The sequence below is a fragment of the Pezoporus wallicus genome, unplaced genomic scaffold (assembly GCF_028554395.1).
Source record: "Pezoporus wallicus isolate ANWC-B61680 ecotype Strahan unplaced genomic scaffold, APGP_CSIRO_Pwel_v1 contig_13595, whole genome shotgun sequence".
Lineage (NCBI taxonomy): Eukaryota > Metazoa > Chordata > Aves > Psittaciformes > Psittacidae > Pezoporus > Pezoporus wallicus.
This window is the reverse complement of record NW_026637714.1, coordinates 1-107,130: the sequence shown is the minus strand read 5'-3', so window position 1 is coordinate 107,130 and position 107,130 is coordinate 1. Positions and strand designations below refer to the sequence as shown.

The 107,130-nt window shown below is 43.3% G+C and overlaps 2 protein-coding genes and 1 pseudogene across 5 annotated transcripts; 2 read left to right on the top strand and 1 right to left on the bottom strand.

Annotated features, from left to right (window-relative positions):
• Positions 1-6,851: 6,851 nt before the first annotated feature.
• Positions 6,852-7,323, top strand: LOC130598186 (transmembrane protein 174-like; the record flags this gene model as incomplete). The annotated part of the gene is given in 1 exon segment (XM_057407387.1): positions 6,852-7,323. A coding segment is annotated over 1 exon segment (472 nt), but the record flags the coding sequence as incomplete, so codon positions are not given.
• Positions 7,324-33,910: 26,587 nt separating this feature from the next.
• LOC130598185 (methyl-CpG-binding domain protein 2) lies at positions 33,911-95,294 on the bottom strand. 4 transcript variants are annotated; one of them, XR_008971956.1, is made up of 9 exons: positions 95,095-95,294; positions 78,238-78,397; positions 71,176-71,313; positions 59,236-59,326; positions 47,648-47,825; positions 41,144-41,284; positions 35,694-35,738; positions 34,846-34,879; positions 33,911-34,379 (listed from the first exon to the last, which is right to left on the bottom strand). XR_008971956.1 is itself a non-coding variant. In XM_057407386.1 (8 exons), the coding sequence occupies exons 1-6, from the start codon at positions 95,205-95,207 to the stop codon at positions 41,155-41,157; spliced, it is 810 nt and encodes a 269-aa protein (XP_057263369.1). In that variant the 5' UTR covers positions 95,208-95,294; the 3' UTR covers positions 33,911-34,379; positions 34,846-34,879; positions 41,144-41,154. The 4 variants fall into 4 exon arrangements, 2 of the variants coding, with proteins under 2 accessions (XP_057263369.1, XP_057263368.1); XR_008971955.1 differs by having other exon boundaries at positions 34,846-35,738; XM_057407386.1 differs by lacking the exon at positions 35,694-35,738.
• Positions 95,206-103,896, top strand: LOC130598184 (DNA polymerase iota-like; annotated as a pseudogene).
• The last annotated feature ends 3,234 nt before the right edge of the window (positions 103,897-107,130 follow it).

Here is a 107,130-nt window from a genome sequence, read left to right as displayed (position 1 = left end):
CTGCTTTAGGTATAGCATTTTCAAGCCCATATTTAATCCAATTCTGATATCTTTTTAAAGATGCATAATCTTCATCATCGTAATCCCAATTTGGAACTAAGAGGGGAATATGATCTTCAACCCTCCCCTCTATCGCCCCTGCAGTAATCTGAGCATTTACCTGAGTACGAGCAGTTTTTATAACCAATTGTTTTTCTGTCTCTGTTAATGCATACAGGATTACATCTATATCTTTCCAGTCAGGATCCTGACTTTTTACCAGTATCTCAAATTTCTTTGCTACCCCTATAGGGTCATTTCAATATGCTTTTGCAATCTGTTTCCACTTATCCAAATCTCCTAGAAAAAAATTTACTTTTATTTTGGTACGTCCCTCCGGTCCCATTGCTTCCCTCAGAGGGGCTTGCAGGACAGTCTTAGTTTTACTACAAATCCAGGCAGCAACAGGAGAGGAGGAAATTTGTTTTACACTTTGTTCTGGTTTTACACTTTGTTCTGGTTTTACACTTTGTTCTTGCTCCTCATCTGAATTAGAGGATTCCTCCTCAATCAGAGGTCGTCTCTGATCCGGTACTTTGGGGGAAACATAATCCTCTATTCTATCCCCAACCCTGTTATCCTCAGCTCGTTTCTTAAGTTTCAAGCAAATTTCCCCAATGTCACAACCTGAACAACATCTTTCCAATCTATTCCCTGCCTGCTTCCTTTATTTTTCTAAAGCTAAAACTAAAGGATCTGAAGGTGCTATATTAATTCCACATTGTTTTTGCCATTCCGGGTGGTTTCACAACGTGAAAAACATATCTGCATATGTCATGCCATTTTCCTTGCCGCCTCAAAAACAACATCAATTGTAACAATGTATTATAGTTCAGAGTTCCATTTTTAGGCCATTTTTCCTGATCTTCCAAAGTATACAAAGGCCACCATTGGTTACAATATTTTATCAATGTTTTCTTATTTACTGAGCCTCCAGGAGACCCTCCCAGTTCTTTCCAATGTGCCAAAATGCACCCTAAAGGACTCTTTTTCATGATCTCCTCACTTTGCTGATTTCCCATTATTAATCACTCACACACACTAGGGATCCCACAGACACACTCCATGCAGTTACAACACTTGAAACAGATACAGACTAAAATTCTATCAGACCACAGTTAATAATACAGTTCACCGATACCAAAATCACAAGACCAGAATCAGCACTGTAACAAGCCACAAAACAAATCGAATACCAATTAGAATACTTTTTCCAATAGGATTCAAAACCGTTTCCACAAGACACCCCCTGCGTATTACAGGACCCAGACCACAAGAAGCCCCCTGCTTTTTGTGGATTTATGCCAGTAAAATCCAAAACCTTTTCTACAAGACATCCCCTGCGTCTTGCAGGACCCAAACTGCAAGAAGCTCCCTGCTTCCTGTGGGTGTATACCAAACGGACGCTAGCAGCCGGGTATACGCCTTCACCTACAAGATTTCCTATCTCGATTTACGGAAGGCTTCCAAACCATGCGTATGCTTACCAAACCAATTTACCAAACCGAGATGCCCCCTGCACCTTACAAACTATACAAAAGAAAAGAATACCTTTTATGAGATGGTCCTTGTCTGCTCCCGCAGCAATCCGAATGAGTCGAGGGGTCCCTCCGGGAAAAATTCCCGAGGGCCCTAGGGAGCCCTGTCCTCAGCGGCTTCTGCAGCCAAGCAGAGAGGGTCCCATCTGGGGTGCCAAATTGATACGGAGAAAACTCCAGGAACAAACTTGCCAACAAAGTTTTCAAGCTGACAAGCAGGTATTCTTTATTGCGGCGCCGGGAGACAAAGGGGATAGCACCACCTAGCGTGTATCGCCCCAATTGCCACACAAGCCGTCCTTTTATAGCCCCTGGGCATACATACATATTCATGAGGCTACGTATGGATTACATCGTTTTCCAGAGAGTTCCTCGCATGCGTACAGAATTGTGGTGGTGGTCTCTGAGGGTCGTTTACTTCCTCCAACAATCTTCATCACTTCTGGCAGCCTTTGAAGCATGCGCAGTAGATGCTCATACCAGTTTAATTGGTTCATTAGCAACAGAGACATAATAATCCTCCTACTTATCAGTTAGTTTAACTGTAGCCCATCCTGGCCACCTGCAGTTCCCAGATACTCCCCATCCTGTGTCCTGTTCTTCTAATTTTTTTTTTCTTAAAACTATGTCAACTCTAACAATTTATCTTGTGAGAATTCTCAGTATGTTCTCTAGCTGCACTCTATTTTTTCTATGTATCATGCACCTCAGTAATTTTCCATTGCTACTGTTACAAAGCCTTCAAACTTAACATTACTTAAAACTAATTCTGAAGATTTCTATATTCTATTTTGTGATTTTGTGCCCCCACTTTGTCTCACACATCCCAGGCAGTTCTAGTATTTGTCTCCTGCTGCAAAGTGCTTGAAGAATTAAAAGCCCTGTCAGCTTAGAGACTATGGTGCTTGGTGCCCTTTGCTTTTCTGCCCCTTTACAGCATCAGAAGTAAGCTTAAACCCTGAGTCACTTCTGCCAACCATTTTACTAGAATGGAAATGGAATAAAATTCACACAGCCAGAAGTCTCACATAGGGGAGAGCAGTCAATATCGAACTCCTTTATACCATCATCATGAAGCACTAGCTATCAACTTTTCCTCCGTAAGAAGAGATTTGCCACTGATAAGACACCAATATGCTTATGTACTTAAATTAATATGTTATATTCTAGAGTGCTAAATTATAAAATATGAAACTGTTAAATAAGTGATGCATAAATAACTACTTTTCCTCAAAAATATGGCTGAAAACTGTTTCACTTTTATTGTTTTTCCACAGTTAGTCTAATTGCTCCCAGGAAAATACTGACAAAATCCCTTTTATATCTAGTAACTGCAAAAAACCTACCTTTAATTTTCAGGATGTTATATGGCAGACTGCTGATGAAACTGTGGAAGTCATTGGATCAAAGAAGTTCAAGAAGCTCACTCTGCCCTCTCTACTTTTCAAACACCATTTCAACATGCATTTGTTTTGTTTAAATGTTAACCTACTTTGAGGCTGAAGTAATTTTGCAAACTTTTTATTACTTTATAATAGCACTGAACTTAACTTCAGCACTGTAAATGGTCATCTGCAATATTTGGAGAAAGTTGTTAGTAAATTTATATTGATGAATTCAAAGTAATAGTCAATAGTTGTAATGAAAGTATGAAATTGTATGCTATACTGTAAATATTAAACCTAAAAATGTAGGAAAGCAAGAAATATTTGAGCTCTCTATAAGTAAGATTAATTATTCAGATTCATTAATTGCCAGTTTTCAAAGAGAGCCAGTCTCACGTAGTTCTTCCATCTGCTTGTGCCATAAAACCAGCTGAGAGATGTATTAAAAACGTAATTTGATGCCAATGCATCATATATTATTAACATGCAAGTTGTTTTATATAGGGTTATATAGGGTGCAGTGTGTTACGAAATTGCAAAAGACAGAACAGATTTACTTCTGCAGCTACTAAATTTTCTGGGTGTTGTGATTGTTTGAATCAGTGCTGTATATTTAATTTATTTTTATATTAATTGCATAACATTTGTGCCTTAAAAAAACCCAAGAAAACAAACCACAACTATGCCTATCCAATTTGCTATTCACATCTCGCTTCCTTTTTCAAAGTTTGGCTCTTCATCAAGAAAGCACAATGTTGGAATAATAAATACAACTTCATAAAAATTCCTTTCATTGGGAGGCAGATTTGCAAAACTGGAGATGATTATTTTAAAAGAGGCTTAAAATACTGGCTTACTTCTCATGGGGTAATTGCAATAAATGTGGCAGTAGTAAAGGAAGATGCATGATGCAGATTTTGAAACTTTCAGATAGTCACTTTAATGTCACCAAAGCTGAAGATCCTGAAAAATCACAAAAGATCATAAATGCAAACAGCATTTCCTTTCACTTTGATTGCAAGTCTTAGGAATTTAAGTGCTTTGAGGGTTGTGTGATATGAATGTAACCATAGTACTTTGGGAGGAATAGCATTTCAGAAGGGTATATTATAGCAGTAGGATGACAAGTGCTGCCATTCCTATTAGCTTAAATTTTATCTAAAGCCACCAATTTTAATATTTGTATTGTCATCTAATCTGTTTGCTGCAGCCTCAGCACAGGAAAGTGATATATTGGTAACATTTTTTAAAGCACATCACTAACTTAGAAAATATTTTATTCATTTGTGTTATAAAGTGTTTTTTTTCAACGCAGAAATCAAAAGTATTGGGGCAAAATAACTCGATAACCTACAAGTAGGAATTTTATATGACTATTCCAATATAACTTGATTGAAGTAATTTACACAAAACCAGTAAAGAATTGGACTGCTAAAGCTTTACAATAAATTAAGCTTTGTAGAGGCTACATAAATTCTAACGTATACTACTCACTTTTGCAGATGAGTTCCATTATTAGCACTAAGCACATGCTGTACTGTAGAATTGATTGGAAGAGTATATTTGTCTCTTAACTTGCTAATCTTATTGAATAGTAAATTTCTAACTCATATAAAATGGTATGGTCTTTTTACTGGACTCTTAGGATCATAGAATGTAAGAATAGTTAGGGTTGGAAAGGACCTTAAGATCATCTAGTTCCAACCACCTGCCATGGGCAGGGACACCTCACACTAAACGGTATCACCCAAGGCCTCGTCCAACCTGGTCTTGAACACTGCCAGGGATGGAGCATTCACAACCTCCCTAGGCAACCCATTCCAGTGCCTCACCACCCTAACAAGAAAGAATTTCTTCCTTATATCCAATCTAAACTTCACAGGGTTAAGTTTGAACCCGTTACCCCTGGTCCTGTCACTACAGTCCCTAATGAAGAGTCCCTCCCCAGCATCCCTATAGGCCACCTTCAGATACTGGAAGGCTGCTATGAGGCCTCCACACAGCCTTCCCTTCTCCAGGCTGAACAGCCGCAACTTCCTCAGCCTGTCTTCATATGGGAGGTGCTCCAGTCCCCTGATCATCTTCGTGGCCCTTCTCTGGACTTGTTCCAACAGTTCCATGTCCTTTTTATGTTGAGGACACCTGAACTGCAGACAATACTCCAGGTGAGGTCTCATAAGAGCAGAGTAGAGGGGCAGGATCACCTCCTTCGACCTGCTGGTCTCACTCCTTTTGATGCAGCCCAGGATATGGTTGGCTTTCTGGGCTGTGAGCGCACCCTACCAGCTCATGTTCATTTTCTCATCGACCAACACCCCCTAGTCTTTCTCTGCAGGGCTGCTCTGAATCTCTTCTTTGCCCAACCTGTAGATGTGCCTGGGATTGCTCCGACCCAGGTATAGGACTTTGCACTTGTTATGGTTAAACTTCATGAGATTGGCATCAGCCCACCTCACAAGCGTGTCGAGGTCCCTCTGGATTGCATCCTTTCCCTCCAGGGTATCAACCGAACCACACAGCTTTGGTGACATAAGCAAACTTGCTGAGGGAGCACTCAATCCCACTGTCCATGTATTACTTTAATACGTTACCTAAATTAATTAGTTCTGTTTCAGCACTTTTAAACAAGGTGATTACCCATACATTTGCATTTAGTGCAGTTTGTAGTTTTGAAGCCATAGAAGTTTATATAGAGTTTTTGTGAATAAATAAAAAAAACAGTGTAAAAAGTACATGAATCTGTCTCATAAGGAAACTGTAGCTAGCTGGTTCATGCTTGTGTATACAGAAGTATTCTTTGTAGCTTCCTCCTAAGAAAACAGTTTTGTAAATACAACTCTAAAGATTCTGAATTTTTACATATTGTTACTACATTGTAAAATAGAGCATACAAGTTTATCTTATAAAAATTGCAAATACTTTTAATTTTACATAAAATATAAATTTAAAAAATATGCATTAATAATAAACATGTAATATATAATTTGAATATTGCTTATACTTTCACAGTTAGACCCACAGAGCTTCTAAGCAATAGCAGAACACAACTATGCCTGTACTGAGCATTTTTAAAGTGTTAAATTATTTGTAAAGGTGATAAGTGGTAGAGATAATCAGTACAGGAAAGACATGGACCTGCTGGAGTAGGTCTGGAAGAGACCACAAAGATGCTCCAAGGGCTGGAGCACCTCTGCTATGAAGACAGGCTGAGATACCTGGGCTTGTTCAGCCTGGAGAAGAGAAGGCTTCGGGGAGACCTTAGAACAGCTTCCAGTGCCTGAAGGGGCTAACAGGAAATCAGGAGAGGGGCTTTTAACAAGGGCCTCTAGGGACAGGACAAGGGGGAATGGTTTTAAAATGACATTGGGGGATTGAAATGAGATCTTAGGCAGAAGTTCTTCCCTGTGAGGGTGGTGAGCCACTGGCACAGGTTGCCCAGAGAAGCTGTGGCTGCCCCATCCCTGGCAGTGTTCAAGGCCAGGTTGGACAGGGCTTGGAGCAGCCTGGTCTAGTGGAAAGCATCCCTGCCCATAGCAAGGGTTTGGAACTAGATGATCCTTAAGGACCCTTCCCACCTAAACCATTCTAGGATTCTATGAAAATACATGAACTCTTATATATTTAAAAAACACCACAGAGACAGTAGGTAGAAAGACCAAGTCTGCAAGTCTGAAACTTCTGAAAGTTGGATCTTTACTAAACTGGAAGGCCTGAGATGGGTAGAATGACTTGTGCCTTTACTAAACTGGCATGATCCCGTTGCAATATGTCTAACCGTGCAAGAACTGTTGCTCTGTCCACGTAGCTATGAGCTAGGGCTTAGCATTACTGCCCTTGGTGCTGAATGTGGAGCACAGTTCACATAAGCATTCTCCTTCTTGTAAACAAGAAGTGGGAAAAAAGCTAGAGCCACTTTGCTCTTTTTAGATGTGTTCTTGGTACTGGTGGGGATCACTTTCACTGTGATAGGATGGATAAAATACGATAGCATTACTCATCTGAAATGGACTCAGTTTCTAGGGCCTATTCTGTTGTCTGTCAAGGTGACTTTTATTCTGATTGCTGTATGCAAATTTTACATGCATACATGCAAGCACTGTAAAGAAAGAGAGGAAAATACAACAGACCTGGACAAGACTGCAAATGGGTGGTCCTTTGCATTTACTGGTGTTAACCAGCATGTAACTTTTCACAATGCCACAGTGGTGCAGTACATGCCTCCACCATAACCAGTCCAGGAAGCCATTGATGTGAATCCATGCTACCTGCACCCAGTGCTCAGCCCCTGCAGTGCCATTTTGTACAGTGCTTCACTGATTCCAACACCAAGCTATGCCCACTTCTGCCCTGCCTACCCCTAGATAAGCCAGCTTTTACCAGAGATGAAACTATGCTACAAAAAAACTATGCTACAAAGAAACCTGCTACAAGCTCAGGAGTGCTGCATCCCAACTGGAAAGAAGTGCAGCAGGAGGGCCAGGAGACCTCCTTGGATGGATAAGGAGCTGCTGAGGAAACTTTGAAGGAAAAAAGAAGCTTATAAAAGGTGGAAGCAAGGACAGGTGACCTGGGAAGAATAGAGGGATGTTGTCCGGGAAGCTAGGGACCAGGTTAGGAAAGCTAAGGCCCAGTTAGAATTAAACTCAGCTAGGGATATAAAAGCAAACAGGAAGAGATTCTATAGGTACATTTCAAATAAAAGACATACTAAGGACAACGTGGGCCCTCACCGGAAGCTATCAGGAGAACTGGCTACCCTACATGTTGAGAAGGCTGTGTTTCTTAATGACTTCTTTGCCTCAGTCATCACTGGCAAATGCTCTGACCACACCACCCAAGTCTTGGAAGGCAGGCACAGGGACTGTGAGAATGAAGACCTTAGGCCCACTGTAGGAGAGGATCTGGTTCGAGACCATCTGAAAAACCTGAACATGCACAAGTCCATAGGACCTGATGAAATCCATCTACGGGTCATGAAGTAGCTGGCAAATTAAGTTGCTAAGCCACTGTCATAGAATCATCGAATCATAGAATAGTCAGGGTTGGAAGGGACCTTAAGATCATCTAGTTCCAACCCCCCTGCCATGGGCAGGGACACCTCACACTAAACCATATCACCCAAGGCCTCATCCAACCTGGTCTTGAACACTGCCAGGGATGGAGCATTCAGTCAGGTGAAGTTCACGACCACTGGAAAAAGGGAAATATAATAGCCATTTTCAAGAAGGGGAAAATGGATGGCCCATGGAGCTAGAGACCAGTCAGTCTCACCTCTGTGCCTGAAAAAATCTAGGAGGAGATTCTCCGGGAAGGCATGCTAAGGCACATGAAAAACAAGGTGCTTCGTGACAGCCAGCATGGCTTCTCTAAGGGGAAATCCTGCCTGACCAACTTGGTGGCCTTCTATGATGGGGCTACCAAACTGATGGACAGGGGTAGAGCAGTTGATGTCATCTGCCTGGACTTGTGCAAGGTTTTCGACACTGTCCCACATGACATCCTTGTCTCGAAATTGGAGAGACATCGGATTGATAGGTAGACCACTTGGTTGATAAAGAACTAGCTGGATGGCTGCAGGCAAAGAGTTGTGGTCAATGGCTCAATGTCCAGCTGGAGACCAGTAACGAGTGGCATCCCTCAGGGGCCAGTGTTGGGACCGGTCTTATTCAACATCTTTGTCAATGACATGGACAGTGGGATTGAGTGCGCCCTCAGCAAGTTTGACGATGACACCAAACTGTGTGGTTCAGTTGATACACTGGAGGGAAGGAATGCCATCCAGAGGGACCTTGACACGCTTGAGAGGTGGGCTGATGACAACCTCATGAAATTTAACCATGCCAAGTGCAAGGTCCTACACCTGGGTCGGAGCAATCCCAGGCACAGCTACAGGTTGGGCAAAGAAGAGATTTAGAGCAACCCTGGGGAGAAGGACTTGGGGCTGTTGCTTAATAAGAAAATAAACATGAGCTGGGAGTGTGCGCTTGCAGCCCAGAAAGCCAACCATATCCTGGGCTGCATCAAAAGGAGTGAGACCAGCAGGTCGAAGGAGGTGATCCTGCCCCTCTACTCTGCTCTTATGAGACCTCACCTGGAGTATTGTCTGCAGTTCAGGTGTCCTCAACATAAAAAGGACATGGAACTGTTGGAACAAGTCCAGAGAAGGGCCACGAGGATGATCAGGGGACTGGAGCACTTCCCATGTGAAGACAGGCTGAGAAAGTTGCGGCTGTTCAGCCTGGAGAAGAGAAGGCTGCATGGAGACCTCATAGCAGCCTTCCAGTATCTGAAGGGAGCCTACAAGGATGCTGGGGAGGAACTCTTCATTAGGGACTGTAGTGACAGGACCAGGGGTAACGGGTTCAAACTTAACCCTGTGAAGTTTAGATTGGTTATAAGGAAGAAATTCTTTCCTGTTAGGGAGGTGAGGCACTGGAATGGGTTGCCTAGGGAGGTTGTGAATGCTCCATCCCTGGCAGTGTTCAAGGCCAGGTTGGACGAAGCCTTGCGTGTCATGGTTTAGTGTGAGGTGTCCCTGCCCATGGCAGGGGGGTTGGAACTAGATGATCTTAAGGTCCTTTCCAACCCTAACTCTTCTATGATTCTATGAAGTGGCTCAGATGGACTTCGATTGGCTACATAATGGTGAATTATTTTTGGCCCGTTGGTCCCATGACACTTCAGTCCATCCGGGCAGAGATGGAACATGCAGATGGGCTTGTCATCGAGGGGTGGGCTTAACAATGGACGCTACTGCCCACGTTATTTATGAGTGTGAAGCATGTGCTGCAATTAAGCAAGCTAAACGATTAAAGCCTCTTTGGTATGGAGGAGATGTAGGCAAAGCAAGTGCTCTGCGGGCAATGTCAGTGAGAAGCAGAAGGCAGTAAATCTGTAACCCCCTTGGCTTCACTTTTGAGCTGGATATCTGGAACCTGGATGGAAGAAGGTTGTTTTTTAAAAAAAAAAAATCATGGTTTATAGGTGATCAGAGATTTTTTCTTGTTAGCTTTGTTTCCCCACATCCCCTTTAGCTGCTCAGTGTCCTGTCTGGTGTCAAATTGGGTTCTCAGAGGTTCCATGGCATTTTTTTAACAGTCTCTGTAAAAGTCATTGAACGCATCCTCATATTGGTCTCAGCTGGATGGAGAACATAATACAGCCCACATGAGCCAGCACACTTCACTGTATGCTGTACGTGTATTTCCAAGCATGAGGAAGCAACATCAGTAGGAGAAGGAGCAATGCTGGCTTTATTATTGTAAAATAGACCTAGAAATTCCTGAATTGCCACCATTTTTGGGATGTGGCAGTTGGGGAGGAGAGAGTGTACTTTTTATAAGTAATATTTAATTTATTATTTAGAGTGTTTTCTTTTAGATTATTTATGATACAAGGGATACCTAACTGGAAATTGTTAAAGCTGCAGTGTGCCCATGTCTCCGTGTGCTGGGCACTTGCCCAGTGTTCTGCACACCAAGCGTGAGGATTCGGGAAGGTCAGGCAGTGGGATGGTGCCACTGTGTCACCAGTCCCTGTGACTGTTGCACACACCCCACAGCTGCTGTGCAAGGGCTTTGCAAGGTAATTAAAAATTTTGTAGCATACTAGTGATATGTTTATGGGTTATACTACAGCTTTAGCTAGACTTAGTTATTAGCCTTTTAATTTTTGGGGGGCCAAGGAGGTTATAAAGTATCTCGAGAAAAGGTCCAAATCATGCAACAAAAAGTTACCTACCTGGGGTTTGAAATAGTAGAAGGGAAGCAGAGGCTGGAAAAAGATCAAGAGGCCATTTGCCAAGTCTGCCAGCCTCCAACTGCCAGAGACCTGTGTGCATTCTTAGGAATGGCTGGGTGATGCAGGCTATGGATCTCAAATTATGGACTACTGGTCAAACCCTTATATGAACTATTAAAGGAAGCCCTAGAAGGACCTTTGATTTGGACCCCAGAAGAAGAACATGCGTTCCGAAAATTAAAACTGGCCCTGATGTCTGCACCTGCCTTAGGGCTCCCAGATTTAACAAAACCTTTTGAACTCTTTGTGCATGAAAGACAGCACCTGGCATTCGGAGTTTTGACCCAAAAAGTCAGCAGAGAAAAAAGACTTGCATTTTTTTCTTTTCTCTAAGCAATTAGATCAAGTAAGCCAGGGGTGGTCCAGGTGCTTACCTGTTGCAGAATGGCTCCAAGAGCAAGGCCATGGATCCTTAGAGGCCTTGTGCGAGCAAAGCAAAGTGTAGGCCTCACAGGTAAACGGAAACCGGATGTAAAGGAAGCCGTGTAGAACTAACCAATACTGTTGTGATTAGTAGGCGTAGCTAACACCACGAGGATATAAGCGATGCGCGCCACGAATAAAGTAGAAGCTTGCTTATCACCCATATTGGGTTGGCGTGTCTTGCTTCTCCTTGCCGTCGACAAATGGCTCCCGAACAGGGGCGCGGATAACAGGGCCCTGGATAACAGGGACCCAGATAACAGGGCCCCGGATAAGGGGGACCCGGATAACAGGGCCCTGGATAACAGGGACCCGGATAATGGGGACCCGGATAACAGGGCCCTGGATAACAGGGACCCGGAACGGAGAGTGTGAGCGGCGGCAGCGGCGGCGGCAGCGGCTGGGGAGTGCGGGCAGTGCTACTGCGGTGGTGTGTCTGACCCGGGTGCTTAGACTGACCAAAAGGAGTCCGCCACTGGGGTGAGCCAGATACAGCTGCATCGGGAGGACGATCCAGTATTGGACGATCCGGAGACCGAGGTTACAGGACGATCCAGAAGAGGACGATCCGGAAAAAGGAACAGGCCGGCTAAAGAAAATGGACCAAGAGGTAGCCCCTGATTTATTACAGCGCTTTATATAAAAGCGGGGAATTAAGCCTGAGACTCTAAAGCAGCTAGCAGGTCTAGTGGCTGTAGGGAAGGCTAAGGGATTTTTTGTAGATCCTAATACAGTTTTTGAGGAGCGTGAGTGGTGAAAGTTGTGACTAGTAGGCGTAGCTAACACCACGAGGATTTAAGCGATGTGCGACACGAATAAAGTAGAAGCTTGCTTATCGCCCATATTGGGTTGGCATGTCTTGCTTCTCCTCACCGTCGACACTTACCAGCAGTTGCAACAGTTGTTAATTCAAGAAGCCAGAAAACTGACTATGGGACAGAAGATTTCCATATATGTACCCCATGCAGTCAACTCTGGTTTAGAGCAAAAAGGAGGGCATCGGTTGTCTTCTAGTTGAATGTTGAAATATCAGGTGGTCTTGATGGAACAAGATGATGTAGAACTGAAAACAACTTCAGCAGTTAACCCAGCCTTATTACTGACCACCCAAGAATCAAAGGGGGAACTGTTGAACCACGATAGTTTACTGACTATTGAATGGGTATATTCATCTCATCCTGACCTGCTTGATGAACCGGTGGAAAATCCTGATTATGAACTTTTCACAGATGGCAGCAGTTTTGTTCAAGAAGGAAAACGAAAATCAGGGTACACTGTGGTAACTACCAATGAGGTAACTGAAGCTAAACCCTTGCCTGTAAATACATTTACCCAAAAAGCAGAACTGGTTGCTCTCTAACGGGCATTGGAAATGACAGAAGATAAAAGAGTAAATATCTGGACTGATTCAAAATATGCATTCAGTGTAATGCATGAACATGGAGGTATTTGGAAAGAAAGGGGTTTGTTATCAGCCCAAGGATAGTCAATAAAACACAAAATCCATTAAAAAAGCCCAAAGAGGTTGCTATTTTGCATTGCTGGGCACACCAGCAAGGGTTTTCTCCAGTTAGAATCATAGAATAGTTAGGGTTGGAAAGGACCTTAAGGTCATCTAGTTTTAAAACAGCTGAATAAAAATATGTTCTACTTTCTGAGCCACTGACCCTTGATACTTCTGCTGACCTTCATCTCCCTGGAGACTATGTATATGTAAAGGCCTGGAGTTCAGAACTGTCCTGGGTTCAGCAGTAGCAGTCATTTTTCTCCTCCTTGGTAGCTGGTGCAGTGCAGTGTTTTGACTTTCGGCTCGGGAACAGAGCTGATAACAAGGATGTTTTGGTTTGGCCAAGGACTCTGTGAGCCTCATGCTCTGCCAGGGAGGAGGGGAAGCCGAGAAAAAGCAGAGACAGGACACCTGACCCAAGCTAGCCAAAGAGGTATTCCATACCACAGCACATCATGCCCAGAATGTAACTGGGAGTTAGCTGGAAGGGCTGGTAGACTGCAGGGTTGGAGGAGGCATCGGTCAGAGCTTGGTCGGGCTGGGGGGGGCGAGTTATCAGTCGGCTGGTGGTGAGATGTTGTATTCTCTTCCCTTGTTATTCCCTTTATCATTATTATTATTGTTGGTAGCAGTAGTGATTTGTGTTATACCTTAGTTACTAAACTGTTCTTATCTCAACCTGTGAGAGTTGCATTCTTTTCGATTCTCCTCTCTGTCCCTCTGGGAGTAGGGGGAGGGCAAGAAGGGGGGGAAGTGAGTGAACAAGCTGTCTGGCTAGGGTTTAAACCACGACAAGAACCACTTCAGGAAAAGTGGAAACTACAGGACCTCTGTAATTAAAGTTTAAGAAACTTAAAAAGGACATTTAATTATGAAACTGTTTATCCCTATGTATAACTTCAGGAGCTTGCTTTAAGGACAATCTAATTTTACAGCTGGTTCAAGGGTTTGGGAAAATGCAAAATGTATCCTCTGTAATGGCTTGTTTATGACAACTGAAGTAAGAAATCCAATTCCATGGGAAATCTTATCTACTAATTTGACTAAAATTTGGAAAAGTCACTCAGCTAAACAAAATAATACATGGACTCAGATTTTTGCTTACTGGTTGGCTCGCTAGCTTGTTGAAAAAAATAATTTTAATAATTGTAATACTTATATTAATTGGAATTGCTTTAGGTGGTATTAAGAAAATCATCACATGAAATCTGGCAGAAGTATATGTTACTATTGAAAAAACTAAAGTTGAAACCTATCAAATGGCTCCAAGTGAGACGAGGCACAAAAGCACAAAATGTAATCAGTTCTAAGTAATGTTAAGTTTGATGGCTTTGTAATGGAAAATAACTGCTGTGTTTGAAGGTAGTTGACATAGTTTCAGGTCCTTAGGATCTTAGTACAAAAGGTGTAAGAAAAGCAGAATAGAAAAACAGGACCTGGGGATGGGGAGTATCTGGGACTAGCAGATGTCCAGGATGGGCACAGTTAAACAAACTGATAAGTAGAAGGACAGGATGATTGCTATGTCTGTAATGTTAATTAAGCTGATTATGAAGACTGTTGGGAAAAGTAAACGACCCATATAGACCACCATCATATTTTTGTATGCATGCAGGAAATTTTCTGGAAAATGATGTAATATGCCCAGTGACCATATAAGGATGGCCTGCATAGCAATACGGTGACGCACGTTAGGAGAAGCTATCCCCCCTATCTCCCGGCACCCCAATAAAGAATACCTGCTTGTCAACTTGAAACTCTGTTGGCGAGTTTGTTCCTGGAGTTTTCTCCGAATCAATTTGGCACCCCAGATGGGACCCTCTCTGCTCGGCTGCAGGACCCGCTGAGGACAGGGCTCCTGTCAACCACGGGAGAACATTATCACCTGGTTGCTCCGATGCTGGGACAATGGGGCTGATGGTCACGAGCTAGAAGGTACAGAAGCCAAGCAGCTGGGATCACTTGCTAGAGAAGGGGGAATTGACAAAGCAATTGCAAGAGAGAGTTCGAAGACAATCTCACCCCTTCCATCATCTCAGCTGTGGAAAAACTGTCCCAGGACCTCAGACAATTGAGGGACGATCTATCTGATTTATCCAGCTTCTCACCTGTACCAACACACGTCTCAGCTATTAACAAAAGACGTCCTATTGCTCGAGAGAGGAGATACAGGAGGTATACGCCACGGGGTACCCCGGATCCTCCGGGATCACGGAGAAGACATGACAAAGTGGGATGGAAAACCTACTTCAGCTTTGGAGGAACAGGTGAGCGAATTGAAGAGGGGAGCAAGGGCCAAGACTGATCGTCCCATGAGAGCCACGGCTTCAGTCTCTGGTGAGCAGTTTCCCAGATGGAGTGGAAGAGCTGCTTTTACTCCAGCTCCTGTGATAACGAAGAATAATCCCTTTTACCACGACTTAAGTGTCCAATGCTGTGGTGACCATTAGAGGTGCCCTGCCTTGAGCCACATGTATGTAGGGGACAATCAGATTTACTGGACTGTGTGGATCAGATGGCCTGGCACATCAGTCCCACAGAAGTATAAGGCTCTAGTAGATACCGGTGCACAGTGTACCCTGATGCCATCAAGCTGTCAAGGGGTGGAACCCATCTATATTTCTGGAGTAACAGGAGGATCCCAAGAGTTGACTGTGCTGGAGGCTGAAATCAGCCTGACTGGGAGGGAGTGGCAAAAGCACCCTATTGTGACTGGTCCAGAGGCTCCATGCATCCTCGGCATAGACTACCTCAAGAGAGGGTACTTCAAAGACCCAAAAGGGTACCGGTGGGCTTTTGGTATTGCTGCTTTGGAGACTGAGGAAATTGAGCAGCTGTCCACCTTGCCTGGTCTCTCAGAAGATCCCTCTGCTGTGGGGTTGCTGAAAGTTGAAGAACAACAAGTGCCAATTGCGACCACAACAGTTCACCGGCGGCAATATCGCACCAACCGGGACTCGCTGATTCCCATCCATAAGCTAATCCATAGACGGGAGAGTCAAGGAGTGATCACCAGGACCTGCTCGCCCTTTAATAGCCCCGTATAGCCAGTGTGGAAGTCTAAAGGAGAGTGGAGATTAACAGTAGTCTACCTTGGCCTGAATGAAGTCACACCACCATTGAGTGCTGCCGTACCAGGCACACTAGAATTTCAGCATGAACTGGAGTCAGACAGCCAAGTATTGTGCCACGATTGATATTTCTCGATGCATTTTTCTCAATTTCTCTGGCAGCAGAGTGCAGGCCACAGTTTTACTTTTACTTGGAAGGGAGTCCAGTTCACTTGGAACCAACTGCCCCAGGGGTGGAAACACAGCCCTATCATCTGCCATGGACTGATCCAGACTGCACTGGAACAGGGGCAAGCTCCAGAACACCTGCAATACATTGATGACATTATTGTGTGGGGTGATACAGCGGAAGAAGTCTTTGAGAAAGGGAAGAAAATAATCCAAATCCTGCTGAAAGACGGTTTTGCCATAAAACGGAGTAAGGTCAAGGGACCTGCACAGGAGATTCAATTTTTGGGAATAAAATTGCAAGATGGATGTAGACAGATCCCCACAGACATGATCAACAAGATAAAAGCAATGCCTCCACCAACTAGTAAGAAAGAAATGCAAGCTCTCTTGGGTGCTGTGGCGTTCTGGAGAACGCACACCCCAAATTACAGTCTGATTGTAAGCCCTCTCTATCATGTGACCCAGAAGAAGAATGATTTTAAATGGGGCCCTCAGCAACAACAAGTCTTTCAGCAAATTAAACGTGAGATAGTTCACGCAGTAGCCCTTGGACCTGTCCGGACCGGGCCAGATGTAAGAAATGTACTGTACACTGCAGCTGGGGAGAACGGTCCTACCTGGAGCCTCTGGCAGAAAGCTCCAGGGGAGACTCGAGGTCGACCCCTCGGCTTTTGGAGTCGGGGATACAAAGGATCTGAGGCCAGCTATACCCCAACTGAGAAAGAAATACTGGCAGCCTATGAAGGGGTTTGAGCTGCTTCGGAAGTGATTGGCTCTGAAGACCAGCTCCTCCTGGCACCCCGGTTGCCCGTGCTGGGCTGGATGTTCAAAGGCAGGGTCTCCTCTACACCTCATGCAACTGATGCTACATGGAGTATATGGGCTGCACTAATTACACAACGAACTCGAATAGGAAATCTCAGTCGTCCAGGCATTCTAGAAGTCATCATGGACTGGCCAGAGGGCAAAGATTTCGGAATGTTACCAGAGGAGGAGGTGATGCATGCTGAAGAGGCCCGACCATATAATAAACTGTCAGAAAGTGAAAAGCAGTATGCCTTGTTTACTGATGGGTCCTGCCATATTGTGGGAAAGCATCAGAGATGGAAGGAAGCTTCTATGGAGTCCCTGACGACAAGTTGCTGAAACTGCTGAAGGAGAGGGTGAATCGAGTCAGTTTGCCAAGGTGAAAGCCATCCAGCTGGCCCTGGACATTGCTGAACGAGAAAAGTGGCCAATACTTTATCTCTATACTCACTCATGGATGGTGGCTAATGCCTTGTGGGGGTGGTTGAAGCAATGGAAGCAGAGCAACTGGCAACACAGAGGTAAACCCATCTGGGCTGCTGCACTGTGGAAAGATATTGCTGCCTGGGTGCAGAACCTGGTGGTGAAGGTACGTCATGTAGATGCCCATGTACCCAAGAGTCGGGCCGCTGAGGAACACCGGAACAACCAACAAGTGGATAAAGCGGCTAAGATTGAAGTGGCTCAGATGGACTTAGATTGGCAACATGAAGGTTGTTATAAATGTGGCTCAAATAAATTGATGAGAGCCAGACCAATGAATCAAATTGGTTTATTGAGCAAGCGACAGCAAGCAAAGCAGCGCTGGGTGGCTGGGGAGTCTGCTCCGCCAACGGCACAAAACCCAGTTCCCCAAAATCAGTGGTTTTATACTCTTCTTCATCCGATATACGTGTCACTTCCTGGCGTACTCTGCGTCTGTGTGACCTGTTGATAAGGAGTCTCATTCTGCCTTCTGGTGGGTGTGGGGAGGAAGGCTCCTTATCTCCTTCCCCCATACATCGTTTACTTTACTGGACGCCTGCGTTCTATAAGCAAAATTTCGAAGTGTCGTAATTTTCTAGTAACAACTAAGCAAGCAAGATCTGATTAATAAACAGGAATTTACTCATTACAAAGGTGAATTATTTTTGGCCCGATGAGTCCATGACACTTCAGGCCATCAGGGCAGAGATGCAACATACAGATGGGGGGTGGACTTCACAATGGACACTATTGCCCAGGCTTTTCATGAGTGTGAAACATGTGCTGCAATTAAACAAGCCAAACGGTTAAAGCCTCTTTGGTATGGAGGACAATGGTTGAAGTATAAATATGGGGAGGCCTGGCAGATTGACTATATCACACTGCCGCCAACCCGCCAAGGCAAGTGCCATGTGCTTACCATGGTGGAAGCAACCACTGGATGGCTGGAAACATACGCTGTGACCCATGCCACTGCCCGGAACACTATCCTGGGCCTTGAGAAACAGATTTTGTGGCGACACGGCACCCCAGAGAGAATTGAGTCAGACAATGGGACTCATTTCCGGAATAAAATTATAGATATTTGGGCCAAAGAGCATGGCATTGAGTGGGTATATCACATCCCCTACCATGCACCAGCCTCTGGGAAAATCAAACAGTACAATGGGCTGTTAAAAACTACACTGAGAGCAATGGGTGGGGGAACTTTCAAGCATTGGGATACACACTTACCAAAGGCCACCTGGTTGGTCAACACCAGAGGATCTGCCAACAGGGCTGGCCCAGCCCAGTCAGAACTTTTACATATTGTAGAGGGGGACAAAGTTCCCGTGGTGCATATGAAGAAATTGCTGGGGAAGACAGTCTGGGTTATTCCTGCTTCAGGTAAAGGCAAACCCACTCGTGGGATTGCTTTTGCTCAGGGACCTGGATATACTTGGTGGGTAATGCGGGAAGATGGGGAAGTCCGATGTATACCTCAAGGGGATTTGATTTTAGGGGAAGACAGCCAATGAACTTAATTGTATGCTGTTGCCTGCTTTGTAATACTTTTATAGCCCATCAACTAGATGTCTTCAGGTCACCAGCGACTAGCGCTGACTTCCCTCCAACCATCATCCCATCAGAGAATGAACCGTGATAGAACCAGATGAGTTCTGCAGGGAAGGAACGATCAGCAGGCAACGATCCAATACTGCACACAGCCTTTCCTGCCCTGAGAGACTGTTACAAGAGATGGAACCTCACATCATGGACTGAATGGACTCGCAGCATTATAGGGATTGGTACAATGCACTAAGAAAATTATCTCTTTCTCTCGGTGTGTTTGTGTATGCGGATGTATATATGTGGGAGAGCGATGGTATATTGAAAATGTGGGATCTGAGCATGATGTGAATGGTATGGAATAAGGGGTGGATACTGTCCTGGGTTTAGCAGTAGCAGTCAATTTTTCTCCTTGGTAGCTGATGCAGCGTTGTGTTTTGACTTCCAGCCTGGAAACAGCGCTGATAATACCAGTGTTTTCAGTTGTTGCTAAGTGATATTTACCCTGACCAAGGACTTTGTGAGGCTCATGCTCTGCCAGGGAGGAGGGGAAGCCCGGAGGAAGCAGAGACAGGACACCTGACCCAAGCTAGCCAAAGAGGTATTCCATACCACAGCACGTCATACCCGGGGGGTAACTGGGTATTTCCCAGAAGGACACGGGGTATTCTGGGTCGGACACATTTTTCGGCGCATGGTATCGTATTCTCTTCCCTTGTTATTTTCTCTTATTGTTGTTGTTTGTGGTAGCGGTGGTGATTTGTTTTGTACATTGTTTGCTGGATTGTTCTTGTCTCAGCCCATGGGAGTTGCATTCTTTCGATTCTCCTCCCCATTCCTCCGGGAGCGGGAAAGGGGAGAGCCCTGGGGAGGGGGGGGACGAGACTCGGGCGTCCATTGCTTCCAGCTCGGCACCACTCAGTGGGAGTGAGTGAACAAGCTATCTGGCGAGGTTTAAACCACGACATTCCCGGAGGGACAAATTGACTCATTCGGATCACTGCTGGAGCAGACAAGGACCACCTTCATAAAAGGTATGCTTTTCTTTCATAGAACCATAGAATCATAGAGTCATAGAATACTTAGGGCTGGAAAGTACCTTAAGATCATCTAGTTCCAACCCCCCTGCCATGGGCAGGGACACCTTACGCAAAATCATATCACCCAAGGCCTCGTCCAACCCGGCCTTGAACCCTGCCAAGGATGGAGCATTCACAACCTCCCTGGGCAACATATTCCAGTGCCTCACCACCCTAACAGGAAAGAATTTCTTCCTTATATCAAATCTAAACCTCACAGGGTTAAGTTTGAACCCGTTACCCCTGGTCCTGTCACTACAGTCCCTAATGAAGAGTCCCTCCCCAGCATCCCTATAGGCCACCTTCAGATACTGGAAGGCTGCTATGAGGTCTCCATGCAGCCTTCTCTTCTCCAGGCTGAACAGCTCCAACTTCCTCAGCCCGTCTTCATATGGGAGGTGCTCCAGTCCCTTGATCATCCTAGTGGCCCTTCTCTGGACTTGTTCCAACAGTTCCATGCCCTTTTTCTGTTGAGGACACCAGAACTGCACACAGTACTCCAGGTGAGGTCTCATAAGAGCAGAGTAAAGCGGCAGGATCACCTCCTTCAACCTGCTGGTCTCACTCCTTTTGACGCAGCCCAGTCTATGGTTGGCTTTCTGGGCTGTGAGCGCACGCTCCCGGCTCATGTTCATTTTTTCATTGACCAACACCCCCAATTCCTTTTCCGCAGGGCTGCTCTGAATTTCTTCTCTGCCCAACCTGTAAGTGTGCCTGGGATTGTTCTGACCCAGGTGTAGACCTTGCACTTGTCATGGATAAACTTCATGAGATTGGCATCAGCCCACCTCACAAGCGTGTCAAGGTCCCTCTGGATTGCATTCCTTCCCTCCAGCATATCAACAGAACCACACAGCTTGGTGTCATCAGAAAACTTGCTGAGGGCTCACTCAATCCCTCTGTCCATGTTAGCAACAAAGATGTTAAACAAGACCGGTCCCAACACCAATCCCTGAGGGGCGCCACTCGTTACTGGTCTCCAGCCAGACATTGAGGCATTGACCACAACCCTTTGTGTGCGGCCATCCAGCCAGTTCTTTATCCACCGAGTGGTACATCCATCAAATTGATGTCTCTCCAATTTCAAGACAAGGATGTCATGTGGGACAGTGTTGAACGCTTTACACAAGTCCAGGTAGATGACATCAACTGCTCTACCCCTGTCCATCAGTTCTGTAGCCCCATCATAGAAGGCCACCAAATTGGTCAGGCAGGATTTCCCCTTAGTGAAGCCATGCTGGCTGTCACCAAGCACCTTGTTGATTTTCATGTGCCTTAGCATGCCTTCCGGGAGAATCTGCTCCAAGATTTTGCCAGGCACTGAGGTGAGACTGACTGGTCTCTAGCTCCATGGGCCATCCATATTCCCCTTCTTGAAAATGGGGATTATATTTCCCTTTTTCCAGTCATAGGGAACTTCACCCGACTGCCATGATTTCTCAAATATGATGGCCAGCGGCTTCGCAACTTCATTTGCCAGCTCCTTCAGGACCTGCGGATGGATCTCATCAGGACCCACGGACTTGTGCACGTTCAGATTTTTAAGATGGTCTCGAACCAGTTCCTCTCCTACAGTGGGCGCAAGGCCTTCATTCTCACAGTCCCTGCATCTGCCTTCCAGGACTTGTGTGGTTTGGTCAGAACCTTTGCCAATGAAGACCGCGGCAAAGAAGTCATTGAGAACCTCAGCCTTCTCCAAATCCTGTGTAGCCAGCTCTCCCGAGAGCTTCCTGAGGGGGCCTACATTCTCCCTAGTCTGTTTTTTATTTGCTATGTACCTGTAGAATCCCTTCCTGTTATCTTTCATACCTCTTGCTAAGTTTAATTCTAACTGGGCCTTAGCTTTCCTAACCTGGTCCCTAGCTTCCCGGACAACATCCCTGTACTCTTCCCAGGCCATCTGTCCTTGCTTCCACTTATTATAAGCCTCAGATTGGAAAGAACTGTTTTTTTTTCCTGGGGGCTCGGTAAATGAGAAAACATTGATAAAATACTGTAACCAATGGTGGCCTTTGTATGCTTTGGAAAATCAGGAAAAATGGCCTAAAAAAGGAACTTTGAACTATGATACATTGTTACAATTAATGTTGTTTTTGAGGGGGCAAGGAAAATGGGATGAAGTAATGTATGCAGATCTGTTTTTCACTTTGAGAAACCACCCAGAGTGACAGACGGAATGTGAAATTAATATAGCTCCGCCAGATCCCTTAATTTTGTCTTTGGAAAAGGACAGGAAAAAACTGAAAGCTAAGCTGGAGAGACGTTGTTTAGAAGGTGATACTGGGGAAAGATGCTTAAAGTTAAGGAAAAAGAAGGGGGAAAGGAGGGGAGCTTGGGCAGCTCCTGTGTTTGAGCATGGGATGAGTGCTGGGGAGGCAGAGGTGAAGGGATATCGGGTGGAAGGGGAGTGGGTTCTTCTATGGGACCAGATTGGTGCGTGTGCTGTGGGGAGTTTTGCACATTGAAATTGAGACTGCTCTGGGGGGAATGCCATGGGGTGGCTCCAGTGACTGAATTGGAACTAGACTGACGGACACCTGGGGAATCTACCCTAGCAGATCCACTGGTTAAATTAAAACTCAGGACTAGAGGAAATAAAGTGGAATTTTAGTGGATACAGGAGCAACTTATTCGGCGTTAAATCAGAGGGAAAATAATTTGTTACAGATGTGGGAGCTACTGGCCACCAAGGAAAAGAAAAAAACACAACACGCACATACACACACAAAAGGCAGAAAGAGGCATTCTTTCTGAAACCCTTAAAGTACAAATTGGGAAAACAAATAGGAATGCATAAATTTTTATGCATGCCACATTCTCTAAAATCTTTATTAGGGCAAGAAGCAACATTTAAAGAAGGCAAAATGGAATTTAGAGTTAAAACCAATCAATTTAATTGCAGTTTTGAGTTTATCTTTAATTCAAAAGAAAAGCAAAAAGGAGGACCTCTCTGAAATAGAAGAAATCCTTAATCAGGTATATCTGGGAGCATGGACATCTAAAGTTCCAGGTAATGTGAAAAATGCTTTGCCTGTTAAAGTAGAAATAAAAAGGGGGCGGCCTGCCCAATTAGAAAAAAACAGTATCCCCTAAAATTGCAGGGAAAGGGAATTAAAAATCATTGATAAATTTTAAAATCCAAATTATTAATTGAATGTGAATTGGAATATAATACTCCTATCTTGCCAGTAAAGAAATAAAGTTGCAGATTGGTTTAAGATCTCAGGAATGAACAAATTTGTAGAGGATATTCATCCAGTAATAGCTAATATGTATACCTTATTGACTAAATGGAATCAGAAATGTTTGCCATCTTGGATTTAAAGGACTCTTTCTTTTGCTTACCACTGGCCAAATAAAAACAGAATTTATTTGCTTTTGAATGGGAGAATCCTGACATAGGAAGAAAAACTCAATTAACTTGGACAGTATTACCTCAGGGGTTTAAAAACAGGCCAACGATTTTGCGAAATCAGTTAGCACTGGAACTAGAATCATGGAAACCACCCACTCAGGTGGGGACTCTGTTACAATATGTGGATGACCTCTTAATTGCCACAGAAACAAAGGAAGAATGTGTCCAGTGAATGGTGGGATTGTTGAATTTTCTGGGACTGAATGGTTATTGGGTATCCAAACGAAAGGCCCAACTAATTCAAACCTGAGTTTCCTACCTAGGATATGAAATAACAGGAGGACAGAGAGAACTTGGAGATGCTAGAAACGAAGCTATTTGTCAAACTCCACAACCGTCAAGCATCAAGGAGGTCTGGACATCCCTGGGAACGTCTGGATGATGCAGACTTTGGATGCATGATTATGGATGTTCTGGAACAACCAACAGAACTACTAACACATGACTATTTGGCCACTATAAAGACTACATTTAAGCTGACCAGATTTGAAAGAAAAACCTCTGGAACATGCTGAACAAGAGCCCTGGAATTGGCTAAAGACAAATGGATAAATATTTGGAGTGATTCAAAATACGCATTTGGTGTGGTCCATGCACATGGTGCCACCAGGAAAGAACGAGGACTTTTGAACACACAGGGGAAACAGATTAAACATGCTACAGAAATTCTACAACTACTGGAAGCTGTTCAGCTACCTGAGGAAGTAGCTATCATGCATTGCAGAGGGCATCAACCAGGTGACTCTCATCAGGAAACTGGAAATAATTTGGCCGATTTTGAAGCCAAACGAGAAGCTGAACAATCCCAAATCATGTCCTTAATCCCTGACAGCAAGCTAACAATTGAGAAATCTAAACCTAGATATTCAAAGGAGGATAGAAAATTGACTGAAGATCTCAAAGGACAGGAAAACAAAGAGGGTTGGATTCAAATACCTGATGGGCGAATTGTAATTCCCTATAATCAACTCTGGAAACTAGTTCAGGAGGAATGTAATAAAACTCATTGGGGTAGCAACTCTTTGTATAGATACTTAGACAAACAAATTGTAGCAAGGAATCTATATACCATAGTTCAATTAGTGACAATGTCAGCTCTGTCTCAAGAATAATCCTAAAACTGAAAATAGAAATCAAATTGGGACAATTGGGAGAGGAAGTTATCCGTGACACCAGTGACAAAAATATTTTTCTGAATTACCAAGAAAAGGAGGTTATCGACATTTGTTGGTGTTAACGGATACTTTTTCAGGCTGGCCAGAACCATTCCCTTGTAGAATAAATAATGCAAGACAAGTGATTAAAACATTATTTAATGAGATAATACCTCATTTTGGAGTACCAGAGGCAATTTCTTCCAACCGAGGTACACACTTTAGTGCAAAATTGTTACAAGAAATTAGCAAAAAATTAGAAATTGATTGGCAACTGCATATTCCATACAGGCCTCAGGCCAGTGGGCAAGTAGAAAAGATGAACCATCAGATCAAACAACAGGTTAGTAAAACATGTCAGGAAACGAATTTATATTTGCACCAAGCCTTACCACTGGCTCTATTAAGAATTCGAACTAAACCTTGGTCAAAAGAAGAGACTAGACCATGTAAAATTTTATATGGAAGACCATATCAGTGCCAGTTTAAAGGAGAAAGTCTTCAGGAAGTGGGAGAAGGCTATCTCCGGCAGTTTCTGGTCAATCTGGGAAAACAATTAAAAGAAATAAATAAGAGAATATTACGGACAAGAATGAGAGGCTTGTATTATCTGATTCACCCTTTTAGAACCGGAGACTGGTTTTATGTTAAGAATTTTTCAGGAGATCCTCTACAGGAGAAGTGGAGTGGACCATACCAGATATTATTGACTACCTTTACAGCAGTGAAGATAAAGGAACAACCTGCTTGGATACATTATTCAAGAATAAAGAAAGCACCAGAGCCAGAGAAGACATGGCGGATCGACCCTTCAGGACTCTTACGTATGAAATTGCATCGGTCATAATTTGGACTTTGTCGTGGTTTAAACCCAGTCAGGCAACTTGAGGCAACTTGTTCACTCACTCCCAGTGAGTGGTGCCGGGCTGACAACAATCGAGCCCCCCCACCCCCCCCACCCCCCCCACTGGGGCTCTCCCCTTCCCCGCTCCCGGAGGAACGGGGAGGAGGATCGAAAGAGTGCAACTCCCACGGGTTGAGACAAGAACAGTCCAGCAACCAATGTACAACACAAATCACCACTGCTACTACCAACTACAACAATGATAAGGGAAAATAACAAGGGAAGATAATATGATACCACCGGCCAAGAAACGAGTCCCACCCGGAAGCCTGTGTCCTTCCAGGTAACTCCCAGTTACCCCCCACTCCGGGCATGACGTGCTGTGGTATGGAATACCTCCTTGGCTAGCCTCGGTCAGGGGCCCTGTCCCTGCTTCCTCACAGGTTCCCCTCCTCCCTGGCAGAGCATGAGCCTCACAAAGCCCTTGGTCAGGGTAAACATCACTTAGCAACAACCGAAAACATCGGCTTCACCAACACTGTTCCCAGGCTGGAAGTCAAAACACAGCACTGCACCAGCTACCACAAAGGAGAAACATGACTGCTACTGCTGAACCCAGGACAGACTTATATGACATCAAGCTTGGGACCAAAACTTATACCTGAAATTAATGCAGAATGTTACTAATGTTTTTAATCATAGTGACTGTTGGGTGTGCACACAGTTGCCTAAATCAGGAGAAAATCTGGACCTTCCATTAATTGGCGCTCCAATTCCCCGCAGTATCTCACGGACAAATTTGTGGGTGAACACTAGCAAGGGAAAGTTTAAGGTTTGCGATAGTTAATCCTAATCGAAGTAAAGAATATTATGCCTGTGTACAAAGATGCATTACACCAAGAACCAGAGTATGAGATTGTTTGTTTAAATGCCATAGGTGTAAGTCACTATTCAAATTGCAATCATACTATTAATATAGATGGTATCGTGGTTCAGTGGTTGCCCGTTCCTGAAGGGAAAGGTTGGTATTGGTTATGTGCAAAAATGCTTATAAGACCCTACCCCCCAAGTGGAAGGGGGCATGCACCTTAGGTACTGTGATACCCAATATTACTGCTATTGAAAGATATCCTTCTGGAACCTGGGTTAGAAGTTTTGCTAAATGGATAAAGTGAGGGTTTAACCCTATTGCTGAATGGCACACCACATTTCATAGTTTTGTGAGAGGGCTAATTCCATCTTTGGGAGTAAGTGAATTAGAGAAGGCAGTCATAAATATCTCAGCAACCATAGAGGAAACAGAAAGTAAAACCACTGATATAATCTAAGCGTAACAAGAAGAGATAACTAGCCTATCTAAGGTGATATTACAAAACCGAATGGCTCTAGACATGCTACTGGCTTCACAAGGATGGGTTTGTTCCATAATCAATGAAAATTGCTGTTCCTACATAGATCAAAGTGGCAGAATTGAAACAGATCTGGAGGAAATTTGGAAACAAACTAAAATATTTCATGAAATGGCCATGGGTGATACCTCCTGGGGTTTGGAAGAAATATGAAAAAAAGCTAACTTCATGGTTTCCTAATCTCTCCTGGTTGAGGCAACTGGTTGCAGGAATATTAATATTAATTGTTTTGATATTGATTACTTGTTGTATTATACAATGTTCCTTCCGGTAATGTAAATGATCTATGATAAATTCTGAAGATTGGAAAAGAAATGAAACAGGGAAATACTTCAGGAAACTTTAAAAAAATGAAATAACTTAGTTGCAAAAGAATTTGCAATAGGACAAGGGGGGATTGAAGAGTGGGGTTGAATGAAGAACAGGATGGATTGAAGAACGGGGTTGATTGAAGAATAGGGTTGTAAATAAGTAACCTCAAGATGTTAGGCTTTGTTAGCAACTATAGAGAAAGCAAAATTACCAAGATAAGCTTTGCCAGAACCACCTGGTGGTTACTGATATGACTGTCAATAACTCCCTTATTTTCAAGGTTGTGTTCCCACAACCAGTGCAAAACAGTACTATTCCATATTTGTGTGCTTCACCATGGGCCATTATCTATCCTGGTCACTGACACACCAGGACACACGTAGGGAGTAAAGAATATCTGGCTGATGGGGTAAGGAACATCACAGGACTGATAACAACTAAGGAGGCAGTAAGTAAGAAAAAAGATGCTAACCTTCAAAATAACAGAGACTGGAACAGAACAAAAGCAAGGACATAGCACTGCTAACTCAGCACTAGGACCTTGCAGTCATTTGCAAGCACTTAGGTAAATATGTAAATGCAGTGAAGAAGACTATTCGAAAGCACCAGAGACCCCCACTCAGCAAGAAAGCACATGCGTGATTAGAATGCAGATATTATAATTAGTTCCTGGAAATATCATGAATATATAAATTATTTCCTGGGAGAGCTCTAAGTAGGCATGAGTAAGCTAAATATATAGTTGCTGCTTGCAAGTAACTGGTGTGCTCACCCTTGCATAACTATTCACGTGTGCGCCCAGCATTGCAATAAAGAATGCTGCTTTCTAAAATTCCAAATTGAGCCTTGGAGAGTTTCTTCGACTGACTTTTATGGCAACAATTTAGTGCCCAAACAGGGACCTTCTACCGTGTTTCCCATGGATACAGGGAGTCTCTGGGACCTTCATGCCAGCGTTGGGGAATTTCCCTGAAAGCAACCACACATCCCCAGACCAACTCGAGACCTCTGTAAGACCCCAGGTTTTATTTCTTTAAAAATATATTCTTTCTCATCCCTTATCACCATCAGTTGCAGGGGACGCCCTGTGCAGTGGGTAAGATAGTCTGATTCTGGTTGTCCGGATACTGGTATCTGGGTGGAGGTTAGGATCATGGGTACCACTGACTCCAAGGGGGGAGTCCTGAAACAGTCCCCGCAGGGTTGCCTTTTACAACATTAGAAACAAATTGGTGGATCCCTCGGTGGTTCAGTAGCTCAGGAGATGGTAGCGGCGAGGAGAAGCAAGACACGCCAACCCAATATGGGTGATAAGCAAACTTCTACTTTATTCGTGTCGCACATCGCTTATATCCTCGTGGTGTTAGCCACGCCTACTAGTCACAACAGCATTGGTTAGTTCTACATGGCTTCCTTTACATTCTCCTCCCATGTCCGGTTTCCAGTTACCTGTGAGGCCTACACTTTGCTTTGTTCGCACAAGGCCTCTAAGGATCCATGGCCTTGCTCTTGGAGCCATTCTGCAACAATTCCCCCTTTTTTCTTTTGTGCGAGCAAAACATTGTGGGTCATTCCGTTCACTTGTTTCATTAAACAACCATAAGCAAGTCTAACAACTACAATGATTAAAATAACAATGATACATAAGCGCAATCCTTCAAATAGCAGTGTTTTAAGCCAACCTGTAATGCCCCATGGAGACAACCATTTAGTTATCCCTAGGTCATTGCTCACTTGCAATTGCTGGGTAAGCTGAGCCAGGGTTTTCAGCTGTGCGTGTATTGAATTAGAATGATCAGAAAGATTCATACAACACATTCCATCAAACTCTTCACATCTATGTCCCTGCGCCAACAACAAAAAGTCAATAGCGGCTCTGTTCTGCAGTGTTGCATGTCTCACAGAGTCAACATCAAACAACAAATCAGAAATTGCCTTCGATGTAGCATTTGTCTGCTTAGCAAGCCAGCTTGTTTAACTGAGCCAAAGCCCCGGCTGAAGCACTTACAGTGATTTGGCATATTATGATTGGATACATGCCTTGAAGACCCTTAGTGACTAACATATAACTGGTTAAACACAGGTGTGAGAACTCAACCTTGAAAGCTTGCCAACAGTCCACAGTTCTCATTAACTTGGTGAATTCCAGCCTCTTATCTTTCTTGCTTAAGCTTCTTTGGGCCTCTCATGGCCTTGCTGTATCTTTCAGGATTATTCAGAGTTTATGTACCAATTATCCATTCTCCCATGAGAACACTGTCTCCACATCTCCCCCCTTTTGTTTTATATCCAGTAACAAGCCACTACTACAGCAAGGCACACACAAATTTACATTAGCAGAGTAACTATTACAGGGTGCAGCAGCATGTTGAAGATGCTGGTGGCAGCAAGGGACTAGGCAAAGAAATTTCTTACCTGTGGAATTCTCCCACCCTCTTAATTAGTTCCATCACCTGCTTTATAACACTACCATTGTATTAAACGCTTTCTAGCTTTTGCCTTAGCCTTTTCTAGCAGCTACTGCAAATTTCCATACTCTAACATCTCTTTTACAAGTGACAAATCATTACAATACAAGGCGTAGTTTCTTATTAGCAACTAGATAGTAAATACAGGTGGGTTTATACACAAAATCACAACCTCTAATAATAGCTACTTTACAAGCACACGTATTTAGGATGTTACTTTTCAGTTGCCCCCAAGTGATGTTTTGCAATCATTCGTTTTTCTCTTCCTCTATCTCATTCTGCTTGGGGTATTCACGCTCAGCTCCTGTAGCTGAGGCATCAGGTTTTTCCATTTGTCTGTCCAGCTCATGGCAAGGCTTGACAAACATTGCAGGCAGTCACCATGGACCTGTAGGCAGGAGGACAAAAATATATCCCCTCCCCCAGGTTATCAGTTCTTGAGAAGTAGACAGGTTAAACTGCATATTTGCAGCATCATTGCTCTCTCCTCCCCCCCCTTTTTTTTGATCCCTGCATAAGCCAGCCTGCTGGGCAGCAGCTACAGCCACCTGCCTGCTTCATCAGCAACCATAAATACCTGCCAGCAGCCGCACTTTTACATTAACCCTTTCATGCCCGAAATGTTAAACAGCTACCCGTTAAAAACTTTTACATGAACCCAACAATACACAAAACACCGATTGCCCTCAACAAATACACACACACACACGCGTATGGGATCCCACAAGCACACTCCACACAACTACAATATTTGAAGCACAAAATCCAGCCAATCATTACTCCCACTACAGTTCCACATACAGAACGTGGCACAAGGACCCTGTGGAGACTAATGGCAAACCAGCTCTGAGAAGCATCATTGCAGTGCGAGGTCGCAGGCTCAAACTTAGCGGGCGTCCCCGCAGAGGCTCTGCCTCCCCCACATCGTATGAGGCTTAGGCTTTAATACTGACCAAAATGCACACTCATTCCGACACAGGTGGCCAGCCTGTGCTGGAAGAAGTGGTCAGCAGTATCTACAAAGGCCTCCAAAGGGTGATAGAAACCTGGACATACTTATTTTTACCAACTTCTAGTACATGAGTATCCCAAAGAAACTGTATGGGCTCCCCCTGTCAATCGCAAGAAAAAATCATAACATATACTGCTTGAGTATAAGAGGATTTTAACCCATACGTGGTCACTGCTTGTCAGTCCTCCTTAACTATATTGAGATCAAAAGCTTCCCACTCTTTAGCCCCCTGCTGTGTAGTAAACACAGGATATGCAGAGAGGCCCATTGCAGAAAATTCACCAGTAATAATTGCATCCTTGATTAACCCATGCCAACAGTACACAGGATTTGTGCCCCCCCGATACCTCGCCCACCCCCTCCCCCTGTTTGCCTTCTTTAAGGAAGGGGTTTTACAGAGGATAAGGTGGAGGCGCCAATGGAGATGTGTCAATCTGAGTCTCAAGGGCTTCAAGCTTTTTCATCAATTGTTGCAGCTGAGCATCTCCAGGGCCAGTGAGTAGTTGCTGATGAGCTGAGCAGACCGACCCGGGAGACGAAGAGTCAGAGTATGGAAGCAGAGGATATAAATCTGGCTCAGATTCAGGGGACTCGGGGGCTGATCCTGGGTCGAACTCAGGGTCTCCTTTGTTCGCAGCTATGTCTTTCTTGTCAGATGTCTCTCGTTTGGTATGTGGCCATCTGCAGACCTGGCTCCTCTGTAACTGAGGTAAAAATTTCCAGTCTAGGGCATAATGGGTTGAAAAGGCTCGCAGTTCCTCCAAACCTCCCGCTAGCACATAATCTCTATTTTCTACTGCGTGCTTCAAAATGGCGCTCCAATCGATCCGGCGCCAAGGCACCACACTCTTCCTTTCAGCTTCCTCGACATTCATCATGCGTATCCCTTCTAATATACTTTCTCTGTCCTTTTCAAAGTCCCTACTTTCGAAATCCCTCTGCTTTTCGGAACTCAACTGGGGTGGTGGGGGAGCAGGGAGTTGCACCTCCTCCGCTGCACCTTCTGATGAAGAAGGAGAGGGAGAAAAAACCCTGTGCTCCAAGCACAGGGAGCGCCCCGCAAGTTGGGGGAAACGAGTTGTAATCTTCCCCCAGCTTCAGCCGACCAGGGATGTCTGTTCCTAGTTTCTCCGTTGCTACAGCGGCAGTTTTCTTTTCCGCCTTGTATCTTTTTATACAATTTATTACTTCTCTCCATGGCTTACTGAGTTTCTTTGCCGTTTTATTATCATTAAGCATTGAGTCAAATAGTTCATCACCAAACTTTTGCCACTCACTCTCCTCAAAAACTGTATTAGGATCTACAAAAAGTCCCTTAGCCTTCCCTACAGCCACTAGACCTGCTAGCTGCTTTAGAGTCTCAGGCTTAATTCCCCGCTTTTATAAAAAGCGCTGTAATAAATCAGGGGCTACCTCTCAGTCCATTTTCATGGCCGGCCTTTTCCGGATCGTCCTCTTCTGGATCGTCCTGTAACCTCGGTCTCCAGATCGTCCAATACTGGATCGTCCTCCCGATGCAGCTGTATCTGCTTCGCCCCAGTGGTGGACTCCTTTTGGTCAGTCTAAGCACCCGGGTCAGTCACGCCACCACAGTAGCACTGCCCGCGCTCCCCGGCCGCTGCCACCGGTGCCGCTCACTCGCCGTTTCGGGTCCCTGTTACCCAGGGCCCTGTTATCCGGGTCCCCGTTATCCGGGGCCCTGTTATCCGGGTCCCCGTTATCCAGGGCCCTGTATTCCACATCCCTGTTCGGGCGCCATTTGTTAGCGGCGAGGAGAAGCAAGACACGCCAACCCAATATGGGTGATAAGTAAGCTTCTACTTTATTCATGGCACGCATCGCTTATATCCTCGTGGTGTTAGCCACACCTACTAGTCACAACATTATTGGTTAGTTCTACACAGCTTCCTTTACATTCTCCTCCCACATCCGGTTTCCGGTTACCTGTGAGGCCTACAGTTTGCTTTGCTCGCACAAGGCCTCTAAGGATCCATGGCCTTGCTCTTGGAGCCATTCTGCAACAGGGAGACTCTGGTAAAATACTGTAATTAGTGGTGACTGTTGTGCAAATGGATTTTGGGGAAATGTGGCCTGTGAACAGCACAATTAATTATAATACTTTGTTACAATTGATGCTATTCTTGAGAAGGAAAGTGGGATGAAGTAGTTTATGTGGAAATGTTTTTCACTTTGAGAAATCATCTGGAATGGTGAAAGGATTGTGGTTTTAATCTTGCACCACAGGACCTGTTAGTATTGTCCTTGGAGAAAGATAGATAGTAAAATTTGCTTAAACGCTGTTGCTCTTTGTGCAGCATAGGACAGTTATGCGCTAAACATTTGAGGAATCCAAAGAAGGAGGATTAGGATTCAATGGCAGCCCCTTGGAGGAGTATTGTGAATACTGGGGCAGAAGGCATTGACAATGAGAATCAAGCATAAGCACAAGCACAAGCACAGGCACCAGAAAGGGAGATATTAGAGGGGGATGGAGGATTTAGCTCTATAGCATTGTGAACTAGGGAAAATGAGGGGAAACTGTGATTGTACCTTTAAGACAAGCTGTGGGCAATGAAATAAGGCAAGATATAAATGAATTGCCTTCTGGATTTGTGGAAAGATTAAAAGAGGCGATGCATAAATATACTACTATTGATCCTGAATTGGAGGAAGGAAGGAGAGAATTAGGCCATTTAATAAAAGGTTAATCCATGGAAGATATAAGGAAAAAGGTACAAAAGCTTAAGGGAGAGGACCAATGTGATTTGGGAAAAATAATGAATGTGGCCTGGGAGACCTATCGTAATCAGACAACCACTGCCCTGGTGCAAGTTCTATGAAATGGTTCAAATGGCAGTGGGAAGGGGTTTGAGTCCCCAGTTATTAATACTGTTGGTTGATATAATACAATATTGTGTCCTAGCCTACACCTATCCCAGGAAATCCTGCAGTAAGATCACCTGTCTCCCCACTTTTACGTCTTTGTGCAGAAAAGAGAACAGAGACTCCAAAGGCTATAGCAAAGCTCTCCCAGCATGGGCTGCAATGCAGGACAGTACCTTACTAGACCTGGAGAAGCAGATGTTATTCTAACCTTGGAACTACTCTGACCTGCCAGGCAATTTAGTCTTTAAGCCCCCAGGGAAGTTAAGCAAACCTGTTCAGTTTTTTAATTATTTCTGGGTTTTCTGATTAAGTGTGAAAGACCCAGCTCACTTCATGTAAATCTTTGCAGTGTTGTAGGCCACCCTGACATCCTACTTGCTTTGTCTGGATAGACAGAAACAAGACCAAGTTTTGGCACATGATGCATTCTGCACCAAAGACACTTTCCTTATAGTCTCACCTTGACCTCAAAGCAGAACTCTGTGAAGTCATGCCGTATCTGGCCAAAGAAACACTGAAATATAAGCAGGGACAATCTTTGCTTAATCTATCCACAACGCAACAAATTTTCAACTGCTAGATTATAATAATTTATTTATCTTTACAGTGATAACAGAAGAATGTACAGGTGTTTTCAGCAATAGGTATAAAAATCTGTTTATATACAGAGTCACAATAATCTTTAATTAGGAAATTATTTGGTTCTTCTGATTTATTCTTACTAAAAACCACAGGAAAAACAAATATTTAGTACAGGCAATATAATTCCAGTAAGTTTGCAACCTGGCATCAAAAGCTCAGCTTTAGATTAAGGGTAACATTCAATACTTAAAAAAGGACTTTAAGTCATAGGACACAAAATAAAGTTGCTTTTCAAATAAGATATATACATCAAAAATAGAAGTCTAAAAAAGGCATTGGTTTTAATGATATTAGAAAGCTATAAAAATGTGCATGGGTCCATTTATTCTTATAACGAAAGACCGAAGGAGAAAGTGCCTCTGTCTTTTAGGAAGTTCCTCCTGGGATAAGTCAGTTAAAAGTACCTGTAAAAGAGACAGAAATAACTCCTTGTGGAAAAGTAAAGGCTGATGGTGGCATCAATTAGAATGACTTAGTTGGAGCAGTTTTAGCTGTTTCAGTCCCATACTAAGAGCACACCATAAATAGTTCATAAGTGGGTAACAAACAATTAATACAGTGTAAGTAGCTGCTCCGTTGTTAAGAGTCCTGCAGGTACGTACTTACTTTTTCATTAAGCACAACCTGCATATATAACATGCTTTCACTATCCAGCTTCTTTCACCAAACACCTTCCTGGCACATCACCCAGGCTTCTGCAGTACTGTATTACAGCCTTAAATCCCTTTCTGAATTCTTGTGGTTTAAGTACAGCACAATGTGTATGTGAAAAGTTTCTTAATATAGAAGATCAAACTGGAACATTAGTCTGTGAAAAGGAAACAAAAGCTTGCATATTTCAAGATATTTTACATTAATTAATCCACTTACTCAAAAATCTTGTTCAAGTCAATAATTAAAACCACTAGGGAAAAAAAAAAAGCAGTTTTACAGAACACAGCCAACACATGCATGTCTACATGTACACTGGCTACATACATGTAAAAAGGGAATGAGTTTACAAGTTGATGAAACTCAAGTTCTACTGATCCAACTGATTTTTGCAGAGAACCACAGTACCAGTGCAAAAATAACCACTTCTACAAACAGATTTATGACTCCATTAGAAAATAATTATTTTATTCTAAATTAAAAAAAATCAAAATGACAATTTGATTCTAAAATGGCAAATATTTGAAATGTCACATCTTAAACTAATGTTCTTTCTTATCTTCCTTTAAAGTTATCCATAATTAGTTTTATAGGAGAAATACTCAGGGATTAGGAGTTTAATAGTAAATAGCTGTAACAAAGTAATTAAAAGATTCCAGTAGCCCAGAAATCATCAAGATTTCTGGCCTGTTAAGTTGCCAGTAAACAACACTGGGAAATAGCTTTTGTTCACATTTAAAGACCAAGTTTTCCTTTATGTGGCACTGACACTATAAGTAATAAGAGTGACTGAACATTTTAAACACATTTTGTTCCTAGTTATAAGATTTTACTCAAGCAACACACCCTTGTATCGGAAGCGGTAACCTAGTGCACAGTCCTGATACTGAGTGCAAAACCAACATCTGGCTGCTGAGTGCACCAGGCTTATATTTTTCTTATAGCAGGGAACCAAAATGACATGGAATTACCCCTCTATGCTATGGGTTGAATGCTGGTTTGAATGTTCAACAGCCTTGCTAAACAGGTCACAGCCTGGAAACTTCCATTCTATGTCTACAAGTTACCTGAACAAAGTATTCATAGTTGTGTAAAAGTTATCTCCACTGTACCTGTCAAATAAGAAGTACATATATTATTTCCCCTTGTGGCTAGTAAATGCAGAAAAAAAAAAAAAAAACTTAATTCATTTAAAATTACACAACCAACTCCAAACACAATTCTTAGTTGTTAAAATTTCAGCTAACTATGAAAAGTTCAGATCTCAAAGTTGTGCACTTTCATAAATGAGCACTGTGTGCTTAATAGAAACAAGAGAATGAATTATCATTCTTCTGCAGGTGATTTTAAAAGAAAAAAATTAACAAAGTGTTTGGCAAATCCACAGATCAGTACTGTAAAGAGGTATAAGATCCTAGAATCATAGAATAGTTAGGGTTGGAAAGGACCTTAAGATCATCTAGTTCCAACCCCCTTGCCATGGGCAGGGACATCTTGCACTAAACCATGTCACTCAAGGCTCTGTCCAACCCGGCCTTGAACACCACCAGGGACGGAGCATTTACCACTTCTTTGGGCAACCTATTCCAGTGTCTCACCACCCGCACAGTAAAAAACTTCTTCCTTATATGTAACTTAAACTTCCCATGTTTAAGTTTGAACCCATTACCCCTTGTCCTATCACTACAGTCCCTAATGACGAGTCCCTCCCCAGCATCCTTGTAGGCCCCCTTCAGATACTGGAAGGCTGCCATGAGGTCTCCATGCAGCCTTCTCTTCTCCAGGCTGAACAGCTGCAACTTTCTCAGCCTGTCTTCATACGGGAGGCGCTCCAGCCCCCTGATCATACTTGTGGCCCTCCTCTGGACTTGTTCCAACAGTTCCATGTCCTTTTTATGTTGAAGACACCAGAACTGTACACAGTACTCCAAATGAGGTCTCATGAGAGCAGAGTAGAGGGGCAGGATCACTTCTTTTGACCTGCTGGTCATGCTTCTTTTGATGCAGATACAAGAATATACCTTGGAAATTAATTTGTAGAGGTATTGCTCATTTAAAAATAAGCAGAGAAGTTTCATAACTTGTTATGTAATTTTACTAAATTAAATTTGAAGAACAGAAAAAGGCCAGTTACTTTGATTGCTTTACACCAGTTTCAAGTATTAAGTGCCAGAAAAGATACCTGCAGTAGTTTCTAGAGATTGGGTCTTTGCTGTAAAGGATTAAAATCACTGTTTTTTCCTCCCTAGTGATCTGTCTCCGATCCATCTGATCGGAGCTAGCCTAGCTAGAGCCACAGCCGGCAAGCTTCAGCCACGCGAGGGTCAACGGAGATTAGGAAAATCAGAGGGGATAGCGCAGAGACATCGCGATTCCCGATCGCCGAAGCCCCAGCAGCCCTTGCGAGAGAGAGGCTGACGTGGAGGGGGGCGTTCCCACGGTGACGGCGACCACTCCCCTGCTGCTTGCCTTGAAAGAGCCTTTGAGAGGACAGCGACGTCGCTGCCCACCGGGCACAGGGAGGAGCAAGCAGGTCGTGTTGCTGGTGTCCCAGACTGCGCACCAATATGGTTGCTTCTAGAAAGAGAGCTTGCAGTAAGGTGACTGCAGCAACTCAGACAGAGACCCCGTCCCAAACTGTGGCTGTTCAGGTCTCTGGGTGCAGGGAGTGCCAGAGCCTGCTGCTGCCGGGGGAGAGAGGACAGCATTCCACCTGTGTGAGGTGTGAGCAGGTAGAAGATCTGCTTAGCCTGGTGGCAAGACTTAAGGAGGAGGTTGAGACACTGAGGACCATCAGGGAGTGTGAAAGGGAGATCGACTGGTGGAGTAACTCCCTGGCATGCCAGTCGGAACGGTTCCAGGGAGATACCCCCCAAAAGGGGAAGGACCCCCTGCCTTCTCACACAGAGGGGGATGGCCCGAGGCAGCCCCTGCCCTGTAGCTGTTGCGCAGAGGTAGGGGACCAAAAAGACGACGAGGGTTGGAAGCGAGTTCCAGTTCAGTGTCGTGGGAAACCCTCCCCCCTTCCTGCCCTGCTTCCCCAGGTGTCCCTCCGTAATAGGTTTGAGGCCCTGGATCTTGAAGGAGAGGTAGGTGAGAATGTGGGGGAAGGCCAGCCCACAAGGCCACATAGGAAAAGGGAGTCGACTTTGCACCTCAAGACTGCCTCTGTTAAGAAAGAAAGAAGGGTCATTGTAGTAGGGGATTCCCTTCTGAGAGGAACAGAGGGCCCAATATGCAGAGTTGACCCTCATCTTAGGGAAGTGTGTAGTCTGCCTGGAGCACGGATCAGGGATATCACTAGGGTGCTCCCCAACCTGGTGCACCCGACAGACTACTACCCGCTGCTGGTCTTCCAGACAGGTGGGGAGGAAGCTGCTTCCCGCAGTCTGAGGGGGATGAAGAAAGACTACAGGGCCTTGGGGCGGATGGTGAAAGAGTCTGGGGCTCAAGTGATCTTCTCCTCTCTCCTTCCATCTTCCACTGATGTGGGAAGGAATGGGAAGATTCAGTTCATGAACAATTGGCTTCGAGACTGGTGCTACAGGCAGGGCTTTGGATTCTTTAATAACGGCTGGTTTTATAGGGCACCAGTCTGGACAATGACAAGTAGGAAAGGTTTGTCTCACAGAGGCAAAAGGATGCTGGGGCACGAATTAGCAGGGCTCATTTGGAGAGCTTTAAACTAGATTCGAAGGGGGATGGGCTTGTAGCTGGGCTTGCCCCAGTGGGGCAGCGCTCCAGAATTAATGAAGACTGGGAGGCCTCCTACAATCCTAGGGTGAAATCGGTGTGCTCAGCTCGTTCCCTGAAATGCCTGTACACCAATGCGCACAGAATGGGAAATAAGCAGGAGGAGTTGGAAACCTGTGTTAAGTCAGGAGACTATGATCTGGTGGCAATTACAGAGACTTGGTGACACAGCTCATATGACTGGAATATAGTCATGGAGGGCTATGTCCTTTTCAGGAAAGACAGGCCAGCCAGGAGGGGTGGTGGGGTTGCTCTTTATATGCGGGAGGAACTACAATGCACCGAGTTCTGTCCAGGGACAGATGATGAGCGAGTTGAGAGTCTGTGGGTGAGAATTAAGGGGCAGGCTGGCAGGGGGGATACTGTTGTGGGTGTCTGTTACAGACCACCGGATCAGGGTGAGGAAGTTGACGAGGCCTTCTACAGGCAGCTGAGAGCGGCCTCACAGTCACAGGCCGTGGTCATCGTGGGGGATTTTAACTTCCCTGATGTTTGCTGGAAGGACCACTAGGCAACCCAGCCGCAGTCCAGGAGGTTCCTCCAGTGTATGGATGATAACTTCCTCCTGCAAATGGTGGATGAGCCGACCAGGAGAGGAGCGCTGCTGGATCTCATCCTCACTAACAAGGAGGATCTGGTCGAAGCAGTAAGGGTTGAGGGCTGCCTTGGTTGCAGCGACCACGAGATGGTGGAGTTCAGGATCTTGTGTGGCAGGACTAGTAGAATAGCAAGTAGAATTGCAACCCTGGACTTTAGCAGGGCAAACTTTGGCCTTTTCAAGCAATTGGTAGGGGAAATCCCATGGGCAAGGCTGTTTGAAGGTAAAGGGGCCCAAGATAGTTGGTTGACATTCAAGGACTGCTTTTTCCGTGCTCAAGATCGGAGCATCCCGACACGTAGGAAGTCAAGGAAGAGGGCCAAGAGACCTGCATGGCTAAATAGGGAATTGCTGGGTATGCTCAAGTGGAAGAGGAGAGTTTACAGGTCATGGAAGGAGGGGCTGGCCACTTGGGAGGAATATAATGCTGCTGCTAGAGGATGTAGGAAGGCAGCTAGGAGGACTAAGGCATCCTTAGAATTAAACCTGGCAAGAAGGGTCAAGGACAGCAAAAAGAGCTTTTTCAAATACATGGCAGACAAAACTAACACCAGAGGCAATGTAGGCCCACTGATGAACGAGATGGGTGCCCTGGTGACAGAAGATAAAGAGATGGCAGAGTTACTGAATGCCTTCTTTGTCTCTGTCTCTGAGTCTAGTTGGAGGCCTGTAACTAGTGGAATGCCTCAAGGGTCAGTACTGGGACCAGTATTATTTAATATATTCATCAACGATTTAGATGAGGGAATTGAGTGTACTATCAGCAAGTTTGCTGATGACACTAAGCTGGGAGGAGTGGCTGACACGCCAGAAGGCTGTGCTGCCATCCAGCGAGACCTGGATAGGCTGGAGAGTTGGGCAGGGAGTAACTTGATGAAATATAACAAGGGAAAGTGTAGAGTCCTGCATCTGGGCAGGAACAACCCCAGGTTCCAGTATAGGTTGGGGAACGACCTGTTAGAAAGCAGTGTAGGGGAGAGGGACCTGGGGGTCCTAGTGGACAACAGGATGACCATGAGCCAACACTGTGCCCTTGTGGCCAAGAAGGCCAATGGCATCCTGGGGTGTATTAGAAGGGCGGTGGTTAGTAGGTCGAGAGAGGTCCTCCTTCCCCTCTACTCTGCCCTGGTGAGACCGCATCTGGAGTATTGTGTCCAGTTCTGGGCCCCTCAGTTCAAGAAGGACAGGGAGCTGCTGGAGAGAGTCCAGCGCAGGGCAACAAAGATGATTAAGGGAGTGGAACATCTCCCTTATGAGGAAAGACTGAGGGAGCTGGGTCTCTATAGTTTGGAGAAGAGGAGACTGAGGGGTGACCTTATCAGTGTCTATAAATATATAAAGGGGGAGTGTCACAAGGACGGAGCCAGGCTCTACTCAGTGGCAAACAATGATAGGACAAGGGGTAATGGGTACAAACTGGAACACAAGAGGTTCCACTTAAACTTGAGAAGAAACTTCTTCTCAGTGAGGGTGACGGAACACTGGAACAGGCTGCCCAGGGAGGTTGTGGAGTCTCCTTCCCTGGAGACATTCAAAACCCGCCTGGACGCATTCCTGTGTAACATTATCTAGGTGTTCCTGCTCTGGCAGGGGGATTGGACTAGATGATCTTTCGAGGTCCCTTCCAATCTCTAACATACTGTGATACTGTGATACCTTATAAGTGTCTATAAATATATAAAGGGGGAGTGTCACGAGGACGGATCCAGGCTCTACTCAGTGGCAAACAATGATAGGACAAGGGGTAATGGGTACAAACTGGAACACAAGAGGTTCCACTTAAACTTGAGAAGAAACTTCTTCTCAGTGAGGGTGACGGAACACTGGATCAGGCTGCCCAGGGAGGTTGTGGAGTCTCCTTCCCTGGAGACATTCAAAACTGGCCTGGACGCATTCCTGTGTAACATTATCTAGGTGTTCCTGCTCCGGCAGGGGGATTGGACTAGATGATCTTTCGAGGTCCCTTCCAATCTCTAACATACTGTGATACTGTAGCATTTAATGTGAGGTTGTTCACATCTATATCTGCAAAATCACCCTTGTGTTCTGCTGATAGAGGGCATGTCAGCTAATGTGTGTGGTGAGAAAGCAGGACTGCTTGTGTGTGGTACACTGCTGTCCACCAACTGACTGCTGAGACAGCAAAATCTCAGAGATTGGACTTACCTGATTTCTTTTTATACTTCATCTCTATTATCCATTTTTACATCTATATCTTTTGTTGTATCAGCTGCTCGTGACAAAATGTCTGCCATTAGTGCTTCCTCCAGCTTTTTACGCACTTGTTGCACCCGCTCTTCTTGTTTTCTGAAGGGAGATAAGGGAAGAAGGGGTAGAAATGTCAGTCCTTCAAGTGTATTAGTAGGTTGAGAGCATAATACTTCCAACAATGACTCAGGACTGGTTTCTCAACTCTTATTTTAACTGAGAACAGAATATGATAGAATAGTTCTAGTTGGAAGGGACCTACAATGATTATCTAGTCCAACTGCCTGACCCCTCCAGGGCTCACCAAAAGTTAAAGCATATTATTAGGGGCATTGTCCAAATGCTTGGGTCATCGACCACCTCTTTAAACCCTTACTGACTAGTTCTGTTACCTTTGCACATATTCAGGCACTAAAATGAGAGCACTCTGAGCCAAAACCCACTCTGGTTTAGCATGCATGGTTTCCTTTCCCTCACACAGTGACAGAAGTATTGAATGTGATGTATGATCTTCCACTCTCAGATTAGATACTTGAAAAGACCAAACACAAAGTTAATGGAGCAGTTTCCCACTGGGCTATCTTTACTAGACTGGCTTTTTTCTTTTTCCTTTTTATTTTTTTGGCAGATACACTTTAGGGTAGATCACTGAAAATCACAGCAGGAGATTCCTGTCACAAGCATTGTAAAGGAGATCGGAGGCAATCTCCCTCTTTCCTTGTGTAAGGGTGTGTACACCAGGAGCACCTCTACAGGATGGTGGGGCACTGAGTAGGTTTCTAAGAGCTCAAAGAACCAACTTCAAGTCCTACACAATACATGTGCAGTGGAAGAACCTCAAGGAACTTCACCATTTCCATTGTTTATTTAATTACTCCTACCTATCTATTCAGCCGTATAGAATCATAGAAACATAGAATCATAGAATAGTTAGGGTTGGAAAGGACCTTAAGATTATCTTGTTCCAACACCCCTGCCATGGGCAGGGACACCTCACACTAAACCATATCACCCAAGGCCTCATCCAACATGGTCTTGAACACTGCCAGGGATGGAGCATTCACAACCTCCCTGGGCAACTTATTCCAGTGCTTCACCACCCTAACAGGAAAAAATTTCCTCCTTACATCCAATCTAAACTTCCCCTGTTTAAGTTTTAACCTGTTACCCCTTGTCCTGTCACTACAGTCCCTAATGAAGAGTCCCTCCCCAGCATCCCTATAGGCCCCCTTCAGATACTGAAAGGCTGCTATGAGGTCTCCACACAGCCTTCTCTTCTCCAGGATGAACAGCCACAACTTCCTCAGCCTGTCTTCATATGGGAGGTGCTCCAGTCCCCTGATCATCCTCGTGGCCCTCCTCTGGACTTGTTCCAACAGTTCCATGTCCTTTTTATGTTGAGGACACCAGAACTGTACACAATACTCCAGGTGAGGTCTCACAAGAGCAGAGTAAAGGGGCAGGATCACCTCCTTCGACCTGCTGGTCACACTCCTTTTGATGCAGCCCAGGATACGGTTGGCTTTCTGGGCTGCAAGCGCACACTGCCTGCTCATGTTAATTTTCTCATCAACCAATACCCCTAAGTCTTTCTCCACAGGGCTGCTCTGAATTTCTTCTCTGCCCAACCTGTAACTGTGCCTGGGATTGCTCCGACCCAGGTGTAGGACCTTGCAATTGGCATGGTTAAACTTCATGAGGTTGTCATCAGCCCACCTCATAAGCGTGTCAAGGTCCCTCCAGATGGCATTCCTTCCCTCCAGTGTATCAACCGACCCACACAGCTTGGTGTCATCGTCAAACTTTCTGAGGGCGCATTCAATCTATTAGGCTGTCTGCTTACAGAGATATCAAAATGAAGGGAAACAAAAAGCCCAAAAGAACAAGCTAGCAGTTCAGTAGAGAACATGTTTTCTATCTTCCAGCTGTTTTCTATCCTTGATTTTTATCTTCAGTATACAGCTTACTGTCCCAGAGCTGTTAACTTTCAATGCCTAGAGTGATCTTTCAAACCCCACGGCACAGAACCAAACAAAACCAAAGATGCCTTATCTTTTGCAGAACCCGTGACAAAGGAGAAATAAAAGTTAGAGTAGCAAATTCAGTATCTGTTAATGGAATGAAAATAATCCCAAGAGCACATATAAGATGAAATACTTGGGTGTTTTTTTTAAATCAGTAATAAAACATTGTTAACATCTCACTGTTGGAATACATTGTGAACTGGCCAAAGGTTATGAAAAAATAGTTGAAGTATATTTTTTTTTCCTCTTTCTGGCTTTAGAATTTTGACTTTAAGACAGTGGGGTCTTTCCACAACCTACAGCCTACAAACTCCATCACAACATGCTTCAAATTATAGCCTTCTATGAGGAAGTAACTAGGTGGATGGATGATGGTAGAGTGGTAGATGTGGTTTTTCCTGATTTCAGTAAGGCATTTGATACTGTCTCCCACAGCGTCCTCATAGATAAGCTAAGGAAGTGTGGGCTTGATGATGAGGTAGTGAGGTGGATCAAGAACTGGTTGAAAGGAAGAAGGCAGAGAGTTGTGGTTAATGGGGCAGAATCTAGCTGGAGGTCTGTGACTAGTGGAGTCCCTCAGGGGTCAGTGCTGGGACCAGTGCTGTTTAATATTTTCATCAATGACCTGGATGAGGGAACTGAATGTACCCTCAGCAAGTTTGCTGATGATACTAAACTGGGAGGAGTGGCTGACACACCAGAGGGCTGTGTTGCCATTCAGCGAGACCTGGACAGGCTGGAGAGTTGGGCAGGGAGAAACTTGATGAAATTCAACAAGAGCAAGTATAGAGTCTTGCATCTGGGGAAGAACAACCCCATGTACCAGTACAGGTTGGGGGTTGACCTGCTGGACAGTAGTGAAGGGGAAAGGGACCTGGGGGTCCTGGTGGATAGGAGGATGACCATGAGCCAGCAATGTGCCCTTGTGGGCAAGAAGGCCAATGGCATCCTAGGGTGCATTAGAAAGGGTGTGGTTAGTAGGTCAAGAGAGGTTCTCCTCCCCCTCTACTCTGTCTTGGTGAGGCCGCATCTGGATTATTGTGTCCAGTTCTGGGCCCCTCAGTTCAAGAAGGACAGGGAATTGCTTGAAAGTGTCCAGCGCAGAGCCACAAATATGATTAAGGGAGTGGAGCATCTCCCTTATGAGGAGAGGCTGAAGGAGCTGGGTCTCTTTAGCTTGGAGGAGACTGAGGGGTGACCTCATCAATGTTTACAAATATGTAAAGGGTGAGTGTCAGGATGATAGAGCTAGGTTTTTTTCAGTGATGTCCAGTGATAGGACAAGGGGCAATGTGTGTAAACTGGAGCATAGGAGGTTCCATGTGAACATCAGGAAAAATTTCTTTACTGTGAGAGTGACAGATCACTGGAACAGGTTGCCTAGGGGGGTTGTGGAGTCTCCTACATTGGAGATATTCAAGGCCCGCCTGGACAAGTTCCTAGGTTACCCTGCTCTTGCAGGAGGGTTGGACTAGATGATCTTTTGAGGTCCCTTCCAACTCTTGGTATTCTGTGATTCTGTGAAACTACAGTCAGTAGCTATTTACACCAGCAGATCCCTTCCCTAGATTCCTGGTGGTTCCTTACTCAGGGTAATTTAGGCTATGATGACACTTAACTACAGCATTTTTAAAAAAGCACCTGAATGATCAAATCAGAGAGAAGCAGCTGGAATATCTTTATAAAGCTCCCCTTCAGAATGCAAAGAAAATTCCAATGAACTAAACAAAACAGAGAGCAGTGTAGGGGAGAGGGACCTGGGGGTCCTAGTGGACGACAGGATGACCATGAGCCAACACTGTGCCCTTGTGGCTAAGAAGGCCAATGGCATCCTGGGGTGTATTAGAAGGGGGGTGGTTAGTAGGTTGAGAGAGGTCCTCCTTCCCCTCTACTCTGCCCTGGTGAGACCGCATCTAGAATATTGTGTCCAGTTCTGGGCCCCTCAGTTCAAGAAGGACAGGGAGCTGCTGGAGAGAGTCCAGCGCAGGGCAACGAAGATGATTAAGGGAGTGGAGCATCTCCCTTATGAGGAAAGACTGAGGGAGCTGGGTCTCTATAGTTTGGAGAAGAGGAGACTGAGGGGTGACCTTATAAGTGTCTATAAATATATAAAGGGGGAGTGTCACGAGGATGGAGCCAGGCTCTACTCAGTGGCAAACAATGATAGGACAAGGGGTAATGGGTACAAACTGGAACACAAGAGGTTCCACTTAAACTTGAGAAGAAACTTCTTCTCAGTGAGGGTGACAGAACACTGGAACAGGCTGCCCAGGGAGGTTGTGGAGTCTCCTTCCCTGGAGACATTCAAAACCCGCCTGGACACATTCCTGTGTAACATTATCTAGGTGTTCCTGCTCCGGCAGGGGGATTGGACTAGATGATCTTTCGAGGTCCCTTCCAATCTCTAGCATACTGTGATACTGTGTGAAAACACAATAAGGACACTTCCCTACTCTTACAAAGAATGGATCAAGAATGAAATATAAGTGTTCCTTGATCATGGTTCTAGTCACGGGACATTTTAAGTGTATGTCCTGGCAAAGCCCTGAAGCATTACATATCCAGCAAAGATATGGGAAATCATCAATCCTTCTTTTGTCAAAAAAGTCACAGGGCATTTAGACAACCTTGCCCACTCAGTAACCTAAATCAAGCCATGAACAGCTGAGCTGGGAGAGAAAGGAGGCCCATTCCAGGCTGTGAGTACTTCATAACACCAATGTATATCAGAGAATGCACTCGCCAGAAAGCACATGAGAAGTTAATCTGAAACATCCTTTCTTTATTGGTGCTATAAGGTCCTTCTCTGCTTTGCTCTTCAGTGAGTCTGTTGTTCAGACATGGAATATAACATAAAGGCCAGCAAGTATCTTGATATTGAGGAGCTGGGCACAAAACAACCATGAGCTTTACCACCTCATTAGGCCCCTTTATTTGAGATCTTCTTTTAAATGTACTTAACTATGTTGATGAAGTTTTGAAAAACATGCTGAAGCATAACCTCAGCCTGTGATAGATTTCAGAATCATTATCATTAGTATGATTTGTAACAAGCCCCTTCCTACCATCTTGGACATATGACTGCAGTATTTAACTATCACAGTACACAGAAGTGACAGCTAGTTTTCTATATCTCAGACTAGCTTCTGTTATTAAGGGCCCAGGTTCCCTATTTACAGCATACGAGGCTTTCTCCAGAGGATACTCCTGGGTCTTGCTTCCCAAACTCATGTGAAGACAAAGCTTTCCCCAGTTACTTCATTTCCAAATTTTCAGCCAGCTAGTTGATCTTCCAGGGAGCAACAACCAAAAAATACCTCCCAGCACTCCCAGTCCTGAAGAGTTTGGTCTTCTAGCAAAAAGAGCTTTTAAGTATTAAAAACACAGCTCTTTTTATACAAGTAATATGACTTTTAAAGCACATGAACTACCAAGAGCAAATATTTAAGAACCAACAGCAAGAAAACACTAGTAATAAAAGTGCTCATCTCATGAAGTAAAACTCAAGGACTTAGTGTATCTGCATTCAATTTGATTAATTTGACTTCTTATGCTAGTTTATCACAGAAGTATTAGGTAAAGCTACTTTAGCCCATTAAGTCAGCAGGGTTAGCAGTGCTGCCAGGGAAAGCAAGCATGCTGCCCACGAGTGCCCACTCTTCGCTCCCGGCCCTCAGCCCTTCAGCTCCACAGCATCATCCTGGCAATGGAGCTCCCACACAGCAGCATACTATGTTGATCCTTCTCACCTCCCCTGCCACATCACTCACTGCTTAGCAGGTCCTTGGCCACATGCTCTTTTCAGCCTTCCTCTGAGCAAGACACAACCCTCATCCTTTAGAAATCTCTCTTCACTCAGTCCTAACCTTGAAATTCAGTGCTGAAGCCCTTGCTTTTAGTATTGTTATAAAGGATGAGTCATTTTTTTGAAAAGAAAATTAACAGCGCACCTATTAGAAAACCAAAATCTTTGCCCATATGTTAACAGATCTATCTGTGCTCTTCATATCATATCCCAATCTCCCACTTTAAGAGAGCATATTAGTCACAAAGCTATATGCTATAAGGGAACATTCTTATTCTCTTTTGTTGAAGTTACTTACTTTTTAACTGAGATCAACAAATTAATTTGACCAAAACAGAAATGGGAAGGAAGAAAGCCAAAACAGAAAGGAAGGAAGAAAGGACTACAGCTTAATGTTTAGGGCACTCTCTTGGGAAAGAAAATATGTATTATGACTCATACCTTAGTGAATATTTGATATTACTATTTTGACCAGAAAGAAAAAAAACAGGTATCCATTTTTTAAGTTACTGAACTAATCAACAGGTAAAAGAAAAATGTTCATACCTCTCTTCCAGGACTGCACTGAGCCAGGAAGGAATCTACTTTAATTGAACTTGCTTTTCATTTTACTGAAGACTTTACGAAACTTACCTAATGTCATCATCCGTGACTATGAAAGCTTTGCAGAGAGGCTGAGATGTATTAAGCCAGACAGCTGGGTTCTTCTCAACAGCTGCAGAGAGCTGCCCCGTGATTGGTGCAGAACTGGTGTGCAAAGCACTAGCAACAGCTGATAACAGGGTATTGTCATTATTACCCGGGCCAACTCCTAAAACAAAGATAACTGAATAATTTCACATTTCATATGTAACTTCCAGTGGCAGAGCTCTTCTCAGTTTGTAAGGTCAGGTACACTCATGATATAATTGCCACTGAACATGACTGTATAATCTAAACAGTTAAATGCAAGTTCTTAAAAATGGATTTGTAGTGCCACAGTTCTCATTTAAGTATAAATTAGCATTTCAAAAGTCATCTTATTTCTAAAATTGTTTAGGTTTTTTTGCTTACACTAACAATTACAATATCATCATTTTTTTAATCAAGATGATCAGATTATTATAAATTTATCAGTCACATATTGAAATAGCTTCTTTGCAGCTTCATGGTATTAATCCACAACAGCATAGTCTTTGCTTTAACACTACAAGGTATTAAATTAATTCTGGAAAATAAACACTGGAGATATTTTACAACACTCAAATTCCCAAGAAAATCTCCCAAGCAGTGGAACAAAGTTATTAATTTTGAATTGTGACTTGAACATATTTTAAATCAACTTTCATAGAATCATAGAATTGTAGAATAGTTTGGGTTGGAAGGGACCTTAAAGATCATCTAGTTCCATCCCCCCTGCCATGGGCAGGGACACCTTCCACTAGACCAGGTTACTCAAAGCCCCATCCAACCCGGCCTTGAACATTTTCAGGGATGAGGCAGCCACAACTTCCTTGGGCAGCTTGTTCCAGTGTCTCACCACCCTCGCCATAAAGAATGTTTTCCTAATGTCTAATCTAAACCTACTCTCTTTCAGCTTAAAGCCATTCCCCCATATCCTGTTACTACAAGTCTTTGTAAAAAGTCCCTCAGCAGAATTCTTGTAGGCTTCCTTTAGGTACTGGAGGACTGTTATAAGGTGTCTCCAGAGCTTTCTCTTTTCCAGGCTGAACAAGCCCAGTTCTCTCAGCTTGTCTTCAGAGGAGAGGTGATGCAGCCCTCTGATCATCTTTGTGGCCCTCCTCTGGACTCACTCAAGCAGGTCCACATCCCTCTCATGTTCAGCTCTGAGGGACCCAGAGTTGAATGCAGTACTCCAGGTGGGGTCTCACAAGAGTGGAGTAGAGGGGGAGAGTGCAGTTCTGCAGTGCAAGTGATATTAACTACAGAAATGAACTAAAAAGAAACATATTTTTTGAGACTTGAAATTGCCGAGGTGAGTAGCTCCAGAGAGGACACCTCCAACACCAGAGTGGGGGGAAACACAACGTCCAGGAGCCTCAATTCTGACCGGCAAGAGCCACCAAGGGAGCCTCAAGTCCTCGACAGGACTTGCCCAGGAGGTGGCAGCTCAGCTGATGTGAGCAGCTGATTCACGGGGGGTGGCACCAGGAGGCACTAGCCCTGAACAGGTAAAAACCCATCCCAGGGAGTGTGAGCAACCAGGAGTGTGAGGGTAGTCAGGGCGTGGCGCAGCAGTTCGTGCAGGCAGGGTGAGTGGGTAGCGAGCAGGATGGTGAGCATTCGCCTCAGGGCCAGGGCCCAGCCTGAGAGCTCTGCTCTGGCTGCCCCAAAGGTGGCCAGCATCAGCACCCAGACAGAGCTGATGAGAGGGAGGCTGCAGTGCAGACCTCGGAGTGTAGAATGTGCCTCAAATTGTCTCTTGAGACAAGGGTACCAAATGGGCAGAGCTCAACTCGGTGCGCCCTGGTGGAGGTCCTCCGGCAGCAGGAGACTGTCAGTGAGCTAAGAGATACCAGGGAAGCCGAGAGGGAGCTGGACTGCTTGCTCCAGGCCCAAACTGTGCAGGGGCCACAAGTGTCCATCATAGCTCATACAGAAAAGAAGGAGGGCATTAACCCAGGAAGCTGGGAACTAGTAACAAAAAAAGCCAACAAAGAGGAAGAGGACAATTAAAAGCGAGAGGCTTCCTCTTAAATTTGATGTACCCACTCAGAACAGCTTCGCAGTTCTGCAGGGGACTAAGGAGGAAAGGCACACCTCACCAAATGAGTAACCAGCTGATGTACCAGCACAGAGGATCAGTACTAGTGCCTCCAGGAAAAAGCGGTGAGTCATAGTAGTAGGGGACTCTACTTTGAAAGGCAAAATGGCACTTTTCTGGCATGACATCTGGCACGACATCTGTCGGCTTGACCCAGTCTCAAGGGAGGTGTGTTGCCTACCAGGGGCTCAGATCAGGGATGTTATTGAGAGGCTACTTGGCCTAGTAAGTCCTGCTGACTATTACCCACTTCTTGTGGTCCATGTGGGTGCTAGTGACATAGACAGCAGTAGCCTGGAGAACATTAAGAAGGACTACAGAGCCCTGGGAGAGGTGGTTAGGGGCTCTGGAGCTCAGATATTTTTTTCATCAGTTCTCCAGGTCAAAGAGGAGGACCTTAAAAAGGCCATGTGGATTTGGCAGGTTAAATGGTTAGAATGGTGGTGCCATAGTCAGGGGTTTGGTTATTTAGAACATGGGACTTGATTTGGGAGCCCAGGTCTACTGGAGGCTGGTGGAGCTGGTCTGACAAAGGGGAAGAGCTGCTTTGGTAAGAGGCTTGCCAGGCTGGTCAAGGCAGCTATAAAACTAGGTGTGTTGGGGAAGGGGGGGAATCAATCCATCCCAGCACTCCCAGTCAGTTGCCAGCACCTATAATAAATGATTGGAGCGATGCAGAGATATTTCAGCTGCTCCAGCCAATGAGTCAGCTTCATTTGGAGATTGTCTCAGATGCCTCTATACAAACACCTGTAGTATGGGGAATAAACAAGAGGAATTAGAGATGAGTGCACAGCTACAGGGATATGATATCATTGCTATCACAAAACATAGTGTGATGGCTCCTATGATTGGAGCGTTGGAATGGAAGGTTATAGGCTCTTTAGAAAAGACAGTCCAGGCAGATGGGGAGGGGGAGTAGCTATTTATGTCAGTGACAGGCTGGAGAGTATGCAACTCTGGGGACAGGTGATCAGCCAACAATGAGTTTGTGGGTCAGTGTCAAAGGGAGAACAGCAATCGGGAACATTACTGTGGGGATCTGTTACAGACCGCCTGATCAGGAGGACTCTCTGGATGAAGCACCCTATAGACAGATAAGAGCAGCCTCACGCTGGCAGGCCCTTGTCCTAATGGGGGACTTAAACCATCCTGATATATGTTGGAGGGGTGGTACAGCCCTGTGGGGAGTGAAGGTGATAAGATTTGCATGAAGAACAGTTTGGAAATGAGCTCTGAGGGCTTGGTGCTTTGACAATCCCTGGGGCTATGAGTTGGTGCATTGAAGGCCAGAGGATGTGGGGGTTGTGAGAGGGTCAGCAATACTGTGATAGGACTATTTACCTGGAGAGTTTTACAGGGGGCAATGAGATTGAACGTTGTATGTATGCGCAGGCTGGGAAAGTACCGAACAGGGGAATAAAAAGGGCTTGGCTGTAATAAAGTTGGATTTGAGTCTCTGCATCAACTTGATTCCGTGTTGTGATATGCCACAAATGGCGCCCACCATGTGGGGCATGAAAAGTGACTAGTCATCGATCCGGTGGCGTGGCTCAGCCGAACTGCTTGCTGAAAGTAAGCAAAAGTGTACACTGAAAGGAAGCAAATTCAAACCTCGTGGATTGCCTCTCGCAGGACGGGGGTAAGTAGCTGAGAATTATGGGGTCTGCTTTAACAAAAGAGCAAGGAAATGTTCTAGAAGGTTTTGTTATAATTCTTAGGCAGTATGGGAAAAAAGTTGATAAGGAAGAATTGAAATGTATCCTTCTCTGGGCATCAAAAGTTGATCCATCTATTAATTCCACTAATATTTATACCCTGGAGATTTGGGATAAAATTGGTATTAATTTGTGGGACTGTGCTACAAACAATGATAAAGTTGCCGCCACTTTATTGAGCCCTTGGCGAACTATTTCTGAAATTGTAAAAGTTCATGTCAGCTCACAAGCACAGGCAGCAGAAGCAGCACCTTCGGCTCCCTTACCACCACCCTCTTTGACAGACTCTGCCATGAGATCAAAACATCAGTCTGCTGTTGTTGCTCCTGTGGTTCTGTCTCCTGATAATTCTTATGATGACTTGGATGGTCCTTTTGACCTGGGGCCTATGGATCTGAAAAAGGAGCCTGATTTATATCCCCCAAACCCTCGTGATATATAGGTAGCTGTAAAAGGGGAAGCGGGATGGGCAGGGGATGCAGATGTATTGTGTGCTTTCCTGGTGGTGTATGTGCTGGATCAAGGCACACGGTGGGAAGGTCTCTCGTATGCTCTTATGAAAGATATCAGGTGAATGGTGATGGACCATGGACTCGGGCCCCCATATAGAACTCATTTGATACAATCTGTCTATGATACTCATGTATTTATACCAGATGATTTCAAAACGTCGTTTCATTTGATAATGACGGACATGCAATATACTATGTGGGAATCAAAAATGAGGCAGCTCGCAGGTGCCCAGGCTGCTGAAAACTTAGCATTGAGGATGTGTGACCCACTGCGAGCGGTTACTGCCGATGTATTGCTGGGTCAAGCTGATTTTGGCACCAATGCTGCACAAGCTAGGATTTGCCAGGTGGGCTTGCAGCAAGTTAAACAATTAGCACTGTGGGTTTTGAAAACTGTCCCTGACGCTGGTAAACAAAGACAGCCTTTTGTCCAAATCAAACAAGAGGCAAATGAGCCGTTTATGAAGTTTTTAGACCGACTTAATGAGGCTCTGGAGAAACAGACTGATAATGAGAAAGCACGTGAATATATTTTCAAACAACTTGCTATTGAGAATGCTAAACCTGACTGTCAGAAAGTATTGTGGCATCTGAGCATAGATGATATGTTAAATGCCTGTATGAATGTCTGGTTTAGACATGATTGGTCTCTGATTGCAGAAGCATTTGCAGCATTGTTGGTTAAGTCACAGCAGTGCTTTTTGTGCGGTCAGTATGGCCATTTGAAAAAAGACTGTCTGAATATAAAAGCAAATAATAAAAGGGAAGCACCTGGAATTTGCTCACGCTGTCATAAAGGGTGTCACTATGTAAATCAATGCCGACTGAAATTTGACCGGGATGGCCAACCTTTAACTTTACCGGGAAACCCCAAGCAGAGCTCGGTGAGGGGCCGCGCCATGACAACAAATTACCCCTCTGAATGGCCCCCTCAGGGAGCTGCCGCAGTTTGCACACCAGCACAAGCAGCAGCGCGGGAGTGGACCTGGCCACCTCGGGAGAGACAATAATTCTTGACACATTATTTTTCACCCCAGTTACTGGATGCTGTCCACACTGAGCAGGGCTCAGGATGTTTTGACTCTACAGGGATACCTGAAATTTATTGGACTCAACACTTAACTTTGTACCGACCCCAGTTGTCCTGTACTTTAAAATCATGGGGGACAAACATTACTTTGCAAGGAATTGGTGATAGTGGAGCAGATGTTACAGTCATTTCTGCATCACAATGGCCCGATCATTGGCCTTTAATGGACACTCATGCCTCATTAGCAGGAATTGGTGGTCGAACTTCTCCAAAACAGAGCAGAGAGCCTGTTGTTATTTTTGGACCAGAAGGGAGATCTGCTGTGTTATCTGGATCTCCTACCCTATGGGGCAGAGACTGTTTAAGACAATGGGGAGTACATTTAAGTATGGATTTTTCCTAGGGGCCACTATTTTGCAGCAGGTCCAACCTTTAACCTGGAAATCAGATGAGCCATGTGGGTAGATCAGTGGCCCCTCCCAAAAGAAAAACTGCTGCAATTACACAAATTGGTGGATGAACAGCTGAAAGCTGGTCACATGGTCCCCACAACCAGCCCATGGAACACACCTGTCTTTGTGATTCAGAAGAAAAATAACGCTTGGAGGCTTTTATACAACCTAAGATAGATAAATGAGGTCATTGAGGATATGGGAGCTTTGCAAACTGGGCTCCCCTCGTCAACAATGTTACCACAAACGTGGACTCTCACAGTCATTGATTTAAAAGACTGTTTTTTCATGATACCTCTTGCTCCACAAGATGCACTGCGGTTTGCCTTTTCTGTGCCTTTGATCAATGCTGCAGAGCCGCATAAAAGATATCATTGGAAAGTGTTGCCACAATGCATGAAAAACAGTCCTACACAATGACAGCAATTCGTAGCGGCAGTTTTGAGCCCTATACGAGAGTGCTTTGAGAATGTTTTAATCTATCATTATATGTATGACATTTTAATTGCTGCAGAATCGGGACAAACAGAGCAAAAAGTGAAACGGCAAGTGATCCAAGCAGTCTCAACAGCAGGACTCCAAATTGCAGAAGAAAACATTCAAGAAGCTCCACCCTGGAAATATTTAGGATGGAAAATATTCAAACAAAACATTCAACCTCAGAATATCACCCTGCGGACAGGAATAAAGACTCTAAATGATTTACAAAAGCTCTTAGGAACCATAAATTGGATCCATCCTCTCTTGGGAATATCTATGGAAGAATTCCAACACCTCTTCAAATTACTGGAAGGGGATCCATGTTTGATGTCTTCTCACTCACCCCCCCTTCTGCACAAACCACCCTTGATAAAGTGGTTGTAAAATTAACCAGTCAAGTTGCTCATAGGCAAAAAATGGACCACCCTATTAGCCTTTTCATTTTTTATTCATCTTTTCAACCCTATGGGCTCTTAGCACAGTGGGTTCCACTGATTATTTGGGAATGGAAATTTTTGTCACATAATTTTGGAAAAACAGTTACAACGGCCATTGAAATGATAGCTATGGTCATTCAGAAAGGAAGAGAGCAGTTATTGACTTTAGATGATGTTGAACCTAACATTATCTATCTGCCTCTTGATACAAAAAAACTAACCTTTTTAACTCACCAGTCTTTTGCTTTTCAGTGTGCTCTAGCAGATTTTACAGGGCAAATTAGTACTCATTTCCCAGGACACAAAGTTGTGCAATCCCTATAGTCTCTTCCTCATTTGCCTGCTTCACAATTAACTATTACGGCAATAACTGAGGCCCTCACAGTATTCACTGACAGGTCTGGCAAGACAAGCTGAGCAGTAAGTTTGGAAAGATGCTGAAAGACATTGGAAAAATGATATACACATATACACATTGTCAGAGGATCACCTCAGGTAGTAGAACTCTCTGCTGTAGACTGTGTTTTTAAATTATGGATTACTCTGATAAATATTATCACAGATTCCGCCCATGTGGCAGGCCTTGTTTCTAGGCTAGAACACTCTTTTCTGAAGGAAATTTCCAATTTTGCCCTTCTCTGGGAGCTCAAGTGGCTCCTGGATCGATGGGTACACCCATACTTTATATGCTCACATACTTCTCTACCTGGACCTATAAGCAAGGGAAATACACAGGCTGATAGGCTTGCAGGTTTTGCACAAGCTCACTTATCCCATGAATTTTATAATCAAAATGCAAAAGCTCTGCAATGTGCTTTTCAGCTGACTCAGGACCAGGCGAGGCAAATCATACAATCGTGTCTTGATTGTCAACAAGTTTTGCCCACACCAATGATTGGAACTAATCCTTGCAGTCTTTTGTCATTTGAAATTTGGCAGACAGATGTTACCCATGTACCAGAATTTGGCAAATACAAATATGTCTATGATTCTGTTGACACTTTTTCATCTTATATTTATGCATCGGTACATTCAGGTGAAAAGGTCAAAGATGCTTGTCGACATTTTATCACAGCTTTTACTACCTTGGGAGTTCCAAAAACCATAAAAACAGATAATGGCCCAGGTTATATAGCACACAAAACACAAGCATTTCTTCAACAGTGGGGAATTCAACATGTCACAGGTATTTCACATTCTCCCCCAGGCCAAGCTATTATTGAATGCACACATAGCACCCTTAAAACTATGTTGCAGAAACAAAAAAGGGGAAGTTCAGGGTTAACCCCACAAGAACGTATAGTGAAAGTTTGTTATGTTTTGAATATTTTAAATTGCTGGATGGAGGATGGACCTCCTATACAACACCATTTTGGGGGTTCTAAGAATTTTGAACAGGGGAAAGCTCATGTTAAAGAACGTAATCTTGAAACTCATTAATGGGAAGGACCGTTCCCTTTAATAACCTGGGGATGAGGGTATGCTTGTGTTTCCACAGATAAAGGACCTCACTGGATCCCTGCACAATGGGTTTGTCCTGCCTTGTCTTCTGTCTCTTCATCACAAGAGGACTGACCCTACTGAGGTTTCCCACCCAGCCAAAAGAACATTAGCCAATGTGACAGGACAAGACACCCTGTGCCTGTCGGTTGCCAGACCTACGAGTCCTCTCAGACTGCTGATGGAAGCAATGGCAGCCTCGAATCCAGCGGACATGTGGGATGGCTGGCAGGTATAACAACACAGCCACAAGAAATTGATTTGTTAAGATCTATAAAAATGGATATGTATCTGTATTTTCATTATATAATTCAAAGCCAATTGTTAGTGCAGAATGTTAACTGCTCTTCAACTGTTTATGTGCTAGGCTAGGAGCATGAGTGAAAAATTGTATGAAGAATGTTTGTTTTCTTAGTTTTTATTAGCTTATACAGTTTCTTATTAATCGAGCCCTTAAGCAGATAATAACAGTGAATATACAAAACAAAGAAGGGGGAGATGTGGGGAGGGAAGATGATAAGATTTACATGAAGAACAGTTTGGGAAAGAGCTCTGAGGGCTTGGTGCTTTGACCAGCCCTGGGGCGATGAGTTGGGTCATTGAAGGCCAGAGGATGTGGGGGTTGTGAGAGGGTCTGCAGTACTGTGATAGGACTATTTACCTGGACAGCTTTACAGGGGCCAAAGAGATCGAATGTTGTGTGTATGTGCAGGTTGGGAAAGTACCGAAAAGGGGAATAAAAAGGGCTTGGTTGTAATTAAGTTGGATCTGAGTCTCTGCATCAACTTGAGTCCGTGTCGTGAAATGCCACGTGGCCCGGCACAAGTAATCCAAGAGGTTCCTCATTTGTGTGGAAGACAACTTCCTTTTACAAGTAATAGAGGAGCTGACAAGGAGAGGTGCCATGCTTGACCTTGTGCTCAACAACAGGAGGGGCTCATTGGAAATGTGATGCTCCAGGGCAGCCTTGGCTGTAGCCATCATGAGATAGTGGAGTTCGAAATCCTCAGGACAGTGAGAAGAGCGTGCAGCAAGCTCATTGCCCTGGACTTCAAGAGAGCAAACTTTGGCCTCATCAGGAACCTGCTTAGTAAGGTTCCATGGGATATAGCCCTAGAGGGCAGGGGGGCTCAAGACTGCTGATTGATGTTCAAGGATCACCTGCTACAGGATCAGGAGAGTTGCATCATGAATAGAAGGAAATGCAGCAGGAGGGCCAGGAGGCCTCCATGGATGGATAAGAAGCTGCTGAGGAAATTCAGAGGGAAAAAAGAAGCTTATAAAAGGTGGTAGTGAGAACTGGTGGCCTGGGAGGAATACAGGGACATTGCTGGGGAAGCTAGGGACCAGGTCTGGAAAGCTAAGGCTTAATAGAATTAAATATGGCAAGGGATGTGAAAGATACGAGGAAGGGATTCTACAGGTACGTAGCAAATAAAAGACAGACTAGGACACTGTCGGCCCCCTCTGGAAGCTATCAGGAGAACAGGCTACACAGGATTTGGAGAAGGCTGAGGTTCTGAATGACTTCTTTGCCTTGGTCTTCACTGGCAAAGGCTGTGACTACACCACCCAGGTCTTGGAAGGCAGGCACAGGGACTGTGAGAATGAAGACCTTGGGCCCACTGTATGAGAAGATCAGGTTTGAGACCATCTTAAGAACCTGAATGCACACAAGTCCATGGGACCAGAAGAAATCCATCTTCAGGTCCTGAAGCAGCTGGCGAATGAAGTTGCTAAGCTACTGGCCATCATATTTGAAAAATCATGGCTGTCAGGTGAAGTTCCCCATGACTGGAAAAAGGGAAATATAACACCCATTTTCAAGAAGGCAAAAATGTATGACCCAGGGAACTACAGACCAGTCAGTCTCACCTCTGTGCCTGGCAAAACCTTGGAGCAGATTCTCCTGAAAGCATGCTAAGGCACATGAAAAACAACAAGGTGGTTGGTGACAGCCAGCATGGCTTCACTAAGGGGAAATCCTGCCTGACTAATTTGGTGGCCTTCTATGATGGGGCTACAGAGAACTGATGGACACGGGCAAAGCAGCTGACATTATCTACCTGGACTTGTGCAAAATGTTTGACACTGTCTTGCACAATGTCCTTGTCTCTAAACTGGAGAAACATCAATTTGATGGATGAACCACTTGGTGGATAAAGAATTGGCTGGATGGTCGCATGGAAAAAATTGATGTCAATGGCTCAATGTCCATCTGGAGACTAGTAACGAGTGGTGTCCCTCAGCGATTGGTGTTGGGATCGATCCTGTTCAATATCTTTGTCAGCGACATGGACAGTGGGATTGAGCGTGCCCTCAGCAAGTTTTCTGAAGACACCTAGGTGCGTGGTTCAGTTGATATGCTGGAGGGAAGGAATGCCTTCCAGAGAGACCTTGACATGTTTGTGAGGTGGACCAACGCCAACCTCATTAAGTTCAGCCAAGCCAAGTGCAAGGTCCTACACCTGGGTTGGAGCAATCTCAGGCACAGATACAGGTTGGGCATAGAAGAGACTGAGAGCAGCCCTGTGGATAAGGATTAGGGGGTGTTGGTTGATGAGAAACTTAACATGAGCTGGCAGGGTGAGCTCGCAGCCCAGAAAGCCAACCGTATCCTGGGCTGCATCAAAAGAAGTGAGACCAGCAGGTTGAAGGAGGTGATCCTGCCACTCTACTCTGCTCTCGTGAGACCTCACTCGGAGTACTGTGTACAGTTCTGGTATCTTCAACATAAAAAGGACATGGAACTGTTGGAACAAGTCCAGAGGAGGGCCACAAGTATGATCAGGGGGCTGGAGCATCTCCCATGTGAAGATAGGCTGAGAAAGTTGGGGCTGTTCAGCCTGGAGAAGTATCTGAAGGGGGCCTATAAGGATGCTGGGGAGGGACTCTTCATTACGGACTGCAGTCATAGGTCAAGGGGTAATGGGTTCAGACTTAAACTTGGAAGTTTAGGTTAGATATAATGAAGAAGTTCTTAACTGTGAGGGTGGTGAGACACTGGAATGGGTTGCCTAGGGAGGTTGTGAATGCTCCGTCCCTGGTGGTGTTCAAGGCCAGGTTGGACAGAGCCTTGGGTGACATGGTTTAGTGTGAGGTGTCCCTGCCCAACGCAGGGGGTTTGGAACTATATGATCTTAAGGGTCTTTCTAATGCTAACTAGGTATTCTATGATTCTATGACTCAGGCATTTTGCCAGCAAGAACATTTACAATTTCAAATATACTTTTCTGACTGTAAACTGAAAAATTAAGAGCACCAAAAACTCTGTCCTTTTTAAGCACAAACATGGATCTGAAGCAAGTGCAGTAGGTGAACACAATACCTTGAAGACCTTTAGGTAGCTCCATGGATTTTATGATTTGTTCACTGACATCCGAGGCGCTGAGGCCCTGTAGCCTCTTCTCCCAGAAAAGCTATAAAAGAAATAAGATTGTTCATTCAAAATCACAATAATAATAATAATTAATAATAATAATAAACAACAACCCATAAATCAGCTCATGGAAATAAACACGATCAAAACAGCATCAGAACAATAAAAGACAGACAGTGCCTAGCAGCTTACAAAATAATCAAACTAACAGTCACGTAAGCTACCAAAAATGGTGGTGGGAATACCCGTTTGGCTAGTTTGTGTCAGGTGTCCAGTCTCTACTTCCTCCTGGCTTCCTCTCCTCCCTGGCAGAGCATGAGACTCAGAAAGTCATTGGTCAGAGTAAACATTACTTAGCAACTACTAAAAACATCGGTGTTATCAGCGTTGTTCCCAGGCTGAAAGTCAAAAACACAGCACTGCACCAGCTACTAAGGAGAAAAATGACTGCTACTGTTGAACCCAGGACACTGGCTTACTAGTCTGAAGATTCATCCTGAAGTTCTCGTCTGGAGATTAGCCACACCTATTCTTTAAAATGGGACTTTTCAAATTACCATAATGATAATTATGTGTCCTGTGTTCAGATTCCCACAGATGTGATCAACAATGTAACAGCAATGTCTCCACCAAATAATGAGAAAGAAACACAAGCTTTCTTAGGTGTTGTTGGTTTCTGGAGAATGAACATCCCAAATTACAGTCTGATTGTAAGTTCTCTCTATCACTTGACCCAGAAGAAGAATAATTTCAAATGGGACCCTGAGCAACAACAAGCCACTGAAAAAATTAAATGAGAGTTCATGCAGTAGCCCTTGGACCAGTCTGGACAGGGCCAGATGTGAAATATATGCTTTACACCACAGTGGAGGAGAATGGTTCTACCTGGAGCCTCTGGCAGAAAGCTCCAGGGGAGACGCAAGGTCGACCCCTCGGCTTTTGGAGCTGTGCAAAGGCACAGCTGGAACTATATCTGGCCACTGCCATTAAAGATAATAAAAAGCACTTTTTCAAATTTATTAGCAATAAAAGGAGGTCTCAGAATAACCTCCATTGTGTACTGGATACTAAGGGAAACCTAGTGATGAGGAAAAGGCTGAGGTACTTCATACTGCCTTTGCCTCAGTCTTTAATAGTCACACCAGCCATCCTCAGGGTACTCAGTTCCCTGAGTTGGATGGCAGAGATGGGGAGCTGATTGAAGTACCCATAATTCAGAAAGAAATGGTTAGCAACCTCCTGCTCCACTAAGACATATACAGGTCTATGGGGCCGGATGGGTTCCACCCAAGAGTGCAACCTCCCTCCGAGGAGCTTGCTAAGCCACTCTCCATCATCTATTAGCAGTCCTGGTCTAGTGGGCAGGTCCCAGAGGATTGGAGGTTGGCCAATGTGACGCCTCTATACAAAAAGGGCAGGAATGAAGACCCTGGAAACTATAGGCCTGTCAGCCTGACCTTAGTGCCAGGTAAGGTCATGGAGCACATGACCCTAAGTAAGATCATAAAGCACATGTGGGAAACTGGAGAGATCAGGCCCAGTCAGCATGGTTTCATGAAGGACAGTGTGGAGACAAGTGTTCTCACAGGAGAATGGATAATTGGTACATAAACTCTGAAAATCCTGAAAGATACAACAAGGCCATGAGAGGCCCAAGGAAGCTTAAGCAAGCAAGATAAGAAGAAGATGGAATTCACTGAGGTAATGAGAACTGTGGACTGTTGGCAAGCTTTTGAGGTCAAGTTCTCACACCTGTGCTTAACCAGTTATATGCTAGTTGCAAAGGGTCTTCAAGACATGTATCCAATCATAATATGCCAAATCACTGTAAGTGCATGTAAGAAATAGTATTTAAGGGGTTAAGGCTTTGTAATAAACAGCTTTTGTCTGATCATATTGATCTCTGACTGAGTCCATATATTTTCTGCAGCAAATGGCGCCTGAACAGGGACCCCCCATATTTTTCATATTGAAACTGAAGGAATTAAAGCGCGTGGCACCAAAGAAAGTGGAAAACGCGGAGCCGCAGGTACGTCGGCTGGGTTTGATCCGGTAGGACCAGGATCAGGAGGTAGTCGCCTCGGAATGGAGCCTAGTGAGCCCGGAAGACACTGCGCAGTGCAAATAAGGTAACAGCCGACGGGGTCTGGAAGAGGGTTTGGATGGGGAATCAATTAAGTAAAGAAAAAATGGTCATCCTTAAGCTCTTCCAGCATATCCTCTCAGTGAGAGGGATAGAATATGACGATAATCTGTTAAAAAGATTGTTGCTCTGGAGTAAAGAAAAAGAGCTGATCAAGGGGGTTAATGAAGCTTTTGATCTCGAGACTTTGAAAAAAATTGGGGCACGCCTGTGGGATCAAGTTACTTGTGGGTTTAAGGAGGCGAAGTCTCTTGCTGCCCCCTGGTTACTACTAAAAGGGACTCTAGCCGCAATGAAGTCTGAGAAACAGGCAGCAAAATCCATTTTTACAGCTCTCTCTGACTCGCCTTCACAACAGCAGGGCTCAGCACCTACATTAGATTCAGCACCCGGTGCTACAACCATGCTAGTGTCGTCTGCTTCAGGCATAAAACATACTGGTCAAAAACCAGCGCGCAGTACAGTACGAAAGTTTGAGGACCCTGCGCCTTTCCCCTATCCTGTGTCAACAATGCCTTTACCGGCGGTAGCTCCAGCTGATACTCAGGAGTCAGTAGCGGCTACTGAACAACTGAAACAAACTGATGTTAACCCTTTTCGTGCTGCTACTGCCCCTGAACTTAGTCCCCAAGAATTTTTGCCGGGGTGGGAGTCTCCTGAGGAGGAGAGTATAACTCCGAATAAATACCCACCCCTGCCACATACACCACCGCTTGCATCGCTCCCACTGGAGCTGCAAAATGAGTGGAACTGGGGGCAATGGACAAAATCCTTAGATAAGCAATTGCAGGACTTGCGGGGACAGATTGACAGAGGCTATCGAAAAGAATATTGATCTGGCATCTAATGCTAAAGAATCCATGCTTATGTCTCTGGCTATGGAAAATGCTAACCCAGCTTGTAAGCGTATTTTGCAGGTTTTGCCAAAATCTGCTGGTCTTCAAGAAATGATGGATGCATGTTCTAAAGTGGGCACAGCAGAGGAAAAGGCTGGATACATGGCTACTGCCTTCGCCGCTGCTGTTAAACCCCTTCTACAACAAGGTCAGGGTGATCGTGGGGGTACTAAAGGTATGAGATGTTATATTTGTGGACAGATGGGGCATTTTAAAAAGCAGTGTACTGTAAAGAAAATCAGTTCAGCAACCCGCCCCCCTCAATGTGGTGTTACTGATTTTGCAGACAAATGTTACCCTCTTTTGGGAAATTGAAATATGTCCATGTTACTATTGACACTATTCTCCTACAGGACAAGCTATTATTGAACGAACACATCAAACTTTGAAACAACTGTTGGAAAAACAAAAAACGGGGGAAGAAGGACTTACACTGGTAGCAAGGATACAGAAAGCTGTATATGTTATGAATTTGTTGTGATTGACAGGAGACTTTAATGATCCCCCCGCCATAATACATGGTCAGGCATTAGGTTCAGGTTATATGACTAAAACTCTGGGTATTCTGGTCCAGTATAAGGATTTGGAAACTGGCATTTGGAAAGGTCCTGCAGAAGTAAAACTAACTGGTCGAGGTTATATGTGTGTAATTACAGATTCCGGTCTGCGGTGGGTGCCAGCTCGATGGGTGAAACCCTGGAAAGAGCCAGCACCACCCCAGGACAACCCCCTTGTCAGTGATTGAATTAATTGAAATTTCAGCTTAGGACTTCCATTTTATGGATGTTTTCAGTCCTTCTTAAAGTGAAGAGAGCAATCTTTTTTACGTTAAAGTAAAAAAAAAAAAAAAAAAAAAACACCCACCCCCAAAAAAAAAAAAAACACACCATCCACAACCCCCCCTTCCCGAACCTACAGCGAGACAAACACGGGATACAGGCATATTGTGTGCCTTTTCGGTGGTGGGAAGGTCTTTCATATGTTCTTATCAGGGGTACTGGGCATAATGTGACTCATTTAATACAGTCTCTCTGTGATACTCATGAACTAGAAGTTGGTAAATATAAGTATGTCCAGGTTTCTATCAACCTTTGGAGATATCGCTGGCCACTTCTTCCAGCACAGGCTGGCCACCTGTGTCGGAATGAGTGTGCATTTTGGTCAGTATAAAAGCCCAAGCCTCATGCGCTGTGGGGGATGCAGAGCCTCTGCGGGGCACCCGCTAAGGTTGAGCCTGCCACCTCACACTGCAATAATGCTTCTTGGAGCTGGTTTCCTGTTAGTCTCCACAGGGTCCTTCTGCCACATTCTGTACGTGGGACTGTAGTGGAAGTAATGATTGTCTGGATTTTGTGCTTCAAATATTGTAGTTGTGTGGAGTGTGCTTGTGGGATCCCACACGCGTGTGTGTGTGTTGAGGGCAATCGGTGTTTTATGTATTGTTGGGTTCATGTAAAAGTTTTTAACGGGTAGCTGTTTAACAATTCGGGCATGAAAGGGTTAATGTAAAAGTGCGGCTGCCGGCAGGTATTTATACCTGCTGCTGAAGCAGGCAGGCGGCTGTAGCTGCTGCCCAGCAGGCCAGCTTTTGCAGGAATCCAAAAAAAAAAAAAAAGGGGGGGGGAGAAGAAGAGCTGATGCAGCAAACTCCACGACAGTTAACAATGTGCAGTTTAACCTGCCTACTTCTAAAGAACTGATACCATGGGGGAGGGGGTATATTTGTGTCCTCCTGCCTACAGGTCCATGGCGACTGCCTGCAAAGTTTGTCAAGCCTTGCCATGAGGTGGACAGACAAATGGAAAAACCTGATGCCTCAGCTACAGGAGCTGACCGTGAATACCCCAAGCAGAATGAGACAGTGGAAGAGAAAGAACAAATAACTGCAAAACATCACTTGGGGACAACTGAAAAGTAACATCCTGAATATGTGTGCTTGTAAAGTAGCTATTATTAGAGGCTGTGATTTTGTGTATAAAACCACCTGTATTTACTAGCCAGTTGCTAATATGAAACTATGCCTTGTATTGTATAGATTTGTCACTTGTAAAAGAGATGTTAGAGTATGGAAATTTGCAGTAGCTGCTGGAAAATGCTAAGGCAAAAGCTAGAAAGATTTTAATACAATGGTAGTGTTATAAAGCAGGTGATGGAACAAATTAAGAGAGTGGGAGAATTCCACTGGTAAGAAATTTCTTTGGCTAGTCCCTTGCTGCCACCAGCATCTTCAAGATGCTGCTGCACCCTGTAATAGTTACTCTGCTAATGTAAATTTGTGTGTGCCTTGCTGTAGTAGCGACTTGTTACTGGATGAAGCAGGTGAAACTCTGCATTGACAACAAAGTGCAAGGACTGAGGCTGACAAAAGGACTGCTACCACAATCAAGGGCAAGACTGGGTTGGCCTCTGTGTTTGCCACCAAGAAGAACCTTTAGCTCCACTGTTGGCTGCAACCCAGCAGGCGTGGAGCGGTGGGTTCACATGCCATGCCAGACCTTGATGTGAAGGATGGCCTCCCCTGTTACCAGAGAGCCATACAGGAGAAAAAAGGGTCAGGCCCAGCAGCCTGTAGTTGGCATATGTTGGAGATATGATCTAGGCCGAATCCCCTGCTCAAGTAGGGTCACCCAAAACATATATAAAACAAAAAGGGGGAGATGTGGAGACAGTGTTCTCACAGGAGAATGGATAATTGGTACATAAACTCTATAAATCCTGAAAGATACAACAAGGCTGTGAGAGGCCCAAGGAAGCTTAAGCAAGCAAGATAAGAAGAAGATGGAATTCACTGAAGTAATGAGAACTGTGGACTGTTGGCAAGCTTTCGGGGTCAAGTTCCCACACCTGTGCTTAACCAATTATATGCTAGTTGCAAAGGGTCTTCAAGACATGTATCCAATCATAATATGCCAAATCACTGTAAGTGCACGTAATAGTATTTAAGGGGTTAAGGCTTTGTAATAAACAGCTTTTTGTCTGATCATATTGATCTCTGACTGAGTCCATATATTTTCCGCGGCAATGGTTGGACTTGATAATCTTAAAGGTCTTTTCCAACCTAGCTGTTTCTATGATTCTATGATTTGGTGACGGTGCTGGTGAGGGTTCCTGAATAGGTTAGACAAATCACCCTCCGACTGGGTGGGTTGTCCAGCAGGGTCCCCATAACGGGATGCAGACGGGCTGGTTTGGGATCCCAACAGCTGACTGTACTGGAGGATGAAATCAGCCTGACTGTGAAGGAGTGGGAAAAGAGTGAGTGGTCCAGAGTCTCCATGCATCCTTGGCATAGACCATCTCAGGAGAGGGTACCGATGGGTTTTTGGTATAGCTACCTTGGAGATGGAGGAAATTAAGCAGCTGCCTACCTTGCCAAGTCTCTCAGAGGACCCATGTGTTCTGGAGTTCCTTAAGGTTGAAGAACAAGTGCTGATTACTATCACAACGGTGTACCAATGGCAACATAGAACCAACTGAGACTCATTGATTCCCATCCATAAGCTGATCCATCAACTGGAGAGCTAAGGAGTGATCAGCAGGACCTGCTCACCCTTTAATAGCCCCATATGGCGGTGCAAAAGGCTAATGGAGAGTCAAGATTAACAGCAGACTACCAAGGCCTGAATGAGGACACACCACCATTGAGTGCTGCCAGATGAAATATGCTGGAAATTAGATATGAATTGGAGTCAAAGGCAGGATGGACATCATCAGATTCCAATGGATGTGACCAACAAGATAACAGCAAAGTCTCCACCAAGTAATAAGAAACACACACAAGCTTTCTTAGGCGTTGTGGGTTTCTGGAGAATGCACATCCCAAATTACAGCCTGATTGTAAGCCCTCTCTATCACATGATCCGGAAGAAGAACGATTTCAAATGGGGCCCTGAGCAAAAAGCCTTTGAAGAAATTAAACAGGAGTTGGTTTATGCAGTGGCCTTTGGAACAGTCCCAACAGAGCAAGATGTAAAAAGTACGGCCTACACCACAACCGGGGAGAGAGAATGGTCCTACCTGGAGCCTCTGGCAGAAAGCTCCAGGGGAGACTTGAGGTTGACCCCTCAGCTTTTGGAGTCAGGGATACAGAGGATCCGAGGCCAGCTATGCTTCAAATGCAAAAGAGACACTGCCAGCCTAGGAAAGGGTTAGAGCTGCTTCAGATGTGATTGGCACTGAAGCACAGCTCCTCCTGGCACCACGGTTGCCTGTGCCGGGCTGGATGTTCAAAGGCATCTACACATCATGCAACTAATGCTAGGTGGAGTTGCAATAATCACACAACGAGCTCAAATAGGAAATCCCAGTCATCCAGGAATTCTAGAAGTCATCATGGACTGGCCAGAAGGCCAAGGTTTGGTAATGTCATCAGAAGAGGAGGTGTTACATTCTAAAGAGGCCCCACTGTATGAAAAAATTCCAGAAAGTGAGAAGCTATATGCCTTGTTTATTGATGGGTCCTGTCGTACTGTGGGAAAGTATAGGAGATGGAAGGCAGCTGTATGAAGTCCCCCATGACAAGTTGCGGAAACTGCTGAAGGAGAGGGTGAATCTGTCAGTTTGCCGAGGTGAAAGCCATTCAGCTGGCCCTGGACATTGCTGAACGAGAAAAGTGGCCAGTACTTTATCTCTATACTGACTCATGGATGGTGGCAAATGCCCTGTGGGGGTGGTTGCAACAATGAAAGCAGAGTAACTGGCAACACAGAGGTAAACCCATCTGGGCTGCTGCACTGTGGCAAGATACTGCTGCCTGGGTGCAGAACCTGGTGGTGAAGATATGCCACATAGATGCTCATGTACCCAAGAGTCAGGCCACTGAGGAACACCAGAACAACCAACAGGTAGATAAAGCTGCTAAGACTGAAATGGCTCAGGTGGATGTAGATTAGTAACATAAGGGTGATTTATTTTAAGGCAGGTGGGCCCATGACACCTCCGGCCATCAAGGCAGAGATGCAATATATAGATGGAGGAGGATGGCTGAAGTACAAATATGGGGAGACCTGGCAGATTGATTATATCACACTCCCACTGACCCACTAAGGCAAGCACCATGTGCTTAGGATGGTGGAAGCAACCACCGTATTGCTGGAAACATATGCTGTCCTCCATGCCACTGCCCAGAACACTACCCTGAGCCTTGAGAAAGAATACCAATGGTGACATGGAACCCCAGAAAGAATTGAGTCAGACAACAGGACTCATTTCCAGAACAATCTTATAGACGCTTGGGCCAAAGAGCATGGCATCAAGTGGGTATATCACATGCCCTATCATGTACCAGCCTCTGGGGAAAATTGAATGGTACAATGAGCTGTTAAAAACTACACTGAGAGCAATGGGTGGTGGGACTTCAGACACTGAGATAAACATTTATCAAAAACCACCTGGTTGGTTAACACTAGATGGTCTGCAAAACGAGATGTCACTGAGTAAGTGTAGGTACAAGGGAAAGTGATCCATAAAAAGATTGATTTGCAGCACCATTCCATTTGATCCAGTTAGGTACAGAATACTTGACAGACAAATAACTCATTTAAGTGATTGCATAAAAGATTTACTGCCTATAATAATTTCAGATAGTTACAGGACTTCATCTGCTTCACATTCACTCTTCTCATTGATGAATGCTCAAATTCAGGAGCACAAGTGGAGCATTAATGCTCCATGAAGTGCTGCTAGAGCTAGTGGCCTTTTTGCTAAATAGGAGGGAGGGAGAAAACAATGTGATTTTAAAACAGCAATCAACACCAACTAAGAGGAAGATGACAGATACAGTTGTATGATTTTTTGATTAATCATTAATTTCAATTTCAGCAATGCTAATCTGACTTTGTAAAATCTAAACCACTACCCTTAAATTCATCAAGAATGTATCATATCTTATTAAAACCTACTAAAGTATAACAATGGAGAGCAGGCTAAAACAGGGAGGATTGTTGCTTTGGGTTTTTTTGGTTTTTTGGTTTTCTTTTCTTGCAGGGCCCACTAACAATCTTTCAGGATACCTTTTCTTACACTGATTTATCAGTGGCCTCTGCGAGGGGGAAAAAAACCCAAAAGCCACAGGAATAGTAATAAAACCTATCTTAAGTAAGTTTATGGAGAGTTGAAACATTTTGAGCAGGTTGATGATTAAAAAAGATGTTAAAGCACTCTGAAGAAAACTGCAATTGAGGCTATTAGATTTGCTGATTAGGAACTTACAGATACTCCTATCATTTGATTAGATATAAGAATTCAAGAAATCTCCATGGATTGACTGGTACTGTTATTTAAAGAAAAGCCAAGCAAAGGAAGAAGACTGGATAGTTAAGAGAAACCTAGTGAGTACCAGAAGACTCCATCAGAGCATGCATGCATACATGCACAGCTCATGTTCTGACTCTACCTACTTCCAGGATTCTCCAAAACATTTCCAATTTTTCTTGGGTAAAGTTTAGCATTCTGATGATCATATAAAACCTTTAAGAATGGTTTTGAAAGCTTTAAGATGCTGTCTTGCAGAGCTGTTGATTGAAAAAGGCTTAGACAACCTCATGACACTTCTTGTGTGCAATGAACAAGCACCCCAAATACATGGAAACAGCAGTTGCCACAACGATCTGTTGCTCTAATTGACAGATTTACCTATATGAAGATCATAGGCATGTAGGCTTAAATTATAGGTTTAAAAAAACAATAGAATCATAGAATAGTTAGGGTTGGAAAGGAACTTAAGATCATCTAGTTCCAACCCCCCTGCCATGGGCAGGGACACCTCACACTAAACCATGTCACCCAAGGCTCTGTCCAGCCTGGCCTTGAACAACGCCAGGGATGGAGCATTCACAACTTCCTTGGGCAACCTGTTCCACTGCCTCACCACTCTCACAGTAAAGAACTTCTTCCTTATATCTAACTTGAACTTTCCCTGTTTATGTTTGAACCCATTGCCCCTTATCCTATCATGACAGTCCCTATTAAAGAGTCCCCCCCAGCATCCTATTCATCCCCCTTCAGATACTGGAAGGCTGCTATGAGGACTCCATGCAGCCTTTTCTCCAGGCTGAATAGCCCCAACTTTCTCATCCTATCTTCATACAGGAGGTGCTCCAGCCCCCTGATCATACTAGTGGACATCCTCTGGACTTGCTACAACAGTTCCATGTCCTTCTTATGTTGAGGACACCAGAACTGTACACAGTACTCCTAGTGAGGTCTCACAAGAGCAGAGTAGAGGGCAGGATCACCTCTTTTGTCCTGCTGGCCATGCTCCTTTTGATGAAGATCAGGATACAATTGGCTTTCTGGGCTGCAAGCACACACTGCCAGCTCATGTTAAGTTTCTCATCAACCAACACCCCCAAATCCTTCTCCGCAGGGCTGCTCTGAATCTCTTCTCTGCCCAACCTGTATCTGTGCATGTGATTGCTCTGACCCAGGTGTGTGTGACTATAAACTAACAGTAAAATACAGCAAACTGTTCTAACTTGCTGACACACAGGGAATAAGGAATGTCTGGATGATGGGGGAAGTAACATCACGGGACTGATAACAATTAAGGAGACAGTAAATAAGACCAAAGACGCTAACCTTCAAGATAACAGAGACTAGAACAGAACAAAAGCAAGGACATACCACTGCTTAACTCAGCACTAGGACTCTGTGACACCAGAAAGGTGCCATAACTTTCATATGCTTTGGTGATTATTACTGGTTCAGCAGACATGTCCAAAAGGAAATTCCTGACACACCAAGTGTAGTAGTTCAAAAAGAAAACCCCAAGAATGTGAAGAGAATCAACAGACACATGCAGTTATGCATCTTTAGATCTGAACGCGATACACTTACATGGTCCCTGTTGAACTTCATGGGACCAACAGTGAGGTTAGCTGAGGCCTTCAAATCTTGCTAAAATATCTCAACAAAATGAACCAATACAGCTCAATATTTCTTCTTTTTCTTTCACACCTGAATTTAGAGGATGCTGATTCTAAATTCCTTATGTTATTTCTTACAAGCACAGTATTCAAGATGTTTGAAAGTGCAGTATTAGAGACAGCTTGAGTTTCAAAGGAAATGTTAAGTTAGTGACATATGAGTATAGAAAAATTTGAACATGTTTATGCATTTTCCTCTCATCCCTGCACTCGTAAGATAGAATAAGATGTTTCAAATTAACTCAAAAAATACAAGTCAGACTTAAAAACAATACCTCAGTCCAGTATACACTACGTTACCTACCTGATCACTCGTTCATTAACTAGATTCCTGTTTCTTCTCAGCTCCCTCCTCCCCATAAAAAAAACAAAACAACAAAACCCAAACAAAAAAAGCACTGTGTGAACAGGCAATCTGTCATTAATATAAAGAAAAGCAGGTAAAGGATAACTTGTGCAAGATGAGTTTATGTTACTGTGGTTTGTATTTATAGTAGTAGCAGTGAAAAAGAGGGATTTAAAATACTTTTTTTTCATTGATTTTGCACTACGTTATTCTGTATAAAAGAGAGATTACTTCTTGATGAGAACCATGTATTTTATAGAAACTTCTATTAAGAAGCTGCACATGAAATTTTTTTAATATTTGATGTCCAATTGCAACATATCTGAATTTCAGCACATATCTGAATTTCAAGAGGAATGTGTCAATGAAATATGAATGAAGATTTGGATTAAGAAATATTAATCTCCAGATGAAATTACTGTTGTTTCTGTATTTTTTTAAATTCTATGTATTACACACATTTCTTTAAGTAATCTTCAAGACGAGAATTCTTATCAGAATTTCACAGCTGAAAACAAGCACATTTTCAGCTTGTTTCAACCTTCTGAGCAGTAACAATGTAAATAGATAAATTCTTACCTGTTGTGGCTGCTCCATCACTCGCTGTGAGTCAGACCGTACTTTGTTACTAGGATGATTAGTAACTTTGGTGACTGGTTGTTTGAAAATTGATGCAGTTTGTCTGATTGGTAAAGCTGTATTTAAGTCTGGTTTTCCCTGTAAAAAAAAAAAAAAAAACAACAAGAAAAAGTGAATTAACAAAAGTTATACATAAAAAGTATACAAATTATTGTTGGATTCACCCTCTTCTACTGATGTTCAAAACAAGGAGGTTTTCTTTGGAGTGAAGATTTCCAATGAATGCTGTACTTAACTAACCTTTGCCAGTCATCCATTTTAAAGAAAGGAGAAAAAAAAAAAGTAACATGCAACTGGTTCCACAGATTTTCACCTTCTTGGGAAGAATCAAACTGCTTGAAAGTCCATCTTTTGTTAAAATATATATGTTAATTGTTCAAGTGACTTACATTCTGAAACAACACAGCTTCACGATCAGATGTCAAAATGAAATCTCCAAAGCTTCATGAATATATAGAGTTCCAAGTCTTAGAGGACAACAACTTCCTACATAACATTGGTCACTAATTTCCTAAGCAATCTCTACATCAAACAATCCTTAATTAAGTGCAGCAAGTTATTCCAGAAAGAAACTAAAACTATATCAACTTTAACAAGTCTTTTGACAAAGCTAGTTTTTATCAGGTTTGTGAAGTGATGATTCCCAGACATTGGATATAACTTTACCAACACTATCTTGTCACACATGTAACCCTTAGACCTTTGGAGATATTAGTACCTAAACCCTTCTCCATAGCAACAACCCCAGAAGCATTTAGGGTGAGGGAATAGAATTCTCACCTGTACGCCATTCCAGTTTTCTAGATCTGTCTCTTTATCCAAAATCAGACTGAGTTTGAAGTGCTGTGCCAACAGAACACCTTACAGCTTTCTGTTTGCAATTCCCATTTCTTCCAAGTCCTCAACACAAAATTTCAAACTTTTCTGATCTGCATTTTGCCTGATATTTTTCTTAAAAACTGAATTTTTTATTACTTTTTTTTTTAAAGATACAAGGATGTGACTGAGAAGACAGGTCATTATATTGAAACAAGAGAGACACTGAAAATAAATATCTTATGATACATATTTTCCCAATAAACATTAATCAAAAAGCAAGTTCACTATTTTGCAGGAGAGTTTTAAGCACTTCAAAACATTTAGTAGCCATATCTAGCTTCCGGCAAAGAAAAATGGTTAAGCTTTTGCTTTTTAGAAGTTTATGGTTACTTGTTCAAAAGGAAGAAAAGTAAGTTCTTATGTAATATTTCATATCTCAGAAGTTTTATAATTGGCTGTGAGATCATAGCTCAAAATTTACACAATGAACATTGACATTAGACTCCATCCAAGGATCATCTTAAAAGAGTTTTTCATTTGGATTTACTTAGAATCCTAAATTTGTGAGATAAATTAATCTTTTGGGCTTATAAATGGGAATTAAACTTCAATCTTCAATTCCTCCACATTTAGAGTATACAATTTGGACTACACAACTTCACAAAAGATATTATTGTAAGGACCAGAGAGCCCATGTTTGTTTGAAAATCATTCATTTCTAAACTGAACACTCTGGAATTCCAGATGATGAAAGTAAGAATACTGACTAGAGATATTCTGCAATGATCTGTATAAAAACAAATTTAAAAGTATGGTGAGAGGCTTAGGTTTATTAAGCAACAAGACTTCTCTTCACTACATTGGTCTCAGATTAAATTCATATTTTAAGAGTATGTATCCCTCTTTTAGAGCTGTGCTAGAGCAATCTGACAAGGCAGTTCCTCCACCTTCAGAATGTCCTGTATTTTAGCATACATCTGTTATTGCAGGGTGGCTGATGAGAAAGGGAGTGTGAAGTCATTCTTTCTATATGCGTACAGGACATAATCTAAAACCCAGCAATAGAGTATCATCTTTTCACTCCCCAGAAAGTAATTTCCATCATGAAGACCATTCTACAGGCAATCCACTTAATCTCAAAATACATCCTTACATACTACAGTGGTTATTGCATTGGCTGCTCCTATCCAAATATTTGATTCATCTGATGGGTGAGGGGAGAGGCAAAGGAAGAAGGCTCTTTCTATCACCTCTCCAGGGTGACACAGTGCTATTAGATCCATCCTGGCAGATAAAATAAGGAATTCCTCCATGCAATTCTAAGGAGTGTAACTGTGTCATGGTTTAAGCCCAGGGAGCAACCCAGAACCACGCAGCTGCTCGCTCACTCCCCCCTTTCCTCCCCCCGCTCCTGGAGGGATGAGGAGAAGAATCGAAGGAATGTAACTCCCATGGATTGAGATAAGAACAGTCCAATAACTAAGTGTCCTGGGTTCAGCAGTAGCAGTTATTTTTCTCCTTCTTAGTAGATGGTGCAGAGCTGTATAACACAAACCCACTACTGCAACCACTAATAATAATAATGATAAGGGAAATAACAAGGGAAGAGAATACAACCGCTCACCACCCACCGACCAATACCCAGCCCGAGCTGAGCAGGGATTGAGCCCTTCCGGGTAACTGCCCCCAGTTTATATACTGGGCATGACGTGCTGTGGTATGGAATATACCTCTTTGGCTACTTTGGGTCAGGTGTCCTGTCTCTGCTTCCTCCCGGCTTCCCCTCCTCCCTGGCAGAGCATGAGACTCACAAAGTCCTTGGCCAGAGTAAACATTACTTAGCAACAACTAAAAACATCGGTGTTATCGGCGCTGTTCCCAGGCTGAAAGTCAAAACCACAGCACTGCACCAGCTACTAAGAAGGAGAAAAATGACTGCTACTGCTGAACCCAGGACAAACTGATAGGAAAGAGCAACAGAATAACACTTCATATTTATCTAGGCATCTCAACATAACCTAAAGAGAGGACTAGTTTTAAAATTTCAGGCCTCAATTTTTACATGCAGCTGGCAGAGATGGTGGTTTAACAAAAGTACTATGCATTTTCTTAGCTATTCAGTAATTTGATTCAATTCATACACTCATTTATAAGTTAGTGCTGTAGCATTTTGAGAGTCCTTCTTGTCATGGTTTAAATCCAGCTGGCAACTAAGTACCACACAGCCGTTCATTCACACCATCTGCCTTCCTCCCCTCCAGGCAGGATGGGGAGGAAAATCAAAGGAATGTAAAACCTGAGGGTTGTGATATGTACAGTTTAATAACTGAAATGAAGCATAATATAATACTACTACTATGAATAATAATAATGATGATAAGGGAAATAACAAGGGGAGAGAATATAAAACTAAAAGGGGAAAGGAAAAAAAACCCAATAAACAGAAGTGCTGCACAATACAACTGCTCACCACCTGCTGAAAGATACCCAGCCTGACATGAGCAGTGATCGATCCTTCTGGGTGACTACTCCAAGGTTATATACTGAGCATGGTGTGCTGTGGTATGGAATATCCCTTTAGCTACTTTGGGTCAGGTGTCCTGTCTCTGCTCCCTCCCAGCTTCTTGTGCCCCTCTTCACTGGCAGAGCATGAGAGACTGAAAAGTCCTTGATCAGGGTAAGTGCTACTGAGCAACAACTAAAACATAGGTGTGTTATCAGCATTGTTCTGAGACTGAAACCAAAACACAGCACTGCACCAGCTACTAGGAAGAAAATTAACTCTATCCCAGCTAAACCCAGAACATTGCTTAATACTCATTTGCTCATCCTCTCTCAAGAGCTAAAACAGTTTTCCAGACCAACAGAAGAAATAGGCCAGAAAATACAGGCTACACAGGATTTGGAGAAGGCTGAGGTTCTGAATGACTTCTTTGCCTTGGTCTTCACTGGCAAAGGCTGTGACTACACCACCCAGGTATTGGAAGGCAGGCACAGGGACTGTGAGAATGAAGACCTTAGGCCCACTGTAGGAGAGGATCAGGTTTAAGACCATCTTAAGAACCTGAATGTACACAAGTCCATGGGACCTGATGAAATCCATCCGCAGGTCCTGAAGGAGCAGGCGAATGAAGTTGCTAAGTCACTGTCCATCATATTTGAAAAATCATGGCTGTCAGGTGAAGTTCCTGATGACTGGAAAAAGTGAAATATAACCCCCATTTTCAAGAAGGGGAAAATAGAAGACTCGGGGAACTATAGACCAGTCAGTCTCACCTCTGTGCCTGGAAAAACATTGGAGCAGATTCCCCTAGAAGGCATGCTAAGGCACATGAAAAACAACAAGGGGGTTGGTGACAGCCAACATGGTTTCACTAAGGGGAAATCCTATCTGACCAATTAGGTGGGCTGCAACAGAAGCAGCATGACCAGCAGGTCAAAGGAGGTGATCCTGCCCCTCTACTCTGCTCTCATGAGACCTCACTTGGAGTACTGTGTACAGTTCTGGTGTCCTCAACATATGAAGGACATGTAACTGTTTTAGCAAGTCCAGAGGAAGGATACAAGGGTGATATGAGGGATAGAGCACCTCCCATATGAAGATAGGCTGAGAAAGTTGGGGCTATTCAGCCTGGAGAAAAGGCTGCATAGAGTCCTCATAGCGGCCTTCCAGTATCTGAAGGGGGCCTATAAGGATGCTGGGGGGGACTCTTTAATAGGGACTGTCGTGATAGGACAAGGGGCAATGGGTTCAAACATAAACAGGGAAAGTTCAAGTTAGATATAAGGAAGAAGTTCTTTACTGTGAGAGTGGTGAGGCAGTGGAACAGGTTGCCCAAGGAAGTTGTGAATGCCCCATCCCTGGCGTTGTTCAAGGCCAGGCTGGACAGAGCCTTGGGTGACATGGTTTAGTGTGAGGTGTCCCTGCCCATGGCAGGGGGGTTGGAACTAGATGATCTTAAGGTCCTTTCCAATCCTAACTATTTTATGATTCTGTGATTCCATTTCCAGAAGCATCAATTTGCCCCAGACATAAAAACATTTTAAAACCTCAGCAACGTGTTTCCAGGCCTTTCAAATCCTTTTACCTAAGAAGTCACTTATAATCAGACAGCATGCTTAGCCAGTACCCTCTATTATGTTTTCTTTTCAAAATAAAAAATTGATAAGCATATTTTTATAAGCACAGCAGTGTGATGCATATACTGGATTCGTATTCATTTGTGTCCCTTATTTTATTGTCTCTTCAAAAGCTCTTCAAATAAATAAACTTAATTTGCAAGGGAAATGTAAAAAAGGCCACACAGACAGCAACGGCAAGATTAGTAAAGACTGAAGCAAAACTCCTCCTGCAGCTCTACTGTAAATAAACCTATCAAATATACACTTTTATTGCCCATAATGAAAGATTGGCAAGAATGCACAATGCTAAGATTGGAGATAAATATTTTTCTGTAAGAATATTTCCCTGTTGTTTACACTGTTATACATTAACATCCCAAAATGGAGAGCATTCATTAGCGTATATTATCCTCAGTCCCATTTTAAGCCAGGTGTCATTAGTATGTCAGTCTTGACACTGAGTTCTAACCTGCTAAAGATATGAATCTCAAAAATGAGAAGTATGGCAAGACAGCATTTCCATCCAACAGCTGCAGAAATCTAACTGCCTCAACATGTCAGAGAAAGAAAACTCAAGTGTATTTTGACATTTCATCTTGAAACCTAAGGGGAGCCAAAGAATTTAGAAGCATTTGTAGTAAATTGTTTGTACAAAAAAAAACAACCCATAAAATATGAGCAAGTTTACACACAAAGTTGCTTATGCAAGTCTGTCTTTTATGGACCCCAGCAGCACAGCTGGCAAGGTGGATTAGAAGGCAACCACAACCAATCTCTCTCGGTGTCTGTGGAAAAAAACAATAAACTTCAGGAATAAGTTGAGATCTCCTTTTTAACTATCACAGGAATACTGCAGAAAATCTTGAAAGCTCATGAGTTACAGATTCAGTCACTTAGAAATAACACATATTATTTATGCAAAAAGCATTTTCTTTCTAATCTTGTAGCGACTGTGAGCAACATCCAAGGAATCTAAGATCATAGGAATACAAAGTGAGCACAAGCTCAGATAGATTTTATATACCAAATTTTGTAATTTCTGCTCATGCAAAAAGTCTAACCAAACCCTTTCCTTGGACTACCCCCAAATGTTATATTATTTGAAAGCCTCATGTCTGTAGGAAGAAAATATTAAATAATTTGAACACATGCTTTAAATAAAAAGAAATCGCCATGAAATGTGTAGTTCATGCATTACAAATGGCAGACGACAAAAAACATCAGTGCACAAGGCATAGCTGTAACTCATTAGGTATTTTAATACACTACTGTAAGTTATGAAATCCTGAAGAATAAAACACTTTAAAAAGAAAACAGTGCAGGTTGTTACAGAAATCCTTTCAAACTGTTGTATGAGGTTTCTAAAGTCCAGGAACATGCTATCTGAGAGTCAGCTAAATTTACTTGTCATGCATCATCAGTTATTTCACTTCTGTATGCTTCGGCCTTTTATTTTTAATCTATTATACACATTTTCTTCAGTATTCAAAAAGATACACTGTTGTTCAAAAAAAAACCCAGACAATAAGCACAATCAGATCAATATCAATCAAAAGCCTCAATCTTAAACAGAAAACGCTTGGCCTTGTTAAGCTACATAGCTGTACACAGACATCCAGATTTGATGCATTTGCCTTAGAAAACAAGCTTCCTGGCACATACTGCATGCATTAAAAATAAAAATGTTAACTATTTCATCTCAGAACAGGAAGATGAACATAGCAATTTGAAGCCTTGCACAAGAGAAGCTCTTGGAGTCCTAACTTCTCCCATTTTTAAGAATATAGTTCAGGTAGATGACTAGCACTGAGGTTCTTAGTCCCAAGCCAATTCCCGAATTACTCACACTTTTGACTCATACTTAACCTTACCTTGATATTTTTTCTTGGTAGTAGCAGAGTATTCCTTCTGTTTATAAATTTATGTCTCTACCACTACTAAAAATTAAACATACATGTACATCTTAGAAGCAGACTGCTTTAAGCAGAAAAGAAATTGCTAAATGAACTACAGGAAAAGAAATTCTTAGGATATCCGTAAACAGAGTATTTACTAACAAACCTTATTTTGATTGAGAGAATCATTCCTTAGTCTCTGTTTGTTCTTCTGCAATTTACTGGGCATCATCTTTCCCGTTCTGAAGTCAAAACTGCTGAGATCAACAGTGTTTCCCAAGTATCTTGCCAACTGAGGCTTGCTTCTGAACTTCTTACCACTTGGACTAAAAAGAAGAAAACACTTTAGTATGTTTTGTTGTACAAAAGGATACAACCTTGACTTATTTCAACAGGCTTTATACCTTGTTAAATATCTAAAAAGTTTCCATTATCTTTATTCCATGTGGCATGTTCAGTGATGTGTTGATCAGTGATGGTATACCTGCCCACATCCACTCCCATCCTTTGCACAGGATTTAATTTCTGTGTCAGGCTGTTGGACACTAGGATACACTACACCTTGGGAATTTGGGTTAGCAGGACAGCTAAACCAAATTTCAGTATAAGTATAAATGTCAGGCTGTGGCCAAGTGTGGAACCCTCTGCACAAATGGAAGGACTGCATGCAAGGTTTAAACTGACTGCTAGCTAAGGCCAACCTAGACACAACAGCAAACCTTCTCCACTATCGAAGAGCAAGGCATTAAAGAGACATGCAGAACTAGGATTTGAGGGGCCATGATGTCTCTTATTCAGTCACTAAGACTGGTGAGCAAAACCAGGTAAATAACTGAGCAACAAGCAACAAGCACCAAGCAAGATGATACAAAATATGAAACAGGTCCAAAGCTGCAATTGTGTATGTAGATGCCAACATAACAAATGAAATCAGTTGTAGGGAAGTTATTTAAATAATCTTAATTTGAAAATATGGAATTCTTATTACTCCAAAGTCCCAGCTGATGATTTGAATAACATCAGCAAATATCCAATTTTCAGTTATCCTATGAAAGTGGTATGCCTACTGATATTGACATCACAGAACTTTCTATCCCCTCATCTCTACTTCGTTCTCAAGCATCCCAAACACCATCACACACATTGTGCATGCTGCCTGCACTAAATACACATTTAACCCATGTGTATTTTCACCGACCTCATTGGTGATTCTGGTAAACTTACTAACTAGTCTGCATGCCCTGCATGCAAGTCATTGCTAATAAGCACCTTACTGACAAGAAGCTCCACAGTTTGTTTCACTTAAAGGGACAATGGTGCTGCCCCCAGACTTAAAAGCTCAGCAGAAAATTAAGTACCAAGACCTGCTATGTAAAACTCAGACTGCAACACCAGTTTGTGATAGTCTCTCAGTATAGATAGCTGTGAAAATGGCTAAATACTCATGATGTGAAGTCAACAGTCCCTTGGTCTAATGCAAATTTCTATCCAGTGAAACAAACCAAGTGTCAGAATCCTCCCAACTACTGATACCCAGAAGGTTAACTGAGCTCAGAGCATTTTTCTTTCTTCAGAAAACTACTGAAGAACTTTTTCTTCTCTTTTCCAAAGTGTTTTTTGTTTGTTTTTAACTTAAAAACACCTTGAGGCAATAACTTCCCTACAAAATATGTACTGAATTCTGGGGGAAAAAAGCTAATTAAGACAAACCTATTTCAAACTCATTTAAAATAATCTAGAAATATGGAGAGACATAATTAATGAGAGGTAAAAGGTGGAAGAAAAATACTTAAAATAGACCACAATCTGAAGCTAATCTACTCAAGGATGGGTGTGGGAGGGAAAAAAAAAAAACAAGCCACCACACACATGTACATACACACCCCACCACAAAACTCTCTTCTACTTCTCATAAATCAAGAATTGAAGCTATGCTATAATCCAAACTAAATACAACACCAGTTCTATTTTAGATAGTGGAGATTAATACCCTAGCTTGTAAGCAGTAGGAAAAATTCTGCACTGAAAGTTAGAGACAAAGCAAGTCTTCTGCGGGGCAAGTAAACTTGTTATTAAAATAATCTGACCCATTGTCTTTCATTCCTATTCAGGCACCTCAATGAGGAATTGGCTGGATGGTTGCATCCAGAGGGTAGTGGTCAATGGCTCAATGTCTGGATGAACACCAGAGACAAGTGGCCTCCCTCAGGGGTCCAGACTGGGACCAGTACTCTTTAATATCTTCATCAGCGACATAGTGGGATTGAGTGTGCCATCAGCATGTTTGCAGATGAAATGAAGCTGAGTGGTGAAGTTGAAATGCCTGAGGGACAGGAAGCTATCCAGAAGGACTTGGACAGGCTCGAGAGGTGGGCCCATGCAAACTTCATGAGGTTCAACAGGGCCCAGTGCAGACTCCAGCACCTGGGTCAGGGCAACTCACAGTATCAATACAGGCTGGGGGATGAAGGGATTGAGAGTACCCCAGAGAAGAAGGACTTGGGGGTACAGGTGGATGAAAGATTGGACATGAGCAGGCAATGTGTGCTTGCAGCCCAGAAGGCCAACTGTATCTTGGGCTGCATCCAAAGGAGCGTAGCCAGCAGGTCAAGGGAGGTAATTCTGACCCTCTTTTCTGCTCTGGTGAGACTCCACCTGGAGTCCTGTGTACAGCTCTGGAGTCCTTAATACAGGAAAGACATGGACCTGTTGAAGAGGGTCCAGAGAAGGGCCACAGAAATGATCAGAGGGATGGAGTACCTCTCCTATGAGGAAAGGCTAAGAGAGGTGGGGTTGTTCAGCCTGGAGAAGACTCCAGGGAGACCTTGTTATGGCTTTTCAATTCTTAAAAGGGACCTATAAGAAAGATGGGGAGAAAGACTTTTGAACAGGGCCTGTTGCAATAGGATGAGAGGTAATGGTTTTAAACTAACAGAGGGGAGATTCAGGCTGGATGTAAAGAAGAAATTCTTTACTATGCAGTTGTAAAATACTGGAACAGGTTGCCCAGAGAGGTAGTGGATCCTTTGCTCTTTAAGGAATGCTTTTATCATATACCAGCAAACTGCTCTTAAATCTTTACAGATAAATGGACTATAAGAAAATTGCAGATTAAGTTTCAGAAAAAAAATTAAATCATACAGTCAAGATACTTCAGGATGGAGAGTGATAAAAGTTTCAGTAAGAAAATATTAGTTAATAGTGGTTATGAAGTTATTTTTATTAAATATATTTTGCTGTAAAAAGTGTTTAAAACTGTATCCTTTAATAATTAGGTGACAACTTTATTAACTGCTAATCTTTATTTTTCCTTTTTCTACTTTGAGAAAAATGTTACAGTTTCTTCAAAGCTTTCAAACGAGTATGTGAGAAATATGTAAGTGTTTACATTTTGTTTGTAATGAATAGCAACATCTTTTTTAAACAGTGATGCTCAAGATTGAAATGGAAAAGTCCTTCACAAAAGGGTTAAGTTAAGGTTTGTTAGCTGTAGAGAAGATTTTTCCGTGTAGTTACACTGGGTCAGCAGTAGGGCTGGAATAAAGGTGATGGAATTCCCAAGCAATTTTCAAATGTGCTATTAAAATTAAATACTATATAACACTTACTAATATGGAATACTAATAATACTATGAATACTAATAATGTGACTACGAAGTCACATTTTGGCCTGAAGTCAGTGACTTCCTGGTGGAATATTCTATTCAAGCCATTACATCTTACCAGCTGGGCTTTACTTTTCACCCCTTCATGCTTGTGAAATGACTGATACTCATATGTGGAGACATGCTTATGCTCTCACTCTACCTTATCTGTCCTTGTACCTTTCTCTTTCTGGCACCTGAAGCAGAATTAACTCTACTGAGGATAAGAAGGTCATATAAACTCTGACCCCTTCCTTCTCTTGAGCAATGAGTTCCATGCTGCTGCTAATCAGCTAGATTTGGTCCAGAGGGCTGATCTCACAGCTGTCACTGATAAAGTTGGCTCAACTATCTACATTCCTCACCACTTCTTCCCTACCCTTATCCTGCCTCTGCAATCCTGCTTCTCATTTATGGTGACTATGACACTCATTGTTTACCAAGCTGATTCAGATCATTAAACCAGAGGAAAGAGAAAAACCCTCACTGAAGAGAAGTGTGTAAAAGCAGAGGAAAAGAGGAGGCTTACAACATGTCTATCACTTCTCTCTCCTTTTTCTTTTTTTTAAATGCTTAATGAGTATTGAATTATATTAAATGCCAATCTAGACAGGCAGAAGAGAAAATTTGCATTTGATTCTTTTTTGTTCTCAATATGATGAAATATTTGTGATTAGTGGTATTCTAAATCCAAAAGTCTTGCTTGGTTTTCTAATTATTTCTGAAGGCTTGAGCTGTTTCTAGGAGCAACAGTATAGCTTTCCCCATTTTCATTTTGACACGGAATATTTATTAACCACATATCACAAATGCCAGTTTATTTTTTAATTGGTAATAGTTTGCTCTATTTGCTAAAAGAAATCGGTATGGGATCCAGTAGTGAAAAGCAATAGAGATCCTTGCTTCAGCCAGGTGAAAAATATTTTGAGAAGAGTTCAGGGAAGCATTAAAGTAATTGTTCAAGGCTGAGTAGGATTCTGTTTGGAATTATGTCACCTAAGCTCAAGAAAGACAATGAGGTCTGTATATCAGTTTGTCTGAGATAGTGAGACTAGGTTTGGTGATCCAAGTGGTCTTTACCAGCCTTACTTCCTCTTTTTCTAGTGTTCCCAATAATCCACTTTAAAAATTGGAAATTGAGGTTTGTCATAAGTGTGCCCTTTCTTTTATTCTAGCAACTCTGTCTTTCAGAAGCCTTCTTGTTGTAGTTTAAGCCCAGCCAGTAACTCAGAACCACATTACTGCTTGCTCAGTCTCCCCTATTCTTCCCCCCCACCCTGTTCCCAGAGGGATAGGGAGGAGAATCAAAAGAATGTAAATCCCACAGGTTGAGATAAGAACAGTCCAGTAACTAAAGTATAATACAAAACTACTACTACTACCACTAATAATAATGATAAGGGAAATAACAAGGGGAGAGAATATAAAACTAAAAAGGGAAGAAACCCCAACATTAACAACTCACACTGCGTTTAGGAGAGAATATATTGCAGGATGCAGGTGAGAGCTGTTTAGGAGATTATTAAATATAAGTTCATGGAAGTTATGGAGCTAAAGGGTGCATCCAAATATTAATATGCTGATTTTTATTGGTCCTGACGCAGCTTATGTTTACTGTTTCTGAGTTTCTGTCACCATCAAACTGCTGCAGTTATCAGAGAAGCAAGTTGCTGAAGTAGTCATACACCCACATAGCATGCACTCCACAAAAGCAGTAAGTGGTGTGACAGAAGTTCCTGACCCACGATTTTATAGGACTGCTGTGTTTGGGTTTAAACTTAGCTATCTTTGCTCTTACTGACTTGTACTCATGCACTGTCAGGGTCTGTAAATCTGATTTCATGTTTCTTAAACTGTTTCCAAGCATAGTCTCCTTTGAGCTCATCTGTCGTCACACAGCATCCTTCACCTTTGCATTTAATTGCTACCTGTGAGTGCTTACTGTAGTGATTCAAAGCTTCTCCAGGAACTAGGTGTGAGAGCTATCAGTATTAGTGAGCAGTTCCCAGCATTAGAAGAGTTTCCTATTTCCTGGTAAGAGGCCCATCTTCCCCTCTGTGAACTTTCCCTTGAACTCCTCAGAACATTATGAACAAAAGCTGGAGAAATGCCAGAATGTGCTAGTTCATGAATAGTGATTTGCAATCACTGTCAAAATGGATTGGAAGTATCTATATAGAAAAAAAATAAATTAATAGATGAATTACACATGTGTAAATTATTATTCTAATAATAACAAATAATTAATTTAAAATGTGTGGTGTCAAGAATGTGATGGTGTCCTGGGTTCAGCAGTAGCAGTCATGTTTTTTTTTTTTTTTTCCTTTGTGCTAGCTGGTGCAGTGCTATGTTTTGACTTCCAGCCTGAGAACAGTGTTGGTGAAGTCGATGTTTTCAGTTGTTGCTAAGTGATGTTTACCCTGACCAAGGACTCTGTGAGGCTCATGCTCTGCCAGGGAGGAGGGGAAGACTGGAGGAAGCAGAGATGGGGCCCCTGACTCGGGCTAGCCAGGGAGGTATTCCATACCACAGCACGTCATGGCCGGGGTGGGGGGTGACTGGGAGTTACCCGGAAGGACACGGGCTTCCGGGTGGAACTCGTCTTCCCTGCCGGTGGTATCGTATTCTCTTCCCTTGTTATTTTCCCTTATCATTGTTGTAGTTGATAGTAGCGGTGGTGATTTGTGTACATTGGTTGCTGGACTGTTCTTGTCTCAACCCGTGGGAGTTGCACTCTTTCGATCCTCCTCCCCATTCCTCCAGGAGTGGGGGAGAACCCCGGTGGGGGGGGGACACGGACCTCGATTGTTGTCAGCTCGGCACCACTCACTGGGAGTGAGTGAACAAGTTACCTGGCTGGGTTTAAACCACGACAGATGGTCTCAAAAATCAGTTACAGAACAATTTTTATTACTACTTGAATTTTAATCAATCCATCAAGTGCAATCACATTTGTGTGCTCTACCTCATTATAGCCTGTCATCCCCGACTGCTAAATACTTATTGTTGTATAACTTATTTTTCCAGTTCATAAATGTGAATTCAAGATCTGGAGTTATTTCTTTTTTACACAACCTAGATACTGTGGAGAAGGGATAATTATTCCCTAGTAAAATTATTCCTTTTATATATCTTCCTGAGTATAGAAACAAATGAGACAAAGCATTATGATCTTACAAGCTGACCAGGTAATATGATAATTTAATACAAACATTTTATTTTAACTCTTTCTGTATGAATTATGGTGAATAAAAAGACCTCTACTTGGACAAAGAAAGCTCTCAATGCAAAATAAAGTCAGTAAAAACTTCTAAAACTGCTGCTTATGTGAAATGGGTATGAAATGTGTCCTTCCCCTTAGGCATTAAATATTTAGGATAATTTTAAAATTATGTTAAATTTAAATATTAATTATGAAATAATTTTAAATTAAGATAAATGAAAATATTTATTCTGAAATAATTTAAAAATAATGGTAAATTTTAATATTATTAAATAAATGTCCTCAAACATGCCAGGACTTCAGTCCATGGAAACAACAGACATCCCTATCAACAGCAGGGTGAGGCACAATGAGAACAAAATGTAGGGAAAGCTCCCCTCTCCATGAGCATAGTTTACACAAATAAAAAAAAAAAAATCACCAAAGTTAAAAGCAACGTGGAAGTTGAATTGACAGTGCTGTGAAATAGTGTATGTTCTGAATTCCAGTTGCTTGGGGCTTTGTCTCAGGCACTCTGGAAACAGAGAACTGGGAATTCCTCTGGAGAATATCAGTTCTGTGTTAGACAGCTTGAGAGAGATGTCCCTGTGTATGATGAGGTCTTGGAATGTATTACACACATATGAATGACTCAAGGATACTGAAAGTACTCCCTAACCTGGGGGGATATATCCTCCTATTTTTATCATCCCTAAGCCTCTCTTTCCCTTTCCTCTGCTTGGATCTGATGGAGTTGGTCAGATGTTAGGGTGTAGTGGTACATCCTTCTTTGCTTTTCTGGGTAATGATTTAGTTTAACAGATTATACACCTTTGTCCTAGAATGCAGTGTGCAATCTAGCATGTGTATCTTAAACAGGCATTCTGGCTCCACCAAACGTGGCTACTAAGTGTGCACATTTTTTCTACGCAGAAAATATACTCCTGCCTCAAATCCAGGCCAGGCCATAAGGAACGGCAATGAATCCCTGATGGTGTTATTGAAGATCCCTTTCATGGCTTTTATGTTAGTTCAGCACTAACTAGATCATAGAATCATAGAATGGTTAGGGTTGGAAAGAACTTTAAGATCATTTAGTTACAATCCCCCTGCCATGGGCAGGGACACCGCACATAACCATGTCACCCAAGACTCCTGGCTGCTTGGTGCCAAGCCCCGGAACCTGTGTCAGCAGCCTAGAGTTAATACAGCGCAAGAATTAGTATAAAACTTGTAAATTTTATTTTGTTGTAATATCTGTTTATTACTATGTGTCTGGGTTTTTTTTTAAATGGTGACATCACATGTAAGGTGGCTGGTTATTTTTAATCTGTTCATTTAGTGTCCAACCCCCCTGCCATAGGCAGGGACACCTTCCCTGTTCAACCTGACCTTAAAAACTTTACTGTGCAGGTTGTAAAATACTGGAACAGGTTGCCCAGAGAGGTGGTGGATACGCCATCCCTGGAGACATTCAAGGCCAGGCTGGATGTGGTTCTGGGCAACCTAATCTAGTTCAAGATGTCCCTGCTCATTGCAGGGGGTTGGACTAGATGACCTTTGAAGGTCCCTTCCAAACCAAACTATTCTATGATCCTATAGGAAAAGCTTAGGATAAAATCTTGTCGAGAATTACTGGCTGCCTAGCTAAATGCTTCCTAACAGACTGGAAGGGGTGAATTTACTGAATAAAACCTCCTGTTATGAATTGCTTTCCCAACTTTCCTAATGAACATAAAACAGTGAATGAAAAGAAGAAAACAATGACTATAAGCAAACCCTGAAGTTAGTGTTAATATTCTCTGTTCCAGACCCTTTTTTAAAAGTTAGAAGATGTATATACTTTGTAATTTTAGCCCACAGCTAAATAACTACTAAAAGTATATAGAAAATTGATATTTCCTCCTATTATATCCTATTTTTAGTAACAAAGATGAAACATGCTATCTTTCATTTTTTCCATATTACCACCTTCTCTTGTTCTATAAGAAGCTAACAGACTGTGTCATCAAGGCAGCACTCTTTTTACTAGCTTTCAGCTTTCCTCTTCAGGCTCCTTGGAGAGAAATGCTTCACATACACCTTGAAGGAATCCAAAATTCCAGCACTGAGCAGTTATCAGCCTAGCTTCACTAAAAAGTCTTCCTTTAGAACTCTGAAAACAGATATCACAAATAAAAGCAAACTTTATAAATACATCAAACATTCTTGAATTCTATTATCTACACATCTAACATTCTGGCAGTCTTGTTTGTTTCGTTCAGTAATCCAAAAGCAAATCAAAACATATGATCCATATTAGCATCTGCATGGATCATCAGCAGGGGTGGTATTAAAAACTATTTCAATCCATGGCACAAATATAACAGTGAAACTCTTAGCAGGGACACAGAATGCAATCCACTAGCAAAATACCTACTTTCACCTTAATTTCAATGTTAAGAAGACATGCATTTTCATGCCGAGATTAAAAAACTAAAAAATACAGAAATTAAAAAATAATCCAACTGAAAATAGGCTCTTTTTTTTTTTTTTTTTTTTTTAACTAAAAAGTGTTTGACATTCTGTCCTGTAGCTTTTGCTTCCATGTTTTCCCACACTGGTGAGAAGGATAATAGACTTGATCTATCTGTCCTTGACCTGATATGGCAAGAGCAAACAAAAAAGGGCAGGCAGAGAGGAATTTGTCCACCTCAGCTTTGGTTGCCACTTCAGTCAAGTTCTTATTCTGGACTTTTTTACATTTCCCTTATTCCACCATTCATTCTCTTTGTCCTACACCTTCTCAAGATGTTGCTGCCTCCTGCCAGCACTTGGTGACCACAGCACCTCCTTGTGTCCACAGAAGTGTGTCACTCCCACTACATCTGTATTGTTGCCAATATATCTTCTCCTTTTTAGTAGTGAACCAACTATCTGACCTCTCCAACAAAAAGCAGAAACTGTATTCCTTAGTCCTTAAATGCACATTCTTCTATTCCTTTTTATTTTCACCCTAAATAATCCCCTTATCTTCTAAATTATTCAATTTGTCCTAATTATTTTCTGATCCTCACTTGTTCTGATGCTGTCCCAGGTATGGAATTTGCACGTAATACATACATAGCACACATCACTTGCACATGCCAAAGACAAAAATGTTGAACAGTGCCAGTCCCAATACCAACCCCTGAGAACACCACTCGTCACTGGTCTCCACTTGAACATTGAGCTGTTGACCACAATCTCATAGATAAGCTTAGGAAATGTGGCTTAGATGAATGGACAGTGAGGTGAATTGAGAACTGGATGAATGGCAGAGTTCAAAGGGTTGTGATCAGTGGAGTAGAATCCAACTGGAAGCCTGTAGTCAGTGGTGTTCCCCAGGGATCAATACTGGGTCCAGTCTTATTTAACTTGTTTATCAATGACCTGGATAAAGGGATAGAGTGTATCATCAGCAAACTTGCTGATGATATGAAGCTGAGGGGAGTGGCTGATACACCTGAAGGCTGTGCTGCCATTCAGTGAGACCTTTATAGGCTGGAGAATTAGGTGGGGAGAAACTTCATGAGGTTTAACAAGGGCAAGTGTAGGGTACTGCACCTGGGGAAGAAGAACCCCAAGTACCAGTACAGGTTGGGGGCTGACCTACTAGAGAGCAGTTCCGTTGAGAAAGACCAGGGAATACTGGTAGATGATAAATTGACTATGAGCTGGCAGTGTGCCCTTGCAGCCAGGAGGTCCAATAGTATCCTGGGGTGCCTCAGAAGTGTGGCCAGCAGGTCAAGGGAGGTGACCCTCCCCCTCTACTCGACTGTGGTGAGTAGACCGTGGACTGTGGACAACAAGTTGCAGAAACTGCTGAAGGAGAGGGTGAATAGAGTCAGTTTGCAGAGGTGAAAGCCATCCAGCTGGCCCTGGACATTGCTGAACGAGAAAAGTGGCCAGTACTTTACCTCTATACTGACTCATGGATGGTGGCAAATGCCCTGGGAGACTGGTTGCAGCAACGGAAGTGGAGCAACTGGCAATGCAGAGGTAAACCCATCTGGGCTGCTGCACTGTGGCAAGATATCGCTGCCCGGGTGCAGAACCTGGTAGTGAAGGTACGCCATGTAGATGCTCATGTACCCAAGAGTCGGGCCACTGAGAAATACCAGAACAACCAACAGGTAGATAAAGCTGATAAGATTGAAGTGGCTCAGATGGATTTAGATTGGCAACACAAGGCTGAATTATTTTTAGCCTGGTGGGCCCATGACATCTCAGGCTATCAGGGCAGAGATGCAATATATAGATGGGCTCATGATCGAGGGGTGGAATTAACAATGGGCACTATTGCCCAGGTTATTCACGACTATGAAAAATATGCTGCAATTAAGCAAGCAAAGTGGTTAAAGCATCTCTGGTATGGAGGATGATGGCTGAAGGACAAAAATGGGGAGGCCTGGCAGATTGACTATATCACACTCCCACCAACCCACCAAGGCAAGCGCCATGTGCTTACTATGGCGGAAGCAACCACCGGGTGGCTGGAAACATACGCTGTGCCCCACACCACTGCCCAGAGCACTATCCTGGGCCTTGAGAAACATGTCTTATAGCGATACGGCCACAACACCCACACCAAGGAAAGAACTGAGTCAGACAATAGGACTCATTTCTGGAACGACACTTGGGCCAAAGAGCATGGCATTGAGTGGGTATATCCCATCCCCTACCATGCACCAGCCTATGGGAAAATGGAACGGGTACAATGGACTGTTAAAAACTACATTGAGAGCAATGGGTGGTGGGACTTTCAAACATTGGGATACACATTTACCAAAAGCCACCTGGTTGGTCAACACAAGGGGATCTGCCAACAGAGCTGGCCCAGGCCAATCAGAACTTTTACGTACTGTAGAGGGGGATAAAGTTCCTGTGGTGCACATAAAGAATTTGCTGGGGAAGACAATATGGGTTATTCCTGCTTCAGGTAAAGGCAAACCCACCCGGAGGATTGCTTTTACTCGGGGTCCTGGATATATTTGGTGGGTAATGTGGGAAGATGGGGAACTACAGCATGTACCTCAAGGGGATTTAATTTTGGGGGAAAACAGCCAATGAACTCAACTATACACTGTTGCCTCCTATACAACATTTCTATACCCCATCAGCTAGATGCCTCCACCACTCTGGGCTTTGAAAAGAAGATATGTGCTGTCACGATCATCATCAGAGAATAGAATCATAGAATAGTTAGGGTTGGAAAGGACCTTAAGATCATCAAGTTCCAACCCCCCTGCCATGGGCAGGGACACCTCACACTAAACCATATCACCCAAGGCCTCGTCCAACCTGGTCTTGAGCACCACCAGGGATGGAGCATTCACAACCTGGGAAATGCCAGCAGCATCAGAACTGTCCTCAGGTCATCACTGACTGACCCTGACTTCCCTCCAATCATCACCCCAACAAAGCATGAACTTTGATGAAACCAGACGAGCTCAGCAATGTCATCAGCAGGCAACAATCCAACACTACACACGGTCTCTCCTGCCCTGAAAGACTGTTAGAACTGATGGAGCCTGACATCATGGACTGAATGAAGTCGGCAAACTTTATAGTGATGGTACATGGACTAAGGAATGATATCTCTCTCTTTGTGTGTGTGTGTGTGCATGTGTGTGTATATGAGACAGAAAGCGATGGTATATTGATAAATATAGGACTGTTACATGAGATGGAGCCTGACACCATGGACTGAATGAATTCAGCAACTTTATAGGGATTGGTCCATGGAATAATGAATTATATCTCTGTTTGTGGATGTATATATATATGAGACAAAAAGGAATGGTACATTTAAAAAAAAAAAGGTTAGGAGCATGACATGAATGGTATGGAATTAGGGAATACTGTTCTGGGTTCTGCTGCAACAGTTATTTTTCTCCTTCTTAGTAGCTGGTACAGTGCTGGTTTTGACTTTAGTCTGAGAACAGTGCTGATAACACACCAATGTTTTTAGGTCTTGCTAAGTAATGCTTACTCCCATCAAGGACTTTTCGGTCTCATGCTCTGCCAGTTAGGAAGGGCACGGGAAGCCGGGAGGAAGCAGAGACAGGCCACCTGACCCAAAGTAGCCTAAGGGGTATTCCATCCCACAGCACATCATGCCCAGTACATCAACAGGCGGGGAGTCACCCGGAAGGCCCAGATCACTGCTCAGGTCAGGCTGGGTATTGCTTGGCAGGTGGTGAGCAATTGCATTGTTTATCACTTGTGTTTATTGGGGTTTTTTCTCCCTTTCCCCTTTTAGTTTTATATTCTCTTCCCTTGTTATTTCCCTTATTATTATTTTTGGTGGTAGTAGTAGTGGTTTTGTATTATACCTTAATTACTGGACTGTTCTTAACCCATGGGATTTACATTCTTTCGATTCTCCTCCCCATCCCTCTGGGAGCCGAGGGGTAATAAGGTGGGGGAGTGAGTGAGCAGCTGTGTGGTTCCAAGTTACCAGCTAGGCTTAAACCATGACAGTCCTACATTCAGTATCATGATTTTTAATGTACTACTCCCTAGATCAAATAAGTTTATAGTACTAAATATAGTCATTCTCTCCTTCCTCAACCTCGACCCCAGAAGAATTAAACTTTTCGCCATCACCATTAACAAGCATTGTGCAAACCAAGCCAGGCTTCTGGTGTCACCTGTGCAAGCCTACTGTCCTCAAATCAAGACACATGGCAATCTATTTCTTCTGACTGCTTGGATAAAAATAAGCAACTGGAGGCTTAAGTGAATTATTCTGAAGATGTACAAACTTAAAATGCAGTGGACATTTTTGCCATTGTCCTACAACTGCCAAAAAAGTGAGGTATTACTTTTTAAGTAGTCAGGCCAAATCCTGACTATACAGGCTTTTAGGGAATATTAGTCTGTATAAGGCACACAAAGCAAAACCCACTTTGTACCCAACTCCATATTTTAACAATGTAGTATTTATTAACATTCTTTTTTTTTTTTTCTCAAAAGAACTGGAGTGACATAACTCTTTTGAATGTATTTGGCTTGTTCTACTTAATGGATCAAAACAGATTTTTCATTTGTTTTAAATACAGCAGTGCTGAAATCTGCCTCATAGTTATAACAGAATGAAAATAAAATAAATAAATAAATAAAGATAAATTTCCTATGCCAGTCCTACCTGCAACCATAAAATATTTTTTTTTATTTGTTTCACTTAGGTTGTGCAGAAGTATTCCTGTCACTGAACAGAAGTTATTTCTCTAGACATAAATGATTATTTATTTTCCCAAACCTGTAATCTGTAATGAAATCAAAAAACTCTAAGCTATGAGTTGTCTGGTAAGGTTTTAGTTTCAATTTTGTGGAGTTTTTTGGCAGATCTGCATCACTGATAACCATGCTGGAAGGCATCCTAAAATTTGAAAAATTTATTCGTACCTCTTTCCCACATTTAAAAGACAGAATTCTGGAGTCAGTGATGAGCAGATTACAGTTTTGCATCTTCAACAAAAACTGTGTTGAGTTTTTTAACAGGGTTTTAGGCAACAGCAGTGGCAAAATCTGAAGGATGAAGGTTCAGATCACAGAAGGGGCTAACCTCAAAAGCTGTGTTCCGATCTAGTCCAGTATTTGTGAAGTATTTCCACCACACCCCTCTTTTAATAGCTTTTTTATGTTAATCACAAAGGTCAGAAGACTCATGGATATCTGTGAAGAGGGGAAAAAAACATCTTCCTAGAAACTACTGGAAGTGTTTAACTGTGCAACTGGTTCACATCTTCCTAAAGTATGACATGGTAAAAATACCATAAAGCAGCCCTGAAACAAGCAAGTTTCAAAATTCAAATAAGTTAGATTGCAACAGGTATTAATCTGGCAAGAGTTACTATTAGCATTATTTAGACCATCACAGTAAATGAGGCTTTGTCCAACCCCCTTTGGGTTTTTCTTTCTAGCCTTAAGAAATCATAAAAACATAAACCTTGGCTTTTTAGTCAGCTAACTAAGGTACCTTAATGAACTTAATGAGGTTACATATCATTCTTTGAAAAGCAAACATCTGTAAATACTAGAACTTACTGCATTTTCCCCCATATTTTTATAGTTTAATTAAGGGTCTGTAATAAATAAAACACTAACACCTCTACATCCTGATGGGGCAAACATGTGGCTAAACTGTGTGGCTAAGTATTTTTAAAAGAGGTCATTCTGAGCAAATAGCTGAAGTTACTTGGGCCTTCTACATTAAATATATTCCAACAGAGTCAGCAGTGACTGGCTTGAGAAAAGTCTGGCATTTAATTCTGGAAAGAATAATCCTCTGCAGAAAGTTCAATTTAGCAATCTATAGAAAACCAGGAGCCCTCCAGAAAACAGGATTCAAACTGTGGACTCGAGTGCAATCTTCAAGACGAGGCAGCACTGAAGAAATGAAAGGCAGTTACAGAGAGACAGATACATGACAGATGCTACCTAATCATCTGCCACAATATTGGCATACGTTTGGGAGCACAAGTCAGACAAAAGTGGCAAGACAAAACCAGAATCTGTCTAAAAAAAGTTTTCAATAGGATTCATTCAAAAAGCTCACAGAAAATCAACATTCCTCCTCTATATCTAGCAATCCTTTTATCAGACATTTAATTTTCCTCAGCAGCAACATGTGATGGGCCAAACGATGCCATACTCAACACCAACAGAAACCGACTTTGCCGTTAGCTGGCATCAGAAAGGGAGTGAGCATGACTTCCTGCTCCTCCAGCCAGGCAGCAGGAAGACTAAATCCATTCACTGCAACAAAAGGAGACTGCTAGGCGTGCTTGGAAACAGCAGCGTTAGGGAGAGGTTTCAAGTGTAGCTCATCAGAGGCATACAGAGCTATAAATAGAGGTGCTCTGGACAAGGGGTTAGCTGTTGCAGAAGATAGCTTCCTGTGCTGTGCAGCAGGCTAGACTTACAGAAGCACAGCCTAAAAACAAGACTTCAGAATTTACTTGATTTCTGCCTTGAGAACTATCTTCAGTTTCTGAAAGCAAGCAGGAGGGCAAAACAAAATTAGGTTGATGTTGCTTCCCTTGGTTTTACTATAACCTATTCAGTAGTAATTAGCATTTAGCAGTGGCAAGACTTTTCACATGCTCTATTTTTGCTAAAATTTCAACTGTTATTACTAATGGTAAGCTTCCTCATGACTTCACTGGGGGGGGGGGTGGGTGTGTGGGTGTGTCCCCAACAAATGACCAAACTATTTTGGTAGGACATCTTAGGTAAAATTATGGCAACTCTGACTTGATTTGAATGAATGGGGGTGTTCTTGTTAGACTGACCCTGCTCTGCTGAACCCTCTAGAGAGGGTTCTCATGGACCGATGTGCAGCAGCACTAACACTTGCCTCCCAAACGAAAATCGGGCCGAGGGGCTCCTTACAAGCTCGACTGTCTGCCCTACAATTGGCCAGCCCCGTGCCAGTAGTCGCCCAGTAGTGGCAGGGAACCGTGGGGCACGGCAACAAGCAACCGGCAGCTCCTCCAGAGCAAGAGGTACGGCTGCCGGCCCGGGGCTTCTGCACCGGCGGCAGAAGGAGCACTAAAACAGGGAGTCTGGCCTCCAGCCCACCCTGCAGGCGTGGTTCATTCACTCCTCTCCCTGTATCGACACTCTCCTCAACATCGCCTTGAGGACAGTTTCCTCCTAATGGCCCCTAACAAGAGGCGGTGGGAGGGCATCGGCCCCACCTCCCTGACAAGGGAAGCCGCGCCGGGAGGGCACTAGTCTCGCCCCCCCTGACAGGCGGGTGTGCGGAGACCAGTACCTGACACACGGACAGCAGGAGCGGACTGAGGCCCCCAGCCGCTGAGCCGCGGCGAGAGGGAACGGCGCCTCCCTGGCAGGCAGACGGCGACGGCGGACCAGCCCTCTAACAGGTGGGCCGGCGGGAGCGGACCAGGACTCCCTACAGCCCCTGACAGGTGGGCAGTTGGAAGGGACCGGGAGGACACCGGGAGCGGCTCCGACGTTCCTCGCCGCCTCTAACGAGGGGAGAACTAGGGGAGAGCAGGTGGCGGCCCCGGGATACGGGGCCGGGGAGGGATGGAGGAGCTCTGGCGCTGAACCCTGTCCGGGCCGGTCCCGTCCCGCTGGGGGAGCGGGCTGTCAGGGGCCGGGCGGTCTCGCCTGCACGTACCTGAAGTAGTATACGTCACTCTTGCCGGCGCTAAGGCCCGACTTGCGGATCACCTCTTCCTTCTTCCAGCCCGGGGGCAGCGCGGGGCAGTCCATCCTGCCCTGCTTCTCCATGCACTGGGAGCGGAGCCCAAGGAAGAAGGACGACTGGAGAAAAGGCTCGCCCGACCTCCGACAACAAGAGCTTTATTGTTCCCAGACACGGCCAGGGCCGGGACAGCCTGGCGATGGCGGCCGCGGCGGGCTGCTCGAGGCCAGGAGTGCAGGCTGCGCGCGCATCCGGCGGAGCGCTTGCCCGGCGCCCGCTTCCGCGGCCGAACCCCGGAATCCGTGTCAGCAGCCTAGAGTTAATACAGCACAAGAATTAGTATAAAATTGTAAATCTTATTTTGTTGTAATATCTGTTTATTACTATGATTATTTTTTTTAATGGTGACATCACATGTAAGGTAGCTGGTGATTTTTAATCTGTTCATTTACTGTCCTTGCAGCAGGCCAGAACAAGTCTGTTTTGGCAAGAAGTGCAGTAAGCAGTGATTGTGCATGTTGACTTGGACTGTTTTTACACACAAGTAGAAATGATCTGTAATCCTGAATTAAGAGACAAGCCTTTAGGTGTGAGTTACTTGGCTGTTAATTTGGGGATTGTGTATTCAGGCAGAAGAAAATAAGGACATGCCTCTGTGGTAAGATACACCATGTCCAAAGCGAGCAAGGTGCAGTGTAGATGCCATATAGCTGTACCTACAAGATTAATAAATCCTCTTGAGCAAAAGTACAGGCACTTGCCAACATGTCTAAGTGGTTCTGGGGATTGAAGCTGGTTTGTAACGTATGTGGGCACAGTGAGGACTGAGCTCCACAGATGAGCCTGAGCCTTTTGATATAGTCATGCTTAAGGCACGCTTTATTCCATCCAGAAGTTAAGAAGAAATGTGAGGAAGGCAGTAGTGTCTATGATCAGTGGAGAAAGTACATTGTAAAATGACTATTGCATAAAGAGAACTTTCATGGGTAAGATTGCCTGAAAAGGCCCCAAATTAAGAGTAATATTACAGTGGGAAAAAATATCTATAATGTTTTAAAATGTTCTTACCATCCAGTAATCTAAATTGAGATCTGTCCTTCTCACAGTCTTGTAAAATAAGATTTGTGTGGGCTTGTTTGCTTGCTCTGCAACATTGCATTTGGATCACAGCATATGCTTTGCAGCAGCACAAAAGTCCCGTGGTCATCTGTGAAGCACCAAGAAATCTAAAGTTTAAAAACCATTTAACCTTTCTTTTTAGGTGTGCATCAAAAAGACATTGTAATTATCTGTAACTATGAAGACGGAAATCTTGGAGTTAAGAAACTAATGTCTGTCAAGGATGCTAAAGAGAAGTGTCCTCAGCTGATGCTGGCTGATGGAGATCTAACTCTGTACAGGGAAATGTCCTACAAGGTTATAGGTACACAATTAACAGTTTTTCAGTAGAGTATAAAGGCTTCCTATTAAACTCTGTGTGCACGTGCACTTGTCTGCAATAGTGTCTGATATTTTCCTGCTCTAAAAGTTCTTACTACAATGAGCCTCACACCATGGCAATAATATTTAGTTGTACACTGTAAATATTTCATTAAAAAAGCTTTCAGACTTGGTTGCAGCCTGGGTCAGACATGACAAATGGATCATACTGATGATGTTATATGGGATCTGTATGATATATTAGGATTATGCCCATGTAATTCTTATGAACAATTTTTCTTATTTAAATACTGACTGCAGTAATGTATTTCTAAACGTGAAGCAGTGGAGAACATAAAGCTGAAGCCTTTGAGTGTGTGAACTTCTCCAGTGTATCTTAATGAAATTATTTGCCAGCATTGTCATTGATTACTGCTTTTGTCATTAGCAGCATTAGCATGTGAAATAGCAATGACTTAAAAGTGAAAGCCTGCCTAGCTGGGTAATGGGTTTCCTTAGGAGAAAGTACTACAGAGATTAAGAACTATAATTTCAAAAAGAAATGAGGAAAGAAAGAAGAGATTTCGGGAGATTCTTCTCTTTTCTAAGCAGATGACAGAAGTAGTTATGGGATGAAGAAATAGTCCTCTTGTTCACCTTTGCTAAAATAAGTGCCTTACTGTTTTATCTAGAAGAGTTTCTCTTCATGCAAGCATCCTACTTGAATCCATGGGAAATCAGCTAAGGATTGATGCAGACATAAAACCTTGTGTTATTAGTTGTGTGCATGTTATCCTTGATCTTTTCCTCCTAGAGCTGTTGGGGGGATTTTGTTCACTGGTAGAAAGGCCTGGGTTTGATGACTAAACCAGCTACAGTAAAGTAGATGTTCTGAAGTCCATGCATCTGGCCACGTGTACAACAACCAAGTTAAACATTCTTCTTGTTGAAAAATAGGGTAATCGTTTGTGAAGGTCAGTACAAAGTGTCTGTCTGCTTTTAAGTATTGTCCGGAGCTGAATAGCTGGAAACTTACAGTGCTCTGTGCTTGGTTTCTGTATTTCAGAGTACATGTATCTCAAATGCTAACCAGCATTCCAATTAGATTGTACAAAAAATAAATCTCTGGTAGATAAACATGTACAATGATTTGGGGGAATAGATTTTCACCCTTTTTTTTTTCTTCAAAGTATTTTATTGTAGTAAGACACAGAATTTTGTTTCTGCTTGAGTGTTGTTGTCAATTGGCAAAATTGAATATTTTTAAATTAATAAACCCCAACAAAACAGTATTTTTTTTGCCACAGCTGTTAGGTCAGGAATAGACGTACTGAGACTGAAGTAGCTAACTGAGCTGCTTTGTACATTGTCAACTGCGAATGCAGTAGCTATGCCGTGATACTCCTTTCATGCACTAGGAAGGAAAACAGTTGGATTTTTCCTGGACATTGAGCTATTGTGATGGCTTTGAATATGGTTTGGAGAGGAGGGAACTACCTCAATAATCCTTCCTCATTTGGCATTTGCCTGGGAATAACAAAGGCTTAGCTAGAAGGCAGCCCTCTAAATTAAAGATTTGTAAATCTCTACTTTGGTTACATTGGTACAAGAATCTGTGATATTTAGCACTTTACCATCTCAATATATTGTATGTTATATTTTAAATACTCCCTAAACATTATGCTTCCTGGGCAGTATTGATGTGCGGAGAAAGGACTTTACAACCAATCAGCCAATTAGAGTTGTAGAGTAGGTATATTTATTCAGCACATGGGGGTATCCCACCAAAGTCGTGTGCACCGCAGCCACCTGTCCTTCAAACATATATAGCATTGTGGTTACATATTCATGAGAGCTCCTATACATATTCATAACCTGTCCCCTGCTTCGTATGATAATTAGTATTTCCATAAACTCCTCCTGCATGCACAGTGCTTTTTGGTAGTGGTCATAGGGGGTCGTGGGGATGAAGGCTAGCAGCTCCTCTTCGTCACCGCAAGTAACCTTTTGGTCTTGCGCAGGCTCAGTTACTCCTTGGATCGTGTCCAAACCACAAAGCTGGCTTGCACCGGTTCTCTTCCTTTGCGCAGGCTCTGTCTCCCCTTGGATTGGCTGATCTTATCCCAAAAGTTACAAACGTAGCTAACTTTTCACAGGTGTTAAGTCCCGCACTTTATTAACCCTTAGGTTGCACCAACAATGCGACTAAGGTATATTATCACTAATTACATTAACAATGTGAACTAATTACCCAACCAGCAACAAGTTTTAAATCTTAGGACTCCCCTATCTCAGTATGCCCATGGTTTTGGCCAGCAGCAGTCCCCCTTTTACCAGGGTTTTTGGGAGATAGAAGTGAGGTTAAACTTGGATACAGAAGCCATGGCAATAACAACCTGTGAGAGCATGCTTTCCTGTACTGCTTTAATGCAATGTAAAAAAATACCTAAATCTACAGAATTAGCTAACTAGGTGACTGTTTACATACTGAACACCACTTTCTTTTCCTTTGCAGCTATCAATTTGCACAATACAACGCATGTGAGACTAATTACCAGATCTTAGGTTGCAAAAGAGTTCAGGGAAGCCATATATGCAAGGCTGAGCCTTACCAGCTTCACAGGAGTGGCCTCTAACTAGTATCTGTGAGCTTTAAACCAAACCAGCAAACAGTTGTTCTACCTGAAATCTGTTGGATCACATCCAAAAAGTACCTGGTAGGTATATGCTATGAGCACAGAGGGAGAGCATATTGACAGCTCTGAAGGTGATAAAGACTGAAAAGTTTATAACTGAAATAATTTAAAAATCTAGTACTCACGAGCAAGCAGAGGGGTGTATAGGTGTGTGTTTAGGGTGCTTTCTTTTTTTCATAAAATATTCAAGTTTTGTTTAGCAGGATGACTGAAAGAACTTCAACGTTCTTAATTTTCAGTTCTGTTGCAGCACTTTACAAGATAGATGCCTTCAAAAATACTGAAATCTCTGTTTATTTTTATTAAAGCATGTGGTTGATACTAAGTTTTAAATACAAACTTTTTTAAACTTGCCAATTAGAAACCTACTGACAGTTATTAAACCAGTCTATTGGAGCCTGATAGAATACTCTGAGGAAGTATTTTTCCTAATTACTCTACATCAGCACCATGCTGTTGGCCAGGAAGAATTGATGTAGGCAACAGATGCAGGCAGACTGTTGCTGTGTCCCAGTGTGGCTTTTCTAATGGCAGATTCTAAAACTCAAATAAAAGCACACCAAAAGCATTGCTGAAAAGCTTGCATTGCAGTAGTGAAAATAATCATTGTGGGTGAGCATTTTATATATAACTTCCCCCCCCCCCCCCCGTGTATTTTTAACACACATTTTATGTAGACAGTGGCTACAAAACTACCAAATATCTTGAAACACTGGGTGTTAAGAGCATGTGTGATCTCCAAGCAATTCTGCTTGCTGTGTTAGAAAAGGAACTAGGTGCTTCTGTTGCCCAGTGTATCCAAAAAACTCTGTTACGGAGAAGATGACTCCCCCATGACTTCATGAGGCCCTCCTCAGGTACAAATACTGCTCTGAAGTACTTGATGGAGAGCAAAATCTTTGCTTTTGGTTTTATACAGCTTTGCTGAACTAACCAAAACAATGCATTTTTTAATGTATTCTCTAGTACAACTCCATTTTGTGTGCAATTCTCCTGAAGTTCTGTTGAATTCTTGTTGGCATGTCAAAGATATCTTGGTGTTAATTCTACACACTTAATTTGATACATTTTTTCATCTTGAGAATTTTGCAGTAAATATAAAACTGAAACAGCTTTTTTTGTTATTAGTCCTTTAGTGATGAAGATTGCTTTAAAAAATATTCATCAGAAGTGGAAGTTAAAGAGAAAATTTAAGAACAGCTTCCTAACCTATTAGACAGGTGACTTCCGTAGCTCTTTTTGATAACTGGGATTGTGACCTGAAGGGACTTGGAGTGTGTGTTGGGTTTGTCTCTTACTCTGCATTTCCTCTCTCAGCAAAATGCATTTATAGGGACAGCACCTGCCTCTCCAACTTCCTGGTGAGGAAGGAAGGAATTTTCCCCAATTCATGGATTATCCTGCTCTTTCACCTCATTTCACTCTTGCTCCCATCTTTTCTCTTGCACCCCAATAGGTGCCAGCCTTTCCATTTCTATACAGCTTCTCTGATAAGGAGCTTTGCATGTTCCATTTGCTGACCCTCCTCCATCACTTTGGTAGTGCATCTTCACTAATATCCATGAAGGACCCTAGGTTTTCTTTCTCTTTCGCCATAAGTGACTTTCTCTACTTTCAGACCCTGGGTGAGCACCCTTTATGCATGTCTGCTGTTCCAGTTTATTTTTCTCAGTCTGAAAGAACATTTTAATTTCTGCCTCCTTCCCTTGCCCTGTGAATACAGGCACCATCCAAGCCCAAGATTCCTGACAAAACCACCAGCATACCAGGAGAACACATTTATTCGTGTCTTGACTACTGTGACTTTCCTATCCTCTCTTTCTATCCTGTGACCCTACTTAAATCAAAAGGAGCCTCTCTGTGTCAGTCCTGATTAGCATTTGGGTCTCCCATGAGTTAGAAAAGACGAGAATAGAATAGAATAGGTTAGGGTTGGAAAGGACCTTAAAATCATCCAGTTCCACCCCCCCTGCCATGGACAGGGACACCACACACTAAATCATGTCACCCAAGACTCCATCCAGCCTGGCCTTGAACACTGCCAGGGATGGAGCATTCACAGCATTCTTGGGCAACCCCTTCCAGTGCCTCACCACCCTCACAGTAAACAACTTCTTCCTTACATCTAACCTAAACTTAGCCTGTTTAAGTTTTAACCCATTCCCCCCTTGTCCTGTCGCTACAGTCCCTTATGAAGGGTCCTTCTCCAGCATCCTTGTAGACCCCCTTCAGATACTGGATGGCTGCTATGAGGTCTCCACACAGCCTTCTCTTCTCCAGGCTGAACAGCCCCAACTTTCTCAGCCTGTCTTCATATGGAAGGTGCACCAGCCCCCTGATCATCCTTGTGCTCCAACAGCTCCATGTCCTTCTTATGTTGAGGAAACCAAAACTGTACACAGTACTCCAAGAGGGGTCTCACAAGAGAAGGGTAGAGAAGCAGGATCACCACCTTTGACCTGCTGGTCATGCTTCCTTTCATGCAGCCCAGGATATGGTTGGATTTCTGGGCTGCAAGCTCACACTGCCAGCTCATCAACCAACAGCCCCCATTCCTTCTCTGTCTATGTCACTAGCACCCACATGGACCACAAGAAGCGGGTAATAGTCAGAAGGACTTACTAGGCCAAGCTGCCTCTCAGCAACATTCCTGATCTAAGCCCCTGGTAGGCAACACACCTCCCTCGAGACTGGGTTAGGCTGACAGATGGGTTCCTCTGTGCCCTTCAAAGTAGAGTCACCTACTACTATGACCCACTGCTTTTTCCTGGATACAATAGTAGTAATCCTCTTTATTGGTGCATCAGCAGGTTGTTCATTTGGTAACGTGTGTTTCCTCTTTAGGTCCCTGCAGAACTGTGAAGGTGTTCTGGTTGGGGACATCAGATTTTGGAGGAAGCCCCTTGCTTTTAGTTGTTTTCTTCCTCCTTTTTTTTTTTTGTTGTTTGCTTTTTTTAATTATTATTTTTTGTTACTAGCTACTAGCTTCCTGGATTACTGCCCTCCTTTTCTGTATGCACAATGGTGGACACCTGTGGCCCCTGCACAGTTTGGGCCTGGAGCAAGCAGTCCAGCTCCCTATCAGTTTCCCTGGTATCTCTTATCTTACAGTCTCCCACAGTTCAGCCACCTGCTGCAGGAGAACCTCCACTAGGGTACACTGAGTGCAGCCCTGTCCATTATGCACCCTTGCCTCAAGAGAAAAGTCGAGGCACATTCTATACTCTGAGGTCTGCACTGCAGCCTCCCCTCTCATCAGTTCTGTCTGGGTGCCAATGCTGGCCACCATCAGGGCAGCCAGAGCAGAGCTCCCAGGTTAGGCCCTGGCCCTGAGGCGAGTGCTCACCATCACAGTCACCTGCCTGGCTCATCCTGCCTTCTCCAAGTGCCTCCATACACTATGGTCACTGAGCTTCTGGTCGTTTGTGCTCCCTGGGGCGTTTTTTAACAGGTGGTGCTGTTTCTCCTGGCCCCGCCCCCTATGAGTCAGCTGCTCTCATCAGCTGAGTTGCCAGCTCCTGGGCAAGTCCTATCAAGGACTTGAGGCTCCCTTGATGGCTCTTGCCATTCAGAACTGAGGCTCCTTGACGTTGTGTTTCCCCTTGCTCCAGCGTTGGAGACTCTCTGCAGTTTCTCATTTCAGCAAATGACGAGATAGTGAGAACTGTTGTTTTATGCTAACAAATAAGAACCTATTTTTCCCACACTCATTACTCAACATATAGCACTACTTTTCCAATTAAATAAAACTTATCTTCTTACATGCTAATTAAAATAATTATACTTACTTGTAGGACACTGGTATATACCACAGTGTTATACAGTTATGGTATAGGACTGATTTCATCAAGAGATTTTGTTGACATGCTGCATGTTAAACTATACCCTGGTGATGTCCTTACAACTAACCGCTGGGATGGTTGAAGTCCCTCATGAACACAAGGACCTGTGAGCGTGAGGCTGCTCTTATCTGTCTGTAGAGTGCTTCATCCACAGAATCCTCCTGATTGGGTGGCCTGTAACAGATCCCAACAGTAATGTCCCCCATCGCCATTCTCCCTTTGACCCTGGCCCATAAACATTCTCTCCTTGTCAAGAATAGCACTGTATTTTCAACTTCTTAGATTATGATTGATCTCTTATTTTTGTGCACATACAAAATGTTGAACATTCAAAACATGAAGTTTGCCTTTGCACTTTGCACTTTAAATCAATCTTATTGACTCCATTACTTTTGATTATACATATTCCTTTTTTACATTTTTCCTTTTAGAAAGCAGCAGTGTTATATCCCCATTGCTTGACATAATAATGAAACTTTCAAAAATTGATAGATGTAGACCTACTATTTCATCTTAGCCTTCTGAGTGTCTGCTTCTCAAACCTAAATGATCTTCCTAGCAGCAAGAAAGGATAATTGGTGTGGTAAACACATAAATGTATTGGCTTTCGCAAATCATAGGTGTGGTTATGTGGATATAACTGTACGAGTTTACAATAACAGAAACAAAGCACGCTAAAGACACAAGACTAGACAACAAGTTAAAAAGGTTCAGATCTCTTGATCAAAATGGAGTCACATAGCAAAAGAATTTGTAAAGGTAAAAGAAAGGGGGGTGTGAAGCTTGATATAAGGAAAGCTAGTGCCTGGAAAACATAAAGTACTTTTTAGCTTAACTTAGGTTGTAGAAAGAGAACAATGTTTATGTTGTAAGTCTGTGGAATGTAGTGGCCCCACTAAACATGAGTTAATTGTTTCACACTAGTCTTCTAAAGTAGTTTTAAAGAGCAATGTTTGTGTTTTAAGTCTGTGGTGAGATAACAGGATTTAGTGGACCCACTAAACATGAATGAGTTCTTTCACACCATCCTTCTGTTAGAGAGGGTGAAGTTTTTACAATAAAATAATCATATAAAATAGTAAAATGATTATATTTGAGAAATTTATAAATCAATAGTGAGGCTTTGTATATTAGAAGACGTTGTAACTTTGCCGTTTTGTATCATAGTTACTCTGTAACTAAATGTTACAATGGTAGTCTTGGTAGCACGAGCTAACATAACTATATGGTGAGGGGAGTATGGATGTATGTATTGTAAAACTCTACCCAAGCAGAACCTAAGTTTAAGATAGCCAAAAAAGGGCATACCAGAAGCATCCTGGTGAAGATAAGAGAATGCTAACGTCCACAAGACGATTGGGACCTAGCCAAGTAGAGAAAAGGTGAAGAGGACAACCTGAGGAAGACTTCTTACTTCATCTGAGGAAGACTCCTTACTTCATCTGAGGAAGACTCCTTACTTCATCAGGGCGACCACCAGAGGGGGCTGCGCAAGCGCAAAGGAGGCTGATGTTGTAATAGACTGATGTAGCAATCCTTGATGCATATGTATTAGTCAATGATGCAATCTGTGTTGAATATGTATTAGTTACGAAATTTTTAGTGTATAAATTGCGAACGCGATGTGACGGGAGTTGGAACCAGATTTGGGTGCATACCCCTGGTTCCCGGCGCCTCAATAAAGCACCTCATATAACCATCCCGGTGGTTATGTGTTTGTCTCTATGCTAACATTTTGGTGACCCAGGTGGGACCTCGCAGGCATTGCTGAGGCGGATCGCATTTTGATCCTGCTCCAGCCGGCACCAAGAAATTCTCGGGGAGCCATCGACCGCGACCGACCTCCGCTGCTCACGACGGACCTCTGATATGGTAAGAAAGGTGCTTTAGGTTTGGGTTACGGTACCGATTTCTAGTAAATGTATGGTATTGACCTTTGGTAAAGGTCTGGTAAAAGCCTGCCTGTTATACGCAGCAAAAAGCTGTGTTTGGCTGGGCTAGTAGTAAAGCCTGCCTGTTAGACACAGCGAAAGCTGCGCTTGGTTGGGGCTAGAGAGCTCTCGGGGTAAAAGGCCGTTAGACAGTAGCGAAAGCTCTGCAGGTTCGGCAAACGTGGTTTGGTATTGGTATTTATGCTGCAGGAACAGCATCAGTGTAAATAAGTGTTGTAACTTAGTGGTATAAAAGAAACCTGTTTTCCTTAGGATTTGTGGTACAAAAGGAAACTCCTTTGTACTCACAAGATGCCGCCGATTCCCAAGTCCTCTCCACTAGGCTGTCTGCTAAGCCATTGGAAGGAAGGGGGATTTGGGAAAAGTATGCGGAAAAGTAAATTGATTGATTATTGTAATGTTTGGTGGACACAGTATGAACTAGGGGATCAGGAAAAGTGGCCTGAAAATGGGACTCTGCAGTACAATACTATATTGCAGCTGATGTTGTTTTGTAAAAGGGAAGGAAAATGGGATGAGGTACCATATGTTTATCTATTCTTTGCTTTAAGAAATAATGATGAGTGGAAAAAAAAATAAAAAAAAATCCTGTGGAATAATGGATGTGAAGGTAAATGCTAATCAACAGTATAAGGGATGTGTTACCAAAAAGGTATATGCAATGCCTTGCTGTAGACAATAGTTTACAACACCAGAGGGACATTGAAAGTCCGGATTTAGTAGTGACCCCATCAGCCCCACTGGCTTCAAATGGAGGAAGGGGGGGGGGAGAAGATGACAGTGAGGAAAAGAGTGATAGTGATCTTGAAAGCATGGGAAGTTGCCAGCGTAGGGAAGATCAGAGCGCAACCCTCCCCGCTACTCTGGTTTCACACAGAACTCGCTGGAGGGGAAATCGGGAAGGAAAAATGTGAATCCAGGTACCTAAAGCAGTGCTGGTGCCTTTAAGACAGGGGGTGGGAGCTGAGGGCCTGGTGTATGTTAAGGTACCTTTCTCGCCTGGAGATTTGATCATCTGGAAACAATCAGCAGGAACATATAGAGAAAACCCTGATAAAGTAGCCCATGTAATGAAAATGATTATGAAAACTCAAAATCCAATTGGGAGAAAAAGAAGTGAAGTTTTAGTAGACACAGGGGCTACCTATTCAGTTTTAAATGATTTACATGGGAGGTTAGGGGAAAGAACTACTACAATTGTGGGAGCCACAGGGAAGGAGGAAATACAGCCATTCTTGCAGCCCCTAGATTTGCGATTTAGAGGGAAGGAATTAACACATGAATTTCTATATGTAGCTGAATGCCCCATTCCCCTTTTAGGACGGGACTTATTAGCCAAATTGGATGCAATGATAATTTTTGAGAATGGTGAATTAATAATGCAAATCCCTGAATCAAGAGCAGGACAGATTTTGGTTCTTAAAGAAAAGCCTATTGCTCAAATCCCAAAGGAGGTAGAAGAGGCTGTAATACCGGTAGTTTGGGAAACAAATCCTGGGAAAATCAAAAGCAACTCAACCAGTAATAGTGGAGCTAAAGGATGGGGTTAGGCCAGTAAGAATTAAACAATATCCACTGAAGCTAGAAGCAAGATATGGGATTTTAAAAACAATTGAGAAATTTTTAAAATATTGAATTTTGGAAGAATGTGAATCAGAATATAACACTCCAATTTTTCCAGTAAGAAAACCAAATGGTGAATATAGGTTAGTACAGGATCTGAGGGCAATAAATGAAATAACAAAAGACATCCACCCGGTGGTGGCAAACCCTTATACATTGCTAACATCTGTGAAGGAAAAATATAAATGGTTTACAGTAATTGATTTAAAGGATGCCTTCTTCTGCATTCCCCTTGACAAAAGTAGCAGGAAACTGTTTGCATTTGAATGGGAAAATGCACAGAATGGATGGAAAACACAATTGACATGGACCAGACTTCCACAAGGATTCAAGAACAGTCCGACCCTATTTGGAAACCAATTGGCTAAGGAACTGGAGGCATGGACCACTCAAGGAAAGGTACAGGTACCGAGATCACAATATCTCTTATTGCAATACGTAGATGACATCTTTATTGCAACAGAACAAAAATGGTTA

Bases quoted from the DNA above. Each gene is read 5' to 3' on its own strand.
- LOC130598185 (XM_057407386.1), bottom strand. From the start codon at position 95,207: ATGGAGAAGCAGGGCAGGATGGACTGCCCCGCGCTGCCCCCGGGCTGG. The intron at 71,314-78,237 runs GTTTGTTAGTAA...TTTTTTTTACAG, and splicing joins ATTCTCTCAATCAAAATAAG to GGAAAACCAGACTTAAATAC. The intron at 47,826-59,235 runs GTATTGTGTTCA...TCTTTGTTTTAG, and splicing joins GCTACCTAAAGGTCTTCAAG to GAGTTGGCCCGGGTAATAAT.